This window comes from Odontesthes bonariensis, chromosome 11 (assembly GCF_027942865.1).
Source record: "Odontesthes bonariensis isolate fOdoBon6 chromosome 11, fOdoBon6.hap1, whole genome shotgun sequence".
In the NCBI taxonomy this organism is placed as follows: Eukaryota; Metazoa; Chordata; class Actinopteri; order Atheriniformes; family Atherinopsidae; genus Odontesthes; species Odontesthes bonariensis.
The window spans coordinates 28129352-28263701 of record NC_134516.1 but is presented as its reverse complement, the minus strand read 5'-3'; the positions used below and the strand labels follow the sequence as shown (position 1 = coordinate 28263701).

At 44.6% G+C, this 134350-nt stretch overlaps 1 protein-coding gene, 81 non-coding genes and 4 pseudogenes across 82 annotated transcripts; 45 read left to right on the top strand and 41 right to left on the bottom strand.

Annotated features, from left to right (window-relative positions):
* Positions 1–2425, bottom strand: part of LOC142391232 (epoxide hydrolase 1-like) — a 3772-nt pseudogene extending 1347 nt beyond the window's left edge.
* A 456-nt stretch (positions 2426–2881) lies between these two features.
* On the top strand, positions 2882–5305 carry LOC142391231 (cystatin-C-like). Its single transcript, XM_075477006.1, has 4 exons — positions 2882–3276; positions 3644–3720; positions 4804–4831; positions 4928–5305. The coding sequence occupies exons 1-4, from the start codon at positions 3076–3078 to the stop codon at positions 5000–5002; spliced, it is 381 nt and encodes a 126-aa protein (XP_075333121.1). The 5' UTR covers positions 2882–3075; the 3' UTR covers positions 5003–5305.
* A 42870-nt stretch (positions 5306–48175) lies between these two features.
* trnad-auc (transfer RNA aspartic acid (anticodon AUC)) lies at positions 48176–48248 on the top strand. The gene has a single exon. It is a non-coding gene; the product is annotated as a tRNA-Asp (tRNA).
* Positions 48249–48676: 428 nt separating this feature from the next.
* Positions 48677–48748, top strand: trnaq-cug (transfer RNA glutamine (anticodon CUG)). The gene has a single exon. It is a non-coding gene; the product is annotated as a tRNA-Gln (tRNA).
* A 3615-nt stretch (positions 48749–52363) lies between these two features.
* Positions 52364–52436, top strand: trnak-uuu (transfer RNA lysine (anticodon UUU)). The gene has a single exon. It is a non-coding gene; the product is annotated as a tRNA-Lys (tRNA).
* Positions 52437–61974: 9538 nt separating this feature from the next.
* LOC142393545 (5S ribosomal RNA) lies at positions 61975–62093 on the bottom strand. Its single transcript, XR_012772141.1, has one exon. It is a non-coding gene; the product is annotated as a 5S ribosomal RNA (ribosomal RNA).
* Positions 62094–62451: 358 nt separating this feature from the next.
* Positions 62452–62570, top strand: LOC142393147 (5S ribosomal RNA). The gene has a single exon (XR_012771766.1). It is a non-coding gene; the product is annotated as a 5S ribosomal RNA (ribosomal RNA).
* A 298-nt stretch (positions 62571–62868) lies between these two features.
* Positions 62869–62987, bottom strand: LOC142392857 (5S ribosomal RNA). The gene has a single exon (XR_012771488.1). It is a non-coding gene; the product is annotated as a 5S ribosomal RNA (ribosomal RNA).
* Positions 62988–63341: 354 nt separating this feature from the next.
* LOC142393224 (5S ribosomal RNA) lies at positions 63342–63460 on the top strand. Its single transcript, XR_012771839.1, has one exon. It is a non-coding gene; the product is annotated as a 5S ribosomal RNA (ribosomal RNA).
* A 301-nt stretch (positions 63461–63761) lies between these two features.
* LOC142393359 (5S ribosomal RNA) lies at positions 63762–63880 on the bottom strand. The gene has a single exon (XR_012771967.1). It is a non-coding gene; the product is annotated as a 5S ribosomal RNA (ribosomal RNA).
* Positions 63881–64234: 354 nt separating this feature from the next.
* Positions 64235–64353, top strand: LOC142394075 (5S ribosomal RNA). Its single transcript, XR_012772474.1, has one exon. It is a non-coding gene; the product is annotated as a 5S ribosomal RNA (ribosomal RNA).
* A 298-nt stretch (positions 64354–64651) lies between these two features.
* Positions 64652–64770, bottom strand: LOC142393371 (5S ribosomal RNA). Its single transcript, XR_012771978.1, has one exon. It is a non-coding gene; the product is annotated as a 5S ribosomal RNA (ribosomal RNA).
* Positions 64771–65128: 358 nt separating this feature from the next.
* Positions 65129–65247, top strand: LOC142394074 (5S ribosomal RNA). Its single transcript, XR_012772473.1, has one exon. It is a non-coding gene; the product is annotated as a 5S ribosomal RNA (ribosomal RNA).
* Positions 65248–65545: 298 nt separating this feature from the next.
* Positions 65546–65664, bottom strand: LOC142393544 (5S ribosomal RNA). The gene has a single exon (XR_012772140.1). It is a non-coding gene; the product is annotated as a 5S ribosomal RNA (ribosomal RNA).
* Positions 65665–66018: 354 nt separating this feature from the next.
* Positions 66019–66137, top strand: LOC142393146 (5S ribosomal RNA). The gene has a single exon (XR_012771765.1). It is a non-coding gene; the product is annotated as a 5S ribosomal RNA (ribosomal RNA).
* Positions 66138–66435: 298 nt separating this feature from the next.
* Positions 66436–66554, bottom strand: LOC142392856 (5S ribosomal RNA). The gene has a single exon (XR_012771487.1). It is a non-coding gene; the product is annotated as a 5S ribosomal RNA (ribosomal RNA).
* A 354-nt stretch (positions 66555–66908) lies between these two features.
* On the top strand, positions 66909–67027 carry LOC142393222 (5S ribosomal RNA). The gene has a single exon (XR_012771837.1). It is a non-coding gene; the product is annotated as a 5S ribosomal RNA (ribosomal RNA).
* A 301-nt stretch (positions 67028–67328) lies between these two features.
* On the bottom strand, positions 67329–67447 carry LOC142393358 (5S ribosomal RNA). The gene has a single exon (XR_012771966.1). It is a non-coding gene; the product is annotated as a 5S ribosomal RNA (ribosomal RNA).
* Positions 67448–67805: 358 nt separating this feature from the next.
* LOC142394073 (5S ribosomal RNA) lies at positions 67806–67924 on the top strand. The gene has a single exon (XR_012772472.1). It is a non-coding gene; the product is annotated as a 5S ribosomal RNA (ribosomal RNA).
* Positions 67925–68222: 298 nt separating this feature from the next.
* Positions 68223–68341, bottom strand: LOC142392855 (5S ribosomal RNA). Its single transcript, XR_012771486.1, has one exon. It is a non-coding gene; the product is annotated as a 5S ribosomal RNA (ribosomal RNA).
* Positions 68342–68699: 358 nt separating this feature from the next.
* LOC142393113 (5S ribosomal RNA) lies at positions 68700–68818 on the top strand. The gene has a single exon (XR_012771733.1). It is a non-coding gene; the product is annotated as a 5S ribosomal RNA (ribosomal RNA).
* A 298-nt stretch (positions 68819–69116) lies between these two features.
* On the bottom strand, positions 69117–69235 carry LOC142393542 (5S ribosomal RNA). Its single transcript, XR_012772138.1, has one exon. It is a non-coding gene; the product is annotated as a 5S ribosomal RNA (ribosomal RNA).
* Positions 69236–69589: 354 nt separating this feature from the next.
* Positions 69590–69708, top strand: LOC142393145 (5S ribosomal RNA). The gene has a single exon (XR_012771764.1). It is a non-coding gene; the product is annotated as a 5S ribosomal RNA (ribosomal RNA).
* A 298-nt stretch (positions 69709–70006) lies between these two features.
* LOC142392854 (5S ribosomal RNA) lies at positions 70007–70125 on the bottom strand. The gene has a single exon (XR_012771485.1). It is a non-coding gene; the product is annotated as a 5S ribosomal RNA (ribosomal RNA).
* Positions 70126–70479: 354 nt separating this feature from the next.
* LOC142393221 (5S ribosomal RNA) lies at positions 70480–70598 on the top strand. The gene has a single exon (XR_012771836.1). It is a non-coding gene; the product is annotated as a 5S ribosomal RNA (ribosomal RNA).
* A 301-nt stretch (positions 70599–70899) lies between these two features.
* On the bottom strand, positions 70900–71018 carry LOC142392853 (5S ribosomal RNA). Its single transcript, XR_012771484.1, has one exon. It is a non-coding gene; the product is annotated as a 5S ribosomal RNA (ribosomal RNA).
* Positions 71019–71372: 354 nt separating this feature from the next.
* On the top strand, positions 71373–71491 carry LOC142393220 (5S ribosomal RNA). The gene has a single exon (XR_012771835.1). It is a non-coding gene; the product is annotated as a 5S ribosomal RNA (ribosomal RNA).
* A 301-nt stretch (positions 71492–71792) lies between these two features.
* Positions 71793–71911, bottom strand: LOC142393357 (5S ribosomal RNA). Its single transcript, XR_012771965.1, has one exon. It is a non-coding gene; the product is annotated as a 5S ribosomal RNA (ribosomal RNA).
* A 354-nt stretch (positions 71912–72265) lies between these two features.
* On the top strand, positions 72266–72384 carry LOC142394072 (5S ribosomal RNA). The gene has a single exon (XR_012772471.1). It is a non-coding gene; the product is annotated as a 5S ribosomal RNA (ribosomal RNA).
* Positions 72385–72682: 298 nt separating this feature from the next.
* Positions 72683–72801, bottom strand: LOC142393370 (5S ribosomal RNA). Its single transcript, XR_012771977.1, has one exon. It is a non-coding gene; the product is annotated as a 5S ribosomal RNA (ribosomal RNA).
* A 358-nt stretch (positions 72802–73159) lies between these two features.
* On the top strand, positions 73160–73278 carry LOC142394071 (5S ribosomal RNA). Its single transcript, XR_012772470.1, has one exon. It is a non-coding gene; the product is annotated as a 5S ribosomal RNA (ribosomal RNA).
* Positions 73279–73576: 298 nt separating this feature from the next.
* LOC142392852 (5S ribosomal RNA) lies at positions 73577–73695 on the bottom strand. The gene has a single exon (XR_012771483.1). It is a non-coding gene; the product is annotated as a 5S ribosomal RNA (ribosomal RNA).
* A 358-nt stretch (positions 73696–74053) lies between these two features.
* LOC142393112 (5S ribosomal RNA) lies at positions 74054–74172 on the top strand. Its single transcript, XR_012771732.1, has one exon. It is a non-coding gene; the product is annotated as a 5S ribosomal RNA (ribosomal RNA).
* Positions 74173–74470: 298 nt separating this feature from the next.
* Positions 74471–74589, bottom strand: LOC142393015 (5S ribosomal RNA). The gene has a single exon (XR_012771639.1). It is a non-coding gene; the product is annotated as a 5S ribosomal RNA (ribosomal RNA).
* Positions 74590–74943: 354 nt separating this feature from the next.
* Positions 74944–75062, top strand: LOC142394069 (5S ribosomal RNA). The gene has a single exon (XR_012772469.1). It is a non-coding gene; the product is annotated as a 5S ribosomal RNA (ribosomal RNA).
* A 298-nt stretch (positions 75063–75360) lies between these two features.
* On the bottom strand, positions 75361–75479 carry LOC142392850 (5S ribosomal RNA). The gene has a single exon (XR_012771481.1). It is a non-coding gene; the product is annotated as a 5S ribosomal RNA (ribosomal RNA).
* A 354-nt stretch (positions 75480–75833) lies between these two features.
* Positions 75834–75952, top strand: LOC142394067 (5S ribosomal RNA). The gene has a single exon (XR_012772467.1). It is a non-coding gene; the product is annotated as a 5S ribosomal RNA (ribosomal RNA).
* A 298-nt stretch (positions 75953–76250) lies between these two features.
* Positions 76251–76369, bottom strand: LOC142393446 (5S ribosomal RNA). Its single transcript, XR_012772051.1, has one exon. It is a non-coding gene; the product is annotated as a 5S ribosomal RNA (ribosomal RNA).
* A 354-nt stretch (positions 76370–76723) lies between these two features.
* Positions 76724–76842, top strand: LOC142394066 (5S ribosomal RNA). Its single transcript, XR_012772466.1, has one exon. It is a non-coding gene; the product is annotated as a 5S ribosomal RNA (ribosomal RNA).
* A 298-nt stretch (positions 76843–77140) lies between these two features.
* On the bottom strand, positions 77141–77259 carry LOC142393489 (5S ribosomal RNA). Its single transcript, XR_012772088.1, has one exon. It is a non-coding gene; the product is annotated as a 5S ribosomal RNA (ribosomal RNA).
* Positions 77260–77613: 354 nt separating this feature from the next.
* On the top strand, positions 77614–77732 carry LOC142394065 (5S ribosomal RNA). Its single transcript, XR_012772465.1, has one exon. It is a non-coding gene; the product is annotated as a 5S ribosomal RNA (ribosomal RNA).
* Positions 77733–78030: 298 nt separating this feature from the next.
* Positions 78031–78149, bottom strand: LOC142393511 (5S ribosomal RNA). Its single transcript, XR_012772110.1, has one exon. It is a non-coding gene; the product is annotated as a 5S ribosomal RNA (ribosomal RNA).
* Positions 78150–78507: 358 nt separating this feature from the next.
* On the top strand, positions 78508–78626 carry LOC142394064 (5S ribosomal RNA). The gene has a single exon (XR_012772464.1). It is a non-coding gene; the product is annotated as a 5S ribosomal RNA (ribosomal RNA).
* Positions 78627–78924: 298 nt separating this feature from the next.
* Positions 78925–79043, bottom strand: LOC142393626 (5S ribosomal RNA; annotated as a pseudogene).
* Positions 79044–79397: 354 nt separating this feature from the next.
* Positions 79398–79516, top strand: LOC142394063 (5S ribosomal RNA). Its single transcript, XR_012772463.1, has one exon. It is a non-coding gene; the product is annotated as a 5S ribosomal RNA (ribosomal RNA).
* Positions 79517–79817: 301 nt separating this feature from the next.
* LOC142393356 (5S ribosomal RNA) lies at positions 79818–79936 on the bottom strand. Its single transcript, XR_012771964.1, has one exon. It is a non-coding gene; the product is annotated as a 5S ribosomal RNA (ribosomal RNA).
* A 354-nt stretch (positions 79937–80290) lies between these two features.
* Positions 80291–80409, top strand: LOC142392596 (5S ribosomal RNA). The gene has a single exon (XR_012771240.1). It is a non-coding gene; the product is annotated as a 5S ribosomal RNA (ribosomal RNA).
* A 298-nt stretch (positions 80410–80707) lies between these two features.
* LOC142393508 (5S ribosomal RNA) lies at positions 80708–80826 on the bottom strand. Its single transcript, XR_012772107.1, has one exon. It is a non-coding gene; the product is annotated as a 5S ribosomal RNA (ribosomal RNA).
* A 354-nt stretch (positions 80827–81180) lies between these two features.
* On the top strand, positions 81181–81299 carry LOC142392595 (5S ribosomal RNA). Its single transcript, XR_012771239.1, has one exon. It is a non-coding gene; the product is annotated as a 5S ribosomal RNA (ribosomal RNA).
* A 298-nt stretch (positions 81300–81597) lies between these two features.
* Positions 81598–81716, bottom strand: LOC142393507 (5S ribosomal RNA). Its single transcript, XR_012772106.1, has one exon. It is a non-coding gene; the product is annotated as a 5S ribosomal RNA (ribosomal RNA).
* A 354-nt stretch (positions 81717–82070) lies between these two features.
* Positions 82071–82189, top strand: LOC142394062 (5S ribosomal RNA). Its single transcript, XR_012772462.1, has one exon. It is a non-coding gene; the product is annotated as a 5S ribosomal RNA (ribosomal RNA).
* A 298-nt stretch (positions 82190–82487) lies between these two features.
* On the bottom strand, positions 82488–82606 carry LOC142393276 (5S ribosomal RNA). Its single transcript, XR_012771888.1, has one exon. It is a non-coding gene; the product is annotated as a 5S ribosomal RNA (ribosomal RNA).
* A 354-nt stretch (positions 82607–82960) lies between these two features.
* On the top strand, positions 82961–83079 carry LOC142394061 (5S ribosomal RNA). Its single transcript, XR_012772461.1, has one exon. It is a non-coding gene; the product is annotated as a 5S ribosomal RNA (ribosomal RNA).
* Positions 83080–83377: 298 nt separating this feature from the next.
* LOC142393488 (5S ribosomal RNA) lies at positions 83378–83496 on the bottom strand. The gene has a single exon (XR_012772087.1). It is a non-coding gene; the product is annotated as a 5S ribosomal RNA (ribosomal RNA).
* Positions 83497–83850: 354 nt separating this feature from the next.
* On the top strand, positions 83851–83969 carry LOC142394060 (5S ribosomal RNA). Its single transcript, XR_012772460.1, has one exon. It is a non-coding gene; the product is annotated as a 5S ribosomal RNA (ribosomal RNA).
* A 298-nt stretch (positions 83970–84267) lies between these two features.
* LOC142393510 (5S ribosomal RNA) lies at positions 84268–84386 on the bottom strand. Its single transcript, XR_012772109.1, has one exon. It is a non-coding gene; the product is annotated as a 5S ribosomal RNA (ribosomal RNA).
* A 358-nt stretch (positions 84387–84744) lies between these two features.
* Positions 84745–84863, top strand: LOC142392594 (5S ribosomal RNA). Its single transcript, XR_012771238.1, has one exon. It is a non-coding gene; the product is annotated as a 5S ribosomal RNA (ribosomal RNA).
* Positions 84864–85161: 298 nt separating this feature from the next.
* LOC142393541 (5S ribosomal RNA) lies at positions 85162–85280 on the bottom strand. Its single transcript, XR_012772137.1, has one exon. It is a non-coding gene; the product is annotated as a 5S ribosomal RNA (ribosomal RNA).
* Positions 85281–85634: 354 nt separating this feature from the next.
* Positions 85635–85753, top strand: LOC142394058 (5S ribosomal RNA). The gene has a single exon (XR_012772459.1). It is a non-coding gene; the product is annotated as a 5S ribosomal RNA (ribosomal RNA).
* A 301-nt stretch (positions 85754–86054) lies between these two features.
* On the bottom strand, positions 86055–86173 carry LOC142393355 (5S ribosomal RNA). The gene has a single exon (XR_012771963.1). It is a non-coding gene; the product is annotated as a 5S ribosomal RNA (ribosomal RNA).
* A 354-nt stretch (positions 86174–86527) lies between these two features.
* On the top strand, positions 86528–86646 carry LOC142392592 (5S ribosomal RNA). Its single transcript, XR_012771236.1, has one exon. It is a non-coding gene; the product is annotated as a 5S ribosomal RNA (ribosomal RNA).
* A 298-nt stretch (positions 86647–86944) lies between these two features.
* LOC142393506 (5S ribosomal RNA) lies at positions 86945–87063 on the bottom strand. Its single transcript, XR_012772105.1, has one exon. It is a non-coding gene; the product is annotated as a 5S ribosomal RNA (ribosomal RNA).
* Positions 87064–87417: 354 nt separating this feature from the next.
* LOC142392591 (5S ribosomal RNA) lies at positions 87418–87536 on the top strand. Its single transcript, XR_012771235.1, has one exon. It is a non-coding gene; the product is annotated as a 5S ribosomal RNA (ribosomal RNA).
* A 298-nt stretch (positions 87537–87834) lies between these two features.
* Positions 87835–87953, bottom strand: LOC142393505 (5S ribosomal RNA). The gene has a single exon (XR_012772104.1). It is a non-coding gene; the product is annotated as a 5S ribosomal RNA (ribosomal RNA).
* Positions 87954–88307: 354 nt separating this feature from the next.
* LOC142394057 (5S ribosomal RNA) lies at positions 88308–88426 on the top strand. Its single transcript, XR_012772458.1, has one exon. It is a non-coding gene; the product is annotated as a 5S ribosomal RNA (ribosomal RNA).
* Positions 88427–88724: 298 nt separating this feature from the next.
* Positions 88725–88843, bottom strand: LOC142393275 (5S ribosomal RNA). The gene has a single exon (XR_012771887.1). It is a non-coding gene; the product is annotated as a 5S ribosomal RNA (ribosomal RNA).
* A 354-nt stretch (positions 88844–89197) lies between these two features.
* LOC142392590 (5S ribosomal RNA) lies at positions 89198–89316 on the top strand. The gene has a single exon (XR_012771234.1). It is a non-coding gene; the product is annotated as a 5S ribosomal RNA (ribosomal RNA).
* A 298-nt stretch (positions 89317–89614) lies between these two features.
* LOC142393354 (5S ribosomal RNA) lies at positions 89615–89733 on the bottom strand. The gene has a single exon (XR_012771962.1). It is a non-coding gene; the product is annotated as a 5S ribosomal RNA (ribosomal RNA).
* A 354-nt stretch (positions 89734–90087) lies between these two features.
* LOC142394055 (5S ribosomal RNA) lies at positions 90088–90206 on the top strand. The gene has a single exon (XR_012772456.1). It is a non-coding gene; the product is annotated as a 5S ribosomal RNA (ribosomal RNA).
* A 298-nt stretch (positions 90207–90504) lies between these two features.
* Positions 90505–90623, bottom strand: LOC142393504 (5S ribosomal RNA). Its single transcript, XR_012772103.1, has one exon. It is a non-coding gene; the product is annotated as a 5S ribosomal RNA (ribosomal RNA).
* Positions 90624–90977: 354 nt separating this feature from the next.
* Positions 90978–91096, top strand: LOC142394054 (5S ribosomal RNA). Its single transcript, XR_012772455.1, has one exon. It is a non-coding gene; the product is annotated as a 5S ribosomal RNA (ribosomal RNA).
* Positions 91097–91394: 298 nt separating this feature from the next.
* Positions 91395–91513, bottom strand: LOC142393352 (5S ribosomal RNA). Its single transcript, XR_012771960.1, has one exon. It is a non-coding gene; the product is annotated as a 5S ribosomal RNA (ribosomal RNA).
* Positions 91514–91867: 354 nt separating this feature from the next.
* On the top strand, positions 91868–91986 carry LOC142394053 (5S ribosomal RNA). Its single transcript, XR_012772454.1, has one exon. It is a non-coding gene; the product is annotated as a 5S ribosomal RNA (ribosomal RNA).
* A 298-nt stretch (positions 91987–92284) lies between these two features.
* Positions 92285–92403, bottom strand: LOC142393625 (5S ribosomal RNA; annotated as a pseudogene).
* A 354-nt stretch (positions 92404–92757) lies between these two features.
* LOC142394052 (5S ribosomal RNA) lies at positions 92758–92876 on the top strand. The gene has a single exon (XR_012772453.1). It is a non-coding gene; the product is annotated as a 5S ribosomal RNA (ribosomal RNA).
* Positions 92877–93174: 298 nt separating this feature from the next.
* Positions 93175–93293, bottom strand: LOC142393351 (5S ribosomal RNA). The gene has a single exon (XR_012771959.1). It is a non-coding gene; the product is annotated as a 5S ribosomal RNA (ribosomal RNA).
* Positions 93294–93647: 354 nt separating this feature from the next.
* On the top strand, positions 93648–93766 carry LOC142394051 (5S ribosomal RNA). The gene has a single exon (XR_012772452.1). It is a non-coding gene; the product is annotated as a 5S ribosomal RNA (ribosomal RNA).
* Positions 93767–94064: 298 nt separating this feature from the next.
* Positions 94065–94183, bottom strand: LOC142393624 (5S ribosomal RNA; annotated as a pseudogene).
* A 354-nt stretch (positions 94184–94537) lies between these two features.
* LOC142394050 (5S ribosomal RNA) lies at positions 94538–94656 on the top strand. The gene has a single exon (XR_012772451.1). It is a non-coding gene; the product is annotated as a 5S ribosomal RNA (ribosomal RNA).
* Positions 94657–94954: 298 nt separating this feature from the next.
* LOC142393350 (5S ribosomal RNA) lies at positions 94955–95073 on the bottom strand. Its single transcript, XR_012771958.1, has one exon. It is a non-coding gene; the product is annotated as a 5S ribosomal RNA (ribosomal RNA).
* Positions 95074–95427: 354 nt separating this feature from the next.
* On the top strand, positions 95428–95546 carry LOC142394049 (5S ribosomal RNA). The gene has a single exon (XR_012772450.1). It is a non-coding gene; the product is annotated as a 5S ribosomal RNA (ribosomal RNA).
* Positions 95547–95844: 298 nt separating this feature from the next.
* LOC142393349 (5S ribosomal RNA) lies at positions 95845–95963 on the bottom strand. The gene has a single exon (XR_012771957.1). It is a non-coding gene; the product is annotated as a 5S ribosomal RNA (ribosomal RNA).
* Positions 95964–96317: 354 nt separating this feature from the next.
* On the top strand, positions 96318–96436 carry LOC142394048 (5S ribosomal RNA). Its single transcript, XR_012772449.1, has one exon. It is a non-coding gene; the product is annotated as a 5S ribosomal RNA (ribosomal RNA).
* An 18268-nt stretch (positions 96437–114704) lies between these two features.
* Positions 114705–114778, top strand: trnat-agu (transfer RNA threonine (anticodon AGU)). Its single transcript has one exon. It is a non-coding gene; the product is annotated as a tRNA-Thr (tRNA).
* Positions 114779–115082: 304 nt separating this feature from the next.
* On the top strand, positions 115083–115156 carry trnat-ugu (transfer RNA threonine (anticodon UGU)). The gene has a single exon. It is a non-coding gene; the product is annotated as a tRNA-Thr (tRNA).
* Positions 115157–118647: 3491 nt separating this feature from the next.
* Positions 118648–118720, bottom strand: trnak-uuu (transfer RNA lysine (anticodon UUU)). Its single transcript has one exon. It is a non-coding gene; the product is annotated as a tRNA-Lys (tRNA).
* Between the last annotated feature and the right edge of the window lie 15630 nt (positions 118721–134350).

Here is a 134350-nt window from a genome sequence, read left to right as displayed (position 1 = left end):
CCTGCTTTGTCCAGATGACAGTGGGTTTGTTGAAGCAGGTGTATGATAGCGTCTTCAACTCCAACTCCATGGCGATAAGCAAACTGCAGGGGGTCCTGATATGTGCTGGTTTGCTTACACAGGTGGGTCAACAGGAGTCTCTCCAGGACCTTCATGATGTGGGATGTCAGGGCAACAGGTCTGTAGTCATTGATGTCTGAAGGATGAGTTTTCTTTGGTACCGGAACCAGATAGGATGTCTTCCACAACAGTGGTACCTTCTCTTGGGTCAAGCTAAGGTTGAAAAGGTGTTGCAGAATTCCACAGAGCTGCTCTGCACAGGCCTTCAGGACTCGGGGGCTGACACCATCTGGACCTACAGCCTTGTTCCGGTTCAGTCTCTCCAACTGCCTCTTCACCTGACTTCTAGAAACAGAAAAGTGGGAGGGGGAGGCAAAGGGGACAGCAGCATCTCCTGATTGGGTTGAAGACAAACTAGTGGAAGCAGAAGAATCCATGACTGAGGTGGAGGTGGAGATGTTACAGGAAAGCTGTGGGTCAGAGGAGGGTGGGATGTCTCTTTGGCTGGGAACAGGAGGGGAGGATGGTGAGCTTGTTCCTGAACTGAACCTGTTAAAGAATGTGTTCAGCTCATTTGCTCTGTCCAGACTTCCATCCATCTGATCCTCCCTCTGCTTGAGGCCTGTGATCTTCTTCATTCCTGACCACACATTTCTGATATTGTTCCTCTGCAGTTTACTCTCAACCTTCTTTCTATACACCTCCTTGCTCTCTCTGATCTTGACTTTGAGCTGCTTCTGTATACTCCTCAGTAACTCCCTGTCTCGCTCCCTAAAGGCTCTTTTTTTCCTGTTCAATAGTTCCTTCGGCTCACTGGTGATCCAGGGTTTGTTATTAGGGAAGCATCTCACTGTTCTGGTGGGGATGGTGTTGTCCACACAGAAGTTTATATAGTCAGTCACACACTCAGTCATGGTATTAATGCCATTATTAATATATGACCAAGATGAGACAATTTACCCAAAACAGCTCAAATCTAATCTGCTGATATTTGTTATAGTTCTTTTTTACAACCAAATACTCAGACTCAGCTGTGTGGACCCCACTCTCCTCTGCACCTGAAACACGGCAGCACAAGCATCAGTTCCTCCTGTTTAGATCCAGTTACTGGGATGAAAATACAATGCTGACTGACAATCTTTCAGTCAAGATATGATGTGTCACAACTGCAAGAAGTACGTCTTATTCTATAAATTGTAAATGAATCAGGGAGGATCCAAGCTTCCTAAAGTAACTCAGGAGTCCACAAACTCAGGGACGCCATGACCATGAACATACAACTGGCCTCAGTTTGGCTCTTCCAGCACATAACCTGTCAGATTTTATTACTCATTTGACCGTAGTCCAAGCTGAGAGGTGTTTACATTTATTTAGAATGATCTACCTTTTTTATGAGGGGCTTCTGAGAAGCCGTAGCCAGGGAGAGATGGGATTATGACCTCAAACGCTACGCTATCATGGTTTTGTGTCAGAAGTGGTAGGATCCTGTAGAACTCATAAAAGGAGCCTGGCCAGCCGTGAACATGCATGAATGGCAGAACCCTCTGATTCCCACTGGAAGGTGGGCGTACATGGATGAAGTGCACGTCCAGTCCTGCACCACAACAAAGGCAGAAAAACATGTGGGGCCATTCTTGGCCAATTCTTAACATGAAACTTTTTTTGGTTTATTCCTCAAGGAGCTTCACCTTCGATTTTGGTTTTGAAGTGTGGATATTTGTTAAGCACCGCCACCTGCTTTTTCCAGTCCTCCAATAGGACACCACTTTCTTGAGATAAGTGGAGTTGAATCCATACTGGAAGCAGATGTCTTCTAAAGGGTCGCTGTAGCGGGTTCTGTCAATGCGCTCATGGAGGTCCTGTTAGAACAAAAAAAAAAAAAAAAAACAAGTGCCGACTGCTTCACATGGCAGAATTAGAGACTTTCTATTGTCATATCTAAAAGGTAATCAAGTTAGTTTAAACATAAAACCACCTCGATCTCTTTATCTGAGGTGTGCACTGTAAATGGATATATTTTATCATCCTCTGACTGTGGCTTTTCTCCTGATCCCCACCACCCTTCCCCAAAGGGATCGTTTTCGGCCTGCTCCTCCTGTGCACTGCATAAGCCAGTATTCCCCCTGCTGCCACAGCAGACCCGATTAGAAGCTGTTGTTGCACAACGTCCAGGCCAAAGAAAGTGTCCCTGCAGAGTGTGGAGGGGGGGTACTATTTAGGAAAAATCTCATTGTGTGCCATTACATCTGTTTAAGTCGCTCTAAAAGTTGAGTATGACTAGTAAAAACACTTCTTACTTCAAAAGCTGGAGCCTCTGCATCGTGCCGTTCAAAGCAATGTGAGAGCTCACGGGTGACTTTTGACCCGCTCTAATAGGACAGAGGTTGGGAAAAGTTTAATCTCCTAAACAGTGCTTCCACAGTTTTTGTTACGGTGCGTTTAGACGTACCTTCGCTGTCACGCTTGACGTGTTTGTTGGGTCTCGAGCTGGTGTTTCCAAACTTAACCTCAGTCAAAACGCCAAATATGAGTGATCCAACCGGGAAAAGGTGCAGAAAGAAAAGGGAGGGGGGGGGGGGGGGGAACTCTCTGCCGGTTGTGCCAAAAAGTGATTGTCTGTCTGCTACAAAATGCACTTCTTTTGGCCACAGTTGTAATAATTACGGAACAACAAACGTTGTTCTTTGAAGACACGTGCTTTTGCTATAATTACATTAGAATGCAGTTGTGTGTACCGTTTAACTCAGAGAAAAGCAGACGCTTTTGCGCTACCGCTCAATGGGCTGCTGTGCGCGCTCCCGCGGCTGGGAATCAGATTCTGGCAGACAATAACTTTTTGGCACGACACCTGTCATCTGTTGCAGACATTGGTGATTGGCTGTGAGACACACCACTCCCGCGTGCCGAGCCGCCGTGACGTCGTTGTTTTCAATAAAAACTGCGCCGTCGTCGGGTGTGATTTAGTTGTTCCTGTTGTTTGGTGTTTAGTGTCTGTAAAGTTTTACCCGCAGAACGATGCAGTGGACTCTTGTTTTCCCCCTTCTTGCGGCCGTTTTTGCCGTTGTGTGGAGCAATATTCTGGGGGGCTTTAGCGACGCAGATATCAACGACGAAGAGTTCAAATATGCTCTGAACTTCGCCGTGGTCCAACACAACAGACGCTCCAACGACATTTACCTCCACAATGTGGCAGAGGTGGTCAGGGCTCAGTCCCAGGTAGGTCCCGCTTTGAACTGTGGATGTATTTTTGATTTAACAGAGTGTTTCCCACATGAATCAAAGAATGTCAAACACAGTTAGACGTGCAGTCAGTGCAGCTCCTTAAGGCTTTTTGCTCAACTACCGTATTTTATAAAATAGCCAAAGGTATGCCATTTTTATCCATATTTAGTTAAACATGCCCGTTCATCTTGACTGGTTGTCAGGGGTTACGTAACAGTTTGGCTCGGTCACCCCACCCAGACATCTAAAGTCACACTTGGCCACGCATATTTGACTTGAAATCCACCATAGTATCACTGTAGTGCCTCATTAATGAATTGTGACATATTCTGCATTTCTGTGTGTCTACTTCTCCTTACAGGTGGTTGAAGGGACGAATTACGTCATAACTGTGAAACTGGTAAAAAACGGCTGCAGAAAGGACGCTGTCAATGAAGAGTGTTAGCCTGGCTGACGTGTCCACATCTCGATGAGATGGTGGTCTGGGAACTAGGTGTGCATTTTCTCGTATTTGAGGCGTGGTTTACGAATGCCTAGAGCCGTTTATTGGGCGCTACGAATGTCTATCAAATGAGGTCAGGTTCTTCCCATGCTGCTTTGCGCGCAATTCATAGCCAATTGTATCACTTATACCAGATGACGACAGAAATTCGACGAGGAAGAAGAAAAAAATGGAAAATAAAAGTAAACTCGCGCTCTAAGCTACTTAAATTGACAACAAAGTAGGCCTATATGCTATATTCTACATGAATTTTTATGTTGTAGAGTTGTGAATTTATTTTAATAATGGAGAAATTGAGCAGCCTTGCTTTGTTGTCTACAGTAGTAGATCAACCCTCATCTTACTTTGAAGCTCCCAGAAGTGACGTCGACGTAGCTTTAGCAGCAGAAAAGCTATCAGGCTTGTGTTGATAATAATAAACTCCTGGACTATGTACAAACTTCCAAATGCATCGTTTTGTGAGTACAGACCATATTTGTACTACTGTAGAAGTTTGGTGTCATGACATGTGATTTTAGTGTGGTAATTTTGGAGATACTGCCAGGGTCCGTTAGCGCTTGTACTAAGCTATTCGGGATAACTCAGTAACTCAGCTGATGTGTTCAGCCAATATCGGAAAAACTTGGGGTGGGCTACTTGGCTGGATGTCACGGTTCAAATGACCCCAGGGTGAATCTACTCCGAAACACTTTCTAAGGCTGCATTGAACGGAAACGTTGTGCCCGCTGTCATGTTGGATTAACACTCTACAAGCCTCGGTGTAGCGCATGGACGTCGTCATCGTCTTGCTGCCCCCCCCCGTTCTGTGATTGGTTCCCAAACTCTGGCAAAAATAAGGGCGGTGGTTTCCAGGCTGACTTTGCAGTGAGAATGAAATCGAGCGCAAAGCAGCATGGGAATTCCCAGGCTAGAAGAGTGTAACCTCACCTCAAGCCCGGTGAATGCACAGGTAAATGACCTCATAAAGAGGCTCAGACTTGAGCTCTTGGAAGAGTAATTCCCATGTATTCTGTCACTAGAGCAGACCTCGTGTTGAGCGGTCATACCGTTGAGTTGTCTAATTTTATTCTAAATCTATCAATATCTGTACCATTATTAATGTAATCTCAGTCCCATTAATTGTGTTCTGAATGTCTCTTTCAGCCTTACCAGTGCACGTTTACTGTGTGGAGCCGCCCATGGTTGAGCGATATCAGGCTGTTGGACACCAAATGCTAGAAAGAAAGCTTTGTGGAAAATCACCTAGATTGGCATGGTTTGCAGAATAAATTTCAGCCATAGTCAAATGTATTTTCCTGCAGATGAACCACAAAGTGCTGCGTCCTTTTTCCTCCTCTGTTAGTTCCCTTTAAGCGGACTTACATGTTTCAAACTTTACACTATGCAATAAAGAGATGTATTGTCTTTAGGAGGAACAGCTCCTCTGTAATGCCTTTAGAACTAATCAAGGTGAATGAGAGAACACCCTGTATCAAATTGTTGATTATTGCTCATTAAAACCTGCACAATTTTAAAATGAAAGTTTCTTGTGAGCTTTTATGAATGCATCCATGTCACACATGTAAATCCGGTATTCAGCTTTTGCTCTGCTCTATTATTGTGTGATTTCACCAACATTGGTCAGCAATTCAGGTTGGGGAAATTCTTTCTTACCACAAGTCATGTGTTAAGTTCCTACAAAAAGTAAGGCAGGTCCTGGAGAGTCAGCTGAATAGGGGAAAAACAAAGTCTGAGTCAACAACACACACCCTGTCAAGTCTTCAGGTATCCCAATGGTTTAATAATCTGGCCAAAGAAAAAGATGGAGGCCACTGACATCAAGGCCAGGAAGCTCCTCACAATGCGTGGAGGGTGTCACTCCAAGTCCAGCACTGATAACCTGATTTAAGATGCACTAAGCAGAAGGAGGGATGCCAGGGGCGAGCGAGCGTGAGATCCACTAACCAGGATGAAACGGCAAAGATCCGGACCATTGTTTAATATAACTGAACTGTTCATTAGATGGAAATGATTCCCTGCATACTCCTAAAAATCACTTTATTTTGAGGCTTTTTCTTCAAATTAAAACCTCACTTTCATAATTACTCGGGACTCTTTGTAAAATGCAAATAAAATCAGAAAGATATGATCTTAGAACTATTAAAAAGTTCTATCTAAGTAGAAATGGTGCAAGTTCGGTGCCATCTGTTGGTTTCCTTAGCTAGGAAATATTTTTTGAATTGCTCTGTATGAATGAATTGGATTCATTTTGAATTGAATTAATTGGATTATAATTACAATGAACTGAACTCTAATTGGCTTGAATTGGACTTTATTACTGAAGTGCCCTGAGATGACATTTGTTGTAATTGTAATAGTTTATTTTGGCAACATTTGAAACAAACTGACATTATTCTGTCTTGGAAAACACTGCTGGTGGAAAACATGATACTGGCTGCTGAAAAACTGGCAGAAGTGGACCTTCCAACGGGACAGTGACAGGAAGTAGTCAGCTGAAGTCGTCCAGAGATTAACAGAGAACACAAATCAACATTCTGGAATCCGGACTTCACTTCCATCCAGAATCTGTGGTTGGAACCACAGACCAGAAGAGACAGAACAGAAGCCTTCACAAAGTTGTGATGTCATCACTGTAGTAATAATAATAATAATAATAATAATAAATTTTATTTGTAGAGCACTTTACACTGAATGAACAGTCTCAAAGTGCTACATTAAAAATATGAACATGGAGAGCGAGCGTCTCCAGAGAAAAAAATTATAATAATAAAATGGCCTAATCAAAGGCTTTTTTAAAAAGGTAGGTTTTTAGGCCTTTTTTAAAAGTGTCCAGGGTCAGTGGAGCTCTCAGGTGGTCAGGGAGAGCATTCCAAAGACAGGGAGCGGCGTGGCAAAAGGCTCTGTCTCCCATGGTTCGGAGCTTGGTCCTTGGGATCTGGAGGAGGTTTGCCTGACCGGAGCGGAGGTGTCGTGGAGAGGGTAGAGGGGTGAGTAGCTCCTTCAGGTAGGTTGGGGCAGTACCATGGAGGCACTGGTGGGTCAGTAACGAAATCTTGTATGTGATCCTGAGGGAAACAGGAAGCCAGTGGAGGGATTTGAGGACAGGTGTGATGTGCTCGAATTTTCTTGTCCTTGTGAGGATCCGGGCAGCACAGTTTTGGATGTATTGGAGCTTCTGAATGTTTTTATTTGGGACCCTGATGAGAAGGGCGTTACAGTAGTCCAGCCTGGTGGAGACAAAGGCGTGGACAAGTTTTTCTGCATCTGGGAGAGAGAGTGATGGGCGGAGTTTTGCAATGTTTCTAATGTGGTAAAAAGAGTTTTTGCAAAGCTGTTTGATGTGGAGGTCGTAGGTCAAGTGAGGGTCCATTATTACTCCGAGGTTGGTGACTGATGAGGAAAGGTGGATGTTGTGGCCGGCGAAGGTGATACTGGTAATGGAGGATGACCGGGTCTGATGTGGGGTGCCAACGAGAATTGCTTCAGTTTTTGAACTGTTTAGCTGCAGAAAGTTTTCCTTCATCCACGCCTTTATCTCCTCCAGGCAGATGGTGAGTGTGGACGAGGGCAGAGTTTCAGAGGATACTGGGTTGATTTTAAAATAAAGTTGGGTGTCATCAGCATAGCAATGGAAAGATATTCCATGCCTACTGATGACACGGCCAAGGGGAAGCATGTATATAGTGAAAAGGGTGGGGCCAAGGACTGACCCTTGGGGGACACCACAGGAGACAGGGAGAGTGTCAGACTTGGCTTCTCCCAGGGAGACGTATTCAGTTCTGTTGGTGAGATAGGAGGTGAACCAGTTTAGAGTTGAGTCAGAGAGTCCGATGGTGGAGTGTAGGCGCCGGGCGGTGAAGGAGGATGTGGTGGTCAACCGTATCAAAGGCTGTAGTGAGGTCAAGGAGAATGAGCAGGGATGGTGAGCCAGCATCAGCTGACATCAGTAAGTCATTAGTGAACCTGGCCAGAGCAGTTTCAGTGCTGTGGCCAGGGCGGAAACCAGACTGAAATTTTTCAAACATGTTGTTTGGTTTGAGATGGTCATGAAGTTGGGCAGCAACTACCTTTTCCAACACTTTTGAGAGGAATGGAAGGTTTGAAATTGGTCTGTAGTTGGCAAGCACTTCCGGGTCGAGGCTGGGTTTTTTAAGGAGTGGTTTTATGACGGCAACCTTCAGGGCAGATGGGATGTGGCCAGATTGAAGGGAGCAGTTTATGATTTTAGTAACCATGGGGCTAATGGCAGATGTGTGAGTTTTAATCAAGGCTGAGGGAAAAGGATCCAAGGCACAGGTAGAGAGTTTCATCTTCCTCATGATTTCCTCAACCTCACACTGTGTGATGCTCATGAAGCAGCAGAGAGGCTGGACCATCCCAAGCTGAGGGCTGTAAGTTGGGGTTGGGGGGGCAGAGGGGGTGGAGAGGATGGAACGGATGTTATTTACCTTTGTCTTGAAGAAGGAGATGAATTTATTGCACTGCTCCTGTGTGGTGTCCAGTTTCGGGGGGATATGAGGTTTGAGAAGGTTATGAACAGTGGAGAAAAGTCTTTTGGAGTTTCCAGGGTTATTATTGATGAGTCTTGAGTAGAAGTGAGACCGTGCATTGCTGAGGGATTTTGAGTAGGCCTTCTGATGTTCCCGATAGGCTAATTTGTGCACTGTGAGGTCTGAAGCTTTGATACGCCGTTCGAGGACACATCCTGCTCTCTTCATTGCCCGCAGCTCGCTGGTGTACCAGGGGGCTGAGTGGGGGAAGGTGACTGTTCTAGTTTTGACAGGGGCATGGAGATCCAGGAGGCTGCTCAGTGATGCGTTGTAGAAATTTACAGAGTCAGTGTCTGTTTGAAAATGAACAGAAGAGAGTTGCTGTAGGTTAAAGGTTAGGGAATCTGGGTCGATATTTTTAAAGTTCCTGAAGCTGATCTGGCGTTTGGGTTTGTCAGCGGGAAACAATATTGGAAGCTCCATTGAGATGACCTTGTGGTCAGACACGCCCAGATCGGACACCAAAAGGTTGCTTATGAGAGTGGAGTTGGTGATGACTAGGTCCAGAGTGTGCCCCCGGATGTGTGTTGGGACAACAACATGTTGTGTCAGGGTGAGACAGTCAAGGAGATGCAAAAACTCAGCAGCAAGGTGGCAGGAGGGAGTGTCGACATGGATGTTAAAGTCACCAAGTATTATAATATTAGCTGAGGTTGTGCAGAGTGTAGTGAGAAGGTCATGTATCTCTGGGATGAAAGCTGAGTTAGGTTTAGGGGGCCTATAGACTAGGAGTATTGTGAATGAGCAGGGGGGTTTGCATTTAAATGCAAGGCATTCGAATGAGGAATATGCAGGCAGGGGCAGGGTAGACAAATCAAAATTGCTTCGGTATACCACGGCTAAGCCACCACCACGGCCAGTGCAGCGGGCTTTTTCCAGGTAGCTATAGCCAGGAGGACAGGCTTCATTCAAGGCAGAATAGTCTTCCGGTTGTTGCCATGTCTCTGTAAGGCACATAAAGTCAATTTGTTTTTCAGCGATGTGATCCTGAATGAAGGAGGATTTGTTGTTCAGGGACTGTGTGTTTAAAAGTTCAACTTTGATATTTGTTGAGGTGGTGTGTCGCTGAAGAGGGCGGAGTATGCTGTAATCAGCTCCCCGTTTTGTGTCCTGCTTGGTGCGTGACAGTCTCGCGGTGTTTCCAGCGAGACTACGGCACGGACTACAGCCGGAGACGGCAGCGCTCCGGTGACGTGTAAGATGTGCGACAGGCGTCCATATGGAAGGAATACATGGCTCATCCCGCTGGTAGTAAACAAACCTTTTCCGACAGCTTCTGTGCATATAGCGAGGCCGGCACAGGAGTCCGAGTTCTTTGATGGCGAGGGGGATTTTATATCCAGGGGAGATTGTGGATTTGATTCGGAGAAGTTGAGCGGCGGAATAAGTGAGTCTCATGCTGTCCAAGGGGAGACGTTGTCTTGCCACACTAGCCGCTAGCCACAGCAACGCCAGCACTAGCCACCTGCCTGTTGGTGTCGATTTGCAGGTGGTCTTGTTGTACAGGGATCCCAAAGATGGAGATGGGCAGGGGGGGCAATCCCGAGGATCGGCTTGCCGCGGACACAGAGAAGAAGCTATCCGCTGGTGATGGTGGGATAAGCGGTTCCCGGGCGCAGAGCTCCCCCAGGACGTTGTCGGCAACTCCAGGTAGCCGGTAGCAGGCAGGTACACCATCGGTAGGTAGTAGATGGTCAAAAATAATGAGATCCAGTGGTCCTAAAATTTTAGACTATTTTAGACTATTTTAGACTGGCTACTTAGACAGGAGCAAAATAGAATGAAATAGGATGAAAACACAGTATGAAACACGGAAAACACATAAAGGAGAAGCGGCGAACAGACACACGCCAGCGTCCTCTCCTCTCCATGTCCATGTAAAATCAAAGAGGACATCACAATCGATGTCATCTCTGATCTTGTTTGACATCACAAAGTTTATACAGGCCAGACATTTTCACTGCTTTTTCACAGCTGGTCAGGAGTTTATCTGAAGAAACACGTCCAGTTTTTGAAGCAGATTTGAAAGTCACAGCAAACGGTTTTCACATCGCCTAAAAAACACTTAATTACTGTCTTAAATAGTCATTTTAACAAGCACTCAGAAACAATGCTTACTTACTATCTTAAAAAGTCATTTTGATTTTAAGTTCTTAAAAACAACAAGCAAAATGAGTCAAACCAAGAAACCATCTCCTCCACTTCAGTGGTGTGACATGGCAGACGACGATTTGCCCGAGGGTTTCTACACGTGTCCCATTACTTTTGGCAGTAAGGAAAGTTATGAGGAACCCAGCAACTGTTGGAAAAAGAACAACCCCAGGTCTCTGCTGCAGCTGGGACTCCTCACTCAGAGGAAATATATTGTTTGGCTGCTCTCACTGAGCATTCTTATCTTTTTTTTTAACTCTTGTTTCTATAACATGCATCAGTTGTGTCCAGGAGCGTCTTGCTGTCCCTCTGTTCCCAGCTGCCTCTGGCCTCCACCTCAGATCCACTCATTTCTGTCCTCATTTCTGATCCTTCTTTCTGAACACAACACACAGAGTGGACACATCATGGCTGGGACAGCAGCAGCAGCCACAAACACGTCCAAACTTTCTGTATTCTGAAGATGTGGAATATAGCTGATGGAATATAGCTGATGGATCACTTTTTAAAGAAAGTCCAGCAAAACTTTGGACACATTCTGAGTCTCCACAAAAGAAGAAGAAATGTTGTTGAAAAGTCAGTTTGTCATTTTATCGAGCTCTCTCTGCTCTTTGTGTAACTTAGATATTCTACATATGAAATGATTCTTTATAAAGTATTTTATTCAAATAAAACTATAACATCCGATCTGAAGACAGCTGATTTAGTGCCGGTCACATGATCACATCATTTACAGGATTAAAAACATGTTAGATTTGTACAAAAGAGCCTCAGATTATCAACACTGATTATTTTAGATCGAAAGAAATGAATGATCACTTTTCTTTGTGGGACACGTTTCCATCAAAGTGTGAGACGATATGAATGAATGAATGAATGAATGAATGAATGAGTTCAGAGTTGGTTCAAACAGCTCTTCAACATGTTGAACTCATCAGTTACAGAGGAGACGGAGAGGTCATTTAAGGGCTGTAAATCATCTTTAATGGTGCCACATGTGTCCAGTTTGTCTTTGTTACCATAACTGGACAAACTCTGATGATCAGGACTGAATAAATGTTACTGATCCATGTTCAGTTCAGCTCTAATGTAACTCATATCTGCTGGAACTGGGACGGGAGGGGACTCTTCATTGATGGTGATGGTGCCCTCTTGTGGTCTAAAGATAAACTGCATGATGTCAGTTTAGCCTCCCGGACTGCAGAAACTCCATATTTTTACTGAACTGCCACAAAAAGGACAGATCTGTCAAAGATGAAGAAAATAAATGTGGAAATATAAAGACTTTTCTCATCTTCTTGTTGAAGCTCCAACCTCCATCATATCATAAAGATCTCATCCATCCTTTCCCTGTTCCTGCTGCACACACCTGTTGTAGTATAAGCAGCAGGATATCAGAGTCTCCTGAGGTGACACCACAGTCTGTAATACAGATGTTGGTCAATTGTTCAGAACAACATACTCACTCACACACACGCACCAAATGAAGCACAAGCTGTGTTTGTGGAACCAACAGGAGGCCGTTGATGTCTGCAGTGATTTTAGTGGCATTAAGACTCGTTAGAGCGGAGTTATTGAATATTTCTGGAGCAGGTGTTGCACTTTGTAGACGGTCCCTTGGCCCTCGCCTCTGCGCTGGCTACACATGGAGACTAATGTTATGTCTCCTGCTCCTCTCGCCACAGATGGAGAGAGGTGGGATTTGATCTGGAACCAGCGCCACGGGGGGGCACTCGCGGGCATTGCCCCCCCATCCACGCCGGTGTGCCCCCCCTGGGTTCACTTTGATGTTTGACCGGAGATTGCCTCAAACACTGCAGTGCATGAGGGGACACGATCTAAAAGTCTTAAATAAAAAATACGTTTTTTAAGGTCTTAAAATGTCTTAAATTTCTCTGATTTTTGAAGAGTGGCATTAAATTTCATCTGGGCGGAAAGAAAGAAAGATTTGTCTGGAGAGAGCTTTTGTGTGTGCGCGAGTACTTCCGGTGAAAACTTCCGGTGATTTGACAGCTAAGCTAACGCGTCAGGTTAGGGCCACTGGCCGTAAACAAAAGTTATAGCCGAGAAGAAAGATGATAATATGATGTAACTAAAAAGACTAGCTTTCTTCAGTAGCCTAATGCTTACCGATTTAGCATGCCTAGCAGCCTCGTTGCTAATGCTAGCCGCTGTAACGTTACCAACCATACCCGACGTCCAGGAGTTGGCTGAGCAGGGGCAAGATTATGGGGCTGGCAGAGTTAACTTCATAATGGGTGAGTGCAGGTTTCAGTCACTTGTTTTCATTCTTTCACAGGATTGATTCACTTCAATGGTTTATCCGGTTGCTGGCCGCCGAGCCATTATGTGTCTGGGTTTGTGTGGGTCACTGATCATGGTTGTTAGCTCGATAGTCAGGTTGAGTGATGTGTGTGTGAGTGTGTATTTTTTCTATGGGTACATGCCATTGACTGAGCGGTCTGTGCTTGTTTTTTATTTTTATTTAATTAGATTGGAGATACTAATTAATACTGAGGGGGGGGGGGGCTTTCCTGTTAGCTGAAACATTTCAGAGTTCTCCTCAGACTGTATTCAGTGGGCATAAAGGTGTCTTTAAAGGGGAACTCCGGGGCATTTGAAGCGTGTTTCCATTGCTAGAGGTTGTCAAATAATGATAGTATGACACAGAGAGGTGCGTATCTGCGCTCCCTGTGTGGAGATCGCTCTGTCCGCACAGCATGTCATGCGAGGCTAATACGTGGTGGCTAAGGGGCAAGCGCTAACCCTTCCACGTAAAACAACAACTTGCACACTGCAGAAACGTCACACCACTTTATAACCCATCCGACAATAAAGTCACAAGCCTTACCATCAAAACCATATGCATGGTTCTCACATTACTGGCATGGGGATGTTACAAAACAACTTTATAAACAGCATGTAACTCACCGGCTGGTTGTAGGCTCGCGCATGTGAAAGCCCAAAAGAGTCGATGGAGAATACTCCCATATACAAAACAATTATATTCTCTAAAAAAACTGCGTTCAAGTATTTAAAACATTACAACAATATTACTGGGCATGTATTGTTGTAACGTTTTAAATACTTGAACGCAGTTTTTCTAGAGAAAATAATTGTTTTGTATATGGGATTATCGTCCATCGACTCTTTTGGGCTTTCACATGCGCGAGCCTACAACCAGCCGGTGAGTGACATGCTGTTTATAAAGTTGTTTTGTACGCACCTCTCTGTGTCCTACTGTCAGTATTTGACAACCCCTAGCAATGGAAACATGCTTCAAATGCCCCGGAGTTCCCCTTTAACAGAGGGAACGAGGATTTATCTCTGTGCTTCACCCCGGCAGAAGCAGACAGTGAGGGGGCGGGGCTTGTTCCAAACGCTCAGCTGCTCTCCCATCTGTTATTACTTATGACGTCAGAGACGGACAAAGTTCCTACTGGCTCCTGAAGCCGGTGTAGCGGAAGTGGTTCTGGAGGCAGCAGCGACACTTGTAATGTTCACAGCTTCTGTTTGACACCTCAGAGTTTATAAAACTCATACAACACTATCAGAACACATGGTCACCATAGGAACCTTTATAAGTTCAGGCTTTCTAAAGTAACGGGACACACACACATCAGTCCAATCCAGATGTTTTTCTCATCTTTTCATAGTTTCCTGTTTTGCCTTCATAACTCAGATGGAATCAGTCAGTGAAAAACACAGCAGGCTGTGAGAGAAAGTAAAGGTGTTCACCAGACCAACCAAGCCTGAACCTGAGGGATGTATCACTGAAATTACTGAGCACATCATCAGACAGGAGAAGAAGAAGCCCATTTTCACTGATATCAGCATCAGACAGCAGACCTGGAGGTGCTTTTCTCTCTACAGCTGGCCTTCACTCCTCTGTGTCTTCTCTCCAACCATCTTTGTCCCAACCATTGCATCTGTGGTGTTCAGCACATCTGCAGCATCAGGCCCGCTGGCTCCGTTCTGCTCGTCTTCTGCAGACGGAGCTTTTTCATGGCAGGAAACCATCCAGTGAGTCAGGATTCTGCAGGAACCACTGGAAGACTTTCACTTCCAACGCTTCATCAAACTGACATCATGCAGTTCCTCTATTCGCCACCAGAGAGAAACACATCTCCATGTATGCAGAGTCCCGCTCAGTATTACTGACAGTACTTCACAGCCACTGAGAGGACACATTTAAATCATCCATCCATCCATCCATTATCTATACCGCTGAATCCGTCGATCGGGTCGCGGGTGGGCTGGAGCCTATCCCAGCAGTCAATGGGCGAGAGGCGGGGTACACCCTGGACAGGCCGCCAGTCCATCGCAGGGCCACATAGAGACAAACAACCATGCACGCTCACACTCACTCCTAAGGACAATTTAGAGATGCCAATCAACCTAACATGCATGATTTTTTGGACAGTGGGAGGAAGCCGGAGTACCCGGAGAGAACCCACGCATACACGGGGAGAACATGCAAACTCCACACAGAAAGGCCCCAGCTGGGTGTTACATTTAAATCAGTAACATACAAAGAAATGATTTCTATATTTGAGCCAGGCTTCCACCTCCATATAAGACACACACTGTGTCCTCATACAACAAGCAGCTCTCCTGTCTGAGCTTCACATCTTTACAGTTAGCATCAGCACACACAGCATGTTGATGAAGATTCTCACTCATCCAGCTCATGGTAATCCTAAGAGCTCACATCCTCTGGCCTAAAAGGCCTCTAGCAAAGAGCCAGATAAGACCAGAGCCACCCACTCTCCAGATAAAGTGCCTTATGAGCTGCTGAAGTTCTTCAGGTAAATAAGTTTATATTAGTTTCTCTTTTGGTCAGAGGCTCTGGTGCTCTGGAGTTACACCAAGTGTTTCTGAATGTTAGCTGCAACACCTTTAAAACCTGTTTTATCTCCATGCAAACAACAGCTAATCCTAACTGTCCTGTAGTTCGTAATGTGTCAGATCTCCATTTATTCCATCTCTTTCGCTGCAGTTTTAAAACTTCATTACATTTGTTTTGTTGTTGAACCACCAAACCAGCTCAGAAGACACAGTATTTAATGGCTATCAGGTTGAGTGGAGGATGTAAATGAACAAGTGGTTCACTTCAAGGCAAGTAAGGACATTCATCTTGAAAATCAACAGATATCAGCTTGCTGCACTTTTGCATGAAAGGATAACAAATCCAAGCCTGCAATTGTTATTAAGTTTTAAACAAGAGGCACAAGACTGAAGCGTTGGAACAGACAATTATAGCAGATAATAAAACACTTGTGATCTGTGGTGAGTTCAACACTGACCTCTTAAAGGTACATACTCCTAAACAAACTTGTGATTTCTTGGCTGCGTTATACGGTAGAGGCTTGTATCCACTGATCACAAAGCCGAGCAGAGCAGCCACAGATAGTGCAACATTAACTGACAACATTTTTACACATTCCTTGGACACTGGTATAAATAGTGGTTTGGTAATAAGTGATGTAAGTGATCATTCAGCTGTATTTGCAACATTTAATGATCAACTACAGAGGAAGAAAACAGAAAAGCGTAGATATGAAAGGGTAAGGACTGTTAAAGCAATACAATGTAACTTGTCAAAAAGCCCACTCTGGAGCTCCCCCTACAGGCTTGGAGGTAATGTACGGTTACACTGTCGTAAATACAACACCCTTTCGCTTTCACGTTTCACGTTTGTTGACGAACCGGCGAGGAGTCAGAAGGTGCAAGCTATGTCGACCGAGAAGGTAAGAGTAATCAAATGTACCTGGGAGCGTGAGAGGGGTCTGTTTGTTTTTGTGGTAGGTGTGCCAGAAAGCAAGTCGAAGTACTTCCAATCAGCTCCCGGGCCGCTCCAGCAAAGTTACATAGCGCAGTTTTTCCAACTCAGACCCCCGAAGGGCATAGGAGACAGGCCAATCGTAATATTAAAACTCATTCTAGCCGCACAATTTTTTTCAAGCTGCTATTTTAAGGTAGAAATGTTACATTGTATTGCTTTAAAGCAATTAATGCTTCAGAAATGAGCTTTAAAACAAGAGTGGAATGAGTTTCATACAGATGAAGTAAACACTGCAGACAATTCATTCTTCAACTGTTATTTATCTCTCTATGATAAACACTGTCCAACAGGTTTATGTTCACATAAGCATAGTTATGCTGAGAAACCTCGGATAACAAAGGCATTAAAAAATGCATGTAAGAAGAAAAATAAACTTTATGGAGACTTCATCAAAAGTAGAACAGAGGTTGCTGAAAAACGCTGAGATGTACAAAAACAGGCTGACCAACATGTTGAGGCAAGCAAAGAAGCAACATTATGATAAAATGTTACAAATAAATCAAAATAATATGAAGCGCACATGGAACATCCTAAATAATGTAATGGTGAATAAGCCTTGATCACCAGATCAACCTAAGTGTTTCATAAAGGACAATAAGGTGTTTGGCCATCTGACTGAAGCGGCTGATGAATTTAACTCAGTACAGCGGCTCGTGAATCCTCTGGTGCACGTTGAGCATCGTCATGCTCTTGAATTCCTTCCCGCAGTCGTCACATTTCATGAGGTCCCTCATTTCCACGAGGTTCTCCTGGTGCTCCTTCAGGGCGGACGCGTACTGGAAGTGTTTGCCGCAGTTTGAGCACCACACGGGTATCTTCAGCGACGACCCCTGTTGGTGGTCGGTGCCGCTCACTTCTGCTCTTGACTCTTTTCTCCAAAAGAAACGGGAGCTCTTCTTCTGGCAAATGGCGTAAATCTGGTGTCTTTTCAGCCCGTGCATGTGTTTAAAATGCTTGTTGCAGTGGATGCAGTGATAGGGCCGATCGTCCGTGTGGCACTGTGTGTGTCTGTTCAGTGTGCTGACACAATCAAATGCTTTAGAGCAAACGGGGCACACTTTGAGGGCTTTCTTTGCCACGTTTTGAACAGGTGCAGATGGGCTCTCCTCAGACGTCCCAGGAGGTGTTTCTAAATGAGCTTCCTTTGTGTCGCTGTCACAGTTCTGAGCGCCAGCGCCTGCCAGAATCTGCTCCAGCGTCTTGCTCTGCAGTGTGTCCTTAAAACATCTGAGGAAACTGGACAAGTGGAGGACAAAAGAAGAAGTGTCAGGCCTAAAGAACTATCTACAGAAGATGAACAATATCTGAAAGTGATGTCCTTAAGAAAGAGGAAAAAATCCAGCAAAGACCTGACACAGGAGCTGAGAGATGCATCTGGACCTTCAGCTGATCCATCGGCTGTTGGCCCGAGCCTCATCAGAGATGGGCTCCATGGAAGGGTGGCTGTCAAGAAGCCGTTCTTAAGGAAGGGAAAGAGTAAGCATTGTTTCTAAGTGCTTGTTAAAATGACTATTTAAGATAGTAATTAAGTGTTTTTTAGGCGATGTGAAAACCGTTTGCTGTGACTTTCCAATCTGCTTCAGAAACTGGACGTGTTTCTTCAGATAAACTCCTGACCAGCTGTGAAAAAGCAGTGAAAATGTCTGGCCTGTATAAACGTTGTGATGTCAAACAAGATCAGAGATGACATCGATTGTGATGTCACTACAGTGATGACATCACAGCTTTGTGAAGGCTTCTGTTCTGTCTCTTCTGGTCTGTGGTTCCAACCACAGATTCTGGATGGAAGTGAAGTCCGGATCCCAGAATGTTGATTTGTGTTCTCTGTTAATCTCTGGACGACTTCAGCTGATTACTTCCTGTCACTGTCACGTTGGAAGGTCCACTTCTGCCAGTTTTTCAGCAGCCAGTATCATGTTTTTCCACCAGCAGTGTTTTCCAAGACAGAATAATGTCAGTTTGTTTCAAATGTTGCCAAAATAAACTATTACAATTACAACAAATGTCATCTCAGGGCACTTCAGTAATAAAGTCCAATTCAGGCCAATTGGAGTTCAATTCATTGTAATTATAATCCAATTCATTCAATTCAGAATGAATCCAATTCATTCATACAGAGCAATTCAAAAACTATTTCCTCGCTAAGGAAACCAACAGATGGCACAGAACTTGCACTATTTCTAATTAGATAGAACTGTTTAATAGTTCTAAGATCATATCTTTCTGGTTTTATTTGCATTTTACAAAGAGTCCCGAGTAATTATGAAAGTGGGGTTTTAATTTGAAGAAAAAGCCTCAAAATAAAGTGATTTTTAGGAGTATGCAGGGATTCATTTCCATCTAATGAACAGCTCAGTTATATTAAACAGTGGGCCGTGTGAGCAGCAATCAGGGGAGTAAGGAGTTCACAGATCATAGACAGAGGCAACCGTCCAACTATTCAAAGCTTTTAAAATGAGTAATAAAATCTGACAGGTAACCAGGGAAGGAAGGACAAGAGGCAGGGAGGTGGGCAGCCACTGTGTGGCCTGGTGTGGGAATAATCACCTCAGCTGCTGATTTTAGGAGGAGCACCAATAAGCCAAACAGCGTCTCCATCCCAGGAGAAGAGGTGGCTGAGGAACACCTGGGAGTTTACCTGGGCAGCAGACTGTACTGGATATGCAACACTGAAGCTGTCTAAAAAAAGGACAGACCAGACTGTACTTTTTTTTTGTATTTCTGCTGCTGGAGATGTATCTGGGTAATATCCAAGAGGCAGGCTGGTGTATATAAGAAAATGAAACCTCTTATAAGATAAGTCATTGTGAAATTCTTTTTGTTGTACAACGTCCAGTGACTTTAACCTGTAATTCAGTCTATTGTAAACATTTGTGAAACTAATGATGGCAAGAAATTTGACTTTCAACCAGTTCAGAGGCCTGAGTCAAGTTCAACAGGCAAACAGGGAGTGGTGTTGTTCAGCATTTATGTGCTGGAAGAGCCAAACTGAGGCCAGGTGTATGTTCATCCAGGATCTGGCCCTGACCCGGAAGATTAGAAACACAAACGGGAGCTTCAGTTTGTGAAGGTTCGATGCACAAGTACCGAGGTGTTTTTCAGTGGACCTCCACCAACAGTTTGGAAAGAAGATGAGAGATTCAGCAGACTGATGATGCTAAACAGAAGGCTCAAGTTCATTCAATGAACTTTATTGACAATTTCAACATCTTTTGGGGACGCAGGCACCTCTTTAAGGCAGATGGATTTCACCTTAACAAGTCAGGAGTTCAGTTGCTAAGCTCCAACATTTTTTACTCTCTGCGTCACACACCAGCAGCCCCTATCAATGACGAGACAGGACAAAATGATCCAAAAGGACAGATAGGACAATGTTCTGTTCAGGGCGCTGAGACAAGGACTGACCATGGAGGAGAGCAGATCCAGAAAGAACCTGCAACATCATCATCCTCACCCCGAGATAAGGAGTCTGCAACGTCATCAGCCTCACCCCGAGATAAGGAGTCTTCACCAGCCCCGGCAGTCCAACAGGCAGAGTCTCCCCAGCCCCAGTGGGAAACCTCCAGCCTGGAAACAGCCCTCAAACCAAAGTCGCCAAGCCCCCCCACCTCCTCTGAATCATAATATCTGTGAGTCTGACTGATATGTGCTGGGTCCAGGCTGTAATACTGATATCAAGAATGCTCTTCCCCAGATAAAGTCAGGGCCCTATGGAGTTCAGACAGCCTTTTCAATCCCTGTGATGACAGGTAACAGAAAAGTGGTCAAACTGGTGAGAAATAAAAAAGGTTCAGTTAAATCTACCAATCTATTGAATATAGTGTGTCAACCCGAAACGCACCAGTATCACCTGTTGTCTCCACGAGATTAGCCCTACTCAATATCACTAGCCAACAAATCCCTCTTTGACATGATCATGACCTATAATCTAGACTTTTTATTTCTTAGTGAAACATGGCTGACTGAATGTAGCTGTGATACCATTCTCAATGAGGCTGCACCAATAAATTTCAGTTTTATCAATAAGTGTCGAAGTGGTAAGAAGGGCGGGGGAGTTCCCGCCATTTTTAAATCAGTCTTTCAGTGCAAAGAAATTTTACTTGGTGATTTTCACTCTTTTGAATATCTCTGTTTTTTAGAAAAGGGGAATCCAAAAGTTATCTTCCTAATCATTTATAGACCACCAAGATACCCAGGAACTTTCTTTGATGAGTTTGCTGAACTGCTGTCAGTTATCTGCACTGATTATAACTTTTTTATCATAACTGGGGATTTTAACATTCATATGGACAATAACATGGACACTAATGCCAAAGAACTCCGCTCTCTACTTGACACTTTTGGCCTCCTTCAACATGTGAACGGACCCACACATACTCGAGGCCACACACTGGATCTGGTTATCTCTAAAGGTGTTGACATTTCTTCTGTTGATATCAAGGACTCAGCGCTCTCTGAACATTTCTGTGTGTTCTCTGACTTACAGTTAACTCCAAACATTCAGTTAACCCATGTGTGTGTTAGAAAAAGGTACATAAATGAGAACACCAGTGCTAAGTTTATGGAAGTTATAGCTATGTCATCAACTGCGAGTGCAGAGACAGTTGATGAACTCTTAGATAACTTTAACTTGAAAATCTCAAATGTCATGGATACTGTTGCACCTGTTAAAAATAAGATGATCTTGAGCAGAAAGCAAAAACCATGGAGGAACACTATGATGGTAAAGGCCTTGAACACAGAATGCAGGAAAGCAGAGCGTAAATGGCGAAAAACTAAACTTCAAATTCACCATGACCTCTGCAAACAAAGTCTTTGTAATTTTAACCACGGGTTACTCCGCGCTAGAAAGCAACACTTATCTGAAATGATTAATAAGAACATCAACAACACTCACGCTCTGTTTGCTATGGTTGATAAGCTGATAACCCCCCCAAAACAGATAGTTTCTCTGTTCCACAGAAAAATGCAATGAATTTGCTTGTGTTTTCAATGAAAAAATCAAATCTATAAGGCTGAATATCAACATAAATCAGCAAAATAATAAAATGGCGCAATCCTTAAAACCACCTAGGAATCAATCAACTATGATGTCAGAATTCAATACAGTTGACCAAAAAACCATAGAAGAAACAGTCCAGCATCTTAAACCATCAACATCCTGTCTTGACACAATGCCATCTGACTTCTTTAAAACTATTGTAAGCTCTGTCCAAACAGATTTGCAGCAAATAATAAACTGCTCACTTCAATCAGGCACGTTTCCTAAACCCTTAAAAGTAGCTGCCATCAAGCCACTCCTAAAAAAGACAACATTGGATGCTTCCATTTTAACCAACTACAGACCCATCTCAAATCTTCCTTTTATAGCCAAGATTGTTGAGAAAGCGTTTTTTAATCAACTCAGTAACTTCTTGAACTCCAGTGGAGAAATTTCAGTCAGGCTTCCGACCTCACCACAGTACAGAAACGGCTCTTATTAAAGTGTTAAATGACATAAGGTTGAACACTGACTCAGGCAAGGTGTCAGTTCTGGTATTGTTGGATCTCAGTGCTGCATTTGACACTGTGGATCACAGTTTACTGCTGAACAGGTTGGAAACCTGGGCAGGACTCAGCAGGACAGTCCTAGAATGGTTCAGGTCCTACTTGGAGGAGCGGAGTTATTTTGTGACCATTGGAAGTAATCAATCTGATCGAGTGGCTATGACATGTGGAGTTCCTCAGGGGTCAGTTCTTGGACCCCTTCTGTTCACTCTAAACATGCTGCCTCTGGGTCAAATTCTGAAGAACTCTAAAGTCAACTACCACAGCTATGCAGATGACACACAGATATATCTCGCACTGTCTCCAGATGACTGCAGTCCTATAGAGTCATAAGCCGCTTTCGGACAGACCGTTCTAAGAAAGTAGTTATCAGAACTACCCTCCTCGAATTTCGTTCTGATAACTATCCTTCCCCAGCGGAACTGTTTCAGTCTGCATTCGCACATGAGTCGGGACCTGATAGGGACTGATGTGCCGCGCGCAGCCGTCTGCGACAGCGACGTGTTAGCCGTTAGCCGTTTAGCGCTACATTCAAACACAAAACAAAACGGTAAAAGTAAGGAGAGTAGAACAAACACCACCAAGAAGCTAATATGGAGAGCGGGGAGGCCACTGTGTTCATGGTCTGCATGATGGTGATAGTAATCATGGACAATCACATCAGGCGTCTAATATCGAGGCTGGAAGAGCTCACAGAGAGAGTCAGGAGATACTTTTTTATTTCATGAAGGAAGAAAGGAGAGCAGAGCGCTGCAGACAAATGAGACCAGTGTAAGTTTAACTTATTAAACACCCGCTGGTTGTGTCTGTGTCATACGAGGAGACATTTCAGCCGTGATGGAATTACATGGGGCGTAGCTACCGACCACCAAACACCTCCCTTAGATTAGTTCTATAGAACCATGAAAAGACCCGACCTCGGAGAAGGAGCTAAATAGTTATAGGAACTAAGGGAGAAAGCCCCGAGTTCCTGTATGTCCGAACACGGGAGAAAACGGCCCCGTGGATTAAAAGGTTATTAGAACTGCCAAAGGTTCCTACAGTCCGAAAGCGGCTATTGTGCGACTGCCTAGAGCAAGTCAAAAAGTGGATGAACCAAAATTTCCTTCAGTTAAATCAAGAAAAAACTGAGGCTCATTGTGTTTGACAACAAAGAGAAGAGGTTTGCTGTCAGTAAACATCTTGAGTCACTGTCTCTAGAAACTAAAGACCAAGTCCGGAACCTCGGCATGCTGATAGACTCAGACCTGACCTTCAAAAATCATATCAAATCAGTCAACAAATCAGCCTTTTATCAACTTAAGAACATATCCAGAATTAAGGGTTTCATGTCCCAAACAGATCAGGAGAAGCTGATTCATGCTTTCATCTCCAACAGACTTGATTACTGTAACGGTCTTCTGACCGGACTCCCCCAAAAGAGTCTCAAACAGCTGCAGCTCATTCAGAACGGTGCAGCCCGAGTTTTAATCAGAACAAAGAGATCACATCACATCACCCCAGTTCTCAAGTCTTTACATCGGCTCCCGGTCAGATACAGAATAGATTTTAAAGTTCTGCTACTCGTCTACAAATCACAGAATGGTTTAGGTCCAGAATACATGAATGACATGCTAGTAGAGTATAAACCCAGTAGAGCTCTGAGATCTGCTGACTCAGGTCAGATAGTGGAGCCCAAAGTTCAAACTAGCCACGGTGAAGCAGCTTTTAGCTGTTATGCTGCACACAACTGGAACAAACTACCAGCAGAACTGAAATCAGCCCCAACTGTAAGCACTTTTAAATCCAGGTTAAAAACATTTCTCTTTCGGTGTGCTTATGGTTGAGTTTATATCTTTCTTTTTCCCCTCGTCTTTGATTGCTTTTAACTGTGTTTTTAATTTTCATTCTATTTTTTTTCTCTTTAAATTGCTGCTTTATGCTGTTCTTTTAAATGCCTTGTCTTTATGTAAAGCACATTGAGTTGCCTGTGGTATGAAATGCACTATTAAATAAAGATGCCTCGCCTTGCCTAACTTGAGCGGCTGCCTGTAAAAGCCTGGAAACAATAAAGCTGTTGAAGTGAATGAGCCTGAGTTCCATTCTTGGTCGAAGTTTAATAAAACCAGTTTAAAAAGCAGTCCAAATTCCATTTTTATGGAAGCAATCTTTGTTTAACTAAAGTTTAACAGCTTCCAACTTCAAACTCTGTTTCATGAAACAAGCAAATGGGGGAAAATGCTGACGTACACGTTTAACAGCCACGTAGCTGCCTCTGTCAGATAGAATCTACAGTCATCATGTTTACTTTTTACTGAAGTCCCATCTGCTTAAAGATGATCCTTCGTCATAATATTTAGATATTAACTTCATCCCTCACCTATGGTCACGAGCTGTGGGTAGTGACCGAAAGAACGAGATCGCGAATACAAGTGGCCGAAATGCGTTTCCTCCGCAGGGTGTCGGGGCTCTCCCTTATAGATAGGGTGAGAAGCTCGGTCATCCGGGAGGGGCTCAGAGTGGAACCGCTGCTCCTCCGCATCAAGAGGAGTCAGATGAGGTGGCTCGGGCATCTGGTTAGGATTAAAGAGAGGTAGACTCCGTTGTACCCCCACAGCTCTCTAACTGCACCCTGACAGACTGGTTAAGCAATTAAGAAATGTACAACATAGTGATTAGAAAGTCAGAATGAAATAGTGGTTTTCAGCTCTGTCTGGGTATGAAAGTTTCAGCCTCACTGAAGAATCCATCCCTGTTCCACAGGCTGGAGCCTGCTGGAGCCCGACGGTTGAGACCAGGGGCCTCATGTACAAAGCGTGCGTAAAATAGTGGCGTACGCACCTTTTCACGTCAACGATCAGATGTATCAACAACGAAAAGATCGTAGAAATGTGCGGTGCCTCACGGCAGCTTCAGGGCTGGCGTACGCACGTTTCTGTAGCTGTTGATTCTTTGGCGACATCTAAGGTGATGTTGGGAAACTGTTATAATAAATAAATGTGAAAACAATTAGTCCTCAGACAGTAATGTGCACATCTGAGACACATGAACAATTAATACTGATAAACAATTAACACACCCATGTGTCTCCATTTACACAAGTGGATATAAAAGCAGCGCAAAGTGGTGCAATGCATACACAGGGCCGCCGATAGGGGGGGACAAACGGGTATTTTATCCCGGGCCGAAGAATAGGGGGGGGCCAAAATAACATTTTTTTTTTTTTTTTAAATTTAAAAAAAAAGAAGAAAAAAAAGGAATATGCGCATTAGTCCTCAAATATGTCCAAATGTTTCAGGCACGCTCGCCAATCAGGCTGAATTGATTTGAGAATCATCCCCGGTCAACTGAATGACAGCCAGCTCTGGTTTAACCTTATTTTGTTTTTGTCAGAGAATTTTGTCCCGGGCCCAGCCAAACCTGTCAGCGGCCCTGTGCATACTATTAAAAACAATGGCTGCTTTAAAAGTATTAGAAGACTTTGCAAATGGTGCAATTCGAAGAGAGCGTGTGTTCACTTCAACAGAGAGGATTTGCAGGCATATAATGGCGACTGATTAGTCATTAGCCGTTTTGAGGGAAATCCTCCTGAACTGTGCGCAGAGCTGCGGCCGGCGTTGGAGCGCAACACAGCGAGGAGGCATGCGCTGCCTGTGCTCACAGGTGATGTGCACACTGGGGTTCCAACCAGAGCATTCCAGAGGGAGCTGGCCAACCGATTGGGACTGTGCCAGTCTACCCTGAGCCGAGCCATGCCAGCCGTGTGGGACAGAACTATCCGCATCTCAGCCATCCATCCATCCATTATCTATACCTCTGAATCCGTCGGTCGGGTCGCGGGGGGGCTGGAGCCTATCCCAGCAGTCGCATCTCAGCCATGTATATCAAATTCACATACAATGCAGTTGAACAGGCCAACATTAAAGCTCAATTTGAAGCGAGAGCCGGTTTTGTAATCGGAGCTATCGACTGCGCACACATTGCTATAAAAGCGCCATCACATGATGAATTTGTATGTTAACAGGAAACATTTTAATTCGATCGATGTACAGATGATGGGTAAATGCAATTAACCAACATTGTGGCGAGGTGCCCTGGTTCAACGCACGATTCATACATTCTGAGTAACAGCATCGTTGGGAACAGACTTACAGGGCGGCACTGTGCGTGATGGTTGGCTTCTTGGTGAGTAACTTCATTCCTGTAATTGTCCTAATATTATTCCCCGTGACGCGCATTGAGTATGTGCGCCCCCAATTTCTATCCCGTCTTCACAGCATCATTATTATATTAGGCTATATATATTAGTCGGTGGTCAAAGTTAGTTTCTTGCTGTTTTTTGCTGGTTAAACTTCAGTTTAAGATCTTTCTAACAATCCCCTGATCCTCTCTGTGAGCAAATGTTAATAACCCCGTGCCTAAAGTGTGAAATGTCTCAATCAGCCTTTTCCCCGGCGCACTTCTGCACGTTACTGTATGAACACGTTGTTTTGAGTTACACAAAAAAAATCGGTATTTAACTTGGGGGTAATCAGAGTCACCCACATGAGCTCCCACAACCCCAGATAGAGCAGTGTCACCCATAGTTGCCCCGACTCTCTGTTCAAACAGAGTCGGTCACCCCCCCACCCGCCTGTTTTGGCCACACTTCGGCGGCGGGCAGCCAGTCTCCGTTTCACCTCCACCTTAATGTTGGACCACTTCTTCTTCACCTCTGCTTGTGAGGCTTCTCAGACCCCCCAGCATTGACAGCCTCAGGCTCTCCCACCCACTCCTCTTAGTTTGCTGCTTATGCCGGAGGACAGCTAGCCTGGGCGAAAGCCGACTGTTGACTCTGTCAAACAGTCTGGGAAAACCCAAGAGGAATCCGTTTCCATGGAAGGCGGGACCTTACCCAGCAACTTAAATTCATTGGAGTAACGGAGTTCCCTTAACCAATCATAATGTTTAGAAATGACGTTGGTTATGCGCCGAGGTTCATGCTTACTCTCGCGAGGCTCTAGCTCGCGAATCACGCTTCCCACATCCGCTCTCATTATACCGGTACCGTTTGAGAAATCAAACTTTTCCCAAAGCCAGTTGGAAGGAGAGCTACGACATCCTTGCCACTAACAAAATTGACGAGGCATTTCTCTTGCTCTCGTTTTAATTGTGCAATGATCTCCAGAGTTGAGACAACTTCATGGATAGCTTCTAGCGTTCTTCCGTCGCCATGTTTATTTCCGCTGCGGTTGAACTACAATTACATGGACTACAATGGACTCCGCGCGTGAGTTCTGCGTCACCACTCGCAACTGTTTGCTGATTGGCAAAACACTGAGCGAACCGAGGTAGGGGGATTTGGCCAGACTATGTGCGAGCCAAAATCTTTGGGCGGAAGTACGTAGGATGGCGTCGCCAGGCTAGAGGACAGCGTGCCAAAGAACACATTTTTCGGGCCTCCACTTCAGAAAGTAACGCCGACATCTCGCTTTCTGTGAAGTTCTTCTTTTTTCCCGTCTTATTCATTTTTTCCTTTATTTTCTGACCGTACACAGAGGGGAATCGCAGGTGCAGGGCTCATTTAAATAGGATTTGCGTATTTAAGTAGGGGCGTGGACAGGGAGGAGTTGGCTGCTCCGACATGTGCGCTCAATTCCACGTTGATTGGGATGTACAAACGAAATGTGCTTGGATTGGTGCGTGCGCACAGATTCGTACATCTGACGTTGGAGGGCATTTGGGTTTGAGCGTACGCCATGTTTCAGTAGGAAATCCACGCAAGTCTTTGTACATGAGGCCCCAGGTCTGCAGAAATGTGTTTTATTTCATTTGTTTCATGAAAACAATAAAGATGACGGATCAATAACTGTTGTGTTGTGTTTGTTCTCTGCATCAGATTCCTGTCAACTCACAATCGACACAAACACACTGAAGAGAAACCTGAAACTGTCTGAGAACAAAAAGGAGGTGACCGATGTGAAGGAGCTTCAGTCGGATCCTGATCATCCAGGCAGATTTCTCATGTGCCGTCAGCTGCTGTGCACAGAAGGTGTGACGGGGCGCTGTTACTGGGAGGTGGAGGTGAGAGGAAGTGCTAATGTGTCAGTGAGTTACAGAGGAATCTGCAGGAGAGGCTTCAATGTGTTTGGATAGAATGATCAGTCCTGGAGTCTGAACTGTTCAGAAGATGCTGGTTTCTCTGTCTGGCACAGCAATGAAGAGATGTAGGGAGTAGAAGGGCCTTGGCCCTGTTCGAACCACTTATTGTTTAGGACCAGAATGAACTCTGTCTACACAGTGACGTAGATGTAGCAGCATTCTCAGACAGCAGGCGCCAGATAGAGATTAGATTTGGGCCACATACACACAGAATGATATCAAGAGGTATAAGAAGATCTCACAAACTAAAGTCATTGGGAACCTCCGTGCATGCTGCCATGTACATGTCTCTGTGTCATTCTGGTCAATAAATTCTCCATAAGAGGCTGCAAAGGTGAGTCCGGCTCCTTTTTCTCAACAACTTACGGTGACCCCGACTTTGTGAATTTGTCTCTGGGGCCCCGCTGAGTGAGTCCTCTGTGCCCCTGCAGCTGAGATCAGCTGTGAAAGCCGGCCGGCAGGCATGCTTTCTTCTAACTATTTAGAGCAGCAGATGTCTGCTGAAACAAGTCAGCATAATAACTTGCTCACATCGACAGTGGTAACATGCTGATTAGCAGCTGAAAGGACATTCGTGCTCTTGGTTTGATGTTTTAGAATGAAAGCCGGTGGTAGACTGCAGGATATCTTTTTCCAATGGGTTTGTTGGTGTCAGATTTCACTTCTACCTTCTTTCCTCCAACGCTCACCTTGACTGGAGACACTATAGCCAAACGTTATGATGTGGGTTAATGTTAAAAAAGCATGTTCAGTGAAGGTCAATGATGCATCAGGAAAAGAACTGCAAACAAGGGTCCAGTTGAATAGTTTAGTTATTTAAGTAGTACTTAATCAGTATTTCATCAACAGCCAGGATGAGAGCTGTTTGAATTCTCCAAATGCTGAGTAAAGCAGCTCCAGTGTCTCCTTTATTATCTCCTTTAGCAAAGGATACACCGGCCATTGTTTATGGGAGAAAGGAGATAATTCTGTCCTATACTTCCTTGCGGCCTCAGCTCTCAGAATGACGCTCAATTATTTTTCATCCAGTCATTTTTTGATTCGTGTCGACAAATTCAACTTTGTAAAGAGACCGCTGTCTGTCCTTCAGTACAGCAGTGCGTGGAGCTAAGAGTGACTGTTAGACTGTTGTTCACCATTTAAAATGTTTGGATATGTGATCATTGGCATTCAAAGGACAGAAAATATTTCGGTTTGTTTTTCACAAAACTGTTTGGGAATGTTCAGCTGTGACAAAGAGGAAGACACAAATGTTCTTTTTTCCTCATTCCAGGAAAAAACACCTGACAGTGGTGATTAAACATTTTGAGGAACTATATAAAGATCCATCCTCTCAGAGGTTTCGTACATCCTCTCTTCGTTTCAGAGGGTAGACTCGACTCACTGGACTGACTGCAGCAAAGGTAACACTTTACAGTTTCTCTTCTTACAGATTTTTAACCACGTTTAACCTTGCATTGATATAAATCTGAAACTAACAGAAATTGTATGAAATTGAGTTTCTCATAACCAGACTAACAACCAGATATGGTGGTCGGTGTTTGAATCGTTCCAGCAAGTATTCACTCAAATGGGCCTCGGGGGTTTGTTCATGCTACAAAGTTAAATATGTCTGATGAAAACCCTCAGAGAAAGTTAGAAGCATCAGAATATCTTTGATATTTTCTCGCACAGTCCACACCGTTGAACATGCTGCATTCCATGACTCGGTTCTCCTCCCATGCGTGTGCAGTGTGACAAAGTCAGGGATTGTCCGTATAACCGTGTACATGTAACTTCATTTCATTTCTTTGTCTGTTCTCAGATGGCTTCAGGTTTCAACTCGGTTTTCGTCGGCTTCATCAGCAGCCTCTTGATTGTTCAGTTTGTGAGTATAATTAACTCTGTGTCCCTTTCATAGCCATATTAGCTTACCGAGGTAAAGACGGAAACAGTGATGTATATGTGCTCAGAAAATTAAATGTGTATTCACAAAGTAATTTATTCAGATGAGTTTTATTTGTGTCACCAGTGAAAGGAATGCTACAGAACCATAGCATCCGTCCCATGACAGTATTAGCTTTGAATCACAGATCCTGCTCCAACAGATGACGTCAGCTTCATAACTGCAGCTTTATTAGCCTAAATATGGGAGAGGAATATGATAGTTTTGAAAAGTAGAAAGTTTTTAATGGTTTCAACGTGCTTTTGTGTTCACAGAGATCTGTCCTGAGTCAGCCAGGTTGGTAGTTATAATTTATTTACTGTTGAACAGCTGTTGGAGGATTTTGTGCAAATTTATGAACAATAAAAGATTTTTGGGACAGTTATGACAGTGAAAGTGCAGCTTTGATCATGGGTAAAATTGATGAATTTTGCATTTATTATGGTCTGTCTAATACAACAACTGTGGCAGCTCCTGGCTGTCCTCCTGGTTGGAGTCAGTTCGGCTCTCGCTGTTTCATTTTCTACAACATACCAAAGACTTCGCTTGATGCAGAGGTATGTAACAGAGCGATATTTTATTTCCTTTGAAATAAAGCAAAAAATTGCCAATCTCTGCAAATTGTAAGAATTTTTCAAATATTTTTAGAGAAAGTTCAACCTTTAAAAAGGGTCGTCTATAGCCCTTTTTTTTCTTTGTTCTATTGAAAAAGATATCAAGTATTTTCTTGGTATCTGTGTCATCTTTATGAAGATATAAACTCTATTACTGTGACAGTACAAGTGCGGTCTTATTTGTAGCTGTGCAGCTTCAGGTGAGCTAAGCTCAGGAAAAGTTTATCCTCACACATTTTCTGTCTGAACATTGTGTTCATGTTGCAGTGGAGCTCTGAATGCTCATATTACACTCTTCATCTTTACTGAATATGTCTACTTAAAGTTCAGCACAAAAAATACACTTTTTGAATGAACTCTTCTCACTCTTGTCAGTGACGATGACAGATTCTTTAAACAGTCTGAGATAAATAAGTGCCGCCTGAATTAGATTAACTAGCGAGATATGTCCATGGTGTTCCTCTAACTTGAAGGCACTTCTCCCTAAAATCTCTTTTTCTCCCACTCTGTTTTGATTGTTAGCTGTTTTGCATATCTGTTGGTGGGAATCGGGCCTCAATCCACTCTGCTGATGAGAACCTCTTCCTCAATGACCTCGTTAAGAGAGTGACCGGCGCTGATTCCCGCACCTGGGTTGGAGGTTTCGACGTAGGCATATTACCAGTACGTTAGACGGTGCAATTTATCAAATTAAGTTTTGACTGAATGTGTGAGAGTATTTTACATGAATAAAATACAATTATTCACTTCTAATGTTTTGTTGACACATAACTCATCAAACATACACTTAATAAATGGTCTTTTATGAGGCAACAGGTTGCAGCTTTGTTAAATCTGATTATATAATACTGTCGTGCATTTCTCCATACTACACATTGTATTTCCTCTTTCAGGACAGACTTTGGCTGTGGAGTGATGGTTCACCCTTTGACTACAACCGCTGGTCTGAAGGAGAGCCGAACAACTTTGGAGGAACTAGAGAGCGATGTATTGAGATCAATTTCGGAGGTACAAACAGAGGTTACACTACACTTTTATCGACATTGGCCTGGACTTAAAATGGGTGCTGGCTTAAGCATAGTCAAACAAAGGAGGCTGCTGCAGAAGCAGGTGTCATTTGGCTTTGTGTTTTTGCCTCAGAAAGACCACTTAACATGTATTAATTTTGCTCCAAAGGCTGATCTCAGTTACCTGCTCTGTATAAAAAACACGTAGTTGAGGGATTGGATCTGAATGAGTCCTAAATCCATCTCAACTGTGTTCACACCTGTTTTTGGAGCTGTGAACCTGTTATTGGATCATGACGATCACATGTTAGCACCAAGTCTGAACAGGTCCACAGATGAGCTTCAGGCCAGCAGTTCGTAGCTCTGCATTCGGATAGTAAGTTATATGAAGTACAGTTTAAAGGTCATAGATGATGAGCACATGAGCCTGTAGAGCAGCTAATGAATAACACACTCTCACCCCGAACTGGACAAAGGTCTACTGCATGTGGTTTAGAGACAGTGTTGCCATGAACTACTAAAGATTCTGGTGCTCGTTCCCACGTTTAAATCTGGTAAAATGACAGATGTCTTTTAAATTTTTCCAGTTTTCAATGATGGAAAATATTTGCCTAACAAGACATTTGGCCCAAATATAAGTATTTGATTTACAGAGATATTTGGAGACATCACAGCCCGCTTTGTGCTGTAGGGTCACAGTGTCGTGTTTAAGAAGCATTTGAAAATGTTCACAGACGGAGATATTCAACACACTCTTATGCAGTGGAACAGGAACAATCTTGTGTAAAAACTTAAATCAATGCATGTTTCTTCTGTTGTCTACATTTGCTTTTTGCTTTTTTTTCCCTAAACAGGACCGTTCTGGAACGATGAGAGTTGTAGTACTCGAAATCCTTTCATTTGTGCCAAGAAGCTGTGATGCATCCGGCCATGTCAGCATCAAGGATAATCTCAGATTGCTCATGACTCTTTTCTGTTCTAATCCAACACTTCCAGATTAACACAGAACAACAGAGCTCTAATGATTATCATTTCTGATTTTTTTCATCATATATTAACTCAGCATTTATTAATTCGACTGTAGACTTTATCTGCATGTTCAATAAAAATCCTCCAAATGCTGTTCTGAATCACTCTGTGTTCTGTGATCTGTTGTGTCCTTTCTATGGTTTTATGTTTTTGGTGCAGCTGTGTGAAGCCCCTAATGAACCTACATTAGGGGCTTCTACTCTGCCCACAGCGTGCACGTTTACATGACGCTTAAGGGAAACAAATTATTGTGTTAGTCCAACCAAAGTTTAACTGAATCAAGCTTCTCAGATCTGGAATAACACTCCCAGATGATGCAGTTGTGGATCGAATCACTCCAGCATGTTTACACTCAACTGGTATCAAATGGGCCTTAGAGCTCTGTAAATGCTCCAAAGCTCCATCTGTTTGCATCGTCTATTAAAACCAGAAAAGTGTAAATGTATATTAATACAGCTGAATTTCCAATAAAGCTGCTCTCATTCACACAATGTTCTTCTTCTCTTGACACAAAATGGAACTGTAAAGCATCTCATTAAGACGAGTCATATTAAAGAAAATCAATACAATCTAATCACATGTGTATTAACACTGTGGTCCAAACGTCACTGGCCTCTGTCAGGATCTGGATTTTAAGTTGTGTCTTGTACTTGGTTATTGGTGTCTTTATTCAGTACTTTGTGTTTTCTGTATTTAGATTTAGTCTTTGTTTCATTGTAGTTCTGTTTATTCAGTTATGTTTTATTTTCTCCTCGTGTATCCCCTTAGTGTGCTCTCTCTCGCCCCCTGTGTTCTGCAATCTCTCTCCTGCTCTCGTTCACTCACCTGCAACCCGTTTCCAGTCAACCACCAGTTCCTACTCCAGTAATCACCTCCCCAGTATATATGTCTGTCTAGTCCAACCACTCCTTGCCGGATCCTCTTCATTACCTTCCCAACTTTGGAATTCGATGCTTTTGTCTTGAGTCTTGTCATGTCCCCTGGTCTGGTCTTGTTCCCCCGGTCTCTGTTTTTTTCTCGTCTGTCCTTTTGCTAATGTTTTGTTGTTTTCTAATTTCATGTCCAGTTTAGTTTTGATATTCCAGCTTTGCTGCGCTTTTGGTTCAAATTCCTTGGTCAAATAAACCCTTTAACTTTATTTTGCCTCCCGTCGTGTCTGCACCTGGGTCCTCCCTTAAACACATCATGACAGCCTCGTCTCCCAACAGCTACAAAGTGAACTTTATTCTAAATTGTGTATATGGATTTTTTTCAGGATTCGATTGGTTGATTATTGATTCAATATAGATTGAATTTAAAGCATGAATTTGATGTCATCTTCTTTTCTGTGATGTCCTCAAATGACAGGAGCTGTAAAAGATCAAGTAAAAACTGAATTTTGGTCAGAACGCAGCACCAAAATGTGGCAGAAAAACCTTTGTTAACACAGTGTGAATGTGGTTTGATGGAAATAATCATGTTTTCTACAGCTTTTTAGGAAAAAAGCAGAGGAACGGAGCCCAAATGCAGGACTAAAGAGAGGTGAGCAGATGGTCTGCTAGGTTTTCATAAAGTAAAGAAAATAAAAAAAGAAAGATGACTGGGACACTCAGATGGGCAGCGATATGGACATGACACATGAAGCGATCCAACAAAGACCAACAGAAGACTGGGAGCGTAAATGCTGAGGCAGTGACGAGGGGATCTAAGACAGATGAGCGCTAATTAGTGGTGAAGACCAGGTTGGACACGCAAAGGAAGTAAAACTCACCTGAATACACCAGGAAGTAAATAAAATGATATAAAATGAGATAAATAACTGACAGAAATGGACTAGAATAGAAAACATAAGAAAGGAACTATCAAACAAACACAGAAAAACACAGACCACTACAACCTGTCATCACACTTCATGGTGTTCACCGAGTTGAGTCACATGATGAATACCTCCATCACAACTGAGCCAGTAAAATTGACCAATCACGTTTCTTTTTGTCCCTAAGTCATTGCTGTCCGTTTCAAACCCTCCAAGTGGGACGCTGTGGTCACTAAACACGTCTTTTCTATGCAGAAAACGTGAACTACGCCCACTCTTGCTGCTCCGTGTGATGCATTCTCATTGAAAACTAGTGTAAGCATCCAGGTGTTGGGTTAGAAGTAATGCTGATCAGAGCCAGAGCCGATAAATACCCCCGAACACTGCAGAGTCACTTGATGCAGGACTGAATTCTGATCATTTTCCTGCAATACTCAACAACACCAGATGTTAGTGGGCTTCAAATTTGGTCAAATCTTTCCATGACAGCTTAGCAACCATAACTAGGTTGGCAGTTCAGTCAGATTTCTTATATTCATTTGCTCAGACATGAACTGTAAATGGTAGCATGTCAAGCTGAGTAGCTAAAAAAGATAAGCAGTGGAACTACAAAAGTCAAGCTAGATCTCATATTCAGTTGTGATTGTTGCAGCTGATCCTCAGCTGTGTTGGTGTCTGAGCCTTTGGTTTAGGTTGCAGAGGAGTTAGCATCACTCTCATTCTTTTTGTAGCTTCTCCAACTTCTCCCCAGCAGCATCTCATGTCACAGCCCCACACACATTGTAAAGCAGCTTCAGTACATTGTTGCCACCTGGTGGTATAAGCATTACCACCAGTTTAAACTTAGCAGCTTGTTCTATCACACTGTGCAGATCAACATGTTTTTGTGTGGAAGTTCCGCCACTAACTGATCCCAGAAATCAGCAGAGCTCTCTGTGTTGTCAGCAGCTTTTATATCTTTACAGCAGAGCCACTTCCAAACACGAACAAGAGTCGGGGTCAATCTGAAATACCAGCTGCCAGAGAAAGTTGGTTCTCATGATTGGAAACTGTTTTTGACCAATAAAGCTTCACTTGAATAGTCTTTAATTTCTGGTTAATATAGAAAATAAATGTGACCTAATGGTTCTGTTTAACACTACCTGGTTTCATTGAATAGTCCATAAATGATTGTTGTCCTTTTTCTCCAAATGAGAATCGATAAGGGAACCAATAAAGAACCGAATCGTTCAGCAGAATCCAAAATGGAATTGGAATCGTAAAAATCTTACCAATTCCCATCGCTACTGGTTAGCTTGGGCGCACTGGGAGAGTTTACTTAGATGGGCAGGCAGTCACAGGCAGTGATGCCGGTAACGCGTTAATTAGTAACACGTTACTGTAGTCGGACTACTTTTTTCAGTAACGAGTAGTCTAACGCAACTACTATTTCAAAAATAGTAGTCAGATTGAAGTTACTTATCTAAAACATCGTGCGTTACTATTTCTGCATTTCAGGGGAACATATATTTGGCTTTTGTCAACATATATTCACGATTATTACAACCATACATTTGTATTGAAATAATTTGGGATAATTTCGTTTTCTTATGAGTTATATCAGTGTCCGCGACGGGAGCGGGGTTCGCCTGAAGTCACTCGTTATTTTACATCTACCTACCCAGTAAAAGTGATCTGTCCCACTAAAATGTTAAACACCAGCGATATCATTTGTTACATTTTACTCACTTTCCCTAATCATTTTAAATAAATACACCAATCTAAACCACAGTTTTCATCAGTGCCTGTCACAGACGAAGAAACGCTACTTTATTTTTTATAAGAAGTATTTAAGTTAGATTTAATGAAGTCAAAAAAGCATTTAATTTGTAATAAGTATTTCAGTTAAATGAAGTGAAGAAAGAGTATTTTGATTTTTTTATACTGTTTTTGTTTCATAAAACCACTTCTTGCTGCTCTAATGTTAGACAACTACAGGTTCAAGGGATGTTCAATATGTATTACTTTTTTACGTAAGAGGTTTTTTTATATTTTAAGTAAAGTCAAGAAAGACTGTCTTATTTTTTTTTATTTAAAAAACATGTAAGCCTATTTCCAGAAAAAGTTTGCAAATGCCAGTGTCATTTTTGATGTTCCGGTTAAAATACATGTCAATAAAGTGAGTATTGGCAGAACTGGTAGTCATTTTCATGTTATAGGGGCGGGGGATCAGCCTCGGCTGAAAGTAACTAAAAGTAATCTAACTTAGTTACTTTTGAAAGCAAGTAGTCAGTAACTTAACTAAGTTACTTTTTAAAGAAGTAATCAGTAGTCAGTTGTTGGATTACTGTTTCAAAGTAACTATGGCAACACTGGTCACAGGTGAGCAGGCACCTGGGAGGCAGTAGCGGCTCGTGGTCTGGAAAATGGGCAGGGCAGATGATCTGCGTTATCAAAATGCAAGCTTTTATGGAGCATACGCAATAGGCCAATAGTCTATGCGACCATACGCAGGGGGAGATGTGCGCACTCGCATAAAAGTCTGCCATACAACAAACACAAAAGAACCATGAAAATGAGCAAAGAGATGCGCCTTGGTGGACTCGTGTTTTTTTTGCCTTTTCTGAAAAATGCTTCATGTCACACACACCGACAGTGGTCCACATATCCCCTTGTCCCCCTGTGCCAGGCGATTGGAAGAGCAAGCATGTGAAACAGAACATTTTATTCCTATTGGAACAACCAGAAATCCAGGGCTTTTTGTCATACCACGCACGGGAAAACGTCCGATTGAAAGACCTACCCTTATCCATTGTTTGCTGAACTATATTAATATCAGGTTTATGGGGGCCGACGTTTTTAATGGCCCATTTTGTTCCCAAATCTAGTCTTTCAAATGAGTTCTCCAAGAGAAACTCAACGCTATTGAGTACAGGTTCGATGCTAGCAGCCATGGTTAAAACTTCACCGGCGGATTCCTGCTTTCACTCACTGTAGCCTACTATCAGACTGACTCGCTCCTGAGGTGCAGAGTAATATAGCAGTAGGCGGGACAGTGTGTAGCAAAGATTCTCGGAGGAGATCCTTACAACGTTTTTAGCTAGTCTTGGGGAAACCTAAGCTAGCAGACAAGTAACCTACTGTACATATACGAAGCTGTCAACACATTGTTTACTGTCTCAACATTGCTTGGCTAATCAAGCTAAGATATTTCATTAAATCACTCCCAGTTTCCCATTTTGCAAAGACTTCGTTCACAATCACTTAAACTTTGTAAGATAGCTACTATAAAGTAAAATCTTTACCTACCACAAACGTGAATCCGGATTAAACACCCAATATCCTTCATCAAATCCGACATAGTTATCTGTTTTATCCAACAAGTTTGTAGGGGAATTTGGCGGCACTGAAGTTCCCACTGGCTAGATGGGGGGAGTAATATATTTCTTAAACCCTTTGAGTCCTTTCCATGTCCAGGGCAGATCATACACCTGCCCCAATAGCATCTATACAGGCACGCTAAATGTTACATGATATAATGCTACGTAGGGGCCCACAGTGATTCTGATTGGTAGAATGTGCTTGAGAGTTCTAAGAAGGGGCGGCGGGGCCGGGCTTAGCTGAGGACGGACCAGGCATCTGCCCTGGCCAGTGGCCATGGATCTAACGTTAAACAGCCACACTGGAGGTAGGCTATATTTCAGCAAAAATAAAAACAGATTCCACTCGCAAAGTCCGTCACAAGCCACAATATGGTGTAATATTATTCCCACTGTGATTGAAGTTGAAATAAATATTTTATTTTTTATTTTTTTTATTTTATTTATTTCGGAAAGGTTGGGGGTGTGGCAGGCGGGGCTCTTCCCATCCTGCCCAATTACAGCGGCCGCGACTGGGTGCAGGGCTCATTTAAATATGATTTGCGTATTTAAGTAGGGGCGTGGACAGGGATGAGTCGGCTGCTCCGACATGTGCGCTCATGTCTACGTTGATTGGGATGTAAAAACGAAATGTGCTTGGATTAATGCATGCGCACAGATTCATACATCCGACGTTGGAGGGCATTTGGGTTTGAGCGTACGCCATGTTTCAGTAGGAAATCTACGCAAGTCTTTGTACATGAGGCCCCTGTTGTAGTATAAGCAGCAGGATATCAGAGTCTCCTGAGGTGACACCACAGTCTGTAATACAGATGTTGGTAAATTGTTCAGAACAACATACTCACACTCACACACGGACCAAATTAAGCACAAGCTGTGTTTGTAGAACCAACAGGAGGCCGTTGATGTCTGCAGTGATTTTAGTGGCATTAAGACTCATTAGAGCGGAGTTATTGAATATTTCTGTAGCAGGTTCTGCACTTTGTAGACGGTCTCTTGGCCCTCGCCTCTGCGCCGGCTGCACATGGACACTAAAGGCGGTAGCATGGTTGCCGCGTCTGTCACGGCGGTGGCGGACCGTGACGTCAAAATGACGTTTCAGGCCTGGCGCTTGCCTTGAAAAGACGGCGCAGCGCGTTGTCGTGCACCAGTCGATTTTTGTAACTTGGCGGCGCCGAGCACAACGAACCGGATGGACCGATGTGAGACCAGGCTCAGTGAGGAGGTGCGTTTGTACAGGCAGCTGTACGAAACTGCAGTGAAACAACACAGGGAGCACGTAAACTCCCCAAACTGGTGCACAGAGATGGGCAGAACTTTGGGGAAAGAGGGAGAGTTCTGTAAGAATGTGTGGAAGAAGCTACGGGACAGATACGTGAAGGCAAAGAAGAGGGCAGAGACTCTGTTGGTGCCGGGGGCTTCAAACCTTCACCTCTTTTAACTGAATTAAAAAATTAAAATGATCCGAAAACTGCAGCAGTATCATAATATCAGTATTTAGCAAATGCAAACCTGTCAATATGTGTCTTTTTAGGCGTGTTGAATCAGTTTTTTGGGGTTGAGGAGTGAACCCTCAGAAAGAAAATTACGCTTAAAAGCATGGAGCCTCTTGTGTTTGTTCTTGTGGAAAACTTTCCTGTTAGCTGAAACTGTGATATCCTGCGGTGGCGGGTAGCAATAATCACACTGGGGTTGTCTCTCTTTGGCTCCGTGCCATTTATTCATCCACCTCATACAACAACTGATGCACACCTGTTAAACCTGTGACTTGATCCCTCTTATTCTCTCTGTTCCCATAAGTGCAACACCACACATAAAGGTAGGTCCCCCTAGAGGCGCAAACCACAACTGCAAGACTTAGTCACTCAGTCTACCACATCCCTCCCCTCTAGATTAAACGACTTTAATTACACTTACTAGCCATTTACACTACACCGTTATACTAAACATCCTGGAACTCCCAATTAAACCTTAACTATCACAGTTACTTTTTTTTTATAACATTGTTTTACACATGTGTCATACATATAATTTATTTCCCTTCTTTTTTTTATACATACAGCACATAACATTTTAACTAGGTATTTGGGTTGACTACCGCATCCCAGTGAGATTCCAGGACGCATTCTTGTCCTGTGGCTGTGGAACTCACTACTAACTAATATAGTCCTTTAAGTAAGCTGGAGCTTTCTTGGCTCGCTGAGATCTTCTCACCACTGGTGAGTCAACTGCAGGTGAAGGCTCAGGCTGCTCCACAGTTACTTCTGCTGCAGTGCTGCCAGTAGAGTCAGAAGAGATGGCTACCTCAGGTCCTACCTGAAGTGGTGGTTCAGGGACGTCCTCCTCAGGCGAGATGTCAGGCCACACCTCTGCTGTCGTCGCCCGTGGTGTGGAGCTTCTACCCCGTATTTGGTCAATGTGCCGTCTTACAACTTGTCCATTACCTAAAGTAACTTGGAATGACACAGGGCCTGTCTTCTCGATTATTTCTCCTGGTACCCAGGTTGGTCCTGAGCCAAAGTTGCGTGTGTAGACCACGTCTCCATCTCCAAGTATTCTCACTCGAGCATGCATGTCATGATAACTTTTTTGTTTCTCTTGTTTGTCATGTACTCTGTTTCTAAAGTCTGGATGTATTAAGTCAAGAGTTGACCTCAACTTCCTACCACACAACAGCTCAGCTGGTGACTTACCAGTTGTCGATTGGGGTGTTATGCGATAGCTGAACAAAGCCTGAGACATTTTAGTTTCCATAGAATCTCCTGCCATCTTCTTCATGAGTGACTTGAACGTCTGCACGGCCCTCTCGGCTAATCCATTAGAAGAAGGATGGTATGGCGCAGTCGTGATGTGACGTATGCCATTCTTTTCAGCAAACTCCTGGAACTGTTCACTCGTAAAACAGGTACCATTATCTGACACTATGATTTCAGGTATGCCATGTTGACTGAAACTCTTTCTAAGACATTCAATGGTAACTGCAGATGTAGAGCTACTCACGGAATATGCGTCGATCCACTTCGAGTACGCATCCACTATGATCAGGAACATTCTTCCCATCCATGGACCCGCATAATCGATGTGGATTCTCCTCCATGGTTTATCAGGAACTTCCCAGGGATGTAATGGGGCCACTGGCAGACTGTTACGGTTCTCCTGGCATGTCACACACGCCTTCACCAGCGCCTCCACCTCTGCATCGATGTTTGGCCACCACATGTAACTTCTTGCCAAACCTTTCATTCGAGTGATGCCGGGGTGTGCTTGGTGTAGTTGTTTCAGTAAGGCATTGCGTCCCGGTGGTGGAACAACAACGCGCCCTCCCCACAGGATACATCCTTCCTGGGTGCTGAGCTCATCCTGGCGTCGGGCGTATGGGATGAACTCAGGACTGTGCATCTTTGGCCAGCCTCGCAAGATGTATTCGCGCACTCTCGCTAGCACAGGGTCTTTGTCTGTCCACTTCTTAATTTTCTGTGCGTTCACCAGTGGCACGCCGATGTCCTCAAACAACAGCACTCTCTCCTCCTCCTCAGGCGGGCTCTCTCTTCCCCCTTCCAAGGGTAGCCTACTCAGCGCGTCAGCATTCGTATGGTCCCGGCCCGCCTTGTAGATGATGGGGTACTCATACGCTGCTAACGTGACTGCCCACCTTTGAATCCTCGGAGATGTCATCTGGGGTATGGCTCTCATTTCACTGAACAGTGAAATTAGTGGCTTGTGATCAGTCACTATCGCAAACTGCCTCCCATACAGGTATTTATGGAACTTCCTCACTCCGAAAACTACCGCAAGGCCTTCCTTGTCCAACTGGGAGTAGTTCTTCTCAGCTGCACTGAGAGTTCTTGAGACAAACCCTATGGGTCTCTTCGAGCCATCCGCCATACGATGAGAAAGTACGGCTCCCACACCGTAGGGTGATGCGTCACACGCCAAGATGAGAGGTTTGTTTGAGTCGTAGTGTACGAACACACTACAGGACTGAAGTAACACTTTCGACTCATCAAATGCTTTCTGCTGCTGGACACCCCATGACCATTTCTCTTCTTTCCTTAGCAGGGTATGCAGCGGTGCCAGCAGCGTGGAGAGCTTTGGGATGAACCTATGGTAGTAGTTCAACAAGCCAAGGTAAGCTTTTAATTCATTCACATTTTGTGGCTCAGGCGCCTCCGCGATGGCTTCCACTTTGTCTGTCAGAGGGTGTAGACCACTGGCGTTGATCTTGTGGCCTAGGAACGTCACCTCTTTTCCCATGAACTCACACTTGCTTCGTTTCAACCTCAGGCCGCTGTTCTCCAACCTTTGAAGTACTTCCTTCAGCGTCTTCAGGTGTTCTTGTTCATTTGGGCCTGTACAAAGTATGTCATCCAAATAAATTGCAACATTCGGAATTCCTCCTAAGATGCCCTCCATGGTTCTCTGGAATATCGCAGGACTGGAAGCTACTCCGAATGGTAAGCGTGTGTAGGTAAACAAGCCTTTGTGTGTATTCACGGTTACATACTTTCTGGATTCTTCGTCCAGGACTATCTGTTGGTAGGCATGACTCATGTCTAATTTCGTGAAGTGCTGTCCCCCGTTCAGCTGTGCGAAAAGGTCCTCCATTTTGGGAATTGGATACTGATCCACCCGCGAAGCTCTATTGACAGTGAGTTTATAATCCCCACATACTCTAATGGAGCCATCCCGTTTTCGCACTGGGACTATGGGCGCCGGCCACTCTGCAACCTGCACTGGCTCGATTATCTTGTCGTCCAGGAGCCTCTGTAGCTCACTTTCGACCAGTGGCTTTACTGCATAGGGAACCGGTCGGGGTTTACAGAATCGTGGTTGGGCCTCCCTGTCCACATTAATCTTCGCCGTGACACCCTTGAGCCGTCCTAACCCTTCTTTGAACACCTCAGCGTGCCTTTCAAGGATCCCCTCGAGCTGCAACTTGGGCTGCGATTTCAACTTGTTCACTAACTGATCCATCATGGCCAACTCTTGTAACCAACTTCGCCCTAGTAGGTTTGGTCCTTCTCCTCCAACTACTACTACAGGTAAGATCTTTTCTGTTTTTTCATGTTGCACCTTCACTTGTGCGATGCCCAGCACTGCTAACTTCTCTCCTGTGTATGTATTTAATTTTAGCGAGCAGGGCTTCAATTCTTCTGTGTCTGTTTTCTTCCACAGTTGTGCATATTGCTGTTTGCCTACTATGGTTATTCCACAGCCAGTATCAACTTCAAATGTTACTTCCATTCCAATGACATTCATGGTGCGTGTAATGGGCGCTACCTTGGTTGGCTCATCTGACATGCTGTAAATTGTGTGAAAACTCGCATCCTCTGTATCACTTTCTCCCTCCCCTCTAAGTTGATTCGCTCGCTGTTCCTTTCCTGGGCCCTTACTTTCGCCTTTTTGCCCCTTGAACGTTGCCTTTTGCACATATGAACTGCCCGCCTTCGATCTACAAGCTTTCTTAATGTGCCCTCGCTTGCCACAATTATGACACAGCTCAGTGGCAAACTTGCATTCAGCAGCATTGTGCTGGCCTTTGCAGCGATAACAACTAGAGAATTTGCGCGGAGTTTTGTCAGTGAATACTTTGTGGACACCTACTTGAGTCTTCGCCGCATGTCCATGCAGTGCTGTGTCCTCGACTAGCCTCCCTTGCATTTCCATCACGTCTTTGGATGCTGATTCCATAGCCTGGCATAATTCCAAAGCCTTAACAAACGTTAGTTTTGTTTCAGATAAAAGTCGCTGTTGCATTCGGTCATCATTCACACCACACACCAATCTGTCTCTTAACATTTCAGACAATGCATCCTTGTAGTCACAATGCAGAGCTAATTTCCTCAATTCAGCCACATACTCAGATATTGACTCGCTGTTCTTCCGTATGCGTGAATTAAATTTAAATCGTTGCACTATTTCACTCGGTGTGGGGTTGAAGTGCTTCTTGAGCTCAGCGGTAAGCTAGTCATACGTTTTTGCTTTTGGCAATTCAGGACTGACTAAATTCCTCAGCAAGCTATACGTAGTAGCACCAACTCCTCTTAACAGTACAGCCTTCCGTTTTTCTGGCTCTGTTATCTCATTAGCTTCGAAGAAAAAGTCCAACATTTCACTATACTCTTCCCAAGACTGAGTTGAGTTATCAAAAGGAGTTACCGAGCCGATTACCGCCGCCATTCTTACTTGTCGCGGTGTTGAAATCAGGCGTGGTGATGGGGAAACTTCGTTCTCCTCTTCAGAATTGGAACTGCTGGATACTGATTCCCTGGAGCTCGTTCCTCCGTGACTCATCTGAACTTGAAAATCCTTTAAATTCTCGTCGTCAATTATGTGATATCCTGCGGTGGCGGGTAGCAATAATCACACTGGGGTTGTTTCTCTTTGGCTCCGTGCCATTTATTCATCCACCTCACACAACAACTGATGCACACCTGTTAAACCTGTGACTTGATCTCTCTTATTCTCTCTGTTCCCATAAGTGCAACACCACACATAAAGGTAACTCCCCCTAGAGGCGCAAACCACAACTGCAAGACTTAGTCACTCAGTCTACCACAGAAACATTTCAGAGTTCTCCTCAAACTGTATTCAGTGGGCATAAAGATGTCTTTAACAGAGGGAACGAGGATTTATCTCTGTGCTTCACCCCGGCAGAAGCAGCCAGTGAGGGGGCGGGACTTGTTCCAAATGCTCAGCTGCTCTCCCATTGGTTATTACTTATGACGTCAGAGACGGACAAAGTTCCTACTGGCTCCTGAAGCCGGTGTAGCGGAAGTGGTTCTGGAGGCAGCAGCGACACTTGTAATGTTCACAGCTTCTGTTTGACACCTCAGAGTTTATAAAACTCATACAACACTATCAGAACACATGGTCACCATAGGAACCTTTATAAGTTCAGGCTTTCTAAAGTAACGGGACACACACACATCAGTCCAATAAAGATGTTTTTCTCATCTTTTCATAGTTTCCTGTTTTGCCTTCATAATTCAGATGGAATCAGTCAGTGAAAAACACAGCAGGCTGTGAGAGAAAGTAAAGGTGTTCACTAGACCAACCAAGCCTGAACCTGAGGGATGTATCACTGAAATTACTGAGCACATCATCAGACAGGAGAAGAAGAAGCCCATTTTCACTGATATCAGCATCAGACAGCAGACCTGGAGGTGCTTTTCTTTCTACAGCTGGCCTTCACTCCTCTGTGTCTTCTCTCCAACCATCTTTGTCCCAACCATTGCATCTGTGGTGTTCAGCACATCTGCAGCATCAGGCCCGCTGGCTCCGTTCTGCTCGTCTTCTGCAGACGGAGCTTTTTCATGGCAGGAAACCATCCAGTGAGTCAGGATTCTGCAGGAACCACTGGAAGACTTTCACTTCCTCCTTTAGTTGAACGCTTCATCAAACTGACATCATGCAGTTCCTCTATTCGCCACCAGAGGGAGACACATCTCCATCAATGCAGAGTCCCGCTCAGTATTACTGACAGTACTTCACAGCCACTGAGAGGACACATTTAAATCAGTAACATACAAAGAAATGATTTCTATATTTGAGCCAGGCTTCCACCTCCATATAAGACACACACTGTGTCCTCATACAACAAGCAGCTCTCCTGTCTGAGCTTCACATCTTTACAGTTAGCATCAGCACACACAGCATGTTGATGAAGATTCTCACTCATCCAGGTCATGGTAATCCTAAGAGCTCACATCCTCTGGCCTAAAAGGCCTCTAGGAAAGAGCCAGATAAGACCAGAGCCACCCACTCTCCAGATAAAGGGCCTTACGAGCTGCTGAAGTTCTTCAGATAAATAAGTTTATATTAGTTTCTCTTTTGGTCCGGGGCTCTGGTGCTCTGGAGTTACACCAAGTGTTTCTGAATGTTAGCTGCAACACCTTTAAAACCTGTTTTATCTCCATGCAAACAACAGCTAATCCTAACTGTCCTGTAGTTCGTAATGTGTCAGATCTCCATTTATTCCATCTCTTTTACTGCAGTTTTAAAGCTTCATTACATTTGTTTTGTTGTTGAACCACCAAACCAGCTCAGAAGACACAGTATTTAACGGCTATCAGGTTGAGTGGAGGATGTAAATGAACAAGTGGTTCACTTCAAGGCAAGTAAGGACATTCATCTTGAAAATCAACAGATATCAGCTTGCTGCACTTTTGCATGAAAGGATAACAAATCCAAGCCTGCAATTGTTATTAAGTTTTAAACAAGAGGCACAAGACTGAAGCGTTGGAACAGACAATTATAGCAGATAATAAAACACGTGTGATCTGTGGTGATTTCAGCATGGACCTCTTAAAGGTACATACTCCTAAACAAACTTGTGATTTCTTGGCTGCGTTATACGGTAGAGGCTTGTATCCACTGATCACAAAGCCGAGCAGAGGAGCCACAGATAGTGCAACATTAACTGACAACATTTTTACACATTCCTTGGACACTGGTATAAATAGTGGTTTGGTAATAAGTGATGTAAGTGATCATTTAGCTGTATTTGCAACATTTAATGATCAACTACAGAGGAAGAAAACAGAAAAGCGTAGATATGAAAGGGTAAGGACTGTTAAAGCAATTAATGCTTCAGAAATGAGCTTTAAAACAAGAGTGGAATGAGTTTCATACAGATGAAGTAAACACTGCAGACAATTCATTCTTCAACTGTTATTTATCTCTCTGTGATAAACACGGTCCAACAGGTTTATGTTCACATAAGCATAGTTATGCTGAGAAACCTGGGATAACAAAGGCATTAAAAAATGCATGTAAGAAGAAAAATAAACTTTATGGAGACTTCATCAAAACTAGAACAGAGGTTCAATAAGGTGTTTGGCCATCTGACTGAAGCGGCTGATGAATGTAACTCAGTACAGCGGCTCGTGAATCCTCTGGTGCACGTTGAGCATCGTCATGCTCTTGAATTCCTTCCCGCAGTCGTCACATTTCATGAGGTCCCTCATTTCCACGAGGTTCTCCTGGTGCTCCTTCAGGGCGGACGCGTACTGGAAGTGTTTGCCGCAGTTTGAGCACCACACGGGTATCTTCAGCGACGACCCCTGTTGGTGGTCGGTGCCGCTCACTTCTGCTCTTGACTCTTTTCTCCAAAAGAAACGGGGGCTCTTCTTCTGGCAAATGGCGTAAATCTGGTGTCTTCTCAGCCGTGCATGTGTTTAAAATGCTCGTTGCAGTGGATGCAGTGATAGGGCCGATCGTCCGTGTGGCACTGTATGTGTCTGTTCAGTGTTCTGACACAATCAAATGCTTTAGAGCAAACGGGGCACACTTTGAGGGCTTTCTTTGCCACGTTTTGAACAGGTGCAGATGGGCTCTCCTCAGACGTCCCAGGAGGTGTTTCTAAATGAGCCTCCTTTGTGTCGCTGTCACAGTTCTGAGCGTCAGCGCCTGCCAGAATCTGCTCCAGTGTTGCTCTGCAGTGTGTCCTTAAAACATCTGAGGAAACTGGACAAGTGGAGGACAAAAGAAGAAGTGTCAGACCTAAAAAACTATCTACAGAAGATGAACAATATCTGAAAGTGATGTCCTTAAGAAAGAGGAAAAAATCCAGCAAAGACCTGACACAGGAGCTGAGAGATGCATCTGGACCTTCAGCTGATCCATCGGCTGTTGGCCCGAGCCTCATCAGAGATGGGCTCCATGGAAGGGTGGCTGTCAGGAAGCCGTTCTTAAGGAAGGGAAACAGTAAGCGTTGTTTCTAAGTGCTTGTTAAAATGATTATTTTAGATACTAATTATTGTTTTTTAGGCGATGTGAAAACCGTTTGCTGTGACTTTCAAATCTGCTTCAAAAACTGGACGTGTTTCTTCAGATAAACTCCTGACCAGCTGTGAAAAAGCAGTGAAAATGTCTGGCCTGTAGAAACTTTGTGATGTCAAACAAGATCAGAGATGACATGGATTGTGATGTCACTACAGTGATGACATCACAGCTTTGTGAAGGCTTCTGTTCTGTCTCTTCTGGTCTGTGGTTCCAACCACAGATTCTGGATGGAAGTGAAGTCCGGATTCCAGAATGTTGATTTGTGTTCTCTGTTAATCTCTGGACGACTTCAGCTGATTACTTCCTGTCACTGTCACGTTGGAAGGTCCACTTCTGCCAGTTTTTCAGCAGCCAGTATCATGTTTTCCACCAGCAGTGTTTCCCAAGACAGAATAATGTCAGTTTGTTTAAAATGTTGCCAAAATAAACTATTACAATTACAACAAATGTCATCTCAGGGCACTTCAGTAATAAAGTCCAATTCAGGCCAATTGGAGTTCAATTCATTGTAATTATAATCCAATTCATTCAATTCAGAATGAATCCAATTCATTCATACAGAGCAAATCTGAGAATACAAGCTGGAAGAGTATGTCTTTCCGTTTGCAACAAAATTTACCTCATTGCTTGTCTTCCGGAACACTAGTGAATAGGCATGGCTTCAGTTTCCGTAGTGTAGTGGTTATCAAGTTCGCCTATCACGCGAAAGGTCCTCAGGTCGAACCTGGGCGGAAACATTACTTGCTCCTCCTTTATTTGTTTGAAGATGTATGACTGCACATTAATGATGGCAGCATACACATATTCATAATTATGGATAGGAGGGGAGCCTCATCTGCTATTCTTGACATGTAAAGTCAATTTTTGCAGGTTTTCAAAAGATTTTCTGATGCTATGGTGTGAAACGGACTTTGGCGAATCCCTAGCTGCTGAGCGAAAATGGCAACCTTCGGTCAAGGAATCGAACCCTGTTCCTCCGCTTGACAGGCGGATTCTAACCTTTGACCATTGAAGAAGATACAGAATGTGTTGCTTGACTGTCGTGCCAATTCTGAGAATACAAGCTGTAAGAGTATCACTGAAAAATTGACAAAAAAACACGTCGCTAAAACCCTTTCATTGTCAAGCATTTGCATGACTGAGAGCGTAAATTGACTGTGGAAGGGGTTCCATGGTGTAAAGGTCAGCACTCTGGACTCTGAATCCAGTGATCCGAGTTCAAATCTCGGTGGAACCTTCAGGTGTGTGCTGTCATGGTTGTGTTCTGGAAAGAAGATGTGTTGAGTAGGCTAGTCACTTGTGAAATGACACCAGAGTGCACGATTCCAGCTGAGAGGATCTGTGGTATGTGACGTCACACCTCTGTGTTGCTAGTTGAATGTTTTTTGGTTTCCTCTTGCATGTTCATTTACGATGCTTCTATTTATCCATGCTCTCCCAGAGGAGTGTGTTACAATCCCACTTCTGACTCAATTTGTTGCGACTCCACAATCTCTTTCCGCTATTAACAAAATTTGGGAAAACTTACCTTGTTCTTTGGCTTCCGGAACACTAGTGATCAGGTATGGCTTCAGTTTCCGTAGTGTAGTGGTTATCACGTTCGCCTCAGTGGAACCTTCAGGTGTGTGCTGTCGTGGGTGCGTTCTGAAAAGAAGATGAGTTGAGTAAAGTACCTCTATAACTGATGTTTTATGTAAAACAGAGCACATGGTCAATTAGCTTTTTAAAGATCTTTATTTTAAAGAAAACGATCAAAACAAGAGTTTTTCTGGAAGAGATTTAAATAAGTTCTGAATATGCACTGAAGAGAGGTTACATTTGAGTCTATTTTCTTTGTACAAAACTTAAAGCAAAAAGCTGAAGTCTGCACACTGAGGAAAACTGGTTTTGAGGATATTTATGAAATTTCCTCCTAATAACCAACTTGGGTCGGTGTCCCCAGTGGAACATTTTATGTGTAGTCTGCAGGTTTCATGTTTTCAGCTGGAGATGGATGCTTTTTGTTCTGTATGTTACATATTTTTATCTTGATCAGGACATTCAGAACGCTTGCATGCACAGGTAAGTCCAGCTTCAGTTCCAGGTGTACTCGTCCATTTAACTGGACCACCATGTTGTCCCAGCGTACATGCACGGGATAGACTGTGTAGGAAACCTTCATGACATTCTGCTGCCTCTAACTTTCTCTGTGGGACATCACGCTGCATGTAAGTGCAGCTGAAATCGCTGCCAACATGTTGTCTTTAAGTCACCTGAAGGGGGATTTTCTCACATGAGGCTGCGGTTACAAAATCAGGATTTTATTAGAGCAGAGCGACAGTCTGGACATGCTTTAAGTGACCACGAGTTGACACGTAGTCTTAATGGGCTGATTTTCAGTTTAGCCGTCTGACAGAAGAAACAGAAAAATATGTGGATGAGAGCAGCTTTATGGGAAATTTGGCTGGAAATATACACTCATTCTTTCCTGTTTTTACTGAAAGATGCAGAAATGTTAAACTCTGTAACATGTGTTCAGTGCACCAACCCATGCCAACTCAGTTAGCATACATACAGTTATAGGAATAGTTTACTGAATGTCCCATCTTGTAGACGGCCTCAGTGTTGCATTTCCAGTCCAGTCTGCTGTCCAGGTGAACCCTCAGGTATCTGTAATCCTCAACCACCTCTTCACCGAGGATGGAGACGCTGTTCAGCTGACTGCTGCTCCTCCTAAAATCCACAATCATCTCTTTTGTTTGTATTCAGGTGAGGCGATAGTTTATTTTCCTATAGATGTGATAGTTTCATGTAGATGTGCTGAGCAAGGGCGTAATTTTGGGTAGGGACGCTAGGGTCACGTCCCTAACAATATTCAGCCCCCTACTCAGGGTCTCCACGGATCCTTAAAAAGCATTAAAAAGTCTTAAATAAAAAATACTTTTTTTAAGGTCTTAAACTGTCTTAAATTTCGCCAATTTTCGAAGAGTGGCATTAAATTTCTTCTGGGCGAAATGAAAGAAAGATATGTCTGGAGAGACGATTTTCTATTGCTCTGTGCACAATAATGGCGACTGCTGACGTTTTGTGTGTGCTCCAGTACTTCCGGTGAAAACTTCCGGTGATTTGACAGCTAGCGTCAGGTTAGGGCCAGTGGACGTAAACAAAGGTTAACTTATAGCCGAGAAGAAAGATGATAATATAACGTAGCTAAAAAGACTAGCTTTCTTCAGTAGCCTAATGCTTACCGATTTAGCATGCCTAGCAGCCTCGTTGCTAATGCTAGCCGCCGTAACGTTACCAACCATACCCGACGTCAAGGAGTTGGCTGAGCAGGGGCAAGAGTATGGAGGGGCTGGCAGAGTTAACTTCATAATGGGTGAGTGCAGGTTTCATTCACTTGTTTTCATTCTTTCACAGGATTGATTCACTTCGTTGGTTTATCCGATTGCTGGCCGCCGAGCCATTATGTGTCTGGGTTTGTGTAGGTTACTGATCATGGTTGTTAGCAGTCGACAGTCACGTTGTATGATGTGTGTGTGAGTGTGTATTTTTTCTATGGGTAGGTTACGTGCCATTGACTGTATGAGCGGTCTGTGCTCGTTTTTATTTATTTGATTAGATTGGAGATACTTTATTAATCCCGAAATTTGATTTTGTCGTGTGGTTTATGCTGCAAAGTCACTGTCCATATATGAACAGCTGACTATTGCATAAACCAGTCTGTGCTTCACGTGAGTTGTCCAAAGTTCTGGTTTAAGTTAACTTGGGTAGTAAAATCGTTTTGCTAGTTGTAAAAGCACAGTAGACATAACTAAAAAATTAGGTTCAATTATGGATTTATTTTGCTCAGAGCCTCAGACAAACAGACGGACAAATGGCAGCGAAAACACACTCCTTCGCAGAGGTGTGACAATTGGGCACGATTGTCCTGTAGTGTGTGGTGTTCCCTTGTGTGTTCAAATCTTATGCGATCGTTTTGACACACCGATTCAGTATCACTGAGGCACACATTTCACACTGGACTTTTTTTCAACACCGAACAGCCTAGAGTGTAGTTTTTATATATATTTTTGCCGTGGTAATGGTCTTAATTTTTATTCTTAGAGGTCTTAAAAAGGTCTTAAAAGTCATTAAATTTGTTGATTAAAAAATGTGCAGATACCCTGCATTATATGAGTTATATTACATAACACTTAGCTGACTTTTTTTATCCAAAGCGACTTATAAGAACACATTATTGGTTACAGTCTCTGGAGAATTGTTGGGTTAGTTGTTTTGCTCAAGGTCACTCCAGGTGTAAACAGAGGTAGCCTAATCGTGGGATTTGAGCCTGCAACCCTGTGATTTAAAGACCAACTCCCTAAACATTAGGATGGCTCGTTAACATATAGCATCTGCATGCCATTAACTTATGATTGGTAATGCAAAAAAAAACGAAAAACTGCACTTTTATGTCCCCACCAATGTCAAAATCAAAGTTACTCCCTTGGTGCTGAGGTGTGACAGGGAAGCTGTTGGTACATGGAGGATGTGAGGTCTGTAGCAGGAGGCAGCAGCATGCTGAGTTTGTCTGAACTCTTCCATCTGTCTGATCCCACATTATCCCAAAGCCTGTGAGCTTTTCCATTCCTGACCACACATCCCTCACACTGTTCTGCTGCAGAGAGTTTCCCACCGACTTGCTCTCTTCCTTTTTTCTTCACACTCCTCCTTAACTCCCTGTTTCCCTCCATGAAGGCCTTCTTCTTTATGCTCAGTGGCTGCAACACAAGTTCACATCAACCAGGCGTTTGTTCAGAAAACAGCGTCACAGCTTTGGACTCAGGAAGTGTTTCAGATGTCAGCTGTCACTCAGACACACTCTCATAGGGCCTGGATAGCTCAGTTGGTAGAGCATCAGACTTTTAATCTGAGGGTCCAGGGTTCAAGTCCCTGTTCAGGTGTAGAAATGTAATCTCCTACTTAACCTGTACTTCCCTCTATGCCTGCACTCTGTTTCTACACTGTCACCTCTGACAGAGCCTGGCTGATGCTTTTCCTTCTATGTAGCTTATTGTTAGCTTTGCTGTTAGCTGCATCGTTATATCCTCATTTGTAAGTTATATAAACTATAGAATAATTCTATATAAACTATAGAAATCACCTTAAATACACCAGCTGCAGAGTGTTGATCACATTCACTGAAACTACAAGAGGTTAAGAGCATTTATCATGAATAGTTCTGCTTTATATTAGGGCTTCTTTTCACTTAGATTTCACTATTTGGACAATCTGTAATGAATGAACACCCAGAACAGAACACAAGACATTACAGAGATAAATCAACGCTGGTGCAGTTTAAACAACAAGGGCATTGTTTGCTTCATTTAAGTGGCAATAAAACAAAGCACTTCATCAGAAAAATCAGTGGCAGAAATATATTTTGTAAAGGCCTCAAGAGACATAGATGTTGGAGGAAGTTGCGTAAACTGTGATGATGTCACAAGTTCAGTCGCAGTGGTGCTTCCAGCTTCTCTGGAGTTTGGTGTGTTCCACATAAGGAGCAGTATTCTTTAGTATTTCAGCTTTAGACTGACAACATTTGCTGCTCAGTTTTCCTCTGAGCCACAGAGATGCTCAGCTTTCATTGTGTCCAATAACTGCAGCTTCTAAAGTGGATTTCATAGCACTGCTGCATCTCTGACAGTTATCAGATCATTTGGGTGGAAACACATACATCACAACCCTCTGAATCTGCTTTCAGTCCCACCTGAACAGTCTCTCAGTTTCAGACACAAAATGTGTCTTTTAGTTTGAATCTCAGCTGATATCTCCAACAACTGTAGAGGGACTCATATCATTTCACCAGCTGGTGTGATAAACTTACAGAAACAGCTCAGGAGCAGCACCGGGGATCTTTTGGGAGAAAAGGGGATTCTCTCCATGCTGATAGAGCTGGTGATAAATGAGTTTCTAACTCGTTTCAGGTCACTTGCCCTTCCTCGTGTGTCTCGGTCTGATTGTGGGATGAATGTTTCCACCTGTTCCCTGTTAACCCAGTGTATAAGAGTCTGCGCCCCCCCTTGTCTTGTGCCAGTGGGTCGTATTCGTCAGTATCTACGTGCGTTCACTCCGGCCTTCCCAAGTCTGGTCACAGCCTTGTTCCAAGCAACCTTCGTGCTTTGTTCTGTTTCTCTGAGAGAGTTTTTGGTTTTGGTCATTTTTATATCACAGATTGGTTAAACCATAGTATATGTTTCATAGCTCTTTTGTTTCCTCCGAGTGGAGTGATTCTTTGTTTTCTTAAATGTTTTTCATAGCCTAGTGCCTCTGCTTTGCAGGACTGTTTTTCAGTTGATTACTAACCATAGTCTTCTCAGTCTTTCCTCTGTAGTGGGGGTGATTTAGCGTTACTTATAACTTTTGATAGTCTTTTTGTTTTTCCTCCTTATAGTGGAGCGAGTATTATTTTGATCATTTTTATAGTTATACTTCTTCCATTTTTGGGAGAAGTATATTTAGATAATTCCATAGCCTGTATTTTCTTCTCTCTGGGAGAATTGATCCTCTGCTTTTCAATAAAGCTTGTTATTGGAAAACCTTCTCCCTGCATCTGTGTCCTGAGTTCCTGGGCCTGACAACACTTTCCATAAAGCTTATTGCTGACAGACGCTTTTAAAGTATCTATCTGTTGAGTTGTAAATACATTTGATGATAGTTATCCCATATATACTCTGTTTTCTTCTAAGAGTTTTGAGCAAAGTTGTGCCTTGCTTATTTGTGTGAAGGTGGTAAATTCCACTGTTAGGAATGTGGTCTGGTCCGGCCTGAAACTGAATCCCCCTTCCCTTCTTTTGAGAGCTTTTTGTACACACCCATTTCCGAATAAAATGGAGGAGGCGTGATGGAGAAGCTTCAGAGTGGTTAGGAGATTGTAAGGAGCCGTCTCCTCACCAGCTCTCCTCAGGAGTAAAAATCCTTGACGTCTCTCTCTCTATCTTTATGAATTTCTAGGTATTTGAACCTGACACTATCCATAGATTATGACATTAAAAACCGAACAAGTTCAACAATACTGTACATCCATGTAGGCCTATTTATTAAACATTAATGTACCTGTAACCTGTGATGAATCATTCATAATACACAAACAACGGTATGCACTAGCCTATCAACTGACTAAGAACATACACTCATGCAACTTTCATGAGACAACTAAAGGAAAAAAAGAATATGGACAGAAATAATGACAGAAATAACAAACCATATTCATAATAGGATTTTGAACTTAAATGGGAAAATATAAGTTTGATCCAGCTTAAACAGGTAGCCCATATGGACAGTATTGGTCGGTTAGAGAAGTTGTTTATTTGATGTTATATCTAATATTGCAGAACATCAAAGCCTGTGGAAGAGAGAAGTGTTTGAGGCCCTGGACCTGGTGCGCTCAGAGGTGGAGCGGCGTTTTGATCAGGAGGGACTCCGCGGAGCTGCAGGGCGAGAGCAGGCAGTTCAGGGGAAACGAGTGGATGTGGGTTCCCCGGAACTGACCCCCTTTCCACGAGAGCGGCTAAGCCTTGAGCTGGACATACTGAGGGATGTGTGTAGGGGTCCATCCTGCAAACCTTGCAGCACCAACCCCGCTCCATGCTGTCAGAGGTGGAGAAGCTCATTAGGCTTTCTCTGGCCCCGCCCATATCTGTGGCGGCATCCGAGCGCTCTTTCTCAGCCTGAAAACCTGGCTGCGCAACACCATGACGCAGGAGAGACTAGGCTAGGCGTCCACTATTCCGGCACGTCAACGTAACTCGCCGGATTGGATGCCTAGTCTCGCCGTGTTGCTACTGCAGTGGTACAGAGGGGCGTGTGAAATGGCTCCGGGGGAAAGTAAATAACTTGTGATTTTAAGCAACCGAAATTTCTCCCTCTAAAAATTTGAGTTTTGGAGGGAAATTAATGTGTATAAATCGTCAGCAATGGAACATTATTTCATATTGCACCATGGATCCAGATCTGCGAGCGAGGAGAGCTGCTGTGCTGCTGCTGCTGCTGCGACACAGGAGAACACATGAACTACTGTCATTGGATAACGCACTCCGTCTGCCGTGGCAAATTTGCATAAAGTCAGGCCGAGCCCAACTTTTTGACGTGCCGCAGGTCCGCCGCTCGCCGTGCCGGAATCCCAGCATGCTTTGCGAGCACGGCGACAACGATCGGCCGGATTTCATTGAAAATGAACTGAATGCGTTGGATACGGCTTGACGTGCCGGAATAGTGGACGCCACACATTTGGCCATTATGAACGCTCACAGTGACCTTATGGATGAAAGCCATGTCTCGACCCTGCTTAGAATTTTCATTAGTAGGTCAACTGAGAGAAGGTCCACTTTTGGAAATGTATGAAAGCCCTGAGTCATGAGCGCAGACTTTTCTTTTTTCATTTGTGGTGTGTTTTATGCTGCTATGTTCCTTAAATGGCTTGATTTGGTTATCAAATTTTTATTTACTGAACAATAAAGATGCCGTGTTCATATATTCTATTTCTCTTATAATTCAATTCAAATTCAAAAATACTTTATTTATCCCAGAGGGAAATTAAATGTTGATGTAACTCAATTAAATCAAGGAGTAACTGCATGTTATTATAAAATAACTTCAAATCAAATCCTCAATCATTGATAAGTGTGCGTGCTTCCGCCGCCCCTCCCAACAAAAACCCTGCCACCCCAAACAGAACAGTTCCAACATCTCTGGTGTCAACTGTTTGCTCTCTCCCAACGTCTCAGCTGATGGAAACATCCCTCACACACATAGTAAACTCACTCAGTTACTCGTATAAGAAACACACAGAAAAACATGTTGCCCTGAACTCGGTGCGCTGCACTTGCTCGCTTGCTTGGGTGAGGAGGTGCTACGGTGGCCCTGAAGTGCCAATCACAACGGCAAAAGAGAAAGCGACAACGGCAAATTAAAAATTCATTAAACTTTATATGGAGGAACAAAAACCACTATGTTAAAAAAAATCTGTAATAATGAACTGATACGATAATGGTGGCCTTAGCTTTTTAGACTTTTACACTTTAAATAATACTTTCAAAATAAATTAGCTTAAACAATTTATCAAGAACCACTGCATGAAAAGAGGGATTTGTGGATGTATGTGGCCCCTTACATGTCCGCATACGTTGAGCCCCTGCATTTGCGGTGGTAAAAGTGAAAACTTGGCCCAAATTGTCGCAAATTGACCTGGCAACTGCTCCCCCATGCCCCCCTCCCCTCCCCTACTTAGGAGAGCCTTTAATATGTAAATGCCAGTGATCAGGTCAGGAGCTGCCACAGTCATTTTCAAGTGGGGTGGGGTGGGGTGAGGTGGGGGGTGGGCAGGCCTGTTTCTACACGTTCACCATCACCTCCAACTCCAGCCACGTTTGTTGCTGTGTTGTCTTGAAAAAGAAGAGGTGCACGCTGTCTGCTGGTGACAGGTGATGCATATCTGTTTTTTTTTCTCCCAAACACCTCTTTTGTAACCGCTTTTTGTGGGCAAAATTCAAGGATTCAAGGTTTCAAAGGTTTATTGTCATGTGTGCAGTTAGAAACGTGTTTCCCTGAACAATGAAATTCTTTTCTTTGTTGCCCGCACTGGATGTCCAAATGTATAATAATAAAGATAAGATAAAGATAAAATAAGCATGCAACAGCAATATTCTAAAAGGTTTCTTAAATAAAATAGAAATATAGAAATAAAAATATAGAAATCTGGCCTGTATACATAATGTGCAGTAGTGCGCTCAGTGTTTTATTGTGTATGGCTTAATTCGGTGTCACAATGGTCACAATATCGCCGAGGTCTTTTCTTTGTCCTTGCAGAGTCCATTTTTGTGTCAAAACAGTGCAAATTGCCAGCTGTGGTCAGACAACATTAAATAGCAAAAGGACGGGAGGTTGTCTCGCGAGTATTCCGTGTAATGACGTATACGCATATGATTGGTGGAGCTTAACGGCTCGCATAAGCTCTCGTTCAATCACGTATGAGAAACATTGTGTCGTGCAGTGTAAACAAAAAGTTTAAGGAGCAGATCTGGCGGCAGAAAGGCAGACAGAAATCACTGAGGTCCCGTGCTGTAAAAACTGTCCTGGTTTGCGAAATACAATGGCTGGAAGACGACTTGCTTTCAACTCCCCAGCAACTCTCTGCGGGTCTACAGGTTTGTGTGTTTTTTTCTACTTGCACATGACCTTTTGATTGATTAATTTTAGTCTTGTTGACACTGTACAGCACTTGGGACAGTTCTCGCTGATTTTAAATGTGCTGTATATTAAACTTACTTACTCACTTGCTTACAGGCAGATAAAATGAAAGTCCTGTTGAATGCTATGACCGGAATGTCTCATATGGTGGCCAGCACTGTGGATACGATCGTGGAGAGGGTTCTGGAGGGAATCGACCAGAGATTCGCTAGGTTGGAGGCAAGATGGCCGTCGAGAACGGACTGAAGTTACATTCCAGAGAAGTTGAAGAGCGCAAGAGAAGGCGGATACAGAATCCGAAAACCGCGGTAAGAGTAGGTTATTGACTGTGGCTTTACGCTAAACTCAACTTAATTGTGTCCATCACGTGAAAACCAGTGTGAGTTGCTTTATTTAAAAAAAATTAATTTCGTGTTTTCATTTTATAGGCAGCAGTTCGCCGCCTGCATAACTCACCGTGGCATTATAATCCAGGTCAAGGGTAAGAATAAGTGAATGTTCTCCCAATATCTAGTTGAGTTGGACCCGATGTTACGTTAATGCAGTTTTTTTTTATTAACCATAGGCCTGTTGTTTTTACAGGCTACTGTCACCTCACAATATGGATGTAACGAGTCGCTTGAAGGAGGCGGTGTCAAACAGTCCGAACTTCAGAGAGGCAGACGGGGACACTATCGAGGGTGAGGGCGCTGACTTTTACCACGGCTGGCACTGATACTTTTAAGCACTGGTCATTTTATTCATTCCTCTTGTTTGTTTGTTTTTAGCTGCGTGACGGACCTGTGTGCTGTGCTACAGGCGCATCTTGAAGCCAACCCGAAATACTCCCAGTCTCACCACAGAAGAGTGAAAGAGAGTAAGAACATATACGCTGTCAATATGACTTTTGTTACTTTATAGACAAGTTGTCAATATGCTGTGCATGGATAGACTATGTTTTGATTTATTGGTTATTCCAACAGCTCCCAGAAGCCAGCTTCTGATCCAGGATGAGGACGTCTGACAACTCCTGCAGACCCTGCAGGGACCGGAGGAATGCGAAGAATGCGGATTCCAAACGGCGGCGTTTAGGCTTATTGTGTATATCGTAGGCTACAGCAGTGTGAGTATATAGTTTTCAATTCTTTATTATCAACATGGTTCTTATTACAATGTAAGCTATGTACATTGTGTGGTGTGGCAATGAAAGCGCTTTAAAAAAAAAAAGTTTCCTTTTTCATTCTCAATAGATTCACGTCATTCATGCCTGCATTAGCCTATTCATAGTGCAGCTTATAAGAATGACGTGAATATATGAAGTACACAAACATCCCAGGAATATTAGTAATCATGATCACAATTATTAATCATAATTGCTGAATGATATGCCCATATAAAGTATGCATATATTAACCTAATTGGCCAATGGGCGGTCAGCTTTACAGGAGCTTTTTTATGTAATCACGTGCCTTTTTCGTCCAATACCAGCGAGGCCAGTGAGAGGTCCAGGCACTCTCACAGCGGGGTGCTAATCGCTGAGCCCTTAGCACCCCGCTGTGAGCCCGCCGAGAGTCGGGTTAGTTTCTGACGATTTTCTCACTCCACAAACTTAAAGTTTGTCTGCCTGCAAGCGCCCAGGTGCGTCCGAAAATTAGGCAAATTTGCGGAAGTTCACTGCCGTCCACAGTGACACAAATCCCTCTTTTCGTGCAGTGAACACATCTTCAATTTGGAACTTCATACCAAATTTAATTTTCTCTAAATTAGGAGAGATGAGGAGGTAACTGGGCTATTTAGTCCATCCCACCTGCAGTAAATGGCTACACCGGTGTGCCATTCTGTTTGCCCCCCCCCCCCGGCCCTATATTAAATTTGGGATTTTTTTTAAAGGCTTAGAAAGGCTGGATATAGATAGTTAGATATTGTAGCTGGCTAGTTAGATATAGGCCTACAAATTTAGTAACTAAATGTGTTTGATACTTTAAATAAGTCTTTGATACGTTTTGTTTTATTTTATAACAGCATTTAACCTACAGAAATAAAATGCAGATGATGGCGCGTTCAACTTAGCCTACCTCCACATGTTTTACAGTCATTAAGTCCGCCGTGGGCAATACTGAAGTAACTGCTGCATACAGTGCACCTCGCACGGTGTCATCATTCTTCACCTTCACCAGACATGGATACACTTTAGTATATTCTGCTGTAAAATGAGTCTTATATTTTCGTTTTTTACTCAAGGATTCACCCTCTGCCATTTGGCAGGATGCACAGTTTTGAGTGGTAACTTAGGTAACTGTCAGAGAGTAAATGGAAGCCCTCCCACACCGAACGTTATTGGCTTATTTTGCTGACTAAACCAATCAGCGCGCCCTCTGACCAGCAGTCGCCCTGAGCGCTGGTTGAACAGAGCATCGCTTTGGACAGATACACACAGGTTTCACACCTCTCCCCACACCCCTCTCTCTCTCGTGCCTGCGCAGTCCAAACGCGCATGGTGCACGAGTTATTGTATTGCCTGCACGCTCTCACTCGCATTGAAAAAAAAAAAAAAAACACTCCCTAGCATAGTCTAAAATCCGGGATATTTTATCCGACTCGCGGGCATCCGTGATTAACTATCAATATCAGGGAGACTCCCAGAACTTCCGGGAGACTTGGGATGTCTGATCATAGGATGCGAAAGCATCTATGCTACTGCACCAGTCTTCCCCATTTCCCCAAAGAAAGACAGCGCCAGTGCATTGTGAACCTAATGTATCCTCCTCTTTGCATCAAACACATTCATGCTACCTTAACTGAAAACTGTAAATTACACGTTGCAAATTTGAAAGTCAGGCCAAAATGCCATCGTTGTCAATTTGGGGAAAACGGAAAACTCATGCTACAACATTTCAAATGTGAGACTTTCAAAGTAATTAGACTTTGGAACTGTTAAAAGGTTTTAAGATAATCACAGGACTATGGTGGGAAACCGCCCAAACTCACCTTAACCATGGCCTGAACAGGCTAACGTTATGCCTGTTTGGTTCGTTAGCTAGCTAACTAACACTAACGTTAGCTCATGAACGCTAACAGTCGGAGCAGTAATTAAAACATATTAAGAAACATACTTGCTTGATAACTTACCTTATTTATTCTTTTTCAAACGAATTTTTAAAAAACTGAAAAAGTGGACTCAGCAGGCTCCCCTCAGTGCCCCGGCCTGTGTGCTGGACTGCTGCGTTGCTGACATAGACATAATATACGTTGCTGAGCGGGAGAGACTGAACGTTACTACTGCGCATGCACACTTCTTCTTCTTTGAATGCGCAGTGGGAGTGAGACTGTGTTCCTACATATTGTTGAGTGAGCTTCACTCTAAATAAAGTCATCTTCACTCTAAACACTAAGTTTTTTGCCTTTTTCACCATGCAACTAACTGTTACTTCATAAATATCAGTCATAAGTGCATATTGTAATTAACCTAGTAAAGTTAACAAATGTCAGGGCAGCTATTGGATTTTACAGTGAAGATGTATTGTACATAGATAATCCATGAGCCTAGTCAAGCGGTGAAGTTGTAAAGCAATGAGATGAAAAAAGTGATCAGAGCTTCATCCTCTGTGGCTGGTTGACTGTTAGAGCTTCCAGCAGCCTCTAACTCCCACAGCTTAAACCACAGCTGTCCCTCACAGGGTAGACGTCTCAAATGATGTTCTGACTGGGGTGGTTTATATAATCAATATGTAAAAGTGTTTGTGTAATGGACTATATTCCCTGAACATAGCTGAGGAAATGTTGCATCAGATTCACTTTCTTAAAGACACCTAACCCCTGAGGGAGGTCAACACAACAGTATACACACCATCAGCTACTATTTATAACACTCTCATGCTCTCTTATTCACAGTGACGGTGCAGCTGTCAAAACAACACGACTCATGATTAACTTCCGTCTGACAAATCCATGTTAATCACATAATTTTTATCAACAGCGACATTTTCTTTGCAATTGTTACAAAGTTACAGTTCCATTTACTTCAACACAGACACAGACACCAGGAAGTTAACCAGCTTGGGCTGCTGCTGATTGGTTGGCAGACACCTCTGTTTCTGTTTGGCTCTCAGTCTCCATGTTGCTGATCCTGGATCTGCTGAGATGTCCCAGGCCATTGTTGGCTTTGATCCTCATACATTTAACTTTGTCCTCAGAAAGGACAAGTTCCAAAAAGTTAAACAGGGACTAGTTTTGCATTTGACGTAGCCAAACTGCATGCGCCTGGAGAAGCCAAAAGGCTTACAGCACCTGGTATTCCCAGGCTGTCTCCCATCCAAGTACTAACCAGGCCCGACTCTGCTTGGCTTCTGAGATCTGACGAGATCAGGCTTGTTCAGGGTGGTGTGGCCGTAAGCCAGCAATGGAATCACAAACCAGCTCTTTATAGATTCTGAAACAGAATCTGTTATTGTATTCCGACTTGTAAAATAGAACTATACTGTTTAGAGAAGACGCAGTTTATGAGCATGTCGTGGGATTGAGCTTCCCTGGTTTCTCTATATGACAACGGACACAAAACTACACACAGGGAACAGAGGAGCTTGACAGACACTAAGTTATCTGAGAGTCCCATTTTCAGCTGCAGAGAACAATCACATCAGGGAAGTCAACGTTCAGGCTCAACAGCAGCCTCTAAAGCCAGCTCTCTGGTAAAAATAGGGGAAACGTATGGTTCCAGCACCTATATAACATATATTTGTCACAGGGACTGTGGCTTACGGCCACACCGCCCTGAACACGCCCGATCTCGTCCGATCTCGGAAGCCAAGCAGGGTCGGGCCTTGTTAGTACTTGGATGGGAGACCGCTTGGGAATACCAGGTGCTGTAAGCTTTTTTCTCTTCTCTCTGCGGCCTGCATGTAACATCTGACCATCACCGTGTGCCACACAGACACCAGGAAGTTAACCAGCTTGGGCTGCTGCTGATTGGTTGGCAGACACCTCTGTTTCTGTTTGGCTCTCAGTCTCCATGTTGCTGATCCTGGATCTGCTGAGATGTCCCAGGCCATTGTTGGCTTTGATCCTCATACATTTAACTTTGTCCTGAGAAAGGACAAGTTCCAAAAAGTCAAACAGGGACTAGTTTTGCATTTTACGTAGCCAAACTGCATGCGCCTGGAGAAGCCAAAAGGCTTACAGCACCTGGTATTCCCAGGCGGTCTCCCATCCAAGTACTAACCAGGCCCGACTCTGCTTGGCTTCTGAGATCTGACGAGATCAGGCGTGTTCAGGGTGGTGTGGCCGTAAGCCAGCAATGGAATCACAAACCAGCTCTTTATAGATTCTGAAACAGAATCTGTTATTGTATTCCGACTTGTAAAATAGAACTATACTGTTTAGAGAAGACGCAGTTTATGAGCATGTCGTGGGATTGAGCTTCCCTGGTTTCTCTATATGACAACGGACACAAAACTACACACAGGGAACAGAGGAGCTTGACAGACAGTTATCTGAGAGTCCCATTTTCAGCTGCAGAGAACAATCACATCAGGGAAGTCAACGTGCAGGCTCAACAGCAGCCTCTAAAGCCAGCTCTCTGGTAAAAATAGGGGAAACGTATGGTTCCAGCACCTATATAACATATATTTGTCACAGGGGCTGTGGCTTACGGCCACACCGCCCTGAACACGCCCGATCTCGTCCGATCTCGGAAGCCAAGCAGGGTCGGGCCTGGTTAGTACTTGGATGGGAGACCGTTTGGGAATACCAGGTGCTGTATTCTTTTTTCTCTTCTCTCTGCGGCCTGCATGTAACATCTGACCATCACCGTGTGCCACACAGACACCAGGAAGTTAACCAGCTTGGGCTGCTGCTGATTGGTTGGCTGACACCTCTGTTTCTGTTTGGCTCTCAGTCTCCATGTTGCTGATCCTGGATCTGCTGAGATGTCCCAGCAGGCCATTGTTGGCTTTGATCCTCATACATTTAACTTTGTCCTGAGAAAGGACAAGTTCCAAAAAGTCAAACAGGGACTAGTTTTGCATTTGACGTAGCCAAACTGCATGCGCCTGGAGAAGCCAAAAGGCTTACAGCACCTGGTATTCCCAGGCGGTCTCCCATCCAAGTACTAACCAGGCCCGACTCTGCTTGGCTTCTGAGATCTGACGAGATCAGGCTTGTTCAGGGTGGTGTGGCCGTAAGCCAGCAATGGAATCACAAACCAGCTCTTTATAGATTCTGAAACAGAATCTGTTATTGTATTCCGACTTGTAAAATAGAACTATACTGTTTAGAGAAGACGCAGTTTATGAGCATGTCGTGGGATTGAGCTTCCCTGGTTTCTCTATATGACAACGGACACAAAACTACACACAGGGAACAGAGGAGCTTGACAGACAGTTTTCTGAGAGTCCCATTTTCAGCTGCAGAGAACAATCACATCAGGGAAGTCAACGTTCAGGCTCAACAGCAGCCTCTAAAGCCAGCTCTCTGGTAAAAATAGGGGAAACGTATGGTTCCAGCACCTATATAACATATATTTGTCACAGGGACTGTGGCTTACGGCCACACCGCCCTGAACACGCCCGATCTCGTCCGATCTCGGAAGCCAAGCAGGGTCGGGCCTGGTTAGTACTTGGATGGGAGACCGCTTGGGAATACCAGGTGCTGTAAGCTTTTTTCTCTTCTCTCTGCGGCCTGCATGTAACATCTGACCATCACCGTGTGCCACACAGACACCAGGAAGTTAACCAGCTTGGGCTGCTGCTGATTGGTTGGCAGACACCTCTGTTTCTGTTTGGCTCTCAGTCTCCATGTTGCTGATCCTGGATCTGCTGAGATGTCCCAGGCCATTGTTGGCTTTGATCCTCATACATTTAACTTTGTCCTCAGAAAGGACAAGTTCCAAAAAGTCAAACAGGGACTAGTTTTGCATTTGACGTAGCCAAACTGCATGCGCCTGGAGAAGCCAAAAGGCTTACAGCACCTGGCATTTCCAGGCGGTCTCCCATCCAAGTACTAACCAGGCCCAACTCTGCTTGGCTTCTGAGATCTGACGAGATCAGGCGTGTTCAGGGTGGTGTGGCCGTAAGCCAGCAATGGAATCACAAACCAGCTCTTTATAGATTCTGAAACAGAATCTGTTATTGTATTCCGACTTGTAAAATAGAACTATACTGTTTAGAGAAGACGCAGTTTATGAGCATGTCGTGGGATCGAGCTTCCCTGGTTTCTCTATATGACAACGGACACAAAACTACACACAGGGAACAGAGGCTTTTGACAGACACTAAGTTATCTGAGAGTCCCATTTTCAGCTGCAGAGAACAATCACATCAGGGAAGTCAACGTGCAGGCTCAACAGCAGCCTCTCAAGCCAGCTCTCTGGTAAAAATAGGGGAAACGTATGGTTCCAGCACCTATATAACATATATTTGTCACAGGGACTGTGGCTTACGGCCACACCGCCCTGAACACGCCCGATCTCGTCCGATCTCGGAAGCCAAGCAGGGTCGGGCCTGGTTAGTACTTGGATGGGAGACCGCTTGGGAATACCAGGTGCTGTAAGCTTTTTTCTCTTCTCTCTGCGGCCTGCATGTAACATCTGACCATCACCGTGTGCCACACAGACACCAGGAAGTTAACCAGCTTGGGCTGCTGCTGATTGGTTGGCAGACACCTCTGTTTCTGTTTGGCTCTCAGTCTCCATGTTGCTGATCCTGGATCTGCTGAGATGTCCCAGGCCATTGTTGGCTTTGATCCTCATACATTTAACTTTGTCCTCAGAAAGGACAAGTTCCAAAAAGTTAAACAGGGACTAGTTTTGCATTTGACGTAGCCAAACTGCATGCGCCTGGAGAAGCCAAAAGGCTTACAGCACCTGGTATTCCCAGGCTGTCTCCCATCCAAGTACTAACCAGGCCCGACTCTGCTTGGCTTCTGAGATCTGACGAGATCAGGCTTGTTCAGGGTGGTGTGGCCGTAAGCCAGCAATGGAATCACAAACCAGCTCTTTATAGATTCTGAAACAGAGTCTGTTATTGTATTCCGACTTGTAAAATAGAACTATACTGTTTAGAGAAGACGCAGTTTATGAGCATGTCGTGGGATTGAGCTTCCCTGGTTTCTCTATATGACAACGGACACAAAACTACACACAGGGAACAGAGGAGCTTGACAGACAGTTATCTGAGAGTCCCATTTTCAGCTGCAGAGAACAATCACATCAGGGAAGTCAACGTTCAGGCTCAACAGCAGCCTCTAAAGCCAGCTCTCTGGTAAAAATAGGGGAAACGTATGGTTCCAGCACCTATATAACATATATTTGTCACAGGGACTGTGGCTTACGGCCACACCGCCCTGAACACGCCCGATCTCGTCCGATCTCGGAAGCCAAGCAGGGTCGGGCCTTGTTAGTACTTGGATGGGAGACCGCTTGGGAATACCAGGTGCTGTAAGCTTTTTTCTCTTCTCTCTGCGGCCTGCATGTAACATCTGACCATCACCGTGTGCCACACAGACACCAGGAAGTTAACCAGCTTGGGCTGCTGCTGATTGGTTGGCAGACACCTCTGTTTCTGTTTGGCTCTCAGTCTCCATGTTGCTGATCCTGGATCTGCTGAGATGTCCCAGGCCATTGTTGGCTTTGATCCTCATACATTTAACTTTGTCCTGAGAAAGGACAAGTTCCAAAAAGTCAAACAGGGACTAGTTTTGCATTTTACGTAGCCAAACTGCATGCGCCTGGAGAAGCCAAAAGGCTTACAGCACCTGGTATTCCCAGGCGGTCTCCCATCCAAGTACTAACCAGGCCCGACTCTGCTTGGCTTCTGAGATCTGACGAGATCAGGCGTGTTCAGGGTGGTGTGGCCGTAAGCCAGCAATGGAATCACAAACCAGCTCTTTATAGATTCTGAAACAGAATCTGTTATTGTATTCCGACTTGTAAAATAGAACTATACTGTTTAGAGAAGACGCAGTTTATGAGCATGTCGTGGGATTGAGCTTCCCTGGTTTCTCTATATGACAACGGACACAAAACTACACACAGGGAACAGAGGAGCTTGACAGACAGTTATCTGAGAGTCCCATTTTCAGCTGCAGAGAACAATCACATCAGGGAAGTCAACGTGCAGGCTCAACAGCAGCCTCTAAAGCCAGCTCTCTGGTAAAAATAGGGGAAACGTATGGTTCCAGCACCTATATAACATATATTTGTCACAGGGGCTGTGGCTTACGGCCACACCGCCCTGAACACGCCCGATCTCGTCCGATCTCGGAAGCCAAGCAGGGTCGGGCCTGGTTAGTACTTGGATGGGAGACCGTTTGGGAATACCAGGTGCTGTATTCTTTTTTCTCTTCTCTCTGCGGCCTGCATGTAACATCTGACCATCACCGTGTGCCACACAGACACCAGGAAGTTAACCAGCTTGGGCTGCTGCTGATTGGTTGGCTGACACCTCTGTTTCTGTTTGGCTCTCAGTCTCCATGTTGCTGATCCTGGATCTGCTGAGATGTCCCAGCAGGCCATTGTTGGCTTTGATCCTCATACATTTAACTTTGTCCTGAGAAAGGACAAGTTCCAAAAAGTCAAACAGGGACTAGTTTTGCATTTGACGTAGCCAAACTGCATGCGCCTGGAGAAGCCAAAAGGCTTACAGCACCTGGTATTCCCAGGCGGTCTCCCATCCAAGTACTAACCAGGCCCGACTCTGCTTGGCTTCTGAGATCTGACGAGATCAGGCTTGTTCAGGGTGGTGTGGCCGTAAGCCAGCAATGGAATCACAAACCAGCTCTTTATAGATTCTGAAACAGAATCTGTTATTGTATTCCGACTTGTAAAATAGAACTATACTGTTTAGAGAAGACGCAGTTTATGAGCATGTCGTGGGATTGAGCTTCCCTGGTTTCTCTATATGACAACGGACACAAAACTACACACAGGGAACAGAGGCTTTTGACAGACACTAAGTTATCTGAGAGTCCCATTTTCAGCTGCAGAGAACAATCACATCAGGGAAGTCAACGTGCAGGCTCAACAGCAGCCTCTCAAGCCAGCTCTCTGGTAAAAATAGGGGAAACGTATGGTTCCAGCACCTATATAACATATATTTGTCACAGGGACTGTGGCTTACGGCCACACCGCCCTGAACACGCCCGATCTCGTCCGATCTCGGAAGCCAAGCAGGGTCGGGCCTGGTTAGTACTTGGATGGGAGACCGCTTGGGAATACCAGGTGCTGTAAGCTTTTTTCTCTTCTCTCTGCGGCCTGCATGTAACATCTGACCATCACCGTGTGCCACACAGACACCAGGAAGTTAACCAGCTTGGGCTGCTGCTGATTGGTTGGCAGACACCTCTGTTTCTGTTTGGCTCTCAGTCTCCATGTTGCTGATCCTGGATCTGCTGAGATGTCCCAGGCCATTGTTGGCTTTGATCCTCATACATTTAACTTTGTCCTCAGAAAGGACAAGTTCCAAAAAGTCAAACAGGGACTAGTTTTGCATTTGACGTAGCCAAACTGCATGCGCCTGGAGAAGCCAAAAGGCTTACAGCACCTGGTATTCCCAGGCGGTCTCCCATCCAAGTACTAACCAGGCCCGACTCTGCTTGGCTTCTGAGATCTGACGAGATCAGGCGTGTTCAGGGTGGTGTGGCCGTAAGCCAGCAATGGAATCACAAACCAGCTCTTTATAGATTCTGAAACAGAATCTGTTATTGTATTCCGACTTGTAAAATAGAACTATACTGTTTAGAGAAGACGCAGTTTATGAGCATGTCGTGGGATTGAGCTTCCCTGGTTTCTCTATATGACAACGGACACAAAACTACTCACAGGGAACAGAGGCTTTTGACAGACACTAAGTTATCTGAGAGTCCCATTTTCAGCTGCAGAGAACAATCACATCAGGGAAGTCAACGTGCAGGCTCAACAGCAGCCTCTCAAGCCAGCTCTCTGGTAAAAATAGGGGAAACGTATGGTTCCAGCACCTATATAACATATATTTGTCACAGGGACTGTGGCTTACGGCCACACCGCCCTGAACACGCCCGATCTCGTCCGATCTCGGAAGCCAAGGAGGGTCGGGCCTGGTTAGTACTTGGATGGGAGACCGCTTGGGAATACCAGGTGCTGTAAGCTTTTTTCTCTTCTCTCTGCGGCCTGCATGTAACATCTGACCATCACCGTGTGCCACACAGACACCAGGAAGTTAACCAGCTTGGGCTGCTGCTGATTGGTTGGCAGACACCTCTGTTTCTGTTTGGCTCTCAGTCTCCATGTTGCTGATCCTGGATCTGCTGAGATGTCCCAGGCCATTGTTGGCTTTGATCCTCATACATTTAACTTTGTCCTCAGAAAGGACAAGTTCCAAAAAGTTAAACAGGGACTAGTTTTGCATTTGACGTAGCCAAACTGCATGCGCCTGGAGAAGCCAAAAGGCTTACAGCACCTGGTATTCCCAGGCTGTCTCCCATCCAAGTACTAACCAGGCCCGACTCTGCTTGGCTTCTGAGATCTGACGAGATCAGGCTTGTTCAGGGTGGTGTGGCCGTAAGCCAGCAATGGAATCACAAACCAGCTCTTTATAGATTCTGAAACAGAATCTGTTATTGTATTCCGACTTGTAAAATAGAACTATACTGTTTAGAGAAGACGCAGTTTATGAGCATGTCGTGGGATTGAGCTTCCCTGGTTTCTCTATATGACAACGGACACAAAACTACACACAGGGAACAGAGGAGCTTGACAGACAGTTATCTGAGAGTCCCATTTTCAGCTGCAGAGAACAATCACATCAGGGAAGTCAACGTTCAGGCTCAACAGCAGCCTCTAAAGCCAGCTCTCTGGTAAAAATAGGGGAAACGTATGGTTCCAGCACCTATATAACATATATTTGTCACAGGGACTGTGGCTTACGGCCACACCGCCCTGAACACGCCCGATCTCGTCCGATCTCGGAAGCCAAGCAGGGTCGGGCCTTGTTAGTACTTGGATGGGAGACCGCTTGGGAATACCAGGTGCTGTAAGCTTTTTTCTCTTCTCTCTGCGGCCTGCATGTAACATCTGACCATCACCGTGTGCCACACAGACACCAGGAAGTTAACCAGCTTGGGCTGCTGCTGATTGGTTGGCAGACACCTCTGTTTCTGTTTGGCTCTCAGTCTCCATGTTGCTGATCCTGGATCTGCTGAGATGTCCCAGGCCATTGTTGGCTTTGATCCTCATACATTTAACTTTGTCCTGAGAAAGGACAAGTTCCAAAAAGTCAAACAGGGACTAGTTTTGCATTTTACGTAGCCAAACTGCATGCGCCTGGAGAAGCCAAAAGGCTTACAGCACCTGGTATTCCCAGGCGGTCTCCCATCCAAGTACTAACCAGGCCCGACTCTGCTTGGCTTCTGAGATCTGACGAGATCAGGCGTGTTCAGGGTGGTGTGGCCGTAAGCCAGCAATGGAATCACAAACCAGCTCTTTATAGATTCTGAAACAGAATCTGTTATTGTATTCCGACTTGTAAAATAGAACTATACTGTTTAGAGAAGACGCAGTTTATGAGCATGTCGTGGGATTGAGCTTCCCTGGTTTCTCTATATGACAACGGACACAAAACTACACACAGGGAACAGAGGAGCTTGACAGACAGTTATCTGAGAGTCCCATTTTCAGCTGCAGAGAACAATCACATCAGGGAAGTCAACGTGCAGGCTCAACAGCAGCCTCTAAAGCCAGCTCTCTGGTAAAAATAGGGGAAACGTATGGTTCCAGCACCTATATAACATATATTTGTCACAGGGACTGTGGCTTACGGCCACACCGCCCTGAACACGCCCGATCTCGTCCGATCTCGGAAGCCAAGCAGGGTCGGGCCTGGTTAGTACTTGGATGGGAGACCGTTTGGGAATACCAGGTGCTGTATTCTTTTTTCTCTTCTCTCTGCGGCCTGCATGTAACATCTGACCATCACCGTGTGCCACACAGACACCAGGAAGTTAACCAGCTTGGGCTGCTGCTGATTGGTTGGCTGACACCTCTGTTTCTGTTTGGCTCTCAGTCTCCATGTTGCTGATCCTGGATCTGCTGAGATGTCCCAGCAGGCCATTGTTGGCTTTGATCCTCATACATTTAACTTTGTCCTGAGAAAGGACAAGTTCCAAAAAGTCAAACAGGGACTAGTTTTGCATTTGACGTAGCCAAACTGCATGCGCCTGGAGAAGCCAAAAGGCTTACAGCACCTGGTATTCCCAGGCGGTCTCCCATCCAAGTACTAACCAGGCCCGACTCTGCTTGGCTTCTGAGATCTGACGAGATCAGGCGTGTTCAGGGTGGTGTGGCCGTAAGCCAGCAATGGAATCACAAACCAGCTCTTTATAGATTCTGAAACAGAATCTGTTATTGTATTCCGACTTGTAAAATAGAACTATACTGTTTAGAGAAGACGCAGTTTATGAGCATGTCGTGGGATTGAGCTTCCCTGGTTTCTCTATATGACAACGGACACAAAACTACACACAGGGAACAGAGGAGCTTGACAGACAGTTATCTGAGAGTCCCATTTTCAGCTGCAGAGAACAATCACATCAGGGAAGTCAACGTGCAGGCTCAACAGCAGCCTCTAAAGCCAGCTCTCTGGTAAAAATAGGGGAAACGTATGGTTCCAGCACCTATATAACATATATTTGTCACAGGGGCTGTGGCTTACGGCCACACCGCCCTGAACACGCCCGATCTCGTCCGATCTCGGAAGCCAAGCAGGGTCGGGCCTGGTTAGTACTTGGATGGGAGACCGTTTGGGAATACCAGGTGCTGTATTCTTTTTTCTCTTCTCTCTGCGGCCTGCATGTAACATCTGACCATCACCGTGTGCCACACAGACACCAGGAAGTTAACCAGCTTGGGCTGCTGCTGATTGGTTGGCTGACACCTCTGTTTCTGTTTGGCTCTCAGTCTCCATGTTGCTGATCCTGGATCTGCTGAGATGTCCCAGCAGGCCATTGTTGGCTTTGATCCTCATACATTTAACTTTGTCCTGAGAAAGGACAAGTTCCAAAAAGTCAAACAGGGACTAGTTTTGCATTTGACGTAGCCAAACTGCATGCGCCTGGAGAAGCCAAAAGGCTTACAGCACCTGGTATTCCCAGGCGGTCTCCCATCCAAGTACTAACCAGGCCCGACTCTGCTTGGCTTCTGAGATCTGACGAGATCAGGCTTGTTCAGGGTGGTGTGGCCGTAAGCCAGCAATGGAATCACAAACCAGCTCTTTATAGATTCTGAAACAGAATCTGTTATTGTATTCCGACTTGTAAAATAGAACTATACTGTTTAGAGAAGACGCAGTTTATGAGCATGTCGTGGGATTGAGCTTCCCTGGTTTCTCTATATGACAACGGACACAAAACTACACACAGGGAACAGAGGAGCTTGACAGACAGTTTTCTGAGAGTCCCATTTTCAGCTGCAGAGAACAATCACATCAGGGAAGTCAACGTTCAGGCTCAACAGCAGCCTCTAAAGCCAGCTCTCTGGTAAAAATAGGGGAAACGTATGGTTCCAGCACCTATATAACATATATTTGTCACAGGGACTGTGGCTTACGGCCACACCGCCCTGAACACGCCCGATCTCGTCCGATCTCGGAAGCCAAGCAGGGTCGGGCCTGGTTAGTACTTGGATGGGAGACCGCTTGGGAATACCAGGTGCTGTAAGCTTTTTTCTCTTCTCTCTGCGGCCTGCATGTAACATCTGACCATCACCGTGTGCCACACAGACACCAGGAAGTTAACCAGCTTGGGCTGCTGCTGATTGGTTGGCAGACACCTCTGTTTCTGTTTGGCTCTCAGTCTCCATGTTGCTGATCCTGGATCTGCTGAGATGTCCCAGGCCATTGTTGGCTTTGATCCTCATACATTTAACTTTGTCCTCAGAAAGGACAAGTTCCAAAAAGTCAAACAGGGACTAGTTTTGCATTTGACGTAGCCAAACTGCATGCGCCTGGAGAAGCCAAAAGGCTTACAGCACCTGGCATTTCCAGGCGGTCTCCCATCCAAGTACTAACCAGGCCCAACTCTGCTTGGCTTCTGAGATCTGACGAGATCAGGCGTGTTCAGGGTGGTGTGGCCGTAAGCCAGCAATGGAATCACAAACCAGCTCTTTATAGATTCTGAAACAGAATCTGTTATTGTATTCCGACTTGTAAAATAGAACTATACTGTTTAGAGAAGACGCAGTTTATGAGCATGTCGTGGGATCGAGCTTCCCTGGTTTCTCTATATGACAACGGACACAAAACTACACACAGGGAACAGAGGCTTTTGACAGACACTAAGTTATCTGAGAGTCCCATTTTCAGCTGCAGAGAACAATCACATCAGGGAAGTCAACGTGCAGGCTCAACAGCAGCCTCTCAAGCCAGCTCTCTGGTAAAAATAGGGGAAACGTATGGTTCCAGCACCTATATAACATATATTTGTCACAGGGACTGTGGCTTACGGCCACACCGCCCTGAACACGCCCGATCTCGTCCGATCTCGGAAGCCAAGCAGGGTCGGGCCTGGTTAGTACTTGGATGGGAGACCGCTTGGGAATACCAGGTGCTGTAAGCTTTTTTCTCTTCTCTCTGCGGCCTTCATGTAACATCTGACCATCACCGTGTGCCACACAGACACCAGGAAGTTAACCAGCTTGGGCTGCTGCTGATTGGTTGGCAGACACCTCTGTTTCTGTTTGGCTCTCAGTCTCCATGTTGCTGATCCTGGATCTGCTGAGATGTCCCAGGCCATTGTTGGCTTTGATCCTCATACATTTAACTTTGTCCTCAGAAAGGACAAGTTCCAAAAAGTCAAACAGGGACTAGTTTTGCATTTGACGTAGCCAAACTGCATGCGCCTGGAGAAGCCAAAAGGCTTACAGCACCTGGTATTCCCAGGCGGTCTCCCATCCAAGTACTAACCAGGCCCGACTCTGCTTGGCTTCTGAGATCTGACGAGATCAGGCGTGTTCAGGGTGGTGTGGCCGTAAGCCAGCAATGGAATCACAAACCAGCTCTTTATAGATTCTGAAACAGAATCTGTTATTGTATTCCGACTTGTAAAATAGAACTATACTGTTTAGAGAAGACGCAGTTTATGAGCATGTCGTGGGATTGAGCTTCCCTGGTTTCTCTATATGACAACGGACACAAAACTACTCACAGGGAACAGAGGCTTTTGACAGACACTAAGTTATCTGAGAGTCCCATTTTCAGCTGCAGAGAACAATCACATCAGGGAAGTCAACGTTCAGGCTCAACAGCAGCCTCTCAAGCCAGCTCTCTGGTAAAAATAGGGGAAACGTATGGTTCCAGCACCTATATAACATATATTTGTCACAGGGACTGTGGCTTACGGCCACACCGCCCTGAACACGCCCGATCTCGTCCGATCTCGGAAGCCAAGGAGGGTCGGGCCTGGTTAGTACTTGGATGGGAGACCGCTTGGGAATACCAGGTGCTGTAAGCTTTTTTCTCTTCTCTCTGCGGCCTGCATGTAACATCTGACCATCACCGTGTGCCACACAGACACCAGGAAGTTAACCAGCTTGGGCTGCTGCTGATTGGTTGGCAGACACCTCTGTTTCTGTTTGGCTCTCAGTCTCCATGTTGCTGATCCTGGATCTGCTGAGATGTCCCAGGCCATTGTTGGCTTTGATCCTCATACATTTAACTTTGTCCTGAGAAAGGACAAGTTCCAAAAAGTCAAACAGGGACTAGTTTTGCATTTGACGTAGCCAAACTGCATGCGCCTGGAGAAGCCAAAAGGCTTACAGCACCTGGTATTCCCAGGCGGTCTCCCATCAAAGTACTAACCAGGCCCGACTCTGCTTGGCTTCTGAGATCTGACGAGATCAGGCGTGTTCAGGGTGGTGTGGCCGTAAGCCAGCAATGGAATCACAAACCAGCTCTTTATAGATTCTGAAACAGAATCTGTTATTGTATTCCGACTTGTAAAATAGAACTATACTGTTTAGAGAAGACGCAGTTTATGAGCATGTCGTGGGATTGAGCTTCCCTGGTTTCTCTATATGACAACGGACACAAAACTACACACAGGGAACAGAGGAGCTTGACAGACAGTTATCTGAGAGTCCCATTTTCAGCTGCAGAGAACAATCACATCAGGGAAGTCAACGTTCAGGCTCAACAGCAGCCTCTCAAGCCAGCTCTCTGGTAAAAATAGGGGAAACGTATGGTTCCAGCACCTATATAACATATATTTGTCACAGGGACTGTGGCTTACGGCCACACCGCCCTGAACACGCCCGATCTCGTCCGATCTCGGAAGCCAAGCAGGGTCGGGCCTGGTTAGTACTTGGATGGGAGACCGCTTGGGAATACCAGGTGCTGTAAGCTTTTTTCTCTTCTCTCTGCGGCCTGCATGTAACATCTGACCATCACCGTGTGCCACACAGACACCAGGAAGTTAACCAGCTTGGGCTGCTGCTGATTGGTTGGCAGACACCTCTGCTTCTGTTTGGCTCTCAGTCTCCATGTTGCTGATCCTGGATCTGCTGAGATGTCCCAGGCCATTGTTGGCTTTGATCCTCATACATTTAACTTTGTCCTGAGAAAGGACAAGTTCCAAAAAGTCAAACAGGGACTAGTTTTGCATTTGACGTAGCCAAACTGCATGCGCCTGGAGAAGCCAAAAGGCTTACAGCACCTGGTATTCCCAGGCGGTCTCCCATCCAAGTACTAACCAGGCCCGACTCTGCTTGGCTTCTGAGATCTGACGAGATCAGGCGTGTTCAGGGTGGTGTGGCCGTAAGCCAGCAATGGAATCACAAACCAGCTCTTTATAGATTCTGAAACAGAATCTGTTATTGTATTCCGACTTGTAAAATAGAACTATACTGTTTAGAGAAGACGCAGTTTATGAGCATGTCGTGGGATTGAGCTTCCCTGGTTTCTCTATATGACAACGGACACAAAACTACACACAGGGAACAGAGGAGCTTGACAGACAGTTATCTGAGAGTCCCATTTTCAGCTGCAGAGAACAATCACATCAGGGAAGTCAACGTTCAGGCTCAACAGCAGCCTCTCAAGCCAGCTCTCTGGTAAAAATAGGGGAAACGTATGGTTCCAGCACCTATATAACATATATTTGTCACAGGGACTGTGGCTTACGGCCACACCGCCCTGAACACGCCCGATCTCGTCCGATCTCGGAAGCCAAGCAGGGTCGGGCCTGGTTAGTACTTGGATGGGAGACCGCTTGGGAATACCAGGTGCTGTAAGCTTTTTTCTCTTCTCTCTGCGGCCTGCATGTAACATCTGACCATCACCGTGTGCCACACAGACACCAGGAAGTTAACCAGCTTGGGCTGCTGCTGATTGGTTGGCAGACACCTCTGCTTCTGTTTGGCTCTCAGTCTCCATGTTGCTGATCCTGGATCTGCTGAGATGTCCCAGGCCATTGTTGGCTTTGATCCTCATACATTTAACTTTGTCCTGAGAAAGGACAAGTTCCAAAAAGTCAAACAGGGACTAGTTTTGCATTTGACGTAGCCAAACTGCATGCGCCTGGAGAAGCCAAAAGGCTTACAGCACCTGGTATTCCCAGGCGGTCTCCCATCCAAGTACTAACCAGGCCCGACTCTGCTTGGCTTCTGAGATCTGACGAGATCAGGCTTGTTCAGGGTGGTGTGGCCATAAGCCAGCAATGGAATCACAAACCAGCTCTTTATAGATTCTGAAACAGAATCTGTTATTGTATTCCGACTTGTAAAATAGAACTATACTGTTTAGAGAAGACGCAGTTTATGAGCATGTCGTGGGATTGAGCTTCCCTGGTTTCTCTATATGACAACGGACACAAAACTACACACAGGGAACAGAGGAGCTTGACAGACAGTTATCTGAGAGTCCCATTTTCAGCTGCAGAGAACAATCACATCAGGGAAGTCAACGTTCAGGCTCAACAGCAGCCTCTCAAGCCAGCTCTCTGGTAAAAATAGGGGAAACGTATGGTTCCAGCACCTATATAACATATATTTGTCACAGGGACTGTGGCTTACGGCCACACCGCCCTGAACACGCCCGATCTCGTCCGATCTCGGAAGCCAAGCAGGGTCGGGCCTGGTTAGTACTTGGATGGGAGACCGCTTGGGAATACCAGGTGCTGTAAGCTTTTTTCTCTTCTCTCTGCGGCCTGCATGTAACATCTGACCATCACCGTGTGCCACACAGACACCAGGAAGTTAACCAGCTTGGGCTGCTGCTGATTGGTTGGCAGACACCTCTGCTTCTGTTTGGCTCTCAGTCTCCATGTTGCTGATCCTGGATCTGCTGAGATGTCCCAGGCCATTGTTGGCTTTGATCCTCATACATTTAACTTTGTCCTGAGAAAGGACAAGTTCCAAAAAGTCAAACAGGGACTAGTTTTGCATTTGACGTAGCCAAACTGCATGCGCCTGGAGAAGCCAAAAGGCTTACAGCACCTGGTATTCCCAGGCGGTCTACCATCCAAGTACTAACCAGGCCCGACTCTGCTTGGCTTCTGAGATCTGACGAGATCAGGCTTGTTCAGGGTGGTGTGGCCGTAAGCCAGCAATGGAATCACAAACCAGCTCTTTATAGATTCTGAAACAGAATCTGTTATTGTATTCCGACTTGTAAAATAGAACTATACTGTTTAGAGAAGACGCAGTTTATGAGCATGTCGTGGGATTGAGCTTCCCTGGTTTCTCTATATGACAACGGACACAAAACTACACACAGGGAACAGAGGAGCTTGACAGACAGTTATCTGAGAGTCCCATTTTCAGCTGCAGAGAACAATCACATCAGGGAAGTCAACGTTCAGGCTCAACAGCAGCCTCTCAAGCCAGCTCTCTGGTAAAAATAGGGGAAACGTATGGTTCCAGCACCTATATAACATATATTTGTCACAGGGACTGTGGCTTACGGCCACACCGCCCTGAACACGCCCGATCTCGTCCGATCTCGGAAGCCAAGCAGGGTCGGGCCTGGTTAGTACTTGGATGGGAGACCGCTTGGGAATACCAGGTGCTGTAAGCTTTTTTCTCTTCTCTCTGCGGCCTGCATGTAACATCTGACCATCACCGTGTGCCACACAGACACCAGGAAGTTAACCAGCTTGGGCTGCTGCTGATTGGTTGGCAGACACCTCTGCTTCTGTTTGGCTCTCAGTCTCCATGTTGCTGATCCTGGATCTGCTGAGATGTCCCAGGCCATTGTTGGCTTTGATCCTCATACATTTAACTTTGTCCTGAGAAAGGACAAGTTCCAAAAAGTCAAACAGGGACTAGTTTTGCATTTGACGTAGCCAAACTGCATGCGCCTGGAGAAGCCAAAAGGCTTACAGCACCTGGTATTCCCAGGCGGTCTCCCATCCAAGTACTAACCAGGCCCGACTATGCTTGGCTTCTGAGATCTGACGAGATCAGGCTTGTTCAGGGTGGTGTGGCCGTAAGCCAGCAATGGAATCACAAACCAGCTCTTTATAGATTCTGAAACAGAATCTGTTATTGTATTCCGACTTGTAAAATAGAACTATACTGTTTAGAGAAGACGCAGTTTATGAGCATGTCGTGGGATTGAGCTTCCCTGGTTTCTCTATATGACAACGGACACAAAACTACACACAGGGAACAGAGGAGCTTGACAGACACTAAGTTATCTGAGAGTCCCATTTTCAGCTGCAGAGAACAATCACATCAGGGAAGTAAACGTGCAGGCTCAACAGCAGCCTCTCAAGCCAGCTCTCTGGTAAAAATAGGGGAAACGTATGGTTCCAGCACCTATATAACATATATTTGTCACAGGGACTGTGGCTTACGGCCACACCGCCCTGAACACGCCCGATCTCGTCCGATCTCGGAAGCCAAGCAGGGTCGGGCCTGGTTAGTACTTGGATGGGAGACCGCTTGGGAATACCAGGTGCTGTAAGCTTTTTTCTCTTCTCTCTGCGGCCTGCATGTAACATCTGACCATCACTGTGTGCCACACAGACACCAGGAAGTTAACCAGCTTGGGCTGCTGCTGATTGGTTGGCAGACACCTCTGCTTCTGTTTGGCTCTCAGTCTCCATGTTGCTGATCCTGGATCTGCTGAGATGTCCCAGGCCATTGTTGGCTTTGATCCTCATACATTTAACTTTGTCCTGAGAAAGGACAAGTTCCAAAAAGTCAAACAGGGACTAGTTTTGCATTTGACGTAGCCAAACTGCATGCGCCTGGAGAAGCCAAAAGGCTTACAGCACCTGGTATTCCCAGGCTGTCTCCCATCCAAGTACTAACCAGGCCCGACTCTGCTTGGCTTCTGAGATCTGACGAGATCAGGCTTGTTCTGGGTGGTGTGGCCGTAAGCCAGCAATGGAATCACAAACCAGCTCTTTATAGATTCTGAAACAGAATCTGTTATTGTATTCCGACTTGTAAAATAGAACTATACTGTTTAGAGAAGACGCAGTTTATGAGCATGTCGTGGGATTGAGCTTCCCTGGTTTCTCTATATGACAACGGACACAAAACTACACACAGGGAACAGAGGAGCTTGACAGACAGTTATCTGAGAGTCCCATTTTCAGCTGCAGAGAACAATCACATCAGGGAAGTCAACGTTCAGGCTCAACAGCAGCCTCTCAAGCCAGCTCTCTGGTAAAAATAGGGGAAACGTATGGTTCCAGCACCTATATAACATATATTTGTCACAGGGACTGTGGCTTACGGCCACACCGCCCTGAACACGCCCGATCTCGTCCGATCTCGGAAGCCAAGCAGGGTCGGGCCTGGTTAGTACTTGGATGGGAGACCGCTTGGGAATACCAGGTGCTGTAAGCTTTTTTCTCTTCTCTCTGCGGCCTGCATGTAACATCTGACCATCACCGTGTGCCACACAGACACCAGGAAGTTAACCAGCTTGGGCTGCTGCTGATTGGTTGGCAGACACCTCTGCTTCTGTTTGGCTCTCAGTCTCCATGTTGCTGATCCTGGATCTGCTGAGATGTCCCAGCAGGCCATTGTTGGCTTTGATCCTCATACATTTAACTTTGTCCTGAGAAAGGACAAGTTCCAAAAAGTCAAACAGGGACTAGTTTTGCATTTGACGTAGCCAAACTGCATGCGCCTGGAGAAGCCAAAAGGCTTACAGCACCTGGTATTCCCAGGCGGTCTCCCATCCAAGTACTAACCAGGCCCGACTCTGCTTGGCTTCTGAGATCTGACGAGATCAGGCTTGTTCAGGGTGGTGTGGCCGTAAGCCAGCAATGGAATCACAAACCAGCTCTTTATAGATTCTGAAACAGAATCTGTTATTGTATTCCGACTTGTAAAATAGAACTATACTGTTTAGAGAAGACGCAGTTTATGAGCATGTCGTGGGATTGAGCTTCCCTGGTTTCTCTATATGACAACGGACACAAAACTACACACAGGGAACAGAGGAGCTTGACAGACAGTTATCTGAGAGTCCCATTTTCAGCTGCAGAGAACAATCACATCAGGGAAGTCAACGTTCAGGCTCAACAGCAGCCTCTCAAGCCAGCTCTCTGGTAAAAATAGGGGAAACGTATGGTTCCAGCACCTATATAACATATATTTGTCACAGGGACTGTGGCTTACGGCCACACCGCCCTGAACACGCCCGATCTCGTCCGATCTCGGAAGCCAAGCAGGGTCGGGCCTGGTTAGTACTTGGATGGGAGACTGCTTGGGAATACCAGGTGCTGTAAGCTTTTTTCTCTTCTCTCTGCGGCCTGCATGTAACATCTGACCATCACCGTGTGCCACACAGACACCAGGAAGTTAACCAGCTTGGGCTGCTGCTGATTGGTTGGCAGACACCTCTGCTTCTGTTTGGCTCTCAGTCTCCATGTTGCTGATCCTGGATCTGCTGAGATGTCCCAGGCCATTGTTGGCTTTGATCCTCATACATTTAACTTTGTCCTGAGAAAGGACAAGTTCCAAAAAGTCAAACAGGGACTAGTTTTGCATTTGACGTAGCCAAACTGCATGCGCCTGGAGAAGCCAAAAGGCTTACAGCACCTGGTATTCCCAGGCGGTCTCCCATCCAAGTACTAACCAGGCCCGACTCTGCTTGGCTTCTGAGATCTGACGAGATCAGGCTTGTTCTGGGTGGTGTGGCCGTAAGCCAGCAATGGAATCACAAACCAGCTCTTTATAGATTCTGAAACAGAATCTGTTATTGTATTCCGACTTGTAAAATAGAACTATACTGTTTAGAGAAGACGCAGTTTATGAGCATGTCGTGGGATTGAGCTTCCCTGGTTTCTCTATATGACAACGGACACAAAACTACACACAGGGAACAGAGGAGCTTGACAGACAGTTATCTGAGAGTCCCATTTTCAGCTGCAGAGAACAATCACATCAGGGAAGTCAACGTTCAGGCTCAACAGCAGCCTCTCAAGCCAGCTCTCTGGTAAAAATAGGGGAAACGTATGGTTCCAGCACCTATATAACATATATTTGTCACAGGGACTGTGGCTTACGGCCACACCGCCCTGAACACGCCCGATCTCGTCCGATCTCGGAAGCCAAGCAGGGTCGGGCCTGGTTAGTACTTGGATGGGAGACTGCTTGGGAATACCAGGTGCTGTAAGCTTTTTTCTCTTCTCTCTGCGGCCTGCATGTAACATCTGACCATCACCGTGTGCCACACAGACACCAGGAAGTTAACCAGCTTGGGCTGCTGCTGATTGGTTGGCAGACACCTCTGCTTCTGTTTGGCTCTCAGTCTCCATGTTGCTGATCCTGGATCTGCTGAGATGTCCCAGGCCATTGTTGGCTTTGATCCTCATACATTTAACTTAGTCCTGAGAAAGGACAAGTTCCAAAAAGTCAAACAGGGACTAGTTTTGCATTTGACGTAGCCGAACTGCATGCGCCTGGAGAAGCCAAAAGGCTTACAGCACCTGGTATTCCCAGGCGGTCTCCCATCCAAGTACTAACCAGGCCCGACTCTGCTTGGCTTCTGAGATCTGACGAGATCAGGCTTGTTCTGGGTGGTGTGGCCGTAAGCCAGCAATGGAATCACAAACCAGCTCTTTATAGATTCTGAAACAGAATCTGTTATTGTATTCCGACTTGTAAAATAGAACTATACTGTTTAGAGAAGACGCAGTTTATGAGCATGTCGTGGGATTGAGCTTCCCTGGTTTCTCTATATGACAACGGACACAAAACTACACACAGGGAACAGAGGAGCTTAACAGACAGTTATCTGAGAGTCCCATTTTCAGCTGCAGAGAACAATCACATCAGGGAAGTCAACGTTCAGGCTCAACAGCAGCCTCTCAAGCCAGCTCTCTGGTAAAAATAGGGGAAACGTATGGTTCCAGCACCTATATAACATATATTTGTCACAGGGACTGTGGCTTACGGCCACACCGCCCTGAACACGCCCGATCTCGTCCGATCTCGGAAGCCAAGCAGGGTCGGGCCTGGTTAGTACTTGGATGGGAGACCGCTTGGGAATACCAGGTGCTGTAAGCTTTTTTCTCTTCTCTCTGCGGCCTGCATGTAACATCTGACCATCACCGTGTGCCACACAGACACCAGGAAGTTAACCAGCTTGGGCTGCTGCTGATTGGTTGGCAGACACCTCTGCTTCTGTTTGGCTCTCAGTCTCCATGTTGCTGATCCTGGATCTGCTGAGATGTCCCAGGCCATTGTTGGCTTTGATCCTCATACATTTAACTTTGTCCTGAGAAAGGACAAGTTCCAAAAAGTCAAACAGGGACTAGTTTTGCATTTGACGTAGCCAAACTGCATGCGCCTGGAGAAGCCAAAAGGCTTACAGCACCTGGTATTCCCAGGCGGTCTCCCATCCAAGTACTAACCAGGCCCGACTCTGCTTGGCTTCTGAGATCTGACGAGATCAGGCTCGTTCAGGGTGGTGTGGCCGTAAGCCAGCAATGGAATCACAAACCAGCTCTTTATAGATTCTGAAACAGAATCTGTTATTGTATTCCGACTTGTAAAATAGAACTATACTGTTTAGAGAAGACGCAGTTTATGAGCATGTCGTGGGATTGAGCTTCCCTGGTTTCTCTATATGACAACGGACACAAAACTACACACAGGGAACAGAGGAGCTTGACAGACAGTTATCTGAGAGTCCCATTTTCAGCTGCAGAGAACAATCACATCAGGGAAGTCAACGTTCAGGCTCAACAGCAGCCTCTCAAGCCAGCTCTCTGGTAAAAATAGGGGAAACGTATGGTTCCAGCACCTATATAACATATATTTGTCACAGGGACTGTGGCTTACGGCCACACCGCCCTGAACACGCCCGATCTCGTCCGATCTCGGAAGCCAAGCAGGGTCGGGCCTGGTTAGTACTTGGATGGGAGACCGCTTGGGAATACCAGGTGCTGTAAGCTTTTTTCTCTTCTCTCTGCGGCCTGCATGTAACATCTGACCATCACCGTGTGCCACACAGACACCAGGAAGTTAACCAGCTTGGGCTGCTGCTGATTGGTTGGCAGACACCTCTGCTTCTGTTTGGCTCTCAGTCTCCATGTTGCTGATCCTGGATCTGCTGAGATGTCCCAGGCCATTGTTGGCTTTGATCCTCATACATTTAACTTTGTCCTGAGAAAGGACAAGTTCCAAAAAGTCAAACAGGGACTAGTTTTGCATTTGACGTAGCCAAACTGCATGCGCCTGGAGAAGCCAAAAGGCTTACAGCACCTGGTATTCCCAGGCGGTCTACCATCCAAGTACTAACCAGGCCCGACTCTGCTTGGCTTCTGAGATCTGACGAGATCAGGCTTGTTCAGGGTGGTGTGGCCGTAAGCCAGCAATGGAATCACAAACCAGCTCTTTATAGATTCTGAAACAGAATCTGTTATTGTATTCCGACTTGTAAAATAGAACTATACTGTTTAGAGAAGACGCAGTTTATGAGCATGTCGTGGGATTGAGCTTCCCTGGTTTCTCTATATGACAACGGACACAAAACTACACACAGGGAACAGAGGAGCTTGACAGACAGTTATCTGAGAGTCCCATTTTCAGCTGCAGAGAACAATCACATCAGGGAAGTCAACGTTCAGGCTCAACAGCAGCCTCTCAAGCCAGCTCTCTGGTAAAAATAGGGGAAACGTATGGTTCCAGCACCTATATAACATATATTTGTCACAGGGACTGTGGCTTACGGCCACACCGCCCTGAACACGCCCGATCTCGTCCGATCTCGGAAGCCAAGCAGGGTCGGGCCTGGTTAGTACTTGGATGGGAGACCGCTTGGGAATACCAGGTGCTGTAAGCTTTTTTCTCTTCTCTCTGCGGCCTGCATGTAACATCTGACCATCACCGTGTGCCACACAGACACCAGGAAGTTAACCAGCTTGGGCTGCTGCTGATTGGTTGGCAGACACCTCTGCTTCTGTTTGGCTCTCAGTCTCCATGTTGCTGATCCTGGATCTGCTGAGATGTCCCAGGCCATTGTTGGCTTTGATCCTCATACATTTAACTTTGTCCTGAGAAAGGACAAGTTCCAAAAAGTCAAACAGGGACTAGTTTTGCATTTGACGTAGCCAAACTGCATGCGCCTGGAGAAGCCAAAAGGCTTACAGCACCTGGTATTCCCAGGCGGTCTCCCATCCAAGTACTAACCAGGCCCGACTATGCTTGGCTTCTGAGATCTGACGAGATCAGGCTTGTTCAGGGTGGTGTGGCCGTAAGCCAGCAATGGAATCACAAACCAGCTCTTTATAGATTCTGAAACAGAATCTGTTATTGTATTCCGACTTGTAAAATAGAACTATACTGTTTAGAGAAGACGCAGTTTATGAGCATGTCGTGGGATTGAGCTTCCCTGGTTTCTCTATATGACAACGGACACAAAACTACACACAGGGAACAGAGGAGCTTGACAGACACTAAGTTATCTGAGAGTCCCATTTTCAGCTGCAGAGAACAATCACATCAGGGAAGTAAACGTGCAGGCTCAACAGCAGCCTCTCAAGCCAGCTCTCTGGTAAAAATAGGGGAAACGTATGGTTCCAGCACCTATATAACATATATTTGTCACAGGGACTGTGGCTTACGGCCACACCGCCCTGAACACGCCCGATCTCGTCCGATCTCGGAAGCCAAGCAGGGTCGGGCCTGGTTAGTACTTGGATGGGAGACTGCTTGGGAATACCAGGTGCTGTAAGCTTTTTTCTCTTCTCTCTGCGGCCTGCATGTAACATCTGACCATCACTGTGTGCCACACAGACACCAGGAAGTTAACCAGCTTGGGCTGCTGCTGATTGGTTGGCAGACACCTCTGCTTCTGTTTGGCTCTCAGTCTCCATGTTGCTGATCCTGGATCTGCTGAGATGTCCCAGGCCATTGTTGGCTTTGATCCTCATACATTTAACTTTGTCCTGAGAAAGGACAAGTTCCAAAAAGTCAAACAGGGACTAGTTTTGCATTTGACGTAGCCAAACTGCATGCGCCTGGAGAAGCCAAAAGGCTTACAGCACCTGGTATTCCCAGGCTGTCTCCCATCCAAGTACTAACCAGGCCCGACTCTGCTTGGCTTCTGAGATCTGACGAGATCAGGCGTGTTCTGGGTGGTGTGGCCGTAAGCCAGCAATGGAATCACAAACCAGCTCTTTATAGATTCTGAAACAGAATCTGTTATTGTATTCCGACTTGTAAAATAGAACTATACTGTTTAGAGAAGACGCAGTTTATGAGCATGTCGTGGGATTGAGCTTCCCTGGTTTCTCTATATGACAACGGACACAAAACTACACACAGGGAACAGAGGAGCTTGACAGACAGTTATCTGAGAGTCCCATTTTCAGCTGCAGAGAACAATCACATCAGGGAAGTCAACGTTCAGGCTCAACAGCAGCCTCTCAAGCCAGCTCTCTGGTAAAAATAGGGGAAACGTATGGTTCCAGCACCTATATAACATATATTTGTCACAGGGACTGTGGCTTACGGCCACACCGCCCTGAACACGCCCGATCTCGTCCGATCTCGGAAGCCAAGCAGGGTCGGGCCTGGTTAGTACTTGGATGGGAGACCGCTTGGGAATACCAGGTGCTGTAAGCTTTTTTCTCTTCTCTCTGCGGCCTGCATGTAACATCTGACCATCACCGTGTGCCACACAGACACCAGGAAGTTAACCAGCTTGGGCTGCTGCTGATTGGTTGGCAGACACCTCTGCTTCTGTTTGGCTCTCAGTCTCCATGTTGCTGATCCTGGATCTGCTGAGATGTCCCAGCAGGCCATTGTTGGCTTTGATCCTCATACATTTAACTTTGTCCTGAGAAAGGACAAGTTCCAAAAAGTCAAACAGGGACTAGTTTTGCATTTGACGTAGCCAAACTGCATGCGCCTGGAGAAGCCAAAAGGCTTACAGCACCTGGTATTCCCAGGCGGTCTCCCATCCAAGTACTAACCAGGCCCGACTCTGCTTGGCTTCTGAGATCTGACGAGATCAGGCTTGTTCAGGGTGGTGTGGCCGTAAGCCAGCAATGGAATCACAAACCAGCTCTTTATAGATTCTGAAACAGAATCTGTTATTGTATTCCGACTTGTAAAATAGAACTATACTGTTTAGAGAAGACGCAGTTTATGAGCATGTCGTGGGATTGAGCTTCCCTGGTTTCTCTATATGACAACGGACACAAAACTACACACAGGGAACAGAGGAGCTTGACAGACAGTTATCTGAGAGTCCCATTTTCAGCTGCAGAGAACAATCACATCAGGGAAGTCAACGTTCAGGCTCAACAGCAGCCTCTCAAGCCAGCTCTCTGGTAAAAATAGGGGAAACGTATGGTTCCAGCACCTATATAACATATATTTGTCACAGGGACTGTGGCTTACGGCCACACCGCCCTGAACACGCCCGATCTCGTCCGATCTCGGAAGCCAAGCAGGGTCGGGCCTGGTTAGTACTTGGATGGGAGACTGCTTGGGAATACCAGGTGCTGTAAGCTTTTTTCTCTTCTCTCTGCGGCCTGCATGTAACATCTGACCATCACCGTGTGCCACACAGACACCAGGAAGTTAACCAGCTTGGGCTGCTGCTGATTGGTTGGCAGACACCTCTGCTTCTGTTTGGCTCTCAGTCTCCATGTTGCTGATCCTGGATCTGCTGAGATGTCCCAGGCCATTGTTGGCTTTGATCCTCATACATTTAACTTTGTCCTGAGAAAGGACAAGTTCCAAAAAGTCAAACAGGGACTAGTTTTGCATTTGACGTAGCCAAACTGCATGCGCCTGGAGAAGCCAAAAGGCTTACAGCACCTGGTATTCCCAGGCGGTCTCCCATCCAAGTACTAACCAGGCCCGACTCTGCTTGGCTTCTGAGATCTGACGAGATCAGGCTTGTTCTGGGTGGTGTGGCCGTAAGCCAGCAATGGAATCACAAACCAGCTCTTTATAGATTCTGAAACAGAATCTGTTATTGTATTCCGACTTGTAAAATAGAACTATACTGTTTAGAGAAGACGCAGTTTATGAGCATGTCGTGGGATTGAGCTTCCCTGGTTTCTCTATATGACAACGGACACAAAACTACACACAGGGAACAGAGGAGCTTGACAGACAGTTATCTGAGAGTCCCATTTTCAGCTGCAGAGAACAATCACATCAGGGAAGTCAACGTTCAGGCTCAACAGCAGCCTCTCAAGCCAGCTCTCTGGTAAAAATAGGGGAAACGTATGGTTCCAGCACCTATATAACATATATTTGTCACAGGGACTGTGGCTTACGGCCACACCGCCCTGAACACGCCCGATCTCGTCCGATCTCGGAAGCCAAGCAGGGTCGGGCCTGGTTAGTACTTGGATGGGAGACTGCTTGGGAATACCAGGTGCTGTAAGCTTTTTTCTCTTCTCTCTGCGGCCTGCATGTAACATCTGACCATCACCGTGTGCCACACAGACACCAGGAAGTTAACCAGCTTGGGCTGCTGCTGATTGGTTGGCAGACACCTCTGCTTCTGTTTGGCTCTCAGTCTCCATGTTGCTGATCCTGGATCTGCTGAGATGTCCCAGGCCATTGTTGGCTTTGATCCTCATACATTTAACTTAGTCCTGAGAAAGGACAAGTTCCAAAAAGTCAAACAGGGACTAGTTTTGCATTTGACGTAGCCGAACTGCATGCGCCTGGAGAAGCCAAAAGGCTTACAGCACCTGGTATTCCCAGGCGGTCTCCCATCCAAGTACTAACCAGGCCCGACTCTGCTTGGCTTCTGAGATCTGACGAGATCAGGCTTGTTCTGGGTGGTGTGGCCGTAAGCCAGCAATGGAATCACAAACCAGCTCTTTATAGATTCTGAAACAGAATCTGTTATTGTATTCCGACTTGTAAAATAGAACTATACTGTTTAGAGAAGACGCAGTTTATGAGCATGTCGTGGGATTGAGCTTCCCTGGTTTCTCTATATGACAACGGACACAAAACTACACACAGGGAACAGAGGAGCTTAACAGACAGTTATCTGAGAGTCCCATTTTCAGCTGCAGAGAACAATCACATCAGGGAAGTCAACGTTCAGGCTCAACAGCAGCCTCTCAAGCCAGCTCTCTGGTAAAAATAGGGGAAACGTATGGTTCCAGCACCTATATAACATATATTTGTCACAGGGACTGTGGCTTACGGCCACACCGCCCTGAACACGCCCGATCTCGTCCGATCTCGGAAGCCAAGCAGGGTCGGGCCTGGTTAGTACTTGGATGGGAGACCGCTTGGGAATACCAGGTGCTGTAAGCTTTTTTCTCTTCTCTCTGCGGCCTGCATGTAACATCTGACCATCACCGTGTGCCACACAGACACCAGGAAGTTAACCAGCTTGGGCTGCTGCTGATTGGTTGGCAGACACCTCTGCTTCTGTTTGGCTCTCAGTCTCCATGTTGCTGATCCTGGATCTGCTGAGATGTCCCAGGCCATTGTTGGCTTTGATCCTCATACATTTAACTTTGTCCTGAGAAAGGACAAGTTCCAAAAAGTCAAACAGGGACTAGTTTTGCATTTGACGTAGCCAAACTGCATGCGCCTGGAGAAGCCAAAAGGCTTACAGCACCTGGTATTCCCAGGCGGTCTCCCATCCAAGTACTAACCAGGCCCGACTCTGCTTGGCTTCTGAGATCTGACGAGATCAGGCTCGTTCAGGGTGGTGTGGCCGTAAGCCAGCAATGGAATCACAAACCAGCTCTTTATAGATTCTGAAACAGAATCTGTTATTGTATTCCGACTTGTAAAATAGAACTATACTGTTTAGAGAAGACGCAGTTTATGAGCATGTCGTGGGATTGAGCTTCCCTGGTTTCTCTATATGACAACGGACACAAAACTACACACAGGGAACAGAGGAGCTTGACAGACAGTTATCTGAGAGTCCCATTTTCAGCTGCAGAGAACAATCACATCAGGGAAGTCAACGTTCAGGCTCAACAGCAGCCTCTCAAGCCAGCTCTCTGGTAAAAATAGGGGAAACGTATGGTTCCAGCACCTATATAACATATATTTGTCACAGGGACTGTGGCTTACGGCCACACCGCCCTGAACACGCCCGATCTCGTCCGATCTCGGAAGCCAAGCAGGGTCGGGCCTGGTTAGTACTTGGATGGGAGACTGCTTGGGAATACCAGGTGCTGTAAGCTTTTTTCTCTTCTCTCTGCGGCCTGCATGTAACATCTGACCATCACCGTGTGCCACACAGACACCAGGAAGTTAACCAGCTTGGGCTGCTGCTGATTGGTTGGCAGACACCTCTGCTTCTGTTTGGCTCTCAGTCTCCATGTTGCTGATCCTGGATCTGCTGAGATGTCCCAGGCCATTGTTGGCTTTGATCCTCATACATTTAACTTTGTCCTGAGAAAGGACAAGTTCCAAAAAGTCAAACAGGGACTAGTTTTGCATTTGACGTAGCCAAACTGCATGCGCCTGGAGAAGCCAAAAGGCTTACAGCACCTGGTATTCCCAGGCGGTCTCCCATCCAAGTACTAACCAGGCCCGACTCTGCTTGGCTTCTGAGATCTGACGAGATCAGGCTTGTTCAGGGTGGTGTGGCCGTAAGCCAGCAATGGAATCACAAACCAGCTCTTTATAGATTCTGAAACAGAATCTGTTATTGTATTCCGACTTGTAAAATAGAACTATACTGTTTAGAGAAGACGCAGTTTATGAGCATGTCGTGGGATTGAGCTTCCCTGGTTTCTCTATATGACAACGGACACAAAACTACACACAGGGAACAGAGGAGCTTGACAGACAGTTATCTGAGAGTCCCATTTTCAGCTGCAGAGAACAATCACATCAGGGAAGTCAACGTTCAGGCTCAACAGCAGCCTCTCAAGCCAGCTCTCTGGTAAAAATAGGGGAAACGTATGGTTCCAGCACCTATATAACATATATTTGTCACAGGGACTGTGGCTTACGGCCACACCGCCCTGAACACGCCCGATCTCGTCCGATCTCGGAAGCCAAGCAGGGTCGGGCCTGGTTAGTACTTGGATGGGAGACCGCTTGGGAATACCAGGTGCTGTAAGCTTTTTTCTCTTCTCTCTGCGGCCTGCATGTAACATCTGACCATCACCGTGTGCCACACAGACACCAGGAAGTTAACCAGCTTGGGCTGCTGCTGATTGGTTGGCAGACACCTCTGCTTCTGTTTGGCTCTCAGTCTCCATGTTGCTGATCCTGGATCTGCTGAGATGTCCCAGGCCATTGTTGGCTTTGATCCTCATACATTTAACTTTGTCCTGAGAAAGGACAAGTTCCAAAAAGTCAAACAGGGACTAGTTTTGCATTTGACGTAGCCAAACTGCATGCGCCTGGAGAAGCCAAAAGGCTTACAGCACCTGGTATTCCCAGGCGGTCTCCCATCCAAGTACTAACCAGGCCCGACTCTGCTTGGCTTCTGAGATCTGACGAGATCAGGCTTGTTCTGGGTGGTGTGGCCGTAAGCCAGCAATGGAATCACAAACCAGCTCTTTATAGATTCTGAAACAGAATCTGTTATTGTATTCCGACTTGTAAAATAGAACTATACTGTTTAGAGAAGACGCAGTTTATGAGCATGTCGTGGGATTGAGCTTCCCTGGTTTCTCTATATGACAACGGACACAAAACTACACACAGGGAACAGAGGAGCTTGACAGACAGTTATCTGAGAGTCCCATTTTCAGCTGCAGAGAACAATCACATCAGGGAAGTCAACGTGCAGGCTCAACAGCAGCCTCTCAAGCCAGCTCTCTGGTAAAAATAGGGGAAACGTATGGTTCCAGCACCTATATAACATATATTTGTCACAGGGACTGTGGCTTACGGCCACACCGCCCTGAACACGCCCGATCTCGTCCGATCTCGGAAGCCAAGCAGGGTCGGGCCTGGTTAGTACTTGGATGGGAGACCGCTTGGGAATACCAGGTGCTGTAAGCTTTTTTCTCTTCTCTCTGCGGCCTGCATGTAACATCTGACCATCACCGTGTGCCACACAGACACCAGGAAGTTAACCAGCTTGGGCTGCTGCTGATTGGTTGGCAGACACCTCTGCTTCTGTTTGGCTCTCAGTCTCCATGTTGCTGATCCTGGATCTGCTGAGATGTCCCAGGCCATTGTTGGCTTTGATCCTCATACATTTAACTTTGTCCTGAGAAAGGACAAGTTCCAAAAAGTCAAACAGGGACTAGTTTTGCATTTGACGTAGCCAAACTGCATGCGCCTGGAGAAGCCAAAAGGCTTACAGCACCTGGTATTCCCAGGCGGTCTCCCATCCAAGTACTAACCAGGCCCGACTCTGCTTGGCTTCTGAGATCTGACGAGATCAGGCTTGTTCAGGGTGGTGTGGCCGTAAGCCAGCAATGGAATCACAAACCAGCTCTTTATAGATTCTGAAACAGAATCTGTTATTGTATTCCGACTTGTAAAATAGAACTATACTGTTTAGAGAAGACGCAGTTTATGAGCATGTCGTGGGATTGAGCTTCCCTGGTTTCTCTATATGACAACGGACACAAAACTACACACAGGGAACAGAGGAGCTTGACAGACAGTTATCTGAGAGTCCCATTTTCAGCTGCAGAGAACAATCACATCAGGGAAGTCAACGTTCAGGCTCAACAGCAGCCTCTCAAGCCAGCTCTCTGGTAAAAATAGGGGAAACGTATGGTTCCAGCACCTATATAACATATATTTGTCACAGGGACTGTGGCTTACGGCCACACCGCCCTGAACACGCCCGATCTCGTCCGATCTCGGAAGCCAAGCAGGGTCGGGCCTGGTTAGTACTTGGATGGGAGACCGCTTGGGAATACCAGGTGCTGTAAGCTTTTTTCTCTTCTCTCTGCGGCCTGCATGTAACATCTGACCATCACCGTGTGCCACACAGACACCAGGAAGTTAACCAGCTTGGGCTGCTGCTGATTGGTTGGCAGACACCTCTGCTTCTGTTTGGCTCTCAGTCTCCATGTTGCTGATCCTGGATCTGCTGAGATGTCCCAGGCCATTGTTGGCTTTGATCCTCATACATTTAACTTTGTCCTGAGAAAGGACAAGTTCCAAAAAGTCAAACAGGGACTAGTTTTGCATTTGACGTAGCCAAACTGCATGCGCCTGGAGAAGCCAAAAGGCTTACAGCACCTGGTATTCCCAGGCTGTCTCCCATCCAAGTACTAACCAGGCCCGACTCTGCTTGGCTTCTGAGATCTGACGAGATCAGGCTTGTTCTGGGTGGTGTGGCCGTAAGCCAGCAATGGAATCACAAACCAGCTCTTTATAGATTCTGAAACAGAATCTGTTATTGTATTCCGACTTGTAAAATAGAACTATACTGTTTAGAGAAGACGCAGTTTATGAGCATGTCGTGGGATTGAGCTTCCCTGGTTTCTCTATATGACAACGGACACAAAACTACACACAGGGAACAGAGGAGCTTGACAGACAGTTATCTGAGAGTCCCATTTTCAGCTGCAGAGAACAATCACATCAGGGAAGTCAACGTTCAGGCTCAACAGCAGCCTCTCAAGCCAGCTCTCTGGTAAAAATAGGGGAAACGTATGGTTCCAGCACCTATATAACATATATTTGTCACAGGGACTGTGGCTTACGGCCACACCGCCCTGAACACGCCCGATCTCGTCCGATCTCGGAAGCCAAGCAGGGTCGGGCCTGGTTAGTACTTGGATGGGAGACCGCTTGGGAATACCAGGTGCTGTAAGCTTTTTTCTCTTCTCTCTGCGGCCTGCATGTAACATCTGACCATCACCGTGTGCCACACAGACACCAGGAAGTTAACCAGCTTGGGCTGCTGCTGATTGGTTGGCAGACACCTCTGCTTCTGTTTGGCTCTCAGTCTCCATGTTGCTGATCCTGGATCTGCTGAGATGTCCCAGGCCATTGTTGGCTTTGATCCTCATACATTTAACTTTGTCCTGAGAAAGGACAAGTTCCAAAAAGTCAAACAGGGACTAGTTTTGCATTTGACGTAGCCAAACTGCATGCGCCTGGAGAAGCCAAAAGGCTTACAGCACCTGGTATTCCCAGGCGGTCTCCCATCCAAGTACTAACCAGGCCCGACTCTGCTTGGCTTCTGAGATCTGACGAGATCAGGCTTGTTCAGGGTGGTGTGGCCGTAAGCCAGCAATGGAATCACAAACCAGCTCTTTATAGATTCTGAAACAGAATCTGTTATTGTATTCCGACTTGTAAAATAGAACTATACTGTTTAGAGAAGACGCAGTTTATGAGCATGTCGTGGGATTGAGCTTCCCTGGTTTCTCTATATGACAACGGACACAAAACTACACACAGGGAACAGAGGAGCTTGACAGACAGTTATCTGAGAGTCCCATTTTCAGCTGCAGAGAACAATCACATCAGGGAAGTCAACGTTCAGGCTCAACAGCAGCCTCTCAAGCCAGCTCTCTGGTAAAAATAGGGGAAACGTATGGTTCCAGCACCTATATAACATATATTTGTCACAGGGACTGTGGCTTACGGCCACACCGCCCTGAACACGCCCGATCTCGTCCGATCTCGGAAGCCAAGCAGGGTCGGGCCTGGTTAGTACTTGGATGGGAGACCGCTTGGGAATACCAGGTGCTGTAAGCTTTTTTCTCTTCTCTCTGCGGCCTGCATGTAACATCTGACCATCACCGTGTGCCACACAGACACCAGGAAGTTAACCAGCTTGGGCTGCTGCTGATTGGTTGGCAGACACCTCTGCTTCTGTTTGGCTCTCAGTCTCCATGTTGCTGATCCTGGATCTGCTGAGATGTCCCAGGCCATTGTTGGCTTTGATCCTCATACATTTAACTTTGTCCTGAGAAAGGACAAGTTCCAAAAAGTCAAACAGGGACTAGTTTTGCATTTGACGTAGCCAAACTGCATGCGCCTGGAGAAGCCAAAAGGCTTACAGCACCTGGTATTCCCAGGCTGTCTCCCATCCAAGTACTAACCAGGCCCGACTCTGCTTGGCTTCTGAGATCTGACGAGATCAGGCTTGTTCTGGGTGGTGTGGCCGTAAGCCAGCAATGGAATCACAAACCAGCTCTTTATAGATTCTGAAACAGAATCTGTTATTGTATTCCGACTTGTAAAATAGAACTATACTGTTTAGAGAAGACGCAGTTTATGAGCATGTCGTGGGATTGAGCTTCCCTGGTTTCTCTATATGACAACGGACACAAAACTACACACAGGGAACAGAGGAGCTTGACAGACAGTTATCTGAGAGTCCCATTTTCAGCTGCAGAGAACAATCACATCAGGGAAGTCAACGTTCAGGCTCAACAGCAGCCTCTCAAGCCAGCTCTCTGGTAAAAATAGGGGAAACGTATGGTTCCAGCACCTATATAACATATATTTGTCACAGGGACTGTGGCTTACGGCCACACCGCCCTGAACACGCCCGATCTCGTCCGATCTCGGAAGCCAAGCAGGGTCGGGCCTGGTTAGTACTTGGATGGGAGACCGCTTGGGAATACCAGGTGCTGTAAGCTTTTTTCTCTTCTCTCTGCGGCCTGCATGTAACATCTGACCATCACCGTGTGCCACACAGACACCAGGAAGTTAACCAGCTTGGGCTGCTGCTGATTGGTTGGCAGACACCTCTGCTTCTGTTTGGCTCTCAGTCTCCATGTTGCTGATCCTGGATCTGCTGAGATGTCCCAGGCCATTGTTGGCTTTGATCCTCATACATTTAACTTTGTCCTGAGAAAGGACAAGTTCCAAAAAGTCAAACAGGGACTAGTTTTGCATTTGACGTAGCCAAACTGCATGCGCCTGGAGAAGCCAAAAGGCTTACAGCACCTGGTATTCCCAGGCGGTCTCCCATCCAAGTACTAACCAGGCCCGACTCTGCTTGGCTTCTGAGATCTGACGAGATCAGGCTTGTTCAGGGTGGTGTGGCCGTAAGCCAGCAATGGAATCACAAACCAGCTCTTTATAGATTCTGAAACAGAATCTGTTATTGTATTCCGACTTGTAAAATAGAACTATACTGTTTAGAGAAGACGCAGTTTATGAGCATGTCGTGGGATTGAGCTTCCCTGGTTTCTCTATATGACAACGGACACAAAACTACACACAGGGAACAGAGGAGCTTGACAGACAGTTATCTGAGAGTCCCATTTTCAGCTGCAGAGAACAATCACATCAGGGAAGTCAACGTTCAGGCTCAACAGCAGCCTCTCAAGCCAGCTCTCTGGTAAAAATAGGGGAAACGTATGGTTCCAGCACCTATATAACATATATTTGTCACAGGGACTGTGGCTTACGGCCACACCGCCCTGAACACGCCCGATCTCGTCCGATCTCGGAAGCCAAGCAGGGTCGGGCCTGGTTAGTACTTGGATGGGAGACCGCTTGGGAATACCAGGTGCTGTAAGCTTTTTTCTCTTCTCTCTGCGGCCTGCATGTAACATCTGACCATCACCGTGTGCCACACAGACACCAGGAAGTTAACCAGCTTGGGCTGCTGCTGATTGGTTGGCAGACACCTCTGCTTCTGTTTGGCTCTCAGTCTCCATGTTGCTGATCCTGGATCTGCTGAGATGTCCCAGGCCATTGTTGGCTTTGATCCTCATACATTTAACTTTGTCCTGAGAAAGGACAAGTTCCAAAAAGTCAAACAGGGACTAGTTTTGCATTTGACGTAGCCAAACTGCATGCGCCTGGAGAAGCCAAAAGGCTTACAGCACCTGGTATTCCCAGGCGGTCTCCCATCCAAGTACTAACCAGGCCCGACTCTGCTTGGCTTCTGAGATCTGACGAGATCAGGCTTGTTCAGGGTGGTGTGGCCGTAAGCCAGCAATGGAATCACAAACCAGCTCTTTATAGATTCTGAAACAGAATCTGTTATTGTATTCCGACTTGTAAAATAGAACTATACTGTTTAGAGAAGACGCAGTTTATGAGCATGTCGTGGGATTGAGCTTCCCTGGTTTCTCTATATGACAACGGACACAAAACTACACACAGGGAACAGAGGAGCTTGACAGACAGTTATCTGAGAGTCCCATTTTCAGCTGCAGAGAACAATCACATCAGGGAAGTCAACGTTCAGGCTCAACAGCAGCCTCTCAAGCCAGCTCTCTGGTAAAAATAGGGGAAACGTATGGTTCCAGCACCTATATAACATATATTTGTCACAGGGACTGTGGCTTACGGCCACACCGCCCTGAACACGCCCGATCTCGTCCGATCTCGGAAGCCAAGCAGGGTCGGGCCTGGTTAGTACTTGGATGGGAGACCGCTTGGGAATACCAGGTGCTGTAAGCTTTTTTCTCTTCTCTCTGCGGCCTGCATGTAACATCTGACCATCACCGTGTGCCACACAGACACCAGGAAGTTAACCAGCTTGGGCTGCTGCTGATTGGTTGGCAGACACCTCTGCTTCTGTTTGGCTCTCAGTCTCCATGTTGCTGATCCTGGATCTGCTGAGATGTCCCAGGCCATTGTTGGCTTTGATCCTCATACATTTAACTTTGTCCTGAGAAAGGACAAGTTCCAAAAAGTCAAACAGGGACTAGTTTTGCATTTGACGTAGCCAAACTGCATGCGCCTGGAGAAGCCAAAAGGCTTACAGCACCTGGTATTCCCAGGCGGTCTCCCATCCAAGTTCTAACCAGGCCCGACTCTGCTTGGCTTCTGATCAGTTCATTATTACTGTCACACCCATGGACTCACGTTTTTAGTTTCATGTTTTAGGTTATGTTTGTGTCACTCCATGTTTAGTTTTTGCCATTTTAGTTTCCCTGCACTCTGTTTATCAGTTTCACTCACTTCACCTGTGTTTTTTTTCCCTCAGCTGCAATCACTCCCCAATCACTCTCACTCCCTATTTAGTTTCCTGCCTCCCCTTTCAGTTTTGCTGGCTCTTTGTTGTTTGCTATTGCTGTTAGATGTCATGCCACGTTTCCACGACTAAGTTAAGTATTTATTCCATGCCATGTTCTTTTGTTTTGTTTATAGCTCCGTTTTTCTCCGGCTCTGCCGCGTTTTATGTTGTTACTTTGCTTTTTGTTAATAAATCTTCCTTGTTTTTGTAAGTCCGCATCCGTGTCCTCCCTTCCACACCCAAATCCTGACAACTACAGATTTTTTTTTTTAACATAGTGGTTTTTGTTCCTCCATGTAAATTTTAATGAATTTTTAATTTGCCGTTGTCGCTTTCTCTTTTGCCGTTGTGATTTGCACTTCAGGGCCACCGTAGCACCTCCTCACTCAAGCAAGCGAGCAAGTGCAGGGCACCGAGTTCAGGGCAACATGTTTTTCTGTGTGTTTCTTATACGAGTAACTGAGTGAGTTTACTATGTGTGAGGGATGTTTACATCAGCTGAGATGTTGGGAGAGAGCAAACAGTTGACACCATAGATGTTGGAACTGTTCAGTTTGGGGTGGTGGGTTTTTGTTGGGAGGGGCGGCGGAAGCACGCACACTTATCAACGATTGAAGATTTGATTTGAAGTTATTTTATAATAACATGCAGTTACTCCTTGATTTAATTGAGTTACATCAACATTTAATTTCCCTCTGGGATAAATAAAGTATTTTTGAATTGAAATAGAATATATGATCACGGCATCTTTATTGTTCAGTAAATAAAAATTCGATAACCAAATCAAGCCATTTAAGGAACATAACAGCATAAAATACACCACAAATGAAAAAAGAAAAGTCTGCGCTCATGACTCAGGGCTTTCATACATTTCCAAAAGTGGACCTTCTCTCAGTTGACCTACTAATGAAAATTCTAAGCTGGGTCCAGACATGGCTTTCATCCATAAGGTCGCTGTGAGCGTTCATAATGGCCAAATGTGTTAGTCTCTCCTGCGTCATGGTGCTGCGCAGCCAGGTTTTCAGGCTGAGAAAGAGCGCTCGGATGCCGCCACAGATATGGGCGGGGCCAGAGAAAGCCTAATGAGCTTCTCCACCTCTGACAGCATGGAGCGGGGTTGGTGCTGCAAGGTTTGCAGGATGGACCCCTACACACATCCCTCAGTATGTCCGGCTCAAGGCTTAGCCGCTCTCGTGGAAAGGGGGTCAGTTCCGGGAACCCACATCCACTCGTTTCCCCTGAACTGCCTGCTCTCGCCCTGCAGCTCCGCGGAGTCCCTCCTGATCAAAACGCCGCTCCACCTCTGAGCGCACCAGGTCCAGGGCCTCAAACACTTCTCTCTTCCACAGGCTTTGATGTTCTGCAATATTAGATATAACATCAAATAAACAACTTCTCTAACCGACCAATACTGCCCATATGGGCTACCTATTTAAGCTGGATCAAACTTATATTTTCCCATTTAAGTTCAAAATCCTATTATGAATATGGTTTGTTATTTCTGTCATTATTTCTGTCATTATTCTTTTTTTTCCTTTAGCTGTCTCATGAAAGTTGCATGAGTGTACGTTCTTAGTCAGTTGATAGGCTAGTGCATACCGCTGTTTGTGTATTATGAATGATTCATTACAGGTTACAGGTACATTAATGTTTAATGAATAGGCCTACATGGATGTACAGTATTGTTAAACTTGTTCGGTTTTTAATGTCATAATCTATGGATAGTGTCAGGTTCAAATACCTAGAAATTCATAAAGATAGAGAGAGACGTCAAGGATTTTTACTCCTGAGGAGATCTAGTGAGGAGACGGCTTCTTACAATCTCCTAACCACTCTGAAGCTTCTCAATCACGCCTCCTCCATTTTATTCGGAAATGGGTGTGTACAAAAAGCTCTCAAAAGAAGGGAAGGGGGATTCAGTTTCAGGCCGGACCAGACCACATTCCTAACAGTGGAATTTACCACCTTCACACAAATAAGCAAGGCACAACTTTGCTCAAAACTCTTAGAAGAAAACAGAGTATATATGGGATAACTATCATAAAATGTATTTACAACTCAACAGATAGATACTTTAAAAGCGTCTGTCAGCAATAAGCTTTATGGAAAGTGTTGTCAGGCCCAGGAACTCAGGACGCAGATGCAGGGAGAAGGTTTTCCAATAACAAGCTTTATTGAAAAGCAGAGGATCAATTCTCCCAGAGAGAAGAAAATACAGGCTATGGAATTATCTAAATATACTTCTCCCAAAAATGGAAGAAGTATAGCTATAAAAGTGATCAAAATAATACTCGCTCCACTATCAGGAGGAAAAACAAAAAGACTATCAAAAGTTATAAGTAACGCTAAATCCCTCCCACTACGGAGGAAAGACTAAGAAGACTATGGTTAGTAATCAACTGAAAAACAGTCCTGCAAAGCAGAGGCACTAGGCTATGAAAAACATTTAAGAAAACAAAGAATCACTCCACTCGGAGGAAACAAAAGAGCTATGAAACATATACTATGGTTTAACCAATCAGTGATATAAAAATGACCAAAACCAAAAACTCTCTCTAAGAGAAACAGAACAAAGCACGAAGGTTGCTTGGAACAAGGCTGTGACCAGACTTGGGAAGGCCGGAGTGAACGCACGTAGATACTGACGAATATGACCCACTGGCACAAGACAAGGGGGGGCGCAGACTCTTATACACTGGGTTAACAGGGGACAGGTGGAAACATTCATCCCACAATCAGACCGAGACACACGAGGAAGGGCAAGTGACCTGAAACGAGAGTTAGAAACTCATTTATTACCAGCTCTATCAGCATGGAGAGAATCCCCTTTTCTCCCAAAAGATCCCAGGTGCTGCTCCTGAGCTGTTTCTGTAAGTTTATCACACCAGCTGGTGAAATGATATGAGTCCCTCTACAGTTGTTGGAGATATCAGCTGAGATTCAAACTAAAAGACACATTTTGTGTCTGAAACTGTGAGAGACTGTTCAGGTGGGACTGAAAGCAGATTCAGAGGGTTGTGATGTATGTGTTTCCACCCAAATGATCTGATAACTGTCAGAGATGCAGCAGTGCTATGAAATCCACTTTAGAAGCTGCAGTTATTGGACACAATGAAAGCTGAGCATCTCTGTGGCTCAGAGGAAAACTGAGCAACAAACGTTGTCAGTCTAAAGCTGAAATACTAAAGAATACTGCTCCTTATGTGGAACACACCAAACTCCAGAGAAGCTGGAAGCACCACTGCGACTGAACTTGTGACATCATCACAGTTTACGCAACTTCCTCCAACATCTATGTCTCTTGAGGCCTTGACAAAATATATTTCTGCCACTGATTTTTCTGATGAAGTGCTTTGTTTTATTGCCACTTAAATGAAGCAAACAATGCCCTTGTTGTTTAAACTGCACCAGCGTTGATTTATCTCTGTAATGTCTTGTATTCTGTTCTGGGTGTTCATTCATTACAGATTGTCCAAATAGTGAAATCTAAGTGAAAAGAAGCCCTGATATAAAGCAGAACTATTCATGATAAATGCTCTTAACCTGTTGTAGTTTCAGTGAATGTGATCAACACTCTGCAACTGGTGCATTTAAGGTGATTTCTATAGTTTCTATAGAATTATTCAATAGTTTATATAACTTACAAATGAAGATATAACGATGCTGCTAACAGCAAAGCTAACAATAAGCTACATAGAAGGGAAAGCATCAGCCAGGCTCTGCCAGAGGTGGCAGTGTAGAAACAGAGTGCATGCTTAGAGGGAAGTACAGGTTAAGTGGTAGATTACATTTCTACACCTGAACAGGGACTTGAACCCTGGACCCTCAGATTTAAAGTCCCACAGAGAAAGTTAGAGGCAGCAGAATGTCATGAAGGTTTCCTACACAGTCTATCCCGTGCATGTACGCTGGGACAACATGGTGGTCCAGTTAAATGGACGAGTACACCTGGAACTGAAGCTGGACTTACCTGTGCATGCAAGCGTTCTGAATGTCCTGATCAAGATAAAAATATGTAACATACAGAACAAAAAGCACACATCTCCAGCTGAAAACATGAAACCTGCAGACTACACATAAAATGTTCCACTGGGGACACCGACCCAAGTTGGTTATTAGGAGGAAATGTCATAAATATCCTCAAAACCAGTTTTCCTCAGTGTGCAGACTTCAGGTTTTTGCTTTAAGTTTTGTACAAAGAAAATAGACTCAAATGTAACCTCTCTTCTATGCATATTCAGAACTTATTTAAATCTCTTCCAGAAAAACTCTTGTTTTGATCGTTTTCTTTAAAATAAAGATTTTTAAAAAGCTAATTGACCATGTGCTCTGTTTTACATATAACATCAGTTATAGAGGTAAACACACAAAGTTAACATATTGACGGGTTTCAAATATATTTTTTAGTGGCGGCCGTGCTTTGGCTCACTGGGCCTTCAGTGCGGGTTTACCGTCCATTCAGAGTCGCTATTTAAATCCGTCCTGAGTGCCCACATGGATCTGGATCTCACTAACCGTGCTGTATGCCAATAAACAAAGACAGCTGTTAGAAGACTTTCTTCTGCAGGTTTCCTTCTGATTTATTTATTTTTAAACACATATTCAGCAGCAGGATGTTTATTCATCAATTAGCTGACTAATAATGAACTATGAGAGAGATTTCACGTATTGAGAGCAGCTACCATTGTTATTGTTATTATTATCACGAATATCAGCAGCTCAGAATATTTTATCATTTATATTTATAATTTAATATTTATACATGTAAATGAAATACATAATACTCACAAGAGTTCCTGATTATTATCTATTTATGGACATAACACTGAGATGCTCCATATGTTAGTCCATTGTTGCCAGTTAACTGCAGCCTTGCACCTTTCAGCAGCAGCTGTTACCGCTGAGCAATCAGTTCCCTCTGCACTGAGGATCATATGAAAGCAGCTCCTGCAGCTTCAGGTTAGTGTCACAGGGCTCTGAACTTTGTGTTAGTGCAGTTTGGCAGCAGCAGGTCCCAGGCAAGCTTTAATTATATAGCACCAGAATGAGGTGAGTAACTTCTAGTCTATCCCAGTGCTTCTAAGTGGTGGCACTGAACCTCTGCTGCCTTAAATGTCTGAGGCAAGCAGAACCTCATTTGGTCGCAGCATTACACTATGAATATGCAGTTAAGCTCAGCAGGACTGGGCATGTTTAGGGGAGGTGGTGGTTGGACCCCACTGGTCTCTAAATGTACTCAGAACTTCATATGAGATGTCCCTGTTTCTGCAGGGTTTTGTGGATTTCTTGTGTGCTGATTGGAAGCATCACCTGCATTCCTGCACAAAGCGGTAAGCTGATCCCAATCAAAGCTCTGCAACTAAAAGCAGTTTAAATTGACTCGGGGTGTAAATGGAAGGCTGGTCTTAATTCTCCGTTTCCTCACCCATGTATTCAGTTTATGGACAAGCTCTATCTAAGCCAACGTATCAGAAAGCAGCTGGAACCAGTGGTTCTGCAGCACAGCAGCATGGTGCTCAGGGAGGTCAGTCTGGAGCTCCTGGCAGCAATTACCAGTTTGAAGATGGGAGCTGGAGCCTTTCATCTGACACCAGCGGCGAGGACGAGCCAGTCTTCACTCCTGTGACCGACGAGGATCAAGTCTACGCTTACAAATCTCGGTCCCGCTACAACCAGAAGCGTGTGCTGTTCAGCCAGTTCCGCTACAGCCCAACAGAATCTGAGCCAGACCACGGCAAAACATCTCAGCACAAGGTTCCAGTTCAGAGCGGCTTCTGAGGATCTTTCTGGTGAGGCTCATTTTACTCTGCATGTGTGCTCTCTGTAGCTGCTGGTAGGTGACTGACTTTCTTTGTCTTGCAGATCTGCATATTCTAGAGGCATCGCTGCTGATGCCGCTTGAATAAATGGCTTTAACTTGAATACCTTGTTGCTCCATCAAATGGCTCCTAGCCGTCTCTGGGTCATCCAGTTGTGGGTTGGAGGGGATAGTTGAGGGCCTGACAGGTTAACATGACTTAATCCTATAAATAAGGTGTTGGCATTAACTTAAGGACAGTATCTGCTCAAAGGTGAGCTTGTGAAGGTCTAAATGGCTTCAGCTTGGAATGTATTCCCAACTAAAACTGGCTGAAAAGCCAACTGCAGCTCTGACAGCAGTGGGTAAAGGTGTGGCCTTGAGCTCTATCAGAAGATTTCACTGCTGCATATTGTGCTGAGGGGGAAACCTTTACACTCTGTAGCAATCCTCACCCTACAGCTCTGGGTAAGGGCAGACCCATCAGATGCTGGGGCCATGTGAAACCTGGACAGTAGTTTCTGCAAGTCCATGACTGAGGATGGCTTCACAACTCTCTTCTGGGGCTGCAAAGGTCTTGTACTCTAAATACTTGTGATGAAGCTTGTGCGACACAAATGAAAAGCTGTGGCAGCTACTTTTAGTGAAGTGTCTTGGGAACAAAATGTATAGGCTCAATGTTGTCACTTACTCACTACCTGGAAGTAAGTTGGGTTAGGTGGTGGGGCAAACATTGAGTGGAGGACCTTGTTCATGACATCTTAAATACAAAGCTGAGTTATTTATTTTTATTTTATTAAATGTATATATTGAGGTTGGGTCATGGAGCTTCACTAGCAGAGGTGTGGCCAGAAGGTCGTCATTGCCTATCAGGACAGCAGCATAGGACCTGCTTGTGAATATTAGCATGTAGGGAAAAATTAAAGCAGAAGAAAAAGGCCTTTTGTGTTGGGTTGTTCAGGAGGTTGACCTGAAGCAGGTACCAGGTGGCCAAAAGGGCTGCATCATCAGTAGCTGCTCAAGCTAAAATTCAGGGATGGGGAGAATTTGTCATCTGTTCCCATTTCTTTGGTTGCATCTATAAAATAACAGTTTGACATGCATGAAATAGCATTTCTGCAGAAACCAGGTGATTCCCTGAGATGCATCTGGACCTTCAGCTGTTCAATGAAGCCTCATCAGAAATGGTCTCTATGGAAGGGTGGCTGCCAAGACGCCGTTCTTAAGGAGGGAAACGGGGGGGAAAGGCTGAGCTATGCCAAAGGACACAAGAAGTGGACTGAAAATCAGTGGCAGCAGGTCTGATGGAGGGATGAATCCTCCCCAGAGCCCGGGGAGGGTTAGAATAAATGTATTAAATAAATCAAACAAGTCTCATGGATTCTGTTGATTACATCAGATTTTACAGATCAAACATATATTTTGTTCTACATTTGGATGCAAGAAGACGAGCCAGGTGTTGGAATATATTCAGTTAAGTCGTGAGCTGTACAACCACACAGTGGACTGTGCACAAAAGCATTCACTATCCTGTCTGGAACATGAACAAACATGTCTGATTAATACTGGGCATAATGCAACATCAAATGTTCCATCTATATGTGAGAATCAGATGTCTTACCTGGTCGTCCCTACAGCAAGGACACTGCCTGTGGGGACTACTTGCACATAGTCGAAATATACTGACATAATTAAAAGAAAAACTTCTGTGGACTTGTTCCCACACTTTAAGTCACTCACATTGTTAACCTGCAGGTTGCAGTTTAAATATGAACATGATAAAGTCTGGTCTTTGTTGGATTTTATGAAAGTAATTATGAGGACAGATGATGTGAACTACTGTAACAAATGTTAGTTTTCAGAATTAAAACAACCTGGGGATATAAATACTCTCATTTTCATAAATAAATATAAAGTTCAGGTGTGACAGTCAACATTTTACAGTAAAAAATAACTTTCTCAGAAACTTAGACCCATATTAAAAAAACCCATTATTCAAATAGACACATTTTCCCTTTTAAATGAGTTAAAAATGTAACTTTAACTTCAGTGTATTTTCAGTACAGTTCCACCTCACTGATGGCTGCTAAAGCCTCCACAGTACAAAGAACAGAAAACAGTCGCCTACAGACTATAAAGTGCTCAAATGTCACATTTCCCATGTTGGAAGTTTGCTGTGTCACAGGGAGTCTGTGGGAGTCTGTGGTTGTTCTCACAAGGCAACAAGTTTTCAGGAGGAATGATGGAAATCCACAGAAATCATCAAGACAAATTTGAGAAACACTTCCAGATATGAACAAAATGATGGCACAAGGTGCTTTAAACATTTAACCTCCGTTATGTCCTGTTTAATCAAGTTCATCTGAAATAAATCTAAGATCTCCTCCATATCACTTAATAAAAGAGCAGCTCTGCATCATGTTGTCTCACGTTTCTACATCTCAGCTCAGATATTAATCTGAGCTTTAAACATCTCAGAGTGCGCAGAAGGCAGTTAGCGTGACTTTAGTAAGAATACACCCTCTGCTATGTTCCAAACGCATCCATGCTTCTAGATCCTCTGGATGAGAGAGCTGCAGAGCTCCTTATTCCTGCCAAGGAGTCAACATTATGTTAGAGTTATTTCCAGAACTCAGCAGGTTAACTTACTAAGACTCCAGTCTTATGTCACGCTGAGCTCACTTTTTTCCCCTTTGAAACCCAACTAGCAGCTCCCACTAGTGAAGTGGATGTGTTGGACCCCAATTTCATGGCTGTGACGACTTTGTGACGTATTAGAACCGAGGTTATAACCTGGAGTCCTTCAGACCAAATCTCTGTCACTCCCCTCACACTCCCCAGCCAGAGATTAGGGGCCCACAGTGATCTGCAGGACTTTGGTCCAGATGTTTAACACCGTATCTGACCAAGCGTAGTTCACCTTCTTTAAAACATCCCATGTTCATTCCTCACATGTTGCAACAAACCTTTTTAAATGTCAGAAGTGTTCATTTTCAGAGCTGAATTGAATGCAGCACGATCTGACTGGGTCCCAGGTGAGGTTTATGAGTGTAATTAGAGCAGGTAGAGCACCAATATAAAGTCAGCTGCAGCCTCAGATGAGTTACAGCACAAATCTTCTCTCAACAGCAGTCACTAGATTGCTGTTTTTGACCAGTTTTATCTGAATTGTGTTGCTTCTGTTTTGTCTTGTTCAACATGTTGTTTAAGGTTTTCTTCAGGTGAGTCTTCATGTTTAATGGTTTAGGTTTTTGTTCTCCTATATACTAAAGTTTCTTTCTTTTCTTTTGAAATCCAAACAGGATTTCCTGGCTTTGTGTCCTGCTCTTCAGCATTGGAACATGTTATCCCCCCCAGAAAAGCAAGTATATCAACATTTAGGTGCAGTTTATATAAAGGCAGCCAACATGGGAAGTTGTTTAGTCTGGACATGCTCAACCCATGATGTTGGTAGGAATGAGAGGGCAGAGGGTCTGCAACTATATTAATCATGCAGCACCAAAGCTTACAATATATTAGACTTCAGGTTTAATGACCCACTTGATCTGCAAATACTCCTTTAGCTGTGTTTATTGTTACTAAACATTTTGGCAGTGATACAGAGGCTACTGACAGCACGACTAACCATGCTGTCATATTTTGCTTCAACTAATTTCTGGGCTCAGGTCAAAACAGCGGCTCCTCTGACTCTGGCGGCGGCTCCTCTGGCTCTGGCTACGGCAGCGTCTCCTCTGGCTCTGGCTACGGCAGCGTCTCCTCTGGCTCTGGCTACGGCAGCGGCTCCTCTGGCTCTGGCTACGGCAGCGTCTCCTCTGGCTCTGGCTACGGCAGCGTCTCCTCTGGGTCTGGCTACGGCAGCGTCTCCTCTGGCTCTGGCTACGGCAGCGTCTCCTCTGGCTCTGGCTACGGCAGCGGCTCCTCTGGGTCTAATGCTGGCTTTACTGCGCAGGACGCAGACTTTGCTCGTTTCCTTGCTGCCCTAACGAACTTGAAGATCGACAGTTCTTTCCCACAGTCTGTCTGGACCTCCGACCAGGTCCCTAAGGACACATCTGAGATGCGCACTGTATACCCTTCATCCCATGTCGTCCAGTCCAGCAATGGCTACCAACGAGCCCGCGACTCCAGTTCGTACGCCAAATACTCCCAGGATGCTTTTGACCACGCTGATGCCAAGACTGGGTCTAAAGGGCAGAAGTTGTACTAAGGTAAAGCTGGACTAGTGTCTGAAGTATTGAGACTCCTGTATCAATACTGACCCCTTCTGTTTTCTGCAGGTGACTCTCATGGACACTTCCATGGAGATTCCAACATGTGGCTGAACTCTGGCAAAATAAACTTGACCAATAATATGTGGTCTGTGTATTGAATACTTTAACTCGAGGTTTGTTTTCACTTCATAGAGGTTTTGAGTCCACACCCACTGAGGCTGACTGTTGTAACACTATGTTTCCTTCTCATGGTTGAATTGCATTACACAAACCCAGACCAAAATAACTTGAAGCTCAGTACAGTGGCTCTGCTTGACCTTGTGCCATGAAGGTGTTACAGTTAAATCTGCACTCGCTGGCCTTTTCCAAGCTTTAATTGCATGTGACTCGTTAGCCTATGCTACGTAGCCTTGCCCCTCTGCTTGGCACCACTTGGTGTCTTCTGTGTGCCTCATCAGAGCCATACATCCCTCTTAACCAACTGTCTCAACTTGCCCCCTGTGTGTGCGGCCTTTGTTCATCTCACCTGGGACACCAGCTGGAGGGCTGACACTGTGCTTCATACAGACTCGGTCCTTAACATGGCATCACATCTTCCCATGTTGGTATTTATCTTACACAAGACTTCAATATCTCTGCTGCTTTTGTGTTCCTGATTCTACCACATGTGGAAGATGCCTTTTTAAATTCCCTCGTGCAAAGCTACATGATCAATTTGCAAAATATTTTTTAACTCCGATTCAGATCACTTGCTATTAAACTAGCAATAGTTGGCACAATCAAACTTTCAAAGTACTCTCTGATACGGCCCTCTAGAAAAGGTCTCCAAACAGTTCTAGCAGAGTCTCAGTGAATGGCAGTGTGGAAATTATTAGACCTTTTGCAGAGTGGACTGGAGAGCTGTCCAGGGTGTACCCTGACTCTTTCAATTGGCAGCAGGGATAGGCTAAAGCAGAGATACTCATTATGTGGCTCCTCAAGCTTTAATTGGTGGCTCACACTCTCATAGTAGCTTGTGACAAATTTTTCAAATAACATACAGCGAATACTGCACAGTATGAAGTATTTTTATTAAGGCTTAATGGTGTTTCCTAAAGGGGGCTCTGTTAAACCTGGCAACGCAGCCCGCTTAAACCACCGTCACACTTGACCGCAGTGAACGCTAGCTCCATCAGCGAGATGCAGGCACAATGGGTCTGTTTTTAATTAAAAAAGGACTAAACCATGCTCATCTTGAATGTCTCACTATGATTACAACAAACTACAACTACAACATGAAAGTCAAGGACATGCATGCCTGCTTCCAGTATTAAGGTAGATTTGGTCTTAATTGAAAATGTATTGGCCGTGTTGTTTCTTTTGTGGGATGTTTTATATGTAGAAATGCATATTTGCAAAAGGGGACTTAGTATGTTGTCATAAAAGTGGCTCTTCCCTTGATTTTGCTCTGCCTTTGTGAAAAAAAATATTATCACTGGGCTAAATGCTAAACTACCCAAAACTGGATACATTGAGTAAAGTAAATGGATGGTAAGATAGATCTACAGTGAGGAACCTTGGAGTTATTTCTGACCAGAATTTATCATTTGACTCGCATATAAAACAGGTTTCTAGGACTGCCTTCTTTCACCTTCGTAATATTGTTAAAATCAGGATCCTGCCTCAGTGATGCAGTAAAACTGCTCCATGCATTTGTTACTTCAGGATTTGACTCCTGTAATTCTTTATTATTGGGCTGTCCCAGATATTCTCTGAAAAGCCTCCAGGTGATCCAAAATGCTGCAGCCAGAGTTCTGATGAGATCTAACAGGAGAGATCATTTTTCTCCAGTTTTAGCTTGATTGGCTCCCTGTTAAATTCAGAATAAAATTTAAGATTCTTCTCACATAAAGCTCTGAAGACTTCATACAGCCAAATCATGCTCGAAAAGCACAGGCGGGAAAAACAAGTTATTTTACCATATATGTCCCCTTTAAGATTTTCTCTGAGCATCTCAGGGATTTGCAGGGCTTGTGACTTGTGACTCAAGCAAAAATGTAACTCAATGTTTGATATAGCAATTAAAAAGGACAAACATGGAATGAAACATAATACAAGGATTGTAAAATGACCACACTAATAAAAGCACTTGCAGAAAACAGTAAAATATTTACTCATCAATAAAAACAAACCGTGTACAAGACATGAAAAGAGCACATTAAAACAAGGCAAACAGGCCAATTGAGGAATCTATGGAGGCTTAAAATTCAAAAGAGTTTTTATATTTTCATAGACAAACCAGTCTTCAAATCAAATTTATTTTTCTTAAATGCATTAGCAACACATCCTCTCGCTTAGAGTTGCTCCAACATCATTCCTGGACCATTTATGAGCAAAAACTGCTGGATAGAAATTTGAAAGCCAGATAAGGAGCTGGGTACTGGGAGAGCACCATTAGTTCTACCAATACTTTGCTCAGTGAGTTAGAGCAGAATAGCAAATGAAAGATTTCACATTTACTCAGTAAACCATGTACACTTCCAACTGTACAAGGACTTGATAAAGCTTACCCAGGATACCAACTAGGAAATTTGACTTCCCATTTAGAAGTTGTAAATTCAGAGGATGCAACATCAATAGGCATGTTCTGGCACAACTGCAGAACCTGCCATTACAGAGTGGAAAGGCAACAAGTTGCCTATTAAAGCACAGAAGAGTGGTACAGGGTAGGGTTGTCAAAGAATATTCTAAATTTGACTGACATTCAGCAGTCAAAATTAATGCTTGAACGTGGAAAAACACTGCTTTGGCAAGTCAGCGCACTGCATGACGGGGTCAGGGACAGGTCACAGGAGTCGCACTCTGGTAAAGCGTCACTGCTGAAAGTCGACTTACATGAAGATGGCAGAAAATTCAGAACCCAACTCGACCACAGGCGCAAAGAAAGTGATTTTAACCCCCAAATATATAAAGCCCCGCCAGGAAATACTTCAGATTTTGGTCAGTTGATGGAAAAATTTGAGCCTTGAGACAAAGTTGCATACGAGCTACAGTTAGCTTATCATTCGACCACCAGCAACATGAGGTTAATTCTTGAAAATGTTCACCCAAATGGACTTGCCATAACATGAAACAAATTGTTATACGTTTAAACTTGAATAAACTACCTATACAAGTAGTGAAGTCGGTTTGTCCAGTTGACTCAAAGCTGCCGTTGCCTGACAGTTTGGCTGATTGAAAGCCCCCAGATGCGCATGTGTGTCATTGACATGTGCTAATACAGATGTCTGAATACATTGTTTTAGAAGGAATATGCAATCATTTTTGACAGCGCTAGTATAGGGATACCCAGAGACAAAAATAGAAAGAATGTTCATTATCCACTGTCGAGCCATTACTTTAGCATTCCGTCTGCAGGGTTTGGGGAGAAAACCCAGACAAGGTCATATGACAAGACTGCTGAAGACAGTCTACCATGCACTCAGCAATCTGTGCCTGGAGTACCACGTGGTGGCACAAAGTTGTACCAATTTCAAGCATGCACTGCATAGAAGGGTTTGTGTCTGGCTGCCATGTACAAGTGTAGAGAAATGGCTGTAAACAATGCTGTACCCGATCGCTATAGTCAATTGAGCAATGGAAGCAACTATTTAACACTTCCTCTGAAGATGCAGAGCTTTAAGAAGCCATGTTTGAAACCAAAAGCAGACTGTCCGAGTCAAATATGACAGGCGATGCCTGCCATTTGCCTTGAACCCAGATGGTGTTCACAGGCCATTGTTTCCCTTAGTCAATCATTCTGAAGCAAGATCATTTGACAAGATTTTATTCAAAGACTAAAAAGAATCTTATGCCGTTGGGATATGCTTCCCAATCTGAAACAGAACCAGATTAGTTAGAGCATTGAGATAAAGACATTTGCAGGTACCACTCAACATACCCTCTGCACATCATGTTCAGCTCTAGCGGGCACTTGGGAAGAACTTTTTCTGCTGCCCAGAACCATGGCTGTCAGTAACATGCTCCTTCAAGTAGTGGACATCCTGAAAGTAGTCTTTGCCCTTCTCATGCTGCTGGCTGAAGGTGCTGTAGGTTCCAGAGGGGTACAAGCCGTACAAAAGCCTGTAGTCAAAGTTAGGAGATCCACCCACACCAAAGCGTGGCACCAGTACGGTTGCGGATCCCGGTCCAGACCCTTGGCGGTCATCCGGGTAGCCGAATTCCTCCGTCTGCTGCTGGTAATTCCCGAGTTCAGCTTCCTTGGTGACACTGGAGGTCTCCCCTGACTGGAGGACAGGGCCAGGTGGTGACAGAGGGGCTGCAGGGAGAACGTCAGTGAGGCTGAGGGCTTGGGCTGATGCATCCTCAAAGACTGAGGGAGCAATAGCCCACTGGGTTTCTGTGTGGAGACATTTCACAATTAGTCCTTTTCACAGCAGAAGTTCTGATAGCACAGAGTGTTGACATCCCAGTTTCCTAGGATGTAAAGTTAAAAGCCCCAACCCCCTCTACAGAGATTGAGCAGACTGAATGAGAAGCACAGGTGTAATGCTCGGGTTCTCTTTGGTGCCCCAGTAAGGCTGCTTAAAGTGAAGGGCCTTTCCTCCAAGCAGAAGGGAGCCATTATTACACACCTGAGCATCATTTTGTGTTTTAATACATATGTTCTGAATTTTTATTTATTTTTTAATACAAACTAAACAGCAGGTTTCGGCTTTATAATAGAGCTCGGCAAGATTTGCTAGTGGCTTCATGAAAACACACCTTTAGGGTTCCAAACATTTTGGGCCATCTACACTCCAAGCAGAAGATTTACCTTGTGGTCCAGATTGGGCAGCTCCAGGTTGCAGAGCGCCAGCGTCAGATCCTACGTCAACAGGCACATAAGTGACAGTAGAGTATCCTGTTGCAGGCAGGCCAGAGCTCAAGCTGCTCAATGCTGGACCCGTCTGAACAGCCTGTGGGACACCAGAAGCTTGCACAGCCATTTGCACGGGCACAACGGAGCCAGAGCTGCTGAATCTTGGGTCTCCCTGAAGAGCACCTTGGACAAAGCCAGGAGCTTGGACGAAACCGGGAGCTTGGACAACCAGTTGCGTTGGCACAAATGAGCCATAGCCACTGAATCTTGGGTCTGCCTGAAGAACAGGTTGACTTAGACCAGAGGATAGCACAGGTGTCGCCATATAAACGTCACTGGAAGCAGTGTAGGGCACGGTCACCGGGCGGCCAGCGGCTGCTCCCTGGTAAGAGCCAAAATTACCTGCAGCTCTTGTGCCGCTGCTGCTCTGGCCTGCTGATTTTGAACCTGGGTGCATGAGAACAAGTTTAGCAGAAGCTAATTCAAGACAGCATGTAATGTTTTACCACAACAGATGATAGCACACCTTTAGTGGGAAAACCCCATGTAGCAGCAGTCAACAAGGCAAAGAGGGAAACCCTGAAATTATGTACAACAAAGAGTAAGAATGCAATATTAACTAATGTTTCCAATCAATCAATCAAAAACTGTGAAAGACAGCTTGTGCTTATACCTCAGGAAGAACCCAGCAGCTGTCATGGTGAAAACAAGCTATGAGAGGAAACAGAAAGGGTGAAGGGTTATAAATAATGCCACAGACCAGCCCAGACCAATCAAAGCTTAACGAGCTAACAACAGACAGCTGCTTGTGAGGGACTATCAGGACAGGTGAGCGCTGGAGGCTCATCTGGTTGCTCTGGTATCAGCCTCATTGTCTCCTCTCGCCTCCACCCTCCTGTCTGTGCTAAAGGCACTTAGTCACTGCCAAATATTTTACTGTCGTAAAATAGCTCTACCCAAATTGTCGTAATTCTCAGATTTTCTATTTCAGTTAAACTTAGAAGCTGGAAATAACATCCTAGATGTTGAGTTTTCACACCGACCCACTGACACATTTAACAAGTTAACTGAGGCCTGTAGAGTCTGAGATGTAGCTCTTATTGGTCCTTTAAAGGAGACATGTTTTGCCCTTTTTGGTACAATTTCCCGAGGTCTTACTGAAATGTATGAGACAGGTCAGGAGCTCCTGGTCTTATTGGCCAAGTTTTTCCCCCAAAAGTGTATTTTATTTCCTACATGATGTTTTTCTAACTTTAACCCAGTACTTTTAATGTTTTACACCTTTCGACCAAGTAGTTTTGGAAAAAAAGGTGAAAAACGAATGAAGGAAACAACGGTCTCACAGCAGTTCAAAGACTGGTGTAAAACACAAGTCCCGTGTTTAGGAGATGGTTGACTATCCTCTGAATCCTTTTTAATCTCCTGACTTGGTCAGTATTACTTGTTGATAATCCAGCGGTGCAGGATGATGTTTCCTGTTAGTTTTGGCAGAACTGGTGCTCAGCTGCTGGCACAGAGGAATAACTGGCCCAGCAAAGAGCCTCCAACAAATAACCAACCGGATGATCCAGAACTTCCTGCAGCTAAACAAAGAGAAAACAGAGGTCATTGTCAGCTGTTAAAAATCTGAGCTCAGCTTCAGGCTGTGATGTTTAAAGGCACAAACCAAGCAGGAATCTGGGTGTTATTATGGACTCAGAGCTGAGCTTCAGCAGCCAGATCAGGTCAGTTAGGAAGTCAGCCGACTATCACCTGGAGAATATTTCCAGGATTAAAGGACTTCCTTCCCTGGTTACCTGTCAGATTTTATTACTCATTTTAAAAGCTTTGAATAGTTGGACAGTTGCCTCTGTCTATGATCTGTGAACTCCTTACTCCCCTGATTGCTGCTCACACGGCCCACTGTTTAATATAACTGAGCTGTTCATTAGATGGAAATGAATCCCTGCATACTCCTAAAAATCACTTTATTTTGAGACTTTTTCTTCAAATTAAAACCCCACTTTCATAATTACTCGGGACTCTTTGTAAAATGCAAATAAAACCAGAAAGATATGATCTTAGAACTATTAAAAAGTTTTATCTAATTAGAGATAGTGCAAGTTCGGTGCCATCTGTTGGTTTTCTTAGCGAGGAAATAGTTTTTGAATTGCTCTGTATGAATGAATTGGATTATAATTACAATGAATTGAACTCTAATCGGCCTGAATTGGACTTTATTACTGAAGTGCCCTGAGATGACATTTGTTGTAATTGTAATAGTTTATTTTGGCAACATTTTAAACAAACTGACATTATTCTGTCTTGGGAAACACTGCTGGTGGAAAACATGATACTGGCTGCTGAAAAACTGGCAGAAGTGGACCTTCCAACGTGACAGTGACAGGAAGTAATCAGCTGAAGTCGTCCAGAGATTAACAGAGAACACAAATCAACATTCTGGAATCCGGACTTCACTTCCATCCAGAATCTGTGGTTGGAACCACAGACCAGAAGAGACAGAACAGAAGCCTTCACAAAGTTGTGATGTCATCACTGTAGTGACATCACAATCGATGTCATCTCTGATCTTGTTTGACATCACAAAGTTTATACAGGCCAGACATTTTCACTGCTTTTTCACAGTTGGTCAGGAGTTTATCTGAAGAAACACGTCCAGTTTTTGAAGCATATTGGAAAGTCACAGCAAACGGTTTTCACATCGCCTAAAAAACACTTAATTACTATCTTAAATAGTCATTTTAACAAGCACTTAGAAACAACGCTTACTTACTATCTTAAAAAGTCATTTTGATTTTAAGTACTTAAAAACAACAAGCAAAATGTTTGCTTTATTCTTTCATCAGTTTTATGAACCATGTGGTGCTGTGGCTTAGTTGGCCAAAGTGCCTGTCTAGTAAACAGGAGATCCTGGGTTCAAATCCCAGCAGTGCCTTAAGGTGTTATTATGTACATCAACATGGTGCCATAACTGTTTACAGCAGTGCTTCAGGAGTGCTGGACTTCCAAAACAGTCTGTACTTGGAGGCACTTCATCTCATCGCTTTAACTATTCTTGAGTTACAGAAGATGGAACTGGGACTAAGTCCAATGTTTTCACATATGGAGATAATTTGAATAACATCAAGCCCTGATTTATGCAAAAATCACATGAATATTGGAAATAAATCACAAAAAACACTTCCTGAGGTGGATCCAGTTCCTACTCTTTATTCTTTCATCAGTGTTATGAACCATGTGGCGCTGTGGCTTAGTTGGTCAAAGTGCCTGTCTTGTAAAGAGGAGATCCTGGGTTCAGATCCCAGCAGTGCCTGTGGGCCTTCAGAGCAAGCTATGACTTAGCATATAAAACAGCTTTTTATCAGCTTTCTACTCAATCCTTTTCACTGGTCCACTTAATGAAAGTGCGTATGAATAGCACACAGCTTTTAAAGTCTCATTTATGCCTATTTTATACTTTCAGAGTGTAATTTTCCTCCGTTCACATAACAAGTCAAATGGTTAGGGTACAGTACGGTGGAGGTTCTCCTCCTGTCACACTACATAACATCAAAATTAACGTAAAAACTGTGAAATAGTCAGAGTTAGAGTAAAAGCTGAGGGCAGGACGTCATTTTCTTGAAATATGTAACAGAAAATAATACGCAAAAGCATAAAAAAGCCTTGTAAAAACACAGTAAATGACTTGGCGTGTAATAAGTACACCGCTTCATGAGATCTGGCTGTAACTGGTGAAAGTGACTTCCTCATGAACACCAGGGTCTGAGTTGAAAACCCAACAATATCTGCAAAATATGATGCAGTTTTGAACCAATTGGAGGCACTTCTACTCATGGCTTTAACTATCCTGCTTCCTGCTTCTGAAGAGTGCAGACGTGTCTCTGCTTCCTCCTGCTGCTTATCGCTTTATTTGCTTTTAAATCATTTTACTTCTTTCCACAAGTCTGGGATATCATTTTATTCTTTTCTTTTAAGTGAACCCAGACTTTTTTAATCAAATTTATTCTTTTTAGAATTTATCTGATGATTCAGAGACTACAGTCCTTTCAACATGCCCTCTGATAGCTGTCGGCTATATCAACAAGAAATGTGTGCGCTACAAGAAAGGATTTTTGCCTTAGAAACTGAAATTGGACTTCATGAAACACTCCCAATGGAATCCAGTGGTAAGAAGTAGTGATGGGAAGTTCGGCTCTTTTCTGAGAGCCGGCTCTTTCGACTCCCCGACGGAAGTGAACTGCAGCCAATTTTTTTATAATGGGGCGAATAGGAAGTGGAACGGCTGTCTGTAAAAGGGCTGTGCAGATACGCACAGCTTTCACACCTCTCCCCACACCCCTCTCTCTCTCGTGCCTGCGCAGTCGAAACGCGCATGGTGCACGAGTTATTGTGTTGCCTGCACGCTCTCACTCGCTTTGAAAAAAAAAAAAACACTCCCTCGCATAGTCTAAAATCCGGGATATTTTATCCGACTCGCGGGCATCCGTGATTAACTATCAATATCAGGGAGACTCCCGGAAGTTCCGGGAGAATTAGGATGTCTGCTAAGGTCTCCCTGAATGCCTTCTGGTGCAAAGGAACCTTACCTCTGCTTCTGCCATGTTCTTTGTGCAAGATGCATTCACAAAAGCAATGTCCATGAAGTGGAACAAGAAAGTCTACTTCTGTGTTTTGTGCAAGACCTTCAAGTATCTTATCAGGCCATCTGATAGGTCAACTCCCCCCATGTACCTAAAAGGGCAGTTGGAAAAACAAAAAAGGAAAAATCGTATCAAAAAATGTCCTGCACACAAATGATTACATTTCAAAAGGCAGTTGTGTCGTTGTGGGTGAAAGACTTGTTGTAGACTACCTATTTTACTTTTACTGGACTCTTGCCAACGTATCAGGACCGTTGTTGTTGGAGTTGTATCTTCTCTTAGAATACTGTAAGGCTTTATAGGTGACTTTGACACTTTTTTGTATTTGCGACTGGTTTTACGTAAGTGTTTATTGTGTCCACAGTTCTGATTGTATCTTGGATTGCCATACATCATTGGAATCGCAAGACCCTTAGCTTTCCAACAGTATATAACATATTTAGGTACATATAAAGGGGGGCTGAGGAAAACCCCAGATTTGCCCTGAAGTATGCAACATCCCGGCGGCAGGACATAAAAACGTTAATTAATATGAACATATGTGATCAAAAGGAGGGAGATGTGATGGAGAATGTAATTCTCTGCATGTGCTGGCTGTTGTTTTTCTGGCTCAGTCTTACAGGGAAAGGCTGCCTCACACATGATCAAACACATGTTTATCTGTAAACTATTGTGTTTACCCTGTCTGCTGGTGTTATTTATTTGGTCATTTACAAATCCTCTGAAAAGCAGATCATAAACCAACTGAAGTTTGGTGGATTAAAGCCTGCTGTTTAAAGCACAGAGCAACGTCACCTCCCAAACCCAACCCTGCCACTGGCTCTAAAGGAGAGGAGCCTGTTAGCGGAGGGCCCTGCTCAGAGTCCTGCTTTAGTGAACTACAGCAACCAAGTAAACCTGCCAGACTTCTGTTGGGATCAGACTGATCTATGAGGGCTTAAAGATTCCATAAAGAGAAACATGCAGCTGAACCTAAATAAAACTTGAACAGAGAACTTACAGGAGAGGTTTTTAATGCTTTTATGCATCAATCTTTACTTCATTGGCTCCCTCCATGGGATTCAAATTTGGAACATTTTTCTAATAAAAGAAAAAGATGTCAAGGGTCAGAAAGCACCTTTATTATTGTTTTACTCTGTAATATGTAGGATCCATAAACTCATTTATCACCAGCTCTATCAGCATGGAGAGAATCCCCTTTTCTCCCAAAAGATCCCCGGTGCTGCTCCTGAGCTGTTTCTGTAAGTTTATCACACCAGCTGGTGAAATGATATGAGTCCCTCTACAGTTGTTGGAGATATCAGCTGAGATTCAAACTAAAAGACACATTTTGTGTCTGAAACTGAGAGACTGTTCAGGTGGGACTGAAAGCAGATTCAGAGGGTTGTGATGTATGTGTTTCCACCCAAATGATCTGATAACTGTCAGAGATGCAGCAGTGCTATGAAATCCACTTTAGAAGCTGCAGTTATTGGACACAATGAAAGCTGAGCATCTCTGTGGCTCAGAGGAAAACTGAGCAGCAAATGTTGTCAGTCTAAAGCTGAAATACTAAAGAATACTGCTCCTTATGTGGAACACACCAAACTCCAGAGAAGCTGGAAGCACCACTGCGACTGAACTTGTGACATCATCACAGTTTACGCAACTTCCTCCAACATCTATGTCTCTTGAGGCCTTTACAAAATATATTTCTGACACTGATTTTTCTGATGAAGTGCTTTGTTTTATTGCCCCTTAAATGAAGCAAACAATGCCCTTGTTGTTTAAACTGCACCAACGTTGATTTATCTCTGTAATGTCTTGTGTTCTGTTCTGGGTGTTCATTCATTACAGATTGTCCAAATAGTGAAATCTAAGTGAAAAGAAGCCCTGATATAAAGCAGAACTATTCATGATAAATGCTCTTAACCTGTTGTAGTTTCAGTGAATGTGATCAACACTCTGCAGCTGGTGTATTTAAGGTGATTTCTATAGTTTCTATAGAATTATTCTATAGTTTATATAACTTACAAATGAGGATATAACGATGCGGCTAACAGCAAAGCTAACAATAAGCTACATAGAAGGAAAAGCATCAGCCAGGCTCTGTCAGAGGTGACAGTGTAGAAACAGAGTGCAGGCATAGAGGGAAGTACAGGTTAAGTGGTATATTACATTTCTACACCTGAACAGGGACTTGAACCCTGGACCCTCAGATTAAAAGTCTGATGCTCTACCAACTGAGCTATCCAGGCCCTATGAGAGTGTGTCTGAGTGACAGCTGAGATCTGAAACACTTCCTGAGTCCAAAGCTGTGACGCTGTTTTCTGAACAAACGCCTGGTTGATGTGAACTTGTGTTGCAGCCACTGAGCATAAAGAAGAAGGCCTTCATGGAGGGAAACAGGGAGTTAAGGAGGAGTGTGAAGAAAAAAGGAAGAGAGCAAGTCGGTGGGAAACTCTCTGCAGCAGAACAGTGTGAGGGATGTGTGGTCAGGAATGGAAAAGCTCACAGGCTTTGGGATAATGTGGGATCAGACAGATGGAAGAGTTCAGACAAACTCAGCATGCTGCTGTCTCCTGCTACAGACCTCACATCCTCCATGTACCAACAGCTCCCCTGTCACACCTCAGCACATCTACATGAAACTATCACATCTATAGGAAAATAAACTATCGCCTCATCTGGATACAAACAAAAGAGATGATTGTGGATTTTAGGAGGAGCAGCAGTCAGCTGAACAGCGTCTCCATCCTCGGTGAAGAGGTGGTTGAGGATTACAGATACCTGAGGGTTCACCTGGACAGCAGACTGGACTGGAAATGCAACACTGAGGCTGTCTACAAGATGGGACCTTCAGTAAACTATTCCTATAACTGTATATATGCTAACTGAGTTGGCATGGGTTGGTGCACTAAACACATGTTACAGAGTTTAATATTTCTGCATCTTTTAGTAAAAACAGGAAAGAATGAGTGTATATTTCCAGCCAAATTCCCAATAAAGCTGCTCTCATCCACATATTTTTCTGCTTCTTCTGTCAGACGGCTAAACTGAAAATCAGCCCATTAAGACTACGGGTCAACTCGTGGTCACTTAAAGCATGTCCAGACTGTCGCTCTGCTCTAATAAAATCCTGATTTTGTAACCGCAGCCTCATCTTCAGGTTTTTGTTTTAAGTTTTGTACAAAGAAAATAGACTCAAATGTAACCTCTCTTCAATGCATATTCAGAACTTATTTAAATCTCTTCCAGAAAAACTCTTGTTTTGATCGTTTTCTTTAAAATAAAGATTTTTAAAAAGCTAATTGACCATGTGCTCTGTTTTACATATAACATCAGTTATAGAGGTAAACACGCAAAGTTAGCATATTGACAGGTTTCAAATATATGTTTCAGTGGCGGCCGTGCTTTGGCTCACTGGGCCTTCAGTGCGGGTTTACCGTCCATTCAGAGTCGCTATTTAAATCCGTCCTGAGTGCCCACATGGATCTGGATCTCACTAACCGTGCTGTATGCCAATAAACACAGAGAGACAGCTGTTAGAAGACTTTCTTCTGCAGGTTTCCTTCTGATTTATTTATCTTTTAAACACTTATTCAGCAGCAGGATGTTTATTCATCAATTAACCTACTAATAATGAACTATGAGAGAGATTTCACGTGTTGAGAGCAGCTTCCATTGTTATTGTAATTATTATCACTTATATCAGCAGTTCAGAATATTTGATGATTTATATTTATAATATAATATTTATACATGTAAATATAATACATAATACTCACAAGAGTTCCTGATTATTATCTATTTATTGACATAACACTGAGATGCTCCATATGTTAGTCCATTGTTGCCAGTTAACTGCAGCCTTGCAGCTTTCAGCAGCAGCTGTTACCGCTGAGCAATCAGTTCCCTCTGCACTGAGGATCATATGAAAGCAGCTCCTGCAGCTTCAGGTTAGGAGAGCTGGCTGAGGTGTGTTCTGGGTGATTCGCCGGATTATGGCAATGGGAGGAAATGACGTGGCAGAACTGAGTGAGATGGAGGACGAGGAAGCGGGAGACACAAACATTGGAAAATGGAAGAAAGTAGAATCCAGGAAGAAAAAGAGAAGAAATAGTAGTAGCAATAATTCAAATGGTAATTCTCAGGAGTCGGGTGAAGAAAGACATAGCGTAAAAGTAAGACAAGAAGAAATAAAGGTTAAACTTCAATTTGACTTGCCATGTTCTTTAAACCCATTGAAACTATCTAAAGCGTTACATGACGCCGTAGGAAATGTGTCAGTTAAAGCATTGAGAGATGGAAGTTTAATCATTACGTGTGTTGATAACAGACAAAGAGATATTTTGGTTAAAGTGACAACTTTGGAGGGGAAGAAGGTCAAATGTACATTGTGGGAGAGGAAAAGGATCGTGCAAGGAGTAATCACAGGGGTCCCAACTGAGTTGACAAGTGATGAGATTATGAGAAATGTGACGGGAGCTAAAGTGGAAAGAGTGAAGAGGTTGATGTATAACAAAGATGGGGTGAAGAAGGAAAGTTTATCTGTACTGTTGTCCATGAGAGAGGAAATGTTACCAACAAGGATTAGGGTCGGCTACATGAGCTATCCAGTACGTGAGTACATCCCACCGCCACTCCGGTGCTTTAAATGTCAAAAGTTTGGGCATGTAGCAGCAATATGTAGAGGGAAAACGAGGTGCGGCAAGTGTGGAGGGGAAGATCACGATTATGGTAAATGTAACCCAGGCACAAAGGTTAAGTGTTGTAATTGTGGAGGCGAGCACAGCGCTGCGTATAAAGGGTGTGATGCGCATAAACGTGCAGCAGAGGTTCAGCGAATTAAAGTGGAGGAAAAGGTGACATATGCTGAAGCAATTAAACAAGTTAATGCAAAAAAGGAAACAGTGATACCATCAGAAGCTGGTACAGGAAAACCTGGACAGAAACAGCACTGGCAATCTCAGGGAAGCAAACAAGTAGGAAGGGAAGCAAATACAACATATATTGCAGTGGACAATGTAAAGTTTATAGCCTTCCTAGCAGAAGTAATTAACTGTTCTGCTCAAACCACGAGTAAGACAGAGAGAATTAAAATAATCATAAAAGCGGCACAGAAATACATTGGTATGGGGGAAATAAATATAGGTAGTATCAATGATATATTACTAGCAGAAGTAGGACAAGAAGAATCACAACATAAATGACTTTGTCTGTTCTTCAGTGGAATGCTAGGAGTTTAATAGCAAATGGGCAGGAACTAAAGCATTTTATTGAGGAACTAGACATCAAACCTAATATCATCTGTATACAAGAAACATGGTTAAAACCAGCACTTGATTTCATTATACATGGATACACAGCAGTACGCAAAGACAGGGATACAACAGGAGGTGGAGTTGCTACATTTATTCAACAAGGGATTAATTATGGAAATGTAACATTGAGTTTAGATATAGAGGTAGTCCTGGTGGATATATGGGTAGGTAAAACTAAGACTAAAATCATTAACTTTTATAATCCTTGTAAAAGAATAATGAGAGAGATGCTAGATAGTTTGTATGAGAGAGGAAATGGAAAGATAATATTGTGTGGAGATTTTAATGCTCACAACACTCTGTGGGGAGGAACAAGAGTGGATGAGACTGGGAGTATTATTGAGGAGTATATGGATGATAACAAATTAGTATGTTTAAATGATGGAAGAGGCACGAGGTTTGACGTTTATCATGGAACAGAGTCCGCATTGGATCTCACAATAGTATCTGATCAGATAGCAGGGGTAAGTCAGTGGGAGGTTAACAGAAGTTCTCTTGGAAGTGACCATTATATAATATGGTTAAGTATTGGGAATCAAAATATGTGTCTAGAGGAGAATTGGTTTCCAAGATGGAAGATGAGAGAGGCAAACTGGGGGATGTACAGTTTTAAAGCGAGTGGTAAGTTGATGGAAAAAATATCAGAAAGGAATTGTGATGTTGATGAAATAAATTCAAAAATTACAAATATATTGTGTGAGGCAGCGGAGGAGGTTATGGGTAAATCCTCTGGCATGAGGAAAAGGAAAATGGTACCTTGGTGGTCAGATGACTGTAAGGAAGCAGTAAAATACAGAAATAAAGCTTTCAGGAATGTAAAATCAAATCATTCATATAATAATTTCATGGAGTTTAAAAAAGCACAATCAAAGGTAAAGCAAGTCGTAAAAAAGGCTAAAAGGAAGTATTGGCGTGACTTTTGTGGTAAGATAGGAGCAGAAGTTAAAGTGGGAGAGGTCTGGGGCATGATTAAAAAGATGGGAGGCATTAGAAGGGAATTCTCCATGCCTGTGATTAAAAATAATGAGGTAGAGGCAGTGACCAATCAAGAGAAAGCTGAGATGCTTGCAAAAGGTTTTGTAAAGGTTCATAGCTCAAAAAACTTAACAGATGAAGAATTAGCTTGGAGAGTTAAAGTAATAGAGGAAAACAAAGGATCACTAGGGATAAAGGCGAACAGTGAGAGCGTACTTGACAAGGAGTTTACATTATTTGAACTTAAAAGAGCATTAAATGGGGTCAAAAACACTTCGCCAGGGAAAGATGGTGTGTGTTACAAAATGATAAAAGAGATAGACGATGTAGCTAAGCATGAAATTTTAAAAATGTACAACAAGATATGGGAGCAGGGGAAATTACCTTTGTGTTGGAAGCACTCAGTCATAATCCCGATTGGGAAGCCAGGAAAAGATAAAACTGATGTAAAAAGCTATAGGCCAATTGCATTGACATCAAATTTATGCAAACTGATGGAAAGAATGGTGGTTAAAAGGCTTATGTATGAGGGTGAGAAGAAAGGACTATTTTCTAACCATCAGAGTGGGTTTCGTAGTGGACGAACTACAATGGACCCTGTGGTATGCATGGAGAATCAAATAAGGAAAGCACAAAATAACAAAGATCTAGTTCTTGCTACTTTATTTGACATAGAAAAGGCATATGATATGCTCTGGAAGGAGGGGTTACTGATTAAGCTGAATAGGATGAACATTGGTGGGAGGATGTTTAATTGGATCAGGGACTTTTTAAAAGACAGAACAATTGAAGTCAGAGTTGGGGTTCAATTTTCTAGGATGTATACTACAGAAAATGGGACACCACAGGGCAGTGTATGCAGCCCTGTGTTTTTTAATCTGATGATTAGTGATATTTTTGACTCAATTGTAGATGTAAGAATTAACAGAGCATTATATGCTGATGATGGAGCTCTGTGGACAAGAGGGCGTAATATTGGTAAAGTTACAGCTAAGATGCAATTAGCCATAAATAAGGTGGAAAAATGGGCATTTGAGTGGGGTTTTCATTTGTCGGTGGAAAAAACACAAGTAATCTGTTTTTCAAAGAAAAGGAAGAATCCTACCGTAGAGCTTAGGCTATATGGACAAACATTAAAACAAGTCGATACTATTAGGTACCTGGGAGTGTGGCTGGATGTGAAGCTTATGTTTAAGGAACATATTCAGAAAATGATGGAAAAATGCAAAAAAGGTATAAACGTCCTGAAATGTTTAGCAGGGTACAACTGGGGAGCTTCAGGAACGTCCCTTAAAATAATTTACATCGCCTTGATTAAGTCAGTGTTTGATTATGGATGTATTGTATACAGATCAACATCAAAGACACAACTCAAAGAAATCGACAAAATGCAGGTGAAATGTATGAGAATATGTTGTGGGGCATTCAGAACCTCTCCTGTACCAGCGCTGCAAGTAGAGACAGGAGAAATGCCATTAAACCTCAGGCGCCTGAAATTGAGCATGGCTTATTGGGTCAATTTAAAAGGACATAGTGCATCACATCCTACTAAGGAAGTCCTTAATGACTGCTGGGAATATGGGAGAACTAAGATATGTAGCTTTGGCTGGGATGCTAACAGATTAGCAAGTCAGATGGAAATAGAGGATTTACCTTGTAGCAAGACTTTGCCTCTGGCAACAACCCCACCCTGGTTGTTTTGTTCCCCTAGAGTAATCATAGAAACTAAAGACAAGGTAGGGCAGTACCTAGAGTATAGTTGCGATGATTCAGCAAAAATCTATACAGACGCATCCAAGGATTCTGAGGGGAAGACCGGAATTGGGGTGTATATTCCTGAGTATGAAATAAAAATCAAAAAACGAACAACTGATCATTTATCCATTTTTTCTGCCGAGATGGCAGCAATTATCATTGCATTACAATGGTTAGAAGAGGCTAGGCTCCCTAACACTGTTATTTGCTCTGACTCTATGTCGTCACTCACAGCTATTCAAAGTGGTGATTCAACATGCAGACAGGATCTATTGAATGAAGTTTATCAAATCATGTTTACAATTAAAAAAACAAGGAAGGACAGTGCAGTTTGTGTGGGTTACCGCACATAAAGGTGTAGAAGGGAATGAGAAAGCAGACAAGCTTGCAAAAGAGGCAACAAAAGAAGAGGAGGTTCAAGTAAATATTCCACTCTGTAAGTCAGAGATCAAGGTAATAATCAAACAAAAAGTTAATACAATGTGGCAGTCTGAGTGGGATAAGGAGAGGAAGGGCAGACATTTATATAATTTACAACAAGGAATATCTAGGAAAAGAAACAGTGAGATAAATAGACAGGAGGAGGTGTGGTTTTATAGAATGCGAATAGGTCACACTGGTCTGAATAGTAATCTATTTATCATAAACAAACATCCATCTGGAAATTGTGAGGTATGTGGAGTCAGAGAGGACGTAGAACATGTTCTGTTAAGATGTGAAAGGTTCTTGAGTCAAAGAGAAAAACTGAAAAGGGCAGTTAGTGCAGTAAAGAAGGTTTTCTCCTTGGAAACATTATTGGGTGAGCCCAGGTCAGGAAGTATCACGAGTTCCATGATATCCTTTATCAAAGAGACACAGTTAGCAAACAGGATTTAGAATTATAGTTTTGTTTTGATTATTTTATGTTATTTATTTATTTATTTGGTTTCTTATATATTATGTATTTATTTATTATTTTTTTATTTTATTTTTTTATTTATTTATTTATTTATTTATTTTTTTTTGTTTTTGTTTATTTTTTTTTATTAAGTTTTCTTTGAATTACCCAATGAACTGCACCTCAGTCCAGTAGATGGCGGTAATACACCTAGTATGTAAACTGCCATAAAACATAACAGAAGAAGAAGAAGAAGAAGCTTCAGGTTAGTGTCACAGGGCTCTGAACTTTGTGTTAGTGCAGTTTGGCAGCAGCAGGTCCCAGGCAGGCTTTAATTACATTGCAGCAGAATGAGGTGAGTAACTTCTAGTCTATCCCAGTGCTCCTAAGTGGTGGCACTGAACCTCTGCTGCCTTAAATGTCTGAGGCAAGCAGAACCTCATTTGGTCGCAGCATTACACTATGAATATGCAGTTAAGCTCAACAGGAGTGGGCATGTTAAGGGGAGGTGGTGGTTGGACCCCACTGGTCTCTAAATGTACTCAGAACTTCATATGAGATGTCCCTGTTTCTGCAGGGTTTTGTGGATTTCTTGTGTGCTGATTGGAAGCATCACCTGCATTCCTGCACAAAGCGGTAAGCTGATCCCAATCAAAGCTCAGCAACTAAAAGCAGTTTAAATTGACTCAGGTGTAAATGGAAGGCTGGTCTTAATTCTCTGTTTCCTCACCCATGTATTCAGTTTATGGACAAGCTCTGTCTAAGCCAACGTATCAGAAAGCAGCTGGAACCAGTGGTTCTGCAGCACAGCAGCATGGTGCTCAGGGAGGTCAGTCTGGAGCTCCTGGCAGCAATTACCAGTTTGAAGATGGGAGCTGGAGCCTTTCATCTGACACCAGCGGCGAGGACGAGCCAGTCTTCACTCCTGTGACCGACGAGGATCAAGTCTACGCTTACAAATCTCGGTCCCGCTACAACAAGAAGCGTGTGCTGTTCAGCCAGTTCCGCTACAGCCCAACAGAATCTGAGCCAGACCACGGCAAAACATCTCAGCACAAGGTTCAAGTTCAGAACGGCTTCTGAGGATCTTTCTGGTGAGGCTCATTTTACTCTGCATGTGTGCTCTCTGTAGCTGCTGGTAGGTGACTGACTTTCTTTGTCTTGCAGATCTGCATATTCTAGAGGCATCGCTGCTGCTACCGCTTGAATAAATGGCTTTAACTTGAATACCTTGTTGCACCATCAAATGGCTCCTAGCTGTCTCTGGGTCATCCAGTTGTGGGTTGGAGGGGATAGTTGAGGGCCTGTCAGGTTGACATGACTTAATCCTATAATAAGGTGTTGGCATTAACGTAAGGACAGTTTCTGCTCAAAGGTGAGCTTGTGAAGGTCTTGACGGCTTCAGCTTGGAATGCATTCCCAACTAAAAATGGCTGAAAAGCCAACTGCAGCTCTGACAGCAGTGGGTAAAGGTGTGGCCTTGAGCTCTATCAGAAGATTCCACTGCTGCATATTGTGCTGAGGGGGAAACCTTTACACTCTGTAGCAATCCTCACCCTACAGCTCTGGGTAAGGGCAGACCCATCAGATGCTGGGGCCATGTGAAACCTGGACAGTAGTTTCTGCAAGTCCATGACCGAGGATGGCTTCATAACTATCTTCTGTGGTTGCAAAGGTCTTGTACACTGCATACTTGTAATGAAGCTTGTGCTACACAAATCAAAAAGATGTGGCAGCTACTTTTAGTGAAGTGGCTTGGGAACAAAATTTATTGGCTCAATGTTGTCAGTTACTCACTACCTGGAAGTAAGTTGGATCAGGTGGTGGGGCAAACATCTAGTGGAGGACCGTGTTTGTGACATCTTAAACACAACGCTGAGTATTTTTATCAAATCTATACATTACCATTGAGGTTGGGTCATGGAAACTGAAAGGAGCCTCTCGGCCTCAATAGCAGAGGTGTGGCCAGAAGGTCATCATTTCCTATCATTGCAGTAGCATAGGACCTGAATATTAGCATGTAGGGAAACATTAAAGCTGAAGAAAAAGGCCTTTTGTGTTGGGTTGTTCAGGAGGTTGACCTGAAGCAGGTACCAGGTGGCCAAAAGGGCTGCATCATCAGTAGCTGCTCAAGCTAAAATTCAGGGATGGGAAGAATTTGTCATCTGTTCCCATTTCTTTGGTTGCATCTATAAAATAACAGTTTGACATGCATGAAATGGCATTTTTGCAGAAAACGGGTGATTCCCTGAGATGCATCTGGACCTTCAGCTGTTCAGTGAAGCCTCATCAGAAATGGTCTCCATGGAAGGGTGGCTGTCAAGAAGCCGTTCTTAAGGAGGGGAAACGGGGAGAAAAGGCTGAGCTATGCCAAAGGACACGAGAAGTGGACTGAAAATCAGTGGCAACAGGTCTGATGGAGGGATGAATCCTCCCCAGAGCCCGGGCAGGGTTAGAATAAATGTATTAAATAAATGAATAAATCAAACGACTCATGGATACTGTTCATTACACCAGATTTTACAGATCAAACATCTATTTTGTTCTACATTTGGATGCAAGAAGGCGAGCCAGGTGTTGGAATATATTCAGGAAGTCGTGAGCTGTACAACCACACAGTGGACTGTGCACAAAAGCATTCACTATCCTGTCTGGAACATGAACAAACATGTGTGATTAATACTGGGTATAATGCAACATCAAATGTTCCATCTATATGTGAGAATCAGATGTCTTACCTGGTCGTCCCTACAGCAAGGACACTGCCTGTGGGGACTACTTGCACATAGTCGACATATAATTAAAAGAAAAACTTTTGTGGACTTGTTTCCACACTTTAAGTCACTCACATTGTTAACCTGCAGGTTGCAGTTTAAATATGAACATGATAAAGTCTGGTCTTTGTTGGATTTTATGAAAGTAATTATGAGAACAGATGATGTGAACTACTGTAACAAATGTTAGTTTTCAGAATTAAAACAACCTGGGGATATAAATATTCTCATTTTCATAAATAAATATGAAGTTCAGGTGTGACAGTCAACATTTTACAGTAAAAAAAAACTTTCTCAGAAACTTAGACCCATATTAAAAAAGAGCATTATTCAAATAGACACATTTTCCCTTTTAAATGAGTTAAAAATGTAGCTTTAACTTCAGAGTATTTTCAGTACAGTTCCACCTCACTGATGGCTGGTAAAGCCTACACAGCACAAAGAACAGAAAACAGTTGCCTACAGACTATAAAGTGCTCAAATGTCACATTTCCCATGTTGGAAGTTTGCTGTGTCACAGGGAGTCTGTGGGAGTCTTTGGTTGTTCTCACAAGGCAACAGGTTTTCAGGAGGAATGATGGAAATCCACAGAAATCATCAAGACAAATTTGAGAAACACTTCCAGTTATGAACAAAATGATGGCACAAGGTGCTTTAAACATTTAACCTCCGTTATGTCCTGTTTAATCAAGTTCATCTGAAATAAATCTAAGATCTCCTCCATATCACTTAATAAAAGAGCAGCTCTGCATCATGTTGTCTCACGTTTCTACATCTCAGCTCAGATATTAATCTGAGCTTTAAACATCTCAGAGTGCGCAGAAGGCAGTTAGCGTGACTTTAGGAAGAATACACCCTCTGCTATGTTCCAAACACATCCATGCTTCTAGATCCTCTGGATGAGAGAGCTGCAGAGCTCCTTATTCCTGCCAAGGAGTCAACATTATGTTAGAGTTATTTCCAGAACTCAGCAGGTTAACTTACTAAGACTCCAGTCTTATGTCACGCTGAGCTCACTTTTTTCCCCTTGAAACCCAACTAGCAGCTCCCACTAGTGAAGTGGACAAGTGATGTGTTGGACCCCAATTTCATGACTGTGACGACTTTGTGACGTATTAGAACTGAGGTTATAACCTGGAGTCCTTCAGACCAAATCTCTGTCACTCCCCTCACACTCCCCAGCCAGAGATTAGGGGCCCACAGTGATCTGCAGGACTTTGGTCCAGATGTTTAACACCGTATCTGACCAAGCGTAATTCACCTTCTTTAAAACATCCCATGTTCATCCCTCACATGTTGCAACAAACCTTTTTAAATGTCAGAAGTGTTCATTTTCAGAGCTGAATTGAATGCAGCACGATCTGACTGGGTCCCAGGTGAGGTTTATGAGTGTAATTAGAGCAGGTAGAGCACCAATATAAAGTCAGCTGCAGCCTCAGATGAGTTACAGCACAAATCTTCTCTCAACAGCAGTCACTAGATTGCTGTTTTTGACCAGTTTTATCTGAACTGTGTTGCTTCTGTTTTGTCTTGTTCAACATGTTGTTTAAGGTTTTCTTCAGATGAGTCTTCATGTTTAATGGTTTAGGTTTTTGTTCTCCTATATACTAAAGTTTCTTTCTTTTCTTTTGAAATCCAAACAGGATTTCCTGGCTTTGTGTCCTGCTCTTCAGCATTGGAACATGTTATCCCCCCCCAGAAAAGCAAGTATATCAACATTTAGGTGCAGTTAGTGATGGCAAAATGAGGCTTTGTGAACCAATGAGGCTTTCCAGCCAAAAGGTTCATTACCCAAAGCCTCATTGAAACGGTCTCTCTAGTGACACTTGCTGTGCAAAAGGAATATATGACAGACTAAATTAACCCTGAGTTAGAGCATCCTGCAATTTAAAATAAACAATTGTTGTCACTGTGTCTCAATGAAAATAAATGTGTGAAAACTGCATATATGGAAGTATTATTGAGTGCTATGGTGTTGATCACTCAAATGAAATATATCAATGATGTACACTGACTACAGTGCTTATGGAACTGGGAGTATGAAAGTGCTTATGGGACCGGGAGTCAGGAATAAACTGTAACAGAGCAGTATGGGCAACAAGACAAATATAAGTTATTGTTTTTTATTTTAAAAAATGTGTGTCAATAACGTTGCAGTTTAATATGCCCAGAAGAAAAAAGAGCGACAACAACTACCGATAACTATGTTCTTCTCTCGAAAAAACAGACCTGCACCGCGGGCTTTAGAAGAAAAAAAACGCTGAGTCAGGATGCAGCGGCTCAGTCAGAAGAGCAGTGAAATACACGCGAGTCACTATTTGTTCTACTGTAGCCTACTTTGAATTTTGTTTTCATAATAATTTTTCATTTTCTCCCGTTCTAATCCAATGACTCGGGTCGCGGTGGGGCGGTGCTGATCTCCGCAATTTGAAGCCTTCAGTTCGTATTGATGATTCAAATTATTATGTTACAGTACAGTAGTTATTTGTAAAAAAAAAATAAAGGCTACTACTTCACGGATTTCGCCTATCACGGGTTCTTTTTGGAACGTAACCCCCGCGAAAAACGAGGGTTCATATCCTATATAACTATTCTAACACTATTCTAACCTAATTACGATATATTCTAAATGCAGTATAATAGATGATATAATAACTGAACTTAACCACTAACTCTGATACAACCAACGCACACTCTACCTCTCACCAATACCAAACGCCAACTCAAAACCCTCGAAGTGCCGCGAGGTTCAAACCCTTTTTATGCGATAGTGACGCTCAAAATGAATCTGTGACGTGTACACTGAATCCGAGGCCTCGTTTGTCATCAGTCACGTGATTTTTATGGAAACGATACAAGCTTCAAACCAACGCTTCATCTGGCTCGCCCCTTTTTGCTCGACACATGCTCCGAGGCCTCGCTTCAAACGCCACATCACTAGGTGCAGTTTATATAAAGGCAGCCAACATGGGAAGCTGTTTAGTCTGGACATGCTCAACCCATGATGTTGGTAGGAATGAGAGGGAAGAGGGTCTGCAACTATATTAATCATGCGGCACCAAATCTCACAATATATTAGACTTCAGGTTTACTTGAACTGCAAATACTCCTTTAGCTTTGTTTTTTGTTACTAAACATATTGGCAGTGATACAGAGGCTACTGACAGCATGACTAACCATGCTGTCATACTTTGCTTCAACTAATTTCTTGGCTCAGGTCAAAACAGTGGCTCCTCTGGCTCTGGTAGTAGCACCTCTGGGTCTGGCTACGGCAGCGGCTCCTCTGGCTCTGGTTACGGCAGCGGCTCCTCTGGGTCTGGCTACGGCGGCGTCTCCTCTGGCTCTGGCTACGGCGGCGGCTCCTCTGTCTCTGGTTACGGCAGCGGCTCCTCTGGCTCTGGTTACGGCAGCGGCTCCTCTGGGTCTGGCTACGGCAGCGTCTCCTCTGGCTCTGGTTACGGCAGCGGCTCCTCTGGGTCTGGCTACGGCAGCGGCTCCTCTGGGTCTGGCTCCGGCAGCGGCTCCTCTGGGTCTGGCTACGGCAGCGTCTCCTCTGGGTCTGGCTACGGCAGCGGCTCCTCTGGGTCTGGCTACGGCAGCGTCTCCTCTGGGTCTGGCTACGGCAGCGTCTCCTCTGGGTCTGGCTACGGCAGCGGCTCCTCTGGGTCTGGCTACGGCAGCGTCTCCTCTGGCTCTGGCTACGGCAGCGGCTCCTCTGGGTCTGGCTACGGCAGCGTCTCCTCTGGCTCTGGCTACGGCAGCGGCTCCTCTGTCTCTGGTTACGGCAGCGGCTCCTCTGGCTCTGGTTACGGCAGCGGCTCCTCTGGGTCTGGCTACGGCAGCGTCTCCTCTGGCTCTGGTTAAGGCAGCGGCTCCTCTGGGTCTGGCTACGGCAGCGGCTCCTCTGGGTCTGGCTCCGGCAGCGGCTCCTCTGGGTCTGGCTACGGCAGCGGCTCCTCTGGGTCTGGCTACGGCAGCGTCTCCTCTGGCTCTGGCTACGGCAGCGTCTCCTCTGGGTCTGGCTACGGCAGCGGCTCCTCTGGGTCTGGCTACGGCAGCGTCTCCTCTGGCTCTGGCTACGGCAGCGGCTCCTCTGGCTCTGGCAGCGGCTCCTCTGGCTCTGGCAGCGGCTCCTCTGGCTACGGCAGCGGCTCCTCTGGGTCTGGCTATGGCAGCGGCTCCTCTGGCTCTGGCAGCGGCTCCTCTGGCTACGGCAGCGGCTCCTCTGTCTCTGGCTACGGCAGCGGCTCCTCTGGGTCTGGCTCCGGCAGCGGCTCCTCTGGGTCTGGCTACGGCAGCGGCTCCTCTGGGTCTAATGCTGGCTTTACTGCGCAGGACGCAGACTTTGCTCGTTTCCTTGCTGCCCTAATGAACTTGAAGATCGACCGTTCTTTCCCACAGTCTGTCTGGACCTCTGACCAGGTTCCTAAGGACACATCTGAGATGCGCACTGTATACCCTTCATCCCACATCGTCCAGTCCAGCAATGGCTACCAACGAGCCCGCGACTCCAGTTCGTACGCCAAATACTCCCAGGATGCTTTTGACCACGCTGATGCCAAGACTGGGTCTAAGGGGCAGAAGTTGTACTAAGGTAAAGCTGGACTAGTGTCTGAAGTATTGAGACTCCTGTATCAATACTGACCCCTTCTGTTTTCTGCAGGTGACTCTCATGGACACTTCCATGGAGATTCCAACATGTGGCTGAACTCAGGCAAAATAAACTTGACCAATAAAATGAGGTTTGTGTATTGAATACTTTAACTCAAGGTTTGTTTTCACTTCATAGAGGATTGAGTCTTCACCACACCCACTGAGGCTGACTCTGCTTTTGAAGGGCAAACTGAATACTTCTGCTTTAAATTCCACCACTACATGTTTCCTTCTCCTCATGGTTGAATTGCATTACACAAACCCAGACCAAAATAACTTGAAGCTCAGTACAGTGGCCCTGCTTGACCTTGCACCATGAAGGTGTTTCAGTTAAATCTGCACTCGCTGGCCTTTTCCAAGCTTTAATTGCATGTGACTCGTTAGCCTATGCTACGTAGCCTTGCCCCTCTGCTTGGCACCACTTGGTGTCTTCTGTGTGCCTCATCAGAGTCATACATCTCTCTTAACCAACTGTCTCGACTTGCCCCCTGTGTGTGCGGCCTTGTTCATCTCAGCTGGAGGGCTATGACTGTGCTTCATACAGACTCGGTCCTTAACGTGGCATCATCACATCTTCCCATGTTGGTTTTCATCCTACACAAGACTTAAATATCTCCTCTGCTTTTGTTTTCCTACCACATGTGGAAGATGCCTTTTCAAATTCCCCTTGAGTGCAAAGCTACATGATCAATTTGCAAAATATTTTTTAACTCCTTCGATTCAGATCACTTGCTATTAAACTAGCAATAGTTGGCACAATCAAACTTTCAAAGTACTCTCCCACAGTAGGCTCTCCGATACGGCCCTCTAGAAAAGGTCTCCAAACAGTTCTAGCAGAGTCTCAGTGAATGGAAGTGTGGAAATTATTAGACCTTTTGCAGAGTGGACTGGAGAGCTGTCCAGGGTGTACCCTGACTCTTTCAATTGGCAGCAGGGATAGGCTAAAGCAGAGCTACTTTATTATGCGGCTCCTCAAGCTTTAATTGGTGGCTCGCACTCGCATAGTAGCTTATAACAATATGGTAACATTTTTTTTAAATAACATACAGCGACTACAGCACAGTATTAAGTATTAATTAAGGCTTAATGGTGTTTCCTAAAGGGGGCTCTGTTAAACCTGGCAACGCAGCCCGCTTAAACCACCGTCACACTTGACCGCAGTGCACGCTAGCTCCATTAGCGAGATACAGGCACAATGGGTCGGTTTTTAATTAAAAAAGGACTAAACCATGCTCATCTTGAATGTCTCACTATGATTGCAACAAACTATAAATACAACATGAAGAAAGTCAAGGACATGCATGCCAGCTTCCAGTATTGAGTATTAAGGATTCCAGTATTCAGGTAAATGCGGTCTTAATTGAAAATGTATTGGCTGTGTTGCTTCTTTTTTTGTGGGATGTTTTATATGTAGAAATGCATATTTGCAAAAGGGGACTTAGTATGTTGTCATAAAAGTGGCTCTTCCCTTGATTTTGCTCTGCCAATGTGGCTCTTGTGGAAAAAAATATTATCACTGGGCTAAAGGCT

Excerpts from the sequence above, each read along its gene's own strand:
- LOC142391231 (XM_075477006.1), top strand. The coding sequence starts at position 3,076 with ATGCAGTGGACTCTTGTTTTCCCCCTTCTTGCGGCCGTTTTTGCCGTT. Across the intron at positions 3,721-4,803 it reads AAGGACGCTGTCAATGAAGA|AGCAGACCTCGTGTTGAGCG; the intron begins GTGTTAGCCTGG and ends TTCTGTCACTAG. Across the intron at positions 4,832-4,927 it reads TCGTGTTGAGCGGTCATACC|CCTTACCAGTGCACGTTTAC; the intron begins GTTGAGTTGTCT and ends TGTCTCTTTCAG.